Source organism: Gouania willdenowi, chromosome 24, assembly GCF_900634775.1.
Source record: "Gouania willdenowi chromosome 24, fGouWil2.1, whole genome shotgun sequence".
Classification (NCBI taxonomy): Eukaryota; Metazoa; Chordata; class Actinopteri; order Blenniiformes; family Gobiesocidae; genus Gouania; species Gouania willdenowi.
The window spans coordinates 5,234,053-5,378,231 of NC_041066.1; the positions used below are offsets into that span (position 1 = coordinate 5,234,053).

The 144,179-nt window shown below is 39.0% G+C and overlaps 2 protein-coding genes across 6 annotated transcripts; one reads left to right on the forward strand and one right to left on the reverse strand.

Moving 5' to 3' along the window:
• Positions 1-10,842: 10,842 nt before the first annotated feature.
• Positions 10,843-82,998, forward strand: syne2a (spectrin repeat containing, nuclear envelope 2a). Of its 5 annotated transcripts, none has more exons than XM_028439264.1 (72): positions 10,843-10,880; positions 12,647-12,754; positions 13,360-13,657; positions 14,424-14,602; positions 14,699-15,014; positions 16,099-16,257; positions 16,379-16,711; positions 16,785-16,906; positions 18,368-18,491; positions 20,490-20,660; positions 20,745-22,331; positions 24,846-24,980; positions 27,786-27,941; positions 28,033-28,238; positions 28,316-30,332; positions 31,067-31,401; positions 31,496-31,640; positions 31,795-31,995; positions 32,078-32,337; positions 32,405-32,555; positions 32,793-32,936; positions 33,025-33,156; positions 33,258-33,440; positions 33,508-33,645; positions 34,266-34,451; positions 34,531-34,653; positions 34,748-34,930; positions 35,057-35,155; positions 35,713-35,799; positions 37,043-37,099; positions 37,227-37,281; positions 37,423-37,571; positions 37,904-37,993; positions 40,381-40,563; positions 40,725-40,895; positions 40,976-41,110; positions 42,285-42,484; positions 42,646-42,778; positions 44,495-44,677; positions 44,789-44,938; positions 45,097-45,273; positions 45,358-45,513; positions 45,592-45,747; positions 46,003-46,173; positions 46,388-46,521; positions 48,105-48,291; positions 48,983-49,165; positions 49,248-49,349; positions 49,444-49,598; positions 49,781-49,928; positions 51,589-51,683; positions 52,789-53,020; positions 55,243-55,434; positions 57,839-57,946; positions 58,889-59,044; positions 61,237-61,395; positions 64,115-64,281; positions 68,806-68,968; positions 69,146-69,336; positions 69,689-69,839; positions 71,110-71,292; positions 71,541-71,678; positions 71,818-72,009; positions 72,298-72,583; positions 73,345-73,451; positions 73,525-73,651; positions 77,757-77,944; positions 79,297-79,464; positions 79,542-79,670; positions 79,763-79,954; positions 80,085-80,152; positions 81,875-82,998. In XM_028439264.1, the coding sequence occupies exons 1-72, from the start codon at positions 10,858-10,860 to the stop codon at positions 82,068-82,070; spliced, it is 14,964 nt and encodes a 4,987-aa protein (XP_028295065.1). In that variant the 5' UTR covers positions 10,843-10,857; the 3' UTR covers positions 82,071-82,998. The 5 variants fall into 5 exon arrangements, with proteins under 5 accessions (XP_028295065.1, XP_028295066.1, XP_028295063.1 ...); XM_028439265.1 differs by having other exon boundaries at positions 37,426-37,571; XM_028439262.1 differs by having other exon boundaries at positions 37,227-37,571.
• Positions 82,999-85,381: 2,383 nt separating this feature from the next.
• On the reverse strand, positions 85,382-111,722 carry LOC114458002 (estrogen receptor beta-like). The gene is made up of 9 exons (XM_028440223.1): positions 111,519-111,722; positions 98,878-99,614; positions 97,862-98,028; positions 94,113-94,229; positions 92,000-92,311; positions 91,168-91,306; positions 89,821-89,954; positions 87,358-87,541; positions 85,382-86,128 (listed from the first exon to the last, which is right to left on the reverse strand). Exons 2-9 carry the CDS (start codon positions 99,273-99,275, stop codon positions 85,885-85,887), a joined length of 1,695 nt encoding a protein of 564 aa, XP_028296024.1. The 5' UTR covers positions 99,276-99,614; positions 111,519-111,722; the 3' UTR covers positions 85,382-85,884.
• Between the last annotated feature and the right edge of the window lie 32,457 nt (positions 111,723-144,179).

Below are 144,179 nucleotides of genomic sequence, written 5' to 3' on the forward strand. Positions count from 1 at the left end.
TGAGTAGGATATATCAGTACTCTTTACACCTACAATTACATGTTGAGGCAGATTAAGTTTTAATCACTTTGATGCATTGTTAAACCATTGATATGTTGTGGCAGGAGATAGACACCACACTGCAGATGAAGCGATCCAAACAAAGACGTGAGGAGGAAAGATCCACAGCCCGTCATCCTGAGCAGCTCAGACAGCAGCTGGAGAGAGTTCAGTCTGCTGTCTGCGCTCTGGACCGCCTCCTGGCTACAGTCAGAGAAATCAAGGCTGAGATCCCAACCCTGCTGGCAAAGCAGGATCCCAGGAGGCAGGACAACAAGGCCGACCGGGATCAATGGAGACGATGTTGGCGTGCAGTGAAACAGAGACTGGAATCTGCTGCAGAGCAAAGTGATGCTGCGGACAGGTGTTTAAAAGCAGCAGGGATGACTCTAACTGTGCAGGATGTGAGTGTGAGCTGCCAGGACGTCGTCACATCACTGTCCAAGCAGGTGATGGGGATTCATGGCAAACTGGGACAGCTGGAAAAGCACACACTGATGGAGACTCATCAGAGAGTGACTGGTGATGGTTGGTCACAGCGAAGCAGGGAGAAGGAAAGAGAAACAGACCTAAAGGAAAAGGCTCAAACATGGAGGCCTAAAGGAAGCGTCTATGAAACCAACAACCACAGGCAAAGAAGAGGCAGCCTGGTGAGGAGAGAGGGCGACCGTCAGGAGTGTGTGGTCCAGAGGAGAGCTGCCCTGTCAGCAGCACTGATGGAGATACAGAGAGCAGCAGAGAACATGAGGCTGCACGAGCCCACGCTGCCTGCTCTGCAACACAGGTGCCTTCAATCACTGCTTTCACATTCAAACTTCATTCATTAAACCTGTATGCACGCAAGAAGTTTCAAAACAGTACATAAAAACAGAAGAAAACAGTATAAAAAAGACACATCAGACTTTCACTTAAAAACTATAAATACGTTTATAAATCAAAGGCAATAAACCCTCCTATTATAATCAAATAATACTAACACATTTTACCCCCGGGGTCAATCTGACCCCAGGGATATTTGCCTCAGGAAGATGATTTTCAGAAAATTGTTCACCAAGTTTTTGTGTCAGGCACTTTGTTTATTGGCAGTGGCTATCCGCACGTAGACGTATCAATATACCCACCCTCATTGGCCAGTTTAGGTCACATGATAGATCATGTGACTAAGACTCATGGTTCTTCTGTTTGCTATTAATACGTAGATTCTTAAAGTACGTTCTGGACATGCTACGTATTTATGAATCGTTGTAATCATACGTAGCGCCCCTCAATGGCCAGTGCTTCCACTTGCTATTAATACGTAGAATCCTAAACTACGTTACGGACTACTAACCCTAACCCCTAAACTATGTTATGGACTAACTAACCCTAATCCTAACCCTAACCTTCTGAAGTGGATTTGAATTTTTTGCCACCTTGAATTCGTACGTATATCGCTTGTTCAGCCATTTTTTGTCCGTACGGAATGGTCACATGACTTCCGGTAACGTCATCGGCCATGTACGAATAGAACCGGGGATTGTCTGCTAGCCACTTTGTTGTTTATTTGTTGAATACATAAATAACCCCTTGATACTGAAACCTTAACCTGTTCTCTGCACCACCAGCAGGCCAAAAGTTTAAATTAGAACATTTAAGTTCAACATTTAGATTTAGATTTAACATTTAAATTTAACATTTAGATTTACCATTTAGATTTAACATTTAACATTTAGATTTAACATTTAACATTTAGATATAAGATTAAGCATTTAGATATGATATATAACATTTAGATTTCGATTTAAACATGCAGATTTAACATTTAACATTTAGATTTTGATTTAACATTTAGATTTAACATTTAACGTTTATATATAAGATTTAACATTTAGACTTAGATTTAACATTTAGATATAACATATAACATTTAGATTTAGATTTAAAATTTAGATATAGATTTAACATTTAGATATAACATATACCATTTAGATTTAGATTTAAATATTTAGATTTTATTTTATTTATTTATTTTTTTTACCTCTATATGTGTGGTTAAATGTTGTGTTAAATGTAGGAAAATGTGCTAAATATGAGAAAAGTGAGATAAAAATTGAAAGTGTGTTAGCTAAAACTTTTATACCAAATTTTTACACTTGGCACCCCATAAGTGTTAGGCTAGCTTTAAATCACACACATTAAGTTTATTTCTCACTGCCGGGGCCACAAAATGGGCCACATAATCAACATTCATGTACAATAATGACCAATTTGAGCTCTATAACAGGAAACAACAAAGGATTTGGCCAGTTTGTGTTGTCATTTTGTGTTTTTGGAGTCATTTTGTTCATTCTTGTTGTCATTTTGTGTGTTTTGGGGGTTATTTTGTGATTTGTATGGTTTTGAGGTGATTTAGTGCATTTGATTTGGTGGCCACTAAGAATTAGATGGTCACATGTTGTCCCCAGGCTCTCAGTATGGTTTTCACACTGGTTATTACTGCCACACTATGGGTGCCTTTACATTATTTTGATATCAAACATGCATCCTGTATGATCTTTTTGTTTTGCAAACTTCTTTTCATTCACATTGAACAAACAATTGAGGTAAGGAGTTTTTATTGTATTTATTTTTCTAAATAAGTCTAATATATTAGCTTCAATTTAAGTCAATTTTAGCTAGCTAGCTAGCTAGCCTAGCCTAAGTCATGGGTTGCTAGCGTGGAATGATTATGAAGTGGTCTTTTGTGGTTAGTTGTTACATTCGTAACGGAGATAATGAGCAGGTTTATTTAAGAGATTAGTTATTGTACCATTAGTGGATCATGTTGCTTTCAAATTCATAATATGCCATTATTCAAGCTTTTCATAAGGAGCGGTTGTGCATAGCGTACAACACTAGAGGGCAGCAGAGGGAATTTATTAATGTACAATAACAGCAGCCTTTATTAACGTTTAACTTCTCTATATCACCACACCTCTGTGTTAACAGCACATTATTCTTTGTTTCATCAATTCAGATAATTTTGTCATATAATTTTTTCCTCCTTCAAGGAGGTAATATTTTCACTGTCGTTTTTTTTTTTTTTTTTTTCATCAAAAGTACAAAATTTTAACGAAAGACAGCCCTTACACCTTGGAAGATTCCATCAAAATTTAGAGGGAATTTGGATCAATATACCAAGTCTGGATCAGGTTCATTAATCAAAAAATATTCATATTTAGGTTTGTAATTGATTAAATGAATTTATTAAATTTGACTCAGTTATGTCTGATTGGTTCTTTAATTACTTTGGAGTGGGTCAAGGTTGCACATTTCTTTGCGAGGTATTTGAAACAAATGGAGGTATCCATCCATTAGAGCTACTGTATGGTTACTAATGTGGATATAAATTACTAAGTATTAAGTATTTAAAGTGTGAATGATTATAATTCCAATGAAATATCTGGCAAAGACAAGATTTGAAGCATTGGCTGAGGTTTGCGCTCTCTGAGTGCTCTGGTTTTTTTGTGATTTTCAAAGTGTTACAGAAGTTCTTCATGTTCTGTTTGTAGATTTCGTTGTTTGATGGAGCTGCAGAACTCTCTGCTAGGCCTCCTTTCTGAGGCGCAGCTCATCCAGGCTTCAGAGATCCCCGATGAGGAGCTGGAGGTCATCTGCGAGGAGACCACTAAGACAATCACTGAACGGTAACTTAGCGTAATGCTTCATAAATGCTGTCTTAGTCTTTGTTCATTAATCATTGTGATTTTGATCATGCTCAGACTGGAGCACTGTTGTGCTCTGAGTGAGCTGCTGATGAGGTTTCAGAGAGCACGTGGTGAGGTCGGTGTGGTACTGCAGAGAGCTGAGAGCACTGTCAGTGACCAGGCTTCTTACATGGGAAAAGAAAACCTGCAGAGACAATACACCAAGGTACATCATCACATAATCCTGGTAGATCACTGTGTGAATGAGGAAAATAAAAACACAGGATCTGTTGTCGGCCAATAGGCCAAATTTAACACCAGCGTATGTGATGAAGTTACATTATTTTCTTAATGAGGTTTTATAAAATAAAAGAAAGCATTGAATATTAAGGGTAGTATTAAAGGAGAGTTTTCGATTCCTATGCATGAAATCCACATATTGGTTACATAACAGGTATATTTATTTAGCATACTTTAACATTATCTGCTGGATTAAGAATGTTTTTAAAAAAATTAAGGCCACTTAAGTGAACAAATTAAAATCTGAAAGATTAAACTGACTGATTTCCTTTGTTTCGTGAACTTTAATTGTAAACTCTATCAAAAGACAAATATAACACTATGGGGGTATGCTACGAATCTCTTATTGCGCTAACTTCCGGGATTTAATCAGTGTGTGATGAACTACAAAGCTTGTTGGACCTTAATCACTATGGTAATTAATGCTGAACAACTAACCTGGTCGCGACCAGGTTTTTGTCTGGCTTGGATGTTAGAGAGTCCTAAAGCCCCGCCTCCTGACCAATCAGATCTCTTAGAAAACGACCTGCCCATTCAGAGAAAATCCTGGTTGGTGCAGATCTGACAGCTGCATTTAGGAATGAAGATTATTATTTACAAATGCAATCCTTTCATGTACCAATGACATCCTTTAGGAAAGATATAGATTTATATATAGTTAACAGTCAGCTGATGAAGTCTGTGTGTCTGTGTGCACGAACGGCTGAAGTCATTAATGAATTCATTAATTTATTCATACTCTTGGGCTGACATTATCAGCAGGAACATGCACAATGTGCTATCATCCCAGTGTGTGTTATAAAGGTCTACTTGAATAGAAACACGTGTGTGCTGTAATAAAGTTTAACTGCAGAGCGCTGTCCGTTTATCATCCAATGGATCCAATAACATCGCGCTTTTGCGCATTGACAGTGTCAGCAGCTTCCTGCCTGAGTTCTTACATTCCTGCCTTTTCTGTAACAACAAGTTAGTTACATTATGTTACAAGTTACATTTCTTTAAGATCATAAGCTGTTCCCCCATTCATTGTAAAGACGCTCAGTCTGCCAGTTCTCTCCATTGATTGGTCAGACGCTGCAATCTCCACCCCTTTCATGTGCACATGCACGTAGCAAGGCTGTAATCACTTGGCTTCAATTAGCATGCTGTGATCATAGGTAGTCTGGTTAGTTGAAGCCAGCTAACGGAGATTAATCCGATCTAGGCCATAAAGGTATAGTCCGGTAACGATCATCAAGGGGTGATGTTACAATATTGTTTTGAATCTGCTGGAATTTTACTCCTGGGAATCACCAGAATATTCGATCCCCAGTGTCTCTCTTGTTTGTTCCTGTTGTGTGTAGTGATATGCAGTGAGTCCCTGAATCAACAAGTCTACTTCACATATACAACAATAGCATTTCAAGGAATAACATTGTTCTAAGGTTTGTTTTTTTTATGAAAGAGTGTGTATTGTATTCATTGTTAATGTATGTCGTTGTGCTTCAATGTGTTTCTGCTTTAAGGTTCAGGAAACAAAAGCAGAGCTGGACGGTCTTGGTGATGGCATAGAGGAGGTGCGAGGAGTCTGCAGGCTGCTTCACTCTCATCTACGTCAGATTCCTGATTGCACCCCCGTCCTGTTTGAGAGAGAAGCTGATGCCCTCATGGATCAATGGCTGGATGTGAGTTCTGACGCTCGATTCCACCATTAAACGTTACTTAAATCAGCTCATTTTAATACAGCTCAATAAATGCTGCACATGGTGTGAAATCTAATAAATAATGATGTGATTGGAATTTTTTTTTTTTATAGATAATCAAAAGTTGTCACATGATATTGTTGCCTTTACTTGGTTTATATTTTATGGCTTGTTATGTCATACCTTTTTGCAATCCAGATCCAGATGAAACCTGATGAGGTAATATAGCAATCAACACGACATAACTACTGTAAGTCAAATTTCATAAAGATCAGTCAATTACAAACTGAGATATGAATTTTTGAAATTTCAAACTGAGACATGGATTTTTAAATTTTTAAAATTAATCCAGAACCAGTATATTGGTCCGCATCCCCTCAAAAAATGTATGGAATCTTCCATGGCGCAAGGTCTATCTTTTGTTAAACATTTGTCAAAATCTGTTTTGTACATTTGATGTAATCCTGCAAACAGACAAATAAATACATATTTGTTAAAATGATGATATATTCTTGGTGGAGGTAATAAAGACTCCAACCTGTCTAACATCCATCCATCTTCTTTCCCTATTCTCCGCTGTGAACTGTACCCTGGTCCCACAGTGACTTTAAACCCCTAAGCACATGCCGGCTCCATCCGTGTGGCTAATTACACCTACTAAAGGTTTTACTATATTCAGCAACTCCACCCCCTTAATATACAAAAGACCAAGTAGCAGTAGATTTCTAGCAAATCCTGATCAAACATGGTAAAGCTCCGGAGCTCCGGACCATAAAATTCAATAACAGTTTGGGGGCTTGTCCGGTAATCCTGTTTTTCGAGCTGAAAACTATCCCAGCTTTCTCGTTTATGCTGAGGGAGAATATGCAAATTTCCAAACACACAATATTATTATTATTCTTCTACTTTGCTTGATGAAGCAGGCTTTATTTCAAATTCATAGTCCATATTATAAAAACAATATATACAAACTACAGAAAAAAAGAATACATTAAAAGTGTACATCACAAAGAAAGTCCCCTATCCTTTCAGGAGGTCATACCAGTGCTTCCAAATTTAGATTTTGGCGATATAGAAAGTTACAATATCGCTTATATCGATATATTTTTATTTTATAGCTTATTTTATATTATAATACTTGTTTTAGAAGTCACTGCTTTTGCTACTTCAGACCTTCCCCTCACTCACTCACACATGCTGTCCCTTAGAGGAGAAAAAACCAAAAGTGGCCCATATTGTGCAGCTGCCTGTGTGGTATTTCTCATCAGCAAATGTAACCTCTTTCTGTTAAGACTTTATTGAGTTCAAAATATTGAGATTTATATCGTATATTGCCATTTTGAGAAAAAATATTAAGATATGAGTTTTGGTCCGTATTGCTTAGCCCTAATGACAAAACAAGACCTCTTTGTGGTGCAGACAACAGTGACAATACCTTCCTGTTAGAAAGATCCCCTCATCAGTTGTAGAAGATGGATGGATGGATGAATGAACAGACTGACCTGTGACCCTTCTGTTGTTCACTCAGGTATCAGAAAGAACAGACAACCTTCTGGAAAACCTCCATTTAGCTTCTACTCTGTGGAACGGCGTCCTGCAACTGGGGACAGAAGTGGAGAGTTGGACGGACAATAAACTGGTTAAGTTTACTCAGCATCCATCCTTTCAGACTGAGGATGAAATCAAAGAAGTGCAGGTATAACTGAGGACTGTTACTTCTCTGAGGATTGTTAGTTCTTCGCTCATCTCTCTCCATCTGTCGTCAGAATGAGATCGCAATCCAAGAGGAGCGTATAGAGCGCTTCCACCAAAGATCCACTGAGATTAAGTCACTACTTCAAAGTATGGAGTCTCCTCTGGAGCTGCAGGTAAAATCTTTTCTGTGTAGCGTGTGGCCATTTGAGGATCGCATCAAAATATAGTTTAATTTTATTTTGGCAAAGTTTTCAAGCTATTTGCATTTGTTTTACTCTGGAAACTAGTAGGTTCTGACTTTTCATCTATGAGGATCAGTGACACTAATAAAAGACAAGAACTAATATCTGTTATTGTGAATGTGATCATTGTCATGACGTCCTTTTACAAGCACATCTGAATCCCGGTGCTGTTTTGTCAAGGTGGTGGAGACTCAGATCAGGAGGAAAATGGAGCAACTGAATGAGGTTATTTCAGAGGCTGAAGATGTGTACAGGCAGACGGTGGCCACCAAGGGACAAATCAACGGAAGGATGGATCAGTGTTTCAACAGCCTTCAGGAGATCCAAAGCTCTCTTCACTCTCTCAGAGCTCCAAATGTGTCGACGATCCTCGCAAATCTCAAGGTAAGATAAATTTGTTCGCAGCAGGTGAGGAGTGTATTTAATCAGGCCATAAAGTCACAGATAATTGTGACATGTGAGCTCTACAACTTTGCATTTGATCTGTATTGATGTATATGTGTTTGACTCTGACAGTAACATACATTTCATTTTGGAGACACAGTATCAGTGTCTGTGAGTCAGCGCAATCCCAGAATTACTTTACTTTACTTTACTTTTTTTTTTGTCAAACAAGCTCTTTGCTTTGGAACTTTACTCCAACACCAAACAATCAATATTCAAATTTGACCACAAACTAAAAAAGTGCAAACTTGCACAACATGTTTTTTTTTGTTTTGAAACCAAAAGTACCTGATTTCCTAGATGTTTTTTTAGGTCAAAAATGTCCAACAACGCCCAACAAATACTGGATCTTTTAAACATAAAGCATCTGATTTTCCATTTCAAAATTTTCTAAATTCTGTTTCAAGGATAATCCACGACGTGTAGCCACACTGTTAGAAACCTCAGTCACCTGCTTATGGATAAATCCCATAGAAATGTGTGATATGGTTCCAAAACATTATTTGTGAAACCTTTTATTACCACCAATGGCAAATCACCTTTATGTTTTGCACAAAATCCTGCACAGTCATGTAATTGAAGGTGTGCTTCTGTTGTACCGGGTAAAATGATCACCAGTTCAGCTAATACACCATCAGCTAAACCTGTCTTTCTACCAGGGCCTTGTCAGATTGCAGAATGCAGTCATAATAATCTGAACCACATGTTATTGCAACATGAAGCTCTGCATTAATCTTAAATCACAGGATAACATGATCACTAATCAATCTGTTCCACATAGCATATTTGGGATTTTGGGCAGAATTGGATATATTTATCCATTTGTCACACCTTCTAAACATTCAATGAACCTCATTTTTTCTTCTTTATTCATCCCGCAGTGGGGAAATTTACTGACATGACAGCTTACTATTTATAGAAGGTGCAATAAAAAAAGACAACAAAAGGCAACACCCAGGAAAACCTGAAAGACACCCGAGAAATAGTGCATGGAAGATAAAATAAAATAAACAATACAATAATGGAAGCTATACATTAATATTGATATAAATAGAAAAATATAAAAGGAATAAATAATCTAAAAAGAATAAAGATATATACTGTCCATAATAACAGGCAGGGCAAGGATATATATTTACAGACAGTACAATGCCTCAGACTGTTTTATTGTACAGTCGTACAGCGGTGGGAATGAATGACCTGCGGTAGCGCTCAGTCCTACACTGTGGGTGTTTCAGTCGATCACTGAAGGAGCTGCTCAGACCCTCCACAGTCTGATGCAGGAGGTGAGAGGTGTCATCCATGACAGATGTCATTTATTTACCATCCTCCTCTCACCCACCTCCTCCAGTGGGTCCAGTGTGCAGCCCAGAACATCAATGGCCCTCCTGACCAGCTTGTTCAGTCTCTTCCTGTCCCGGACAGTGCTGCCGGCTCCCCAGCAGACCACAGCGTAGTAAATCGAAGAGGCTACCACAGAGTCAGGCCAGATGTTGAGCTGTGGTTCCCTCAGAGCAGGGGTCTGCAACCTGCGGCTCTGGGGCCTAATGTGGGCCTTTGATTCTTTTGCAATGGCTCCTATAGCTTAAAAAAAACTATTGAAATAATTGACTATTTTTCACAGAGGCTATTAATGACAAATAAAATCATGATATAACAATTTGTTAACCTAAAATAAATCACGTTGTGCAATGACTCAGCACCTTCCTACTTCACCTCCTGCAACATCTACAGACCATCAACTTTCCTGCACCTGTGGTTAACCTTAAGTTTTAAATCCCTGGTAAGATAACTAAACCAACAAAAACACTATTCTGGAAGAAAATAGAGATTTTAATTGTGTGGGAACAGATTCATTTAACCACCAATGTGCTGGTTAAATATGCATGCTTTATGTGTGGCAAGAAATTAGCATGTGTTGACCACATGATCATGTGTTATCAAATTCAAGTTACTTTATGTAGCCTTTTAAATACATTAACTAAAAAACATGTTCTTTATATAACATTTTATTTCTTGATGTGAATTTATTTTATTTTAAACTATTTTCAAGTTTCCATTTACATGATCAATATAAATCACATCAAATTAAATCACTGTATCACTGTATTGTCTTCATTGAGAAGGTTTTTTTTATTTTAATTCCATGGGGTGAAGCAATGCTGATGCTAAGTTGGTTATGCTACTGTTAAGTTAATTAAAATACAGCCTTTCTGTAAAATAAAAAACAGAACTGCATTAACATGCATGGTTATTCTGTACACTACCCCCACCCCCGCTCCAAAAAATGGAAAAAAGGTGCGACCAAATTCTGTGCTGGTGCTGAGAACTGAGAAAGTTAGTCGCACCTGTGCCGCCATTGGAAAAGTTAGTGTAGAGCCCTGAAGCACCAAATTTTGTGCTGTTTATTAGGGATCCTAGTTAATCAGGGCGATCGTCAGACAGATTTTTTTTTAAGCATTTCATTTAAAATATGTCAAAGTAACAGCTGGAATACATGTTTTTTCAATTGTAATATGTAGAAAAGAAGACTTATGTGTGCATTTTGTGGTTTTTGAATGACTGCAGCAGGTGAATTACATTTAATTGGTACAACGCATTTCTTTAATTGGTCAGATTGAGATCCGCCCTCAGGAAGAACAGGCTAAGAGTCTGATGGAGGACGTTCAGGTCTTGGCTTCCATCAGTGAAGCAGAGAACCTGCAACTTCTGCATGTGTTTGGAATCCAGCTGCAGGAGAAGGTCAGGAACACGCAGCAGCTTTGCACAGAAGTGCAGCAGCAGATCGACATGAATATCAAAGACCACCCCGAGTAAGTCTGCCTCAGACCTCAAGACCTCAGAGACAGCGAGCACAACTTGTTAGAAGCAGAAGAAAATGTGACCTATTCTTTCACATTACATGCACAACTGGTTTGCAAGTGTGTACTGGGATTTCATTGGGACACTTTAAGTCCTTTCATGCATGTGGAGGCTTCTCTGAGATTTGTTCACAAGGATTTAAGGTGGATTAAGGTAGAGATGGTAGAGAGTAAACACAGGCACGGTGACAAAGGAGCATCCAGGGGGCGGAGCTTGCGTCAAAACAAACTTACAGTAAATAACAAAACAAAATTACAGCAACTAAAAGCAGAATGCAAACAAACTGGTTGGAGTGGAGGTGAAAAAACAGTGACTGAGCACTGATTCTGTGTTCAATCAGACCTTCAACTGTTCAAGGATGTAATCAGGAAGAGGAGGCGCACCTGAGTGGAAACACACACGCGCACACACACAAGCACACAAGCATGCACGCACACACAGTGCAGAAAACAAACACCTTAACCAGATACTGACAAAATGACTACAAACGAAACGAAACCAAACAGGATTGACTGACTCAGCAGGAAGAAATACCGTAAGTAATCGTGACAACCATTGAGGCAGATCAAATGCTCCAGTTATGGTCTTTCAGAATGATTAGAGGAGCAGTAAAATATAATGAAGATGAATAAAAGTGGCTCTTGCATGCACATCTGTCATGGATACACTGGCATGCATTAGGCTGTAGGATAAGCTTGTATTTGGCTTAACCTTAGATACAATCCCAAATATCAGTTCTAGGTGTAAGCACTCACCCTTTCCCTCTGATCACGACCACCATCTTTAAACTTAGGCCGGGTGCTATGTCACCCTCTTCAATCCCTCCACATTTGTAACTGTACTGGTTTAATAGATTACACTCCACAACACAATATGGACAACAGTAGCACCACGTTACACTTTCACTACAACCAAAATAGTTGACTGTTGACTTTGCCTACTCCTTCCATCGTCCCACCCTACCTCCCTGTTCCTCTCCCCCTTACCAAGGTGTAATACTGCCCTCTATTTTTATATTTTCACTTTAATAAAGTTTTTTTAAGTATTCCTTAGGGAGGGCTGTTGATGGTCACAATTATGCAATAAAATAAATGTATTTGTTTCATTACAATAGTATAACATGCATAGCTGTCATGAAAAGATTGCACTACATGTAGTGCTGGTGTAAACACCTTCAAAGGCATGTGCAGACAAGGTGAAAGAAAAAACTAAAAAAGAACTTGAATTAAAAAAAAATGAAATATTAATATGGTAAAATAAATTAGTTTATATGCCTTTACAGCATTCTCACTATTCATTTATTGAAATATTACACCACCATTCAGGCTTGTAATCGGAGGGTTACTGGTTTGAACCTATAGTGGGATGTTGAACAAGTCCCTTAATCCTATGTGCTTGCGTCTGCTAAATGAAAATGTAATAAATTCATATTATAAGATAGTCAGAGAAATATAAGCATTCCATGTTCACATTTTGAATAATGAATGAGAATATTTAAACATTGCTCTTGCATCATTTTCTCGATGAAATGTGTGAAAGCTTCTAATATGTGAAACTCACTCTGTGAAGCCGAGGCATCATTCTTACACCGAGAAGGTTTAAGCAGACAGCAGGACAGGTTGGACTGGTTTTTACCTGTGTCAGCCAAACGGTTAAAGCACATGGTGCTGATCTAACCATTGCTTTGTGTGTGTGTGTGTGTGTGTGTGTGTCGCAGGCTGCAGATAGAGAAGAAATATCTGGAACGGTGGCTTCCAGCTGCAAAGGAAGCAGCAACAGAAGGGAAGGACCTTTGTCTCCTGCGAGTGGAGGCTCTCCAACAAAGGTGTGCGGTTTTCTAAAGAATCGTGGTTTGAAAACGTTGGCAGGATTTCTTTGGATTTGTTGACTTTAAAGATTATTTCTCTGGGAAACGGTGCAAATATAGGAAGCAAGCACGGACAACTGAAAATGATTGAGTGTTTGTTGAATAATAACCACCAAAGCAGCAGGATTAGTTCATGCTCTGGACACTAAAATCTAAAATGACTGACTCATGCCATGCAACATTGCAGCAAAAGTATCTTTTGAAATATGAGTTGGGGTTTTTTTAGATGTGGAATATAAATCCACTGTAAACTGTGGGTAGAATGTCCTCTGAAGAAGCCAAACATGTCACTTGTTGAAGGGGTTAAATAAATGAAAGAGTCGGCAAGTTGTCACTTGCACGGTGGAAGGCAATGCTACCTCTAAGCACAATGGTGGAATCAAGCCTTATCAAAGTGGAGTTTGCATGTTCTAATTGTGTGCCTGTGGGCTTTTTTTGTGGGTTATTGTGCACTGCTAAAAAAAATAATAGTTTATTCTAAAACAAAATGGATATTTTCACAAGTGGCTGACCTTAGTTTCCTCTCTAATCTAATCAACGCCTCTTTTTTGTCTACGCTGCAGAGTCAGGACAGATCACCTCAGTCAGCCCGCTTTGTCTTTTAAAAGTAGTCGTCTCCCGCCCTCCAGGCTGCTGAAGGAAAGCAGAAAACTGCAGGAACACCACCACAACTTCCACATTAACATCATCGGTGGATCCAAAGAAACGCAGCGTTCCCGAAACAAAGATGTTGAAGTGTTTCGTGCTTTGTCAAAGTCCACACTGGACTGGATTGGAGATTTGAGACAAACTGTTAACTCGTCACTCACTGGAAGTCCAGATATCTTCAGCTCTGTGGAACAGAGGCTTCACAATGCTCAGGTAAAAAAATAATAAAATCACTTAAAGTGTAACTAAACCCTAAGGTTTTGGCCGGAAAATTTAAAAAATGCCTTGATTATGGGCGGGGCTCCTGAAGTTAAAATACAGTCATTCATTCTCTGACAGCAACCCCCATTAGTCGACACTTGCTTTTTTTCTTATAGGAGGGGTGGGGCCAACAGCGATGGTTTATTCAAAGCTGCCTTCAAAACATCTTCGGCCTCCATCTCAGCCAATAGCAAAATTTGATTTTAATTGCCTTGTTCAAACCTTGATTTTTACAACAAAATATTGAATTAATTTGAATTAAAATACTTTGACTAAAATGTTGTGCAAGAGTTGAACAAGAACCAATTAACCACACTACTTCACACCCAAATACATTTGTTTTCAGCAAAAAAAAAAAAGTGGTTTTGAGGTTTATTAACTCTTTGAATATAGTTTAAAGTCCCTCTGTGTGTTGCGGCTTGTATAGTGAAGGTCTCATAAAGAGTAATGCAATGATGTTGGTGGCGTCATTTTCATATTGGTTACCTGAGAAGAATTTATTTGCTTTTGTTGTGCAATTACTGGTTGTTTGGGTGTATTATCACAGGAGGGTGTGGGTTCTTCTTTTTTCTCTGCATCTGTTCATACTTGTCTTAAACTAAGGGAGTGTCCACATTGAGATCTGAGCGGATTTGAAGTTTTTGTCATGTTGGGCGCTGCTGTTCCCTGAACCAGGTTTTCCTACTGATATTTACGATTCTACCGAAATTCTTTTCAGGCTTTGTCGGGAGTGAGAAGTGAAGTAGATGCACGCCTGGAGGAGCTCAGAGTTATCGCAGCACATGTGAGCAGTGAACTATTGGCTGAAGAGGAGGTGAAACTAGAAGTTCAGGAGATCATTCAGAGAGCAGAGGAGCAGTGGAGCGAGCTGTGGGAACCACTTGAGCCATATCACAGGTGAGCTGAAACAGAAAAACACAATAATCATTCATATGATGAATACAATTAATAGCAAACTTTAAGTTGTGATATGTGCTCTAATTTTCTCTGCAGAGCTCTACAAGCAGATCCACGCCTCTCCTCTTCGTACCTGCCTCAGAGACGTGAGGCCTGCAGCAGAGTGAAGGAGCTGCAGCACCGAGCGGCTCACATTCCCACGGTGTTCCCTAGGCCTGCCACAGACCAACGCACACTGACCAGCCTGCTCGCCCACAGTCTGTGGGAGGAATGTGAGACGCTGCGGTTAACCCTCGCCAGCCTGGCTGAACAGAAGAGGGAGCTGAGGGAGGAGTCAAGCAGCGCCGTCTGGACCGACTCCTCTTGGGAGGAGCTACACAAATGCTGGTCAGCACTGATGGAGGAGCTGAAGGTAAAACTCCAAAGACACATGCAGGTGTAAAAGCACCAGTATCACAACTGCAAACCAAAGCTTTCTTTATCTCCCTAAGGAGAATGTTTAATAAGACAACAAACCTACTTATATTGCTTGCTTTTATTTTTGAAAAAACAAAGAAATGAATAAAACTTTTTGATATCCACCCCAAAAAGTGGAATTCCTACATTTTAGAATGCTGAAAGTTACAATACAAAGTTTAGCAAAGCCAAAACAAAGTCAGGATTGGATGCGTCCATTTCTTTAAGTTCATATTAAAATGTTTTTTTCTTCTGCATCTCTCCAAAATGTAAAATTCCTAAATGTTCAATTATGTGAAATTGGTGTAGTCTTGGTGTAATAATAATAATAATAATAATAATAATAATAATAATAATAATAATAATGTCTGTATATTACAAGTGTAGCTGTAAAATTATCTTTTTACTGATAAAAATCCTTTTTTACTTCAAATATTTTCATCCAAAAGCTTAAACGACAACTCTCTTATTCATGTGAAGTAGTTAAACATGCACTGAAAAACTCTCAGAAGACAATTGGATTTTTACTACAAACAGAAGTTAAAATAGATTACGCTTTGCTACATAAAAAAAAAAAAAACTCCTTCAAAATAAAAGTACACTTTTTTTATCCAGCCGTCCTTTGAGTCCTTGTACTGTATTACCCACCTAATGAGAAACTCTGGTTTAGACTTAAATCATAGCTTAAATATGACTCAACAAACAGAAGTGTTTAATGCTGACAGCCTACTCTTTTATGTGTTTAATACTATAGATTTTTACAGAGATACTCCAGGAAAGAAAACAAAACTCCGACATCAATATCATCCCAATGCTTAGCGCAGCAAGGTGGCCGACCTGACATGGATTATCAGCACAGCAGAAACTCATAAAAACATCAGAGAACCATTGTGTCCTTTTACTGCAGTTCAGTTGGAAGCCTAGTATAATACTGCTTGTGTGTGTGTGTGTGTGTGCATGTGTTAGTGTATGTGCTCCCTGACTTTGTTTGACCTAAATGATGACTTGTCTGTGTTTTGGTGTGTCTGACTGATCCTCAGGGTATCTGCTCCTGCCTTGAAGAAGGTGTGAAAAATGAGGAACAGATCAATCTGTTGCTTCAGGGATGCACGAACAGACTGACGTCACTGCAGAGACGATGGACAGCCTGGGACATGCAGAGAGCTGCAGGAATAACTAGAGATAGAACAGCTGTGGAGGTGACAGCGTGACAAAAACTGCCTTTGCAAACATTTGTTTTTATTCTGCATCAGTGGCCTGAAAAATGTATTGAAAAGTTTCCTCTTGATAAGTTGCAATGCTGTACATTCTGCATTTCAGGCTTTGCTGCAAGAAGTCACCAACATGGACCAAGATGTTTCCCAGCTGCTGACGCTAAAGGACACCATCACATTCAGCTCTGCCATGAAGAGCCACTCGAGCCTCGCTCAGCAAGTCAGCAGGCTCCAAAACCACAAGAGTGTGCTAGAGCGTAGCATCAGAGAAAGTCTAGCTGAGGTGAAGACAAATCCAAATATTCATCAAGTGGAGGAAGAAGTCTGGAGTTTACAGAGAGACCTGACAGCGCTGCAGGAAATATTTGGGAATCTGTCAGAAACTCACAAGGTGTCGCCTGACTTCAAGCAGCTGAAACAAGAGTGGTGCACGATACAGGTGCATGAGACGACACTGTCAAAGAGACACATACTGATGCGACACATCTATTAACACAAGCTCTCTTCTTCAGGGTTTGGATGCCCAGTTATCAGAGATGTCAACAAGAGCCAACCGCCTGCAGAGGGCGAGAGAGGAAACGCTTCCTCCAGATGTGTCATTGGCAATCAATGGCGTTTTTAAGGAATTAGACAGGTAGTTCCTCTCATCAAAAAATATATTTCTAAATCTCACTCATGTTCTTGCCAGGTTACAAAAGTGTAAATCTATCAGGGATGAATTTTATGCCCTTGCATAAAACTTTAAATCCCTCCTGAGGCCCATGAGGCTCGCCGACACTAAAAACGTCTGGCAGCATCGAAGGACTCGTAGATCAAATCTAACGTCCAGTGTCCAAAGAAACCATGGTTTTAGTTTCCAACAGTGTGTGTGGACGGAAAATGTGCGTCAAAGCTGACCTAGAAACTCCACGCAGTGCCAGTACACAGAAAACAGATAATAGTATGTTTAGAAGTCTCCAGAGACAATGAAAGCTCTTCTGCTCTTTATTGTCCTATAAAACTTAATAGTATCTGGATTGCAGAGGAAGGACTGAATCCAAACTTACTTACAGTGTGAAAACAAAGAAGAATATCTGTTATCTGTTAGAAACAAGATGTTATGATTGGCTGTTGATCTTTGATTCCTGAGTGCAAAATCATCCAAATGTGGTTCAAAATGGGTTAGGTCAGAACTGACTATCCAAGACTGGACCAATATAATGATGGACATTTACAAAATGGAAAATAACTTTTGCAGTAAACCTAAAGATTGATTTATTTGTTAAACACTGGAGTGGGTGGGAAAGATATGCTAAACAATATATGCCTGAGACTGCATTGACTATCCACTGCTTTTAATTGACAAGAGTGCTACAGATTGACATGGAAGCCTTTGTTTTTCCTATGTAATTATTTTATTTTTCATGTATATTTACTTGAATTAATTCCAATCTGGGTAGTGATGTAATGCTACACTTGTTTACTCTCTGGGTGTTCAGTGGTTGAATTTTATTTTATTTTATTTCTTCATATTAAAAAGGGGATGAAGACAAAAACTGAAATGTCCTTGAAAGTTTTTTTTATCATATTTGTTTTCTTTTGGCAAACCCGAAGTGTATGTCTCCTATTTTCCAATAGAAACATAATGAAAAAAATGGGTTAGATTACAGGGGTGTCAAACTCATCTTAGTTCAAGAGACAAATACGGAGCAGTTCGATCACAAGTGGGCTGCAGGTTTTAGGTGGGAAAACGAACAACTTCAACATTAATTTAACCAAGTTTGGACTTCCAGTTATAAATTATACATAAAGTATAAAAAGGCATTCACAATATCTAAGCAATAAGTGACAGATCTTTTGATTGATTTTTTTTTTGACCAATTTTTCGGGAGATTTTGTAGAATAATTTGAGAAAAATTGCAGGATTATGGAAACATTTCGAGTTCTTTCCACAACAATTAACAACTGATTATTTGGTAATTTACACAATGTTTCATGTTTTCTCTGTTATTTTTACTTTCTCCTGCGAGCCGAATTGGATCATTTGAATGGCTGGATTTGGCCCCTGGGCCTTGAGTTTGAAACATGTGGGTCAGTAAGCATTTTGTGTCTTCAGCCTCAGGTCTGTTTGTCTGCGGAAAAGGAAAGAGTGTGAAAACAGTACGGTGAGCAGTGTGAGAGAAGCCATCAGCCACATGCAGCGATGGAGCCAAAGTGATGAGTCATCATCACCGAGCAAGGTAAAAGTCACCAATGTGAGCACGGGCAAAGGTTTATTCATGCACAAATAGGGCTACCTATTTGTGCATGAACATATATATTTTTTGACTCCATATGTGAGAGGTTAACTCTTTTTTTTTTTTTTAACTGAAAAGAAAACTTTGTGTTTAACTTTGTTGCCCTTGATGCTTTGATGTCCTCCTGCAGTCTAAATCACACACGCTGTTCCTATATAATCCCTCAAAGATGAACTGCTTCTTCTGAGTCAAATCATTTCACATTAATTTTTTTTACATACATTTTTTTTGGTACATGGTAGCAGGGGCTGAAATCAATTTTCATTATTGGGGGGACATTGAACAGTTAAATTTTATTGACCTATTCCTGGGAGGGATAATAAAAATGTTTTAATACTTTTTGCAAATGGAATATATGTTAAACTAAAGCTAAATAAGACATAAATCGTTACACAAATTATAAAGTGCAAATGAATGTGCCACAAAACTTAGAAATATACAAAACTTCAAAGCAGTATGAACCACATATCCAGCATAAAAGCATCTGACTTGAAAATGTATATAAAAACTGTTGATTTTAATTGGAAGATAAAAAGGAGTCGAAATCAACAGAATTTAATCAGAAAAAATTGAAACTGCAACTTTTAATTTTAAAACTAAAATCTAATCAAAAATATGTTAATACGTTACTATACTATAAAAAATATATATATTTGTATTTACAATGGGATTTTTGGGGTGGGACACGATCCCTGCATTGTTCCTGACCCCCCCGGGATCTGTGCACCTGCGTGTTACCATCTATAACATGCAGGACTGTAGCCCTCAAGGAAAGAGTTGGACACCCATCCGTTTTCTTTTGATACAAAGATACATTTTGAACCCACAGGATGAGGACGTTCCTTCTAAAATGCCAGAGGTACAGCACACTATTTCTAAAGCAACAGTAGTAAGTTAAAAAAAGAGAAAAACTCTCCAGTGTGTATGAATTTGCAAGAGGGGTGTACATTATATTAGCCTGAGGTTGTTGAAAGACATAATCCGACCATATGAGAGCTGATGTGCCATCCATCTCCCATTCCCACTTACTCCTGATCAGGCTTGAAGGAAGCTGGAGGGAATCTCTGCAGACACACTAGCCGACCTTGTATACATAACTTTGGACTGTGAGGGGAAACCAGATGAGAAACACAAAACCATAGTTAGTCTGGGAGGAATTTATGGATTTACACAGAAACAATCTGTTTTAGAGTTGAACCCAGACCATCCTACTCATAGGTGACTGTCCTAAAACGGTATTCTATGTAAACTTTAGAATGTGAGGCCCTTTAGAAGCTGCAAAATGCAATAATAAAAACTCTTTAAACACGCTTGTGGAGGTTCACATATGTTTGACAAACTGTGACGTAGTGAAACCAATAAAGGAACCAATAAAGTGCTTCATTCACATCACTCCAACTGGTTTGATGTAATCTCATCAAACCATCCGATGGTTGCCATGGTAGCATAGAGTTACCTGTTCTAAGGTGTGGATCTGTAATAATCTGAACTATTATCTGTGATAATCTAATAAACTGATAGTGGGTTGAAAATCCATCTACTGTATTGTTTCCTGTTCTTAGAAATAACATCATGACATCCAAACATCATAACTTCTAAGGAAATGGATGAGATGTAACTATGTGCAAAAATGTTTAAATATCTTTATCTACAAGGTCACTCAATGAAAGCAGAAATACAAAGCGTTTGTCTGACGTGATGAGAACATGTGAATGCTAATTGGCTGAAATCTCCAAATCATATGAAGGATTATGTGTATTTTAGGCTAAAAGTTGATATCAATTAATTTTCAGTTGGATTAATAACAAAGTAATATGATTCAACATTAGACTATCATCTAAAGTGCATTCATGTGATGGTTGTGTGTGTTCTCTATACTTTCCTCTTTGAAAGACTATTATTTATTGATCTATTTTTGAGTCAGTCTCTGTTTCCTTCCAGGCTGTGCTGGATCAAGGTTTGCAGCTTCAACAGTCACTTTCAGAGCTGCTCTCAGAGCGAAGCTTTCTATTGGGTTGTCTTGGAGCAGAAGTGACAGAGAAACTGGAAAGCTGTGCTTCAAGGGCTCTGTTTGAAAGTCAGCCTGTGTTTCAATCACTACCACAAAGCAAGGCAAGTTTGTCTCAAAACTCAAATTTATGCAAACTTGTTCATTCATCATGTCACCATAAATTGATCAGTTCATGGGATTCACAGATGGCGGTTAAGGCAGCAAGTGATGACAGCAATACTCCCCAGAGTTGTCCTGACATGTCAGAGAAACAAAACCCGGCCACTGCTTCATGCACATCGACAGATGATGGCACAAAACAACGTCACGAATGCATTTCAATGCAAAAAGCAGAGATTTCTATTATAAGCAGTGCAGATAGCCCAAAAGAAGAAGATGGAAAAGATGCTCATATCCTCTTTTCAGCTAGCCCAGATGTTACCAATTCAAAGAAACAACAAAGTCCGTCACTGTTAACATCAACCACTGCTGGTACCAGCTTATATTACAGCCTTCAAAGCAGAAAGCAGAAGGTTCCCAAAGAAAATATCACATACTCACCAGTTTCAGCTCCGAAAACCAGCTCCGAACCATTGCACAGACAGAACTTCTATGCCTGGGTGTCACAGTTGTGTGACATCACACCAGAAACCTGTACCTACACAAGTTCACCTCACAGCATCACATCTGTGAATGGATCCAACCCAGGTTTACTGATGGAAACACAAACTGTTGATGTACATTCAGGTGCTCAGGACAAGAAAAGAGAATTTGGGGACACCGGAACAAGCACAAAGAAGGTTTTTACCATCATGTTGGATGTGGAGCCACAGGTTAGAAGATTTGAAGTGTGTGATCCAAAACAGAGTAAACCGGCAGCACATGCAGAGCACTGTCAGCACCAATCACAGTCAGGGACAGACAGTCAGGAACAACAGGGACAAACAGAGGACGCCTCGACTCCTACTATTCACTTAGACTTGGAGCCAGTGAACATCCTGCAGAGGGATAACTCTGGCTCCTGCAGTCCAGATGTAGGCAGATGTTTCAAGGAAGAACACAGTGGGGATGATTGTGGTAACACAAATGTAGACGATAAAAGCAAAAGTGGATCCGACAGTCAACAAGATTTAGATGTACCAGATACCAGCTTTGGGAAATTTACAGAGGTTTTCAATCCAACTGAATGTAAGGACGCCTCATATAAAGTACCAACTGTGGTATCAAATATGAAACTGCAGCCACACAATTCACAAAAAGCCCAATCTGTTAAATGTCAGGAAAAGCTTGTTCCAACAGAGCAGGAATGCCAACACGTATGCTCGAACATGCCACCAGAGCAGTGTAGTAGTGCAAATATATCACGCAAAGAAATCCACAAAACTCAGGAAGTGAGGGAAAGGGATAAGCTGACATCGATCAAATCACACAGTGATGCTGAATGTTTGCTCAACAGTGCACGAGCAGCAGAAACAAGAGGAGAGGAGACGACAGATGTGTGTCACACAGGGGAGCAAACAGCGAGCTCTCTGCTGTGCAGTGAGAGGGATTCAGAGCAGAGTGGAGATGCCTTCAGTGGCACTGTAATGACCACTGCTGCTGCTCATAGTGAGCAGGTGACAGCTAGTGACAGGAAGAAGAGCTCCTCTACAGCAGTATGTGGAAATGGAGAGAATACCAAAAGCTCAGCGGGGATTGGAACAAATCATGTGTCGCAAAGGGAAACAAATATATCACCACCAGAAAGAAAAAGTGAAGGAACACTGGGAGACACTGCAGTGACACTGGAGCAGGTAGGGCTCAAACACTTTGGTTCATTTTTGTGGAACTGTTTGATTATTGTGTTGGAAAACCGAGTGTGACATTTAGCTCATATGTAGCATAATTACACGGGGTCCCTTTAACAAACCACAGGTATTATTAGTCTATAGAGGATGCTAAAATACGAAACAATACATGCACTTGAATCTGGCTACTTTCTCGGATGTGTGTGGCTTCCATCTGGGCTCTCTAGGTCGCCTGGGGAGGCTGTTTGGTCGTGGGGGGTGGCCTGGGGTTCCTTGGCTCCCGTTTTTTTCTACTGGCCTGGCTGCATCTTCAGGCCTGGTTCGCAGAAGTGGCTCTTGCACAGACATTGGTCGTGGATGCACTGGCATGCCTTGGGCAGTGGGATAAACTTATACTGGGCTTAACCTAAAACATGTTGATCCAAATCCCAGTTTTAGATATAACCACTCACTCCTTCCCTCTGTCCACGACCACCACCATTATACTTAAGCTGGGTGCTGTGTCACCCGCTTCAATTTCTCCACACTTGCCACCAGACTGGCTGAACTGATTACACAACACAATAAGCATAATATGCACAACTGTAACATCACATCTCACTCTCACTTTAAAACAGTCAACTCTTCCCCACCCCTTCCATTTCCTACCCTGAGTCCCTCTTCCCTGTTCCCTTCCCCCTCACCAAGGTGTAACACTGCCCTCTCTTTTTACATCCACCCTTTAATAAAGTGTTTCTTACTCTTCCTTAGGGAGTTCTGGTCATGGTCACAATTATGCAATGAAATAAATTCATTTATTTAATTGCAATAACAAAACATGCATCGTTGTCTTAAAAAGATTACACTTCCTTTAGTATTGAACATGTGCAGACAAAGTGAAGAAAAACAAAAAAATGACAGAAACCATGGATCATTGTGTAGAAATACCAAGTAATTTAGTTGTAGATATGTCAGTCCTTCCAAAAACATTAATTCAATGAAATTATACAATATTTGCCAGGACGCACAGTTTTCCTACGCTTTTATTACATGATGGCAGCCATTTTCAACTGCAATTTTTTGTTCCGAAATCCTGCAATTTTAAACAAAAAAAAATGATCACAAACTTAAAGAAATTTGAAAATGGGATATTATTTGTAACTTTCATTACTTTATATATATATATATATATATATATATATATAGGGCAGAATAATGTTGAAATTTCACGTTTTCCGCCCAAAATTTGCGGCCCACTTGAGATCAAACTGGTCCGTGTTTGGCCCTTGAACTAAAATATGTTTGACACCCCTGGTCTATGGGACTTACATCCCACAATGCAATGGGTGAAACTGAAACAAAAAAACCAAAAACTTTTGAGCTGCAATTTCGACCTTACTCCTTTCTTTTTGGAGTAAATGATGTTTGATTAATCAATCTGAGGACTACACAATGATTTTATCCATTTAAAAAAAATATTCCTAGACCTGTGAGGACATTGTCAAAAACAGATAATCAAAAAACATTAGGCAACACGACCGGAGGGAAAGTTTATCCAAAAACCTGTAATGAGTGGCAGACTATGCTTTGAATAAACGAGATTCAACATATATTAAAAGGAGGCCTTAGTTGTATCAGCAAGCCTTTCGTAAGTTTGCACCAATCAGTTGCAGAAGACGAGTTCCTGACATCTCTCATGATTACAAACCTTTTGGTGCCGAACAACTGATCTGGTGTTGCCACAAGGCCAAGAATCATCTTTTGTTTACAAGGCTGCAGGGTCAGATGTTATGTTTTCATATTCAGATTTACAAACTCAAAATAACTACATTATCCTAAGCCACTTGGTCCAAAGCTCTACTTTAATGTGTGCTTTGAAGTGGGTTAAAATTTTGGCGTTCCTCAAAGATGTGATTTTTCAGGAATTTCTCCTCCAACAGTGTTATTTTCCAGAGTAATAAGAGGATGTCTCTTCTCAGTTAACAACTGGCTTTAGGTTAAAAGATTGCAAAATATGTGCTCAAGATTGTATATCTATGATTGTTTCAAACTGTGATCAGGATCAGGATTTAATTACATGCACTAAGATTAATATTTCCATCACATTTTATTTTCTTCCTTTGACTGCCAGGCACTCACACAAGCACATTGTGAAGCATGCAGACAGGTTTCTAGCCTTCCCTCTGCTTGCCCCACAATGCTTTTTTTGTGTTGAAAGATGCCACACCTGTTTAGTAATCCAACAGATAATGTTGTGTTTTACTGTTTGTATTTTGAAACCAAGTTCATTTGAGCTACTTGAAACTCTTCCAGATTAGGAGAAAACGCACAGTGTAGTGGAATAAAAGGGATATTTTCCCTCAGGGTCGGCTGGTCCGGACTCGGGCACATTCTTGAGTTAAGTGCTCCGACTCGCCATGCCACCGTCAGCCCTCTGATATTTACCACTGTAGAGCGGGAACAGGAAGCCATCATTATCTGTGTGCACACACGGGGGAAGAATGCTAAACTGTGACACCACTCTGTGCCCGGTGTGTGTAGATTCAGAGCCAAGAAAGCAGAATTTTTCCAGTTGTGACGAGCCTTGGAGGGACAACAGGAGGCTCAGCAGAGTCCTGCAAACAGACCTCCACCATGCAGGGCATCTTAGCAGAGATACAGAGCTCAGTCAAAAAAGTAAGTATCACATGACTTTGTTGTTTTTTATTATTATTTTACCAGGAAAGTCTCTTTGAGATTAATAATCCTATTTTTAAGATAGTCCTGGAATTCTTTGACTTCCAAAGAATGGAAGCAGCAATGTTTGAAAGGATGTCTATTGTTTATTCCCACGATGCATCTGTCAGGAGGGCCGACAGGAAGGATTTTTGAGATGCAGAGATTTTCGGTGGGGGTTGTTAGGGGTGATAATTACACACAAAATCCAGTTTGTCACATGGACTGTGATAGTTATCTTTGAAATTCAATACATTTGTTACAAAATCGCCAGATCGCTTGAATTCATTGGAAAAATTCCTTACAGAATTTGTGTTTATCTAATTTGACATTAGGTCGTACAGGCCAGGTCACAGTCTAAAATCATACATATTAGTATACAATTAGTCTTTAAATTGAATTCAGTGTATGGGTGGTATTGTTTCTGTGTTGTGGCCATGTGGTGAACTTTTATCCTGAGTGTAACATGGTTTGTACCTTGAGTAAGCTGGGATAGGCTCCTGCACCCTGGGAACATAGATGGATAAAAATGTTTGTGTTAAAAAAAATTATAAATCAATTAATATCATTTGTCCTCTAACTTAATCTATTTGGTAAAATGATTTTGGGGTCTATTCTCCCGTCTGGACTTAAGCGCTTTTGTTTTTTGCACGACACACCCACCTGAGCGTGAGTCTGTGAATGAAGGCGGGCTGAAAGAAAGGAGGCGGTGATGTCATTTTTTGGGCTGTCTTGAAATCATGGAACATAGAGTTTTCCCAACACTTGTAAATGTCATTGAAATCCATGAAAGTTATTAAGTACACTTTTAATTCGAAAGGCCTTCATTGATAAACAATGTAACAGGTTGATTTGATCAGATCATTGATCAGATTATTGCACTGTGAGGATCGGCCGCATTCTGTCCGAGTCAGTTAAAATCTCTCTCCTTGATCAGCGCTTCATTATCATCATCTGTCATTAATGTTTCACTTGTTATTTACTCTTGTCGTGTGAGCAAACTGTGGCTTTATGTTGTACACAGTGTTAAAATAGTTTAATCAGTCTGACATCTGTCAGTTTGTAACAAGCTGCACCAGCAGCAGCAACACACACACACACACACACACACACACAGCTGATAGGCTCCGTGACGCAAGGGGAAAATAAAATTAATTGTAACACATTTGTCCCGTCTAGAACTGGTAAATGTGAACATATTAGTAATGCTGATGGTCAATCCTATGGTGTGCTTATTTGACTCCCCCCACCCCTGTGACAGTGAGAAATGTAACGTAAGTCCATATTTTCTAGTATTATATAATGTTTCACCTTATCGGGGCGCTGCACTTATTCCAGGGTTAGAAGTGCGTAGGAGGAAAAGACCTTAAGCAGACGGGAGAATGCGCGTAAAGCCAGATTTGAATGGAAACACCCACATTTCAGGGCTGCTCCACACAGAGTGCGGAACTGGGATGAAGGCACGTAGCGTCTGAGTTAAGTACATGGGGAGAGTAGCGCGCAGCCAAAAACAGCGCCGCTGTGTGGCTTTTTGGGAGAATATACCCCTAATGAATGATTAAGATAATACTTACAAATGCAGCTTATCTTGAAGAAATTTAACAAAAAAATTAAAACCAGTATGTAACATCAAAAATGCATCACAAAAAACCAAAAACCAAACTTTAAATTTTAGAGCGTCAAACTAATTTTAGTTCTGGGGCAAATAACTAATGGGTTGTAGATTTTGTTTGGGAAAAAAGCACTGTATATAACTAGAATGACTAAACTGTTTTGGCTGACAAGCCATTTAGGGGGAAATTTAAAAAAATGTCTTGATTATGGGCGGGATTCCTGGAGCAGTTAAGAAATATGCTAACTAGCTATTCAATACTCACTCTACATCTATTCACAATGATCTAAATCCAACCTGCTCGCAACAGATTGCAGAGTCCACAGGAGCTAGTTTTTATAGAAGGGACGGGGCCAATAGTGAAGCCTCCAGAACATCACAAACTTCCACTTTGAGCCAATAGCAAAATTTTATTTTAATCGTGAGATTTTAACCCATAGAGGGCAGTCACAAAAAATATGCAAAATTGAAATTCTTTGAATAAAATGACAGGCATTGGACATCAATCCATCAACAACACCACTTCATACCCAAAACCATTTGTTTTCAGCAGAAAACACTCACTTTTTATTATTGTGTTCCAGTTTGCACTTCCTCATGTAATCTGATAAACACTATGTAAAGCTACAATACCCAAGTAATAAATGACAGATACCAGTCAGTCCCTGCAGGATCTTCACTTACAAATTCTCTGATTTTGTTTCCAATCCAGTGAGATTGGTTGTGAGAAACTGCAAGATTTGGAATAATTCATATTCATGTGATAAAAGCACGGGAAAGTAGCAAATATTGTGAGGTTTCTTTAAATTTGGAGGGAGTAATATATCTACATGTGATTTATTTGCTATTTAACATACCTTAATTTAAAATTTTCCTGGGGACTTTGAGGCCTTGACTTTGACACATGTGCTTTAGATAATCTCTGCAATAAACGACACATTCAATGGAGTGGGTTACAGTTTCCATGTCTACACTTTGTCATTTTAATCAGAAGGCCACTTCCTGTCTCATCATACAACCTCTAACTCTTTAACTCTAACTTTACAAATCTGACCAATACAGAAGCTGCCCTATTAATTGCTGCACTTTCTCCAATTTGAAATGTTTGTTAAATGTAACTTCAATCAATGCTGATTGTTTCTTTCCCTTGATAGAGGACAGCGGACATGGACTTACACTGGTACCTGAAATCTTCTCCTGGAGAAGCAGAGATTGGATTGTTACGAACTGTTCAGCAAATCCTAGCATGTCGCTATCAACCGGCACAACTTAGTGTCACTTTAATGGCCAAGCAGCTGGAGGAAGCAGAGGTACTGAAGATATTTCTATTTTAGATATAACATATATACTGTGTAAACGTGTTTCTATAAAGGCTTACTGATGTTGGTCACTTGTCTGCAGGAGTACCAGCACTATGTGCATGAGCAGGTAGCCACTATGAAAGGCCAGAGTGGTGAAAGCCAATGGCGCACTGCGCTGCTCGATGCCTCTGCTACAGCACAGGTGAAAACAGCACAGCTGAATCTGGTCACACTGTATCACAGGAAGATGAAGATGGCTAGAGTTTTCCTAAAGGTCGTTGCTGCTGAGAAAGAAAAACTAAACTTGTGAGTAATCTCATTATTGAAACAACTACCACTGCCATTTACTGTCCCTGTGAAAAAGTTATGTGGTATTTTTATAGAAATGCGTTGGAAAGCAGTGCCCTTCACGCTGAAAGCCTCAATGCCCTGCTGCAAACCCTGAAGCGGAAGAAAAGCATCATGGGAGACTTGATTCATATAAGTAGCCAATTGTCCGTCTACTTGTGTGGCGTGGAAGGCTCAGGTACTCTTCTGGCTCAGCTTGGTGATATACAGGAAGAATGGCAGCTTCTTGAGAGAAGAGTTGAACGGGAGCTGCGACACGCTTCAAGCACAATCTTTCAATCTGTGCTTCTTCAACAAGAGGCTGAGCAGCTTAAAGACAAACTTGAAGGTCTTCAGATTTCAAACTGTCAATCTTTCGACAGCAAAAGTGCCTTAGAGCTTGTCTATCTTTCCACGGACCTAAAACTGTATCATCAGGTTTATCTGCATTTGCAATCACAGTTTGATGCCTTATTACATTTCTGTCTTGGTCAGAAAGAGAAAGATGAAATCACACTTTACCTCCAGGGAGTAAAGTCTATACTTAATGACACCACGACAAAACTAAACTGCTTCACAAATGAAAGCAATGTCTCCACTAAGATCAGTAAACAACTGAAGGACTTGGTCATCTGGGCCAAGCAGGTGGAAATCCATATCTGTGTAGGAGAGAGGTTAGCTCTCTTCCCAGAGGAGGCCCGTATTCAGATCGATGAAATGAAGATGTTTGAGGCTGATGTTTTGTCTAAAAGATCAAAGATGCAATTACAAATAGAAGAGATTAAAAAAGCAACTTCTGATATGGAAAAGGTGGAAAGTGACCACATCATGAAGACGGTAGAAGATCTTTACAATGGTCTTGCTCCCAGTTTGAATCATGTTCTTGACACCATGGGAAAAAACTTGAATGAAAGAGAGAAACTATTTTGTGAATTTGCCAGCATTGAAGCCTGGCTAGCAGAGACACATGCTAAAAAAGATTCCAGTAATCATATCGGTAATGTTTCAATGGCAGAGAGTCAGCTGCAATCTAATAAATTAGCCATAATAGAGATAGAAAACCAGCAAAAGCTTTTGGAAGCACTTTCTGAAAGATGTAAAAGCATATCGACAGGGTTGATTCCAGGAGAAAGCCGCTACCTTGTCAACAAGCTTTCAGAATTTTCGGCAGAGTTAGATGAGTTGTTGGCTCATGAAAAGGTCACCAGCTGGGAATTAGAGGACTTCATTCATAAAGTGACCACTTCTAATGAGGAGTTATTAGCCATTGAGGCTAGCCTGAAAAATATATCTACTGATTTAGAGCAGCAAAGATTTCCTCTGACTCAAGAAACCTTTTCACAAGCTGCACGTTTCCAACACATGCTAACGGAGCATGAGTTCGAAGTACGGGACCTTCAGCAGTGCCCAGAAGCAAAGCGAAGCTCATTAATGTCTTTAATAAAGGAACTACAAGACGGATGCAGAAGTCTGATCATTTCTGCCTTTGAACATGAAAGATATCTCCACCTGAAGAGATGGATAGAGGAGTCCAGAACCATCACTGAAGGACGAATCCAACAGGCCAGAAACAAGGCCATTAGTGTTGGTGAGAGGTTCAGACAATGCCAAACGCTCCTGGTGGAACTTCCTCTGATGAAAACCCAATGCCAAGAAGCGGCCGACCAACTGGAGTCTATTGCGCAGGACTTGACGGCATCAGAGCTTGAATCAGAGAAGGAGAACATTCAGCAGACAGTAGAGGCATTGGTGTGCTGGGAACACTCAACCACGGATGAAATCAAAAGTCTTGAGTCCAAGCTGCTGCTAGGTCTGCGGTTTGACTCTGAGTTTTCCGCCTTTATGGAGTTTCTCAAAAGTACAAGAGAAGACCTGGAAAAAGCCAAACCAGTCAGTCCAGAGGAAGAAGATATAGATCTTGCTCTGAAACAGTGCTGGGTAATTTGGAGGAATTTGGAGTCATGGATGCGAGTGTTGCAAGGTCTTGGGCGTAAGGAAAAAGTTCAACTCTGGAAGCACAAAGACTTATATTCTCTGAAGGACGCTCTCATGCAAGAGTGCCACAAGCAAATGGTGAGTCACAATGATGCAACGCTTCCTCACTGTGTTTAAGCTCCTGGAGATGAAAATTTATTATCAGATAAAGACAGTGTATGCCTCATAATTCAAAATACTTCATAATAAGATGGAAAAAGATGGAAATTGCTGCTTGAAAGTTTGTTTTGATCTCCACTGTAAACACACATTATCGGACACATTTTGCTCATTGCATTGTGGGATGTGGAGTTTCCTAGACAGATGCATAGAAGTTTTTTTAAACTTTTTATTCAGGATTTTGTTTCTGGTGTTTTCATGGAATCAAACTTTCTGGTGGATGTTTATTTTGGGGCTTACATGGAAAAATCCAAATCCGGCCGAAATTCAATGTCTGGCTGAGTGAGGTAACGGGGAACACTGGGAACAAACTAGAACAAAAATGGCGTCAAGAGAATCACTGTCTTCCATGTCTGTCAAAGAAACTTAAAAAATCACAGTAAGAATGAAGAAAAAAACATTTCTATGAATCCGTCTCCAGGACTCCGTCTCCAGGACTCCACATCCCACAATATAATGCGCAAAACTTTACCAACGATGCAATTAACTGTGGTTAAATTTTAGATCAAAACAAAAATTCAACCTTTTACATCTTCATTTTGAGCAAATGATCTTGATTTATTGATTAATGTGGCCTACACAATGTCCTTATCTTCAAAAAGTTTTTGTCTCTAGCAGCTTTAACATTCAAACTCTACTTGATGAATACACAGGTCAGTCTGTCAGAGGCCAGAGAATCACTAAAGGATTATCAGTGGGCTGCTCAGGGCGCAATCAGCTTCCTTCGGAATGCTGAAGCAACTATTTTACATGCTTCTGGAGGGTGTTTGGACTTTACTGAGGAACAGCTGCACATCCGACAAACGTTAGAAGCTCTTAGAGATGGATTTCAAGCTCATTTCAGCAATGTGGTCCAACGAGTACCCCGACAATCATCACTTTCTCATGCAAAGGTGGAACAGCTTCACATCAGCGTCCTCAGTCAGCTGCAGGTGGGACGAGCTTTACTGGAAGCTCAAGCACAACTCAGGCTGGACTCCCTGCAGAGGTACTACAACATGGTCAATAGAAGGACATTTAGATTCTCTTCTTTCTTTAATTATTCTAAATAGTTTTTCTGTCCTTCATGTTTGATGTAACAGGTGTGAAACTAGAGAGCAATATTACAGAAAGAGTCGCAAGGATGTAAGTCAGCAGCTTTCAGAGTTTGAAGCTCAGCTGTCTGACTTTACTCTTGAGGAAGTTACATCACATGACCAGAGTGTTTCCCAACAAAGCAGAGCCAAGGTAACGCAGCACTGTTGCATTATTAATGCTCGCAGGCATATGGATTACACCAATCTGGATGTCATCCAGTAGTGGTGGCAAGTGTAGTTTTGCTGGAGTCAATGTAAAATTCCTAGCGTGTTTTCAGATTTTGTTTGTCTCCATTTCCCTAAAGCAACTTGTAGATCATCTTCACAACCTTAATGGGATGATGGATGACCTGAGAATGGGCTGTTTGAGGCAGAGTTGTGGTGCTGGGAACAATGGAGAGCTTGGTGGTATCTGGCATTGCTGGGTGTCATTGCGACAAGCTGTTGGTCTCCTGATAGTGCGCTCAGAACAGAGAGAAGAGGAATGGAAAGACGTCACAGAAAGCGTGAGTGTCACCAGAGCAAAAAGTTTATCCAGGAAAATTACAACCAAATCTAATGCTGAGGGTTGTTTTTCATGTTTCTTAGATGGAGCAGTGTTGCAGTTGTTTGGCCAGACTGGAGGCGAAGGTTCCTGACCTATCCACTATTTGCTTCATTCAAAACAAACCCCAGGAGCTTCTCGCACAGGCCGAGCTGCACCAGGCTGGTTTAGAGCAGGAGCAGCAGACTCTGGCTTCCATAAAGCGACGACTGGAGCACGCTTTGACTTTGTCCAAATCCAGCCATCCCATCAGCCCCGGACCTTTGGCGAGGACTCTTTTGAAGATGCAAGAGAAGATTACAAGGTGGTTTAAATATTTAAATAAATAGACATTCATTTATAAAGGAGGTGCTGACAAGATTCTCCCATAGGTTGAAAGAGAGAAACATGTTGGTTGTTGCTGCAGCCCAGGCTGAAGAAAAGGAAAGGGAGCAAACCCAAGATGAGGCCGTGCAGATTGAAAATCACGTCACAGACATTCTTCAGGAACTTGAAAACTGCTCAAATCCAAACAAAAGACAGGTTGGGTTTGTTTCTCTTTAATGTGCTTTTTGTGAAGGTTAAAGAGAAATTCAACAACTCACTGAAAGACTCTGAGGCAGGGTATTTAGGAGGGTTTGTGATCACTGTCAGCAATTTATAATCCTAATGTTTTTATATTACGATGTTAATTGATTTATTTTTTTTATTAATTAATTTATTATTTATTTCCATTTTTTTATACAATAATAATGTAATGACTAAATGTAATATTCACAGGAGCTGATGAAGGATTTGTTGTCACAGAAGACAAGGCTTCAGTGTAACAAGGAGAAGCTACTGAGCCGATATGGAGAGATTCCTACTGAAAGTAGGAGAATGATGCAACAGGTAGAACTATCTCTGCAGACTGCTGAGGAGAAGGTGATGAGGAACAGAGACAGAACCATCCTTTATGGCACAAAAAAACCACCTTCACCCCAAACATTTTCCCCACATGTGTGATTAACAGCTCTTGGAGGAGAATGGCATTTTGGGAAAAGTGTCTGGTAGAGTGAAAGAGCTGAGCTCGGGGCTGGATCGAGTTATGGCATCGCTGGACAAGAAAAGTCCAACAGTCCCTGAAGCTCAAAATGTTCTAAAGGTGCTTTTATGACCAAAAACTGAGCCTTCTTTAATGTTAAAGTAGATGTGAACATCTAGAACATCCAAAGTGTGATCACGAGCCGATCCTTTCTCCATCAGCATGTGTGGGACGAGCTGGACAAATGGCACAGCAGCTTGATGCTCCTGGAGAGCGAGGTGCAGGATCTTGCGCAGGAGCAGCCCAATCATGGCCAGCTTCTCATTGACCAACTCACGCAACCGCTGCAGCTTTACCAAAACGCAGCTCAGAGGGCGGAGCAGCGCACCGCCTTCCTAAACAGGGTCAGCCTCTCCTTAACATGGATGTCCAGCTCTTTAGCACATGCATTAACCTAGCCCTTTCTGTTAGATTCCTACCTGTCTGCAGGAGCTGGAGGATATTTTGTGCAGCGCCACCTGCTGGTTGGATGAGGCTAAGCTGTGGCTGAGCAATCCCTGCTCCTTCACAACAGCCAAAAGCATCCAGAATCATGCAAAGTCCCTGCAGGTCAGAGACTCCTCGCACCTGACTCTGTGCTTCTATAAAGAGCAGATTATGCACTAATCAGAGGGTTCATCAAGCTCTGTGTGTATTTACAGACACATCTGTGCTATGTGTGTATTGCCATCTGTCTCTGCATGTGCACGGGCGTGTGTCCGTCTTATCACTATGTGCGTGAGGTGGTGGGAGAGCAGGGCTGTTTGCCCCTGAGTGGTGTCTGTAAGGCTATGTGAGCTTCACGTCATGATTGTGTGTGCCTCTAGTTGTAGTGACACATTTCTGCTTATGAACTTGCTATGTATGTATCACAGTCTGTCTCTGCACACAGCGGTATGGGCTGACTGAGTGGGCGTGTCTTACTGCTACAGCAGTAATGCCCATAATCAAGGCATTTTTTTAACTTCCCTCTTAGTGGCTAGCCAGCAGAAAGCAGGGGTTTAATTACTCTTTAAATCCTTTTTGCATGCATGCAGAATACATTTTCCAACCATATTACTGTCTGATCATTGTATTTGATTTCAGCACAAACATACAGTTATTTGTAGTTGCATCTCATTACTTTTCCCAGCAATTACAGAAACATAAAGACCAAACGGTGACTAAGTGGTTCAATCATGTGATTGCAGTTGGTTCTGGATGACTCGGAGAGGCTCAAACACAACCTGGACAGCTTCAGGATGGTTCTAGGTGATATTTCGCAGGTCTGTGACGTCAGCACCCAGGAGAGGAGGCTGGACCGGATGGACCAGCAAGTCCAGAAAATGCGATGCAGCATTTTGGAGCCTTTGGAGCAGCTGTTGCAGGGAGCTTCTGTGAGGACCTGTTAGGAAAGCAGCACTCATTGTGCTACTAAACCTATAGTATGTATGATGACTTTTATTTACTCCTCAGATGATGGAGGAGGTGGAGGCCGAGCTGAAAACAATTGAGAGAAATATTTCAAAGGTGCAGACGATTTTGTCTTTATGGGAGAACTCCAACATCCCTGTGACAGAGCATCTTACTAACAGAGAGGTGAAGCAGTAAAGCCCCTGCTGATAATCATCAGTGCAAACTGATGAATAAAGCACAGAGTGGTTTTAAAACAAAGGTGATTGTGTTGCTGAAGGTGATCCTGGCCAATGTGCTGTCCATGCGGAGGACGTTGGAAGAGATTGAGCGATGCAAAGACGATCCTCACGTCCCAGCAAGAGCTAAGCAGAGCCTGCTGGTGTTCTCCAGAGCCAGACAGTTCCTGCAGCAGCTGGAGCAGGTGGAAAAAGTCACTCTGGAGCAGGTTTCAGAGCTGAAGGTAGAACCTGAAGCCTGCTTCTTCTACTTTATAACTATTGATTTTTGTCTTGTTATGCGTTAATATTTTATTCTCTCCAACCTGTATTACTGAATAAATCTCCTATATTTTCTTTTTCTGACAAAGACCAAGATTGAGTACGGGGAAACAAACACATGCGATGGAGCCACTAGGGTCTCTCAGCAGGAGACACAGCCGTTGGATGACTCACTTCACAGAGTTCAGGTAACACATTCATGATCAATATCAGATACTGTTGCACCCTACTTTTTAGGAATGAAAAAAATTCAGGCCTCCCAATTGTAACGCTGGGGCAGAGTGGAAAGGACTCAAATGCAACATCCAGAATCAGAGTTGGAGAGTTCATTCCAAAACAGGTTTGGTACAGAGGCAGGAAGTCAGAACCAGGCTGAGGTACACAGGGAGCAGGCTGAGGAAAAAATCCAGGAATCAACACAGGGGCAAAAACAGGATGTCAAAAAAGAGGAATGAACACAGATAATCTGGCACTGGAATAGTGAGCCAAAACATGAGGCGACAAAATAAAACAGGAAGTGCACAAAACAAACACAACAACATGTTCAAGACTAAAAAAGTAAAAATAAAATGTGCAATCATATTTTATAACATTAATGTAATAAGAGGCGAGGCATTCTCTCTCCTTGATTAAATCAACTTTTAGAATTAAAAGAGACTGCGTAGGCCATCCTTTTGTTTTATAAGATAAGGATGATGTACTAAAAATCACAGCTTTGTTCATTTATGGAAATGTGTCATTAAAGGAGACGCACTCCGAGGAGGAGGAAGATGAGGAAAGCAAGAGTTATCGCTCATCGTCCTCTGACACACTGACCTGCAGTGTCTCTGAGGTAAATCTGAAAACAGGACACGTAAAAGGAGAGTATGTGGATTCTTGTCTATTGTGTTTTTTTTTCAACGGCTCTCCACAAAAGACTTTTAAAGCTGCTTAACCACATATCTCCCATTTTTTAAACTCTACCTATAATTAATCCAAACGTTGTTCTCATCCACTACTAATAACAGTGTGACCCCAAAAACTCGTCCAAAGTGACATTTCTGGTGTTTTCACAGATTGAAAGTTCCACTAAAATACACCATATCACAGGGAACACCATAAAAACAGGACAAAAATAACGTCATGACATCTGTCGTGTCTGGTGCTATTTTTGCATTCTTCTATGGGACTCCAAATCCCACAATGCAATGTGCAAAACTTTTCTGAAGTTCAAGTCATATGACCGTTTGACAACAAACCCATTGTTTTTGGTGGATCAAAAACAGCCTTATCAGAGGATTTATGGCAACAACATTTGGATGACATACAGGTTCATTACCTCCTCCATGGAGGTGATGTTTTTGCCAGAGTTATTTAATTTTTTTGTGTGTGAACAGTCTTAAAATCTAAAAGTAATGGACAGATTTGGATGACATTTTCAGGAAATATCCACAATGGGATAAGGAACAAGTGATTTTGGGGATAATCTGGATAAATTAACGAATTCTGGATCAGTTTGAGAATTCCATAAATCCCTATTTTCTGCTCTTTGAACCGGTTCACATCCCCTCCTGCTGGTAACGTTGCAAATTACATGCTTTAGCCATAAGTTCCCTTTAACTTTCTGTTTTGAGCAAATTACATGCCAGCCACATGCCAGAAGCCTTTAAAGTGATCCTGATCATGGCACCATAACCAGGATCACTGATCCAGATCACTGGCAAAGTGATCTTTTTGGTGCTTGGCAGAGGTTTGCTCTCTCTGAGGGCTCTTTGTTTTTCAAAATCTTAACTTTAGTTCAACAGTTTTAATAGTTGGTAAAACAGTTGGGGTATATTTAAACAATCTCTGGAATTAAACTTGATATCTGTTGGGCTTTTTCGTTATTCACAAAATCTGTCCCACTGCAGCTTCTTTTTTCTCTTTGGTGTTGAGGAAATAAACAGTGTTAAAGCGTACTGAGGCGCCTCACTGACCAATGCACTGTTTCACTGTCAGAAGCAGCTGCCTGTAGCTCCATCACACCTTTCTTCACACACACACAGAGTGAAAGAGGCTAAGCTTCACTTTGTGCTTTTATGTGACCAATGATTTAGGACCTGGAGGATGTGTTCAGCAATGAGGATTTGTCTGAAATTAATCCAGATGCAGAGGTAATTATTTAATTTTTGTTCCCCCTTAAAGATTACCCTTTTTTATTTATTTTTTCATAGTTTATCTCTCTGTTTGAGGACAAAAGGTGGTTTTTCAAAGTGTAAAAGCCTGTCATTTTCACTTTAGTGTCTGGATTCTTCAATACAACCTTTTTCTTCTGTCATGGAGGAAAAAAACGAAGGTGATGATGCAACTTTTCCATCTGTGAAGTCAAAGTTTGACACTAGCTGTGAATTTAAACCTGGATTAAATGAACTGGACTCTGAAGCGTTTGCTCCTGAATTACTGCGCCCTGTGTCGTCTACCACCCACGCCCTCCCAGCAGCTGATCACCTGCTGAAAGCGGCTCAGAAGGATCAAGAACCACCAAACCAGGACAAGAGAAGGCCTGGAACTGGATCAGCAGCAGTGAATGAAATCGCAGAGGAAGAAATCAAAAACCTGCTGTTGACAGCTCCTTCTCAATACCTTGTAAGTGTCGGAGAATATTAATATGAATATATGTCTTCAGATATTAGTTATCCTGAATTTACTTAGAATAAAAGACTGAATAGACTTGCTATCATAAGCTCTGGCTAGTGCTTTTTTAGGGTGTAGTTAAGTCTGTGGACTTCACACAGAGTGTAATGGAGTCCATGTCTCAATTGGTTAATGCTGTTTTACAAAAAATAAATACTATCATTTTCATGCTGCAAAGAATAAAGTCCATAGTCATTAACACTAATCAGATCAGAGTGATGTACAGTTAGCTTGAGCAGAACAAACTAATTTGCGCAGATACTAAAAAGACAATTGTTTTTCAGCTCATCTCCAGCCCACTGTGTCTTCTGCATGAGTTTGAACTGGAACAGAGTGAGATCTTCTCTCATCTAAAGGACGCTCCCAGTTTGGAGGTAACATCTGCTGGAAACATTATATTACACTAAGGGTAAGGGCCTGGTTTACTAAGATACAAAATAATGAGCCAAAAATTTGGGGTGCATGCCAAATAATTGCACGGCAAATAAACATATTTTTGAATCTTGCGAACAATTGTAAATAAGTGGAGTTGGGAAAACAAAAAGATCAGCAGATGAAGTCAAGAAAAGATGGACCGTTAAAAGAAGAACAAAGAATAGCTCATAGGAAATGTTTGCATTGTTTTTGATTCATTCATTCCGGAAATGCTGATTCAGCAGGAAATGTCCATTCTCTTTTTTTTTACTTATCTGCACATGCTGTCAAAGGTCAACACTACAACAAGTGCGCTCATTATGAGACAGCAATGCATGCTTTGTTATTGCAATAAAATACATTGAGTTATTTTATTGCTTAATTGTGACCATCACCAGCCCTCCCTAAGGAAGGGTAAGAAACCTTTTACTATAGGGAGGATATAAAAATAGAGAGCAGTGTTACACCTAGGTGGAGGGGGAGGGGGAGGGGAAAGGGAGCAGGGAGGAGAGACTCAAGGTAGGAAATAGAAAGGGTGGGGAAGAATAGATTATTTTACAGTGAGGGTGAGATGTGAAGTATAGGTATATAGTATATATGAGGCAACCACCGCCCCCCACACACACATCCGAGGAAGCCCCAAGCAGCCGAGCACCCAGCGCATCCCACCACCCACCGCAACCCCCAACCCCAAAGCCCCCCGCCAGCATCCCTCCCCCCCACCCATCCACCGGCACCCGCCGGCGGGCCCATTCAGCGAGAGCTGCCCCCCAGCAAAGACCACCACCCCGGAGCACCAAGCAACCTTGCCCCAACCCCGGCGTAGACGTCAGCAACCCCCAGCGCGCCCACCCCCCACACCGGCGCGGCAGGCTGCTACGAACCCACACGCGGCGAGGTGCGCCCCCAATGCTACCAGGAGAAGAGACAAGCGCCAAGCCCCACCCATAGGGAAGGGGCACCCCCACGCCCCACCAGGCCGTTACCGCGCGGAGAGACCCCGCAAAGAGAGCCCCCAGCAACACCCCTCCACGCCCCCCAGAGACCCACTGCCCCGCCACGCCCGACCGCACCCTCCCGATCTCTACACAACGGCCCAGCCATTAACAGAGGGGCCGGGCCCCCACTCAACAGGCCCAATTGTGTGAAGCTACCGACCCCCCTGTTATGGTGCCTCTCCATTCCCCAACGGAGCGGAGATCAGAACAGCCTGGATACAGCCTGGATACCGTATCTCCGCTCCGTCTACAGTAAAAGTTAGTAAAAGTTATGAAGTTTCCAAATCATCACGTTGTATTTGATCAGAAGCAATCGCGTCCGTATTCTGACTCAGAGTCCGTCTCGATCCGCGGTAGTTCACGGTAAGAAGAGCGGACAAAAGCGGTGTATCAGTTTGGTTCTAGTAAAATGTGACCATAAAAAGCTGTAAATGGACTGATATGTAGACGTGGGGCAGTGAGGAGGAGACTTAATGTAGTAAAGGAAACTTATCAGTGGAAACACAGACAACCTAACTTGAGTACAGCAGCCCGCTTACCTGCCCGTTCTGATTGGCCGAGTTGTCTGACAGGCACCCTCATCAGCCAATAGGGTGCAGCCTATGTTATGCTGCGGCATTTGTGTGGATTTTTCTTAAAAAATTGCTAAATTATTGTAATGCGGCCAATATAATAATGCTTTATAGCTCGGAAATTACGGTACACACAAACAGCAACCGCCATTAGCTCCAGCTTTGCTAAATCACATTACGTTTGCTAAACTGTGTAATCTTTTTTTATCCTCTCCCTCCTCTGTGCAATACTTTGTGTTTTCTGGCGGAGATGCCCAGATTGCCCAGCCAGTCCCTGGTCCATCATATGGCCGCTTTTTCTTTTTTAAAGCTCTTTTTGCTGAGTCTATCCACTTCCGAGTTCTTTTTCTTCTAATTATTACGTTGCATTTCCGGAAACAGGACCCCGACGTGTCATGTATGGACGTCCGGTGTGAGCAGTCAGGCCGTGTCAGAGTATCAGTCCGTATAGTGTGAGAACATGAATGGTGAGCTGCGCACATTTGGACTGAAACTGAGTCGCACAATTTGAGCTGCAGCACACATTGTATGCCCACCTTTAGTATATTATATTATATTCACGTGTTTTTGCACGTGCAAATTAGGCCCAAAGCACACGACACTAAAATATGCAAAGTATTGATTATAAACATTCTTTGTACAAAGCATCCTTCACAGCTCTTTATTTCTCAGAGCATTTCTTTTTAAGCAAAGAAGTGCACACAGGGCAGGAAGCACCACAGTCTAACCCTGTATATGTTATCAAAACCCTGCTGATGTTCTCCTGTATCTCTGTAGAGAGTGCTGGGCAGAGATCTGAGGGAGAGTCCAGGGGAAACGTCCAGGCTCCAGCAAGCGTCTCAGTCGTTGCTTCAGGGGATGGCACGCCTCGTGGCAATGGGAGAAGGATGCATGAGAGAGAGGCAGAGCAGCCACTTTCAAACCCTAAGCAACCTTCAAGCCATCCTCTGCAGAGACCAGGTATCTCACCAGGCTTTTAGCAAGTTCTGCAACATGTGAAAGTAGAAAACAAGTTGAAACAAACTGAGAATGTAGTCAAACCTCAGGTTTGTTTGTTTTTAACTCTGATCAAATATATTCCTTCAGTTTTGTATCAGAAATGTTTTCTCCTGTTAATACAGAAGCTCATGTGCGTGCTCCACTCCCAGCTGGTTTTTGTCCAGTATCTTTTCCAACGTGAGCCACGAGCACTGGAGTGTCAGAAGGATGAATGGGTTCAGCTGGAGGCCCAGGTGAAAGCGCTGCAGCAGCAGGCTCTTGAACAGGATGTGTCTGCTCAAAGATGGCTACAGGTTTGTAGTGTCAGAGGAAAAAAAACACTGCTGCTTTGTAGAATGAGGGAAGTGATGGTTGATGTTTGTTTCTGCTGCAGGAGTGGACAGACTGGGAGGATAATTGTAGTCAACTGGGTGGAGTGTTGGATGAGTGGGAAACCTTCATCAGCAGTGGGACTTCAGAGACTGATGATGGTGAAGAGTCGGTGAAGCACAGAATAAACACCTGCCAGGTAATTCAGCTCACTTTGAACAGTTAAATGATTTCTGCTTTAAGACTATTTAATGTAACCTTTACTACTGGGAATAAGAGGCCATTAAGGATTTACACACACACCCGTGGAGGTTGATATGTTAGATTAACTGTGACGTAATGAGCAGATAGACAAAAAGTGACGACAATATGATATTCTAACACTGATTAGTGACTTTTTTCAAGCTTTATTTATTTTATTTCCTGCACCATTACAAACATGAATAACAATTGTTGTTGTGCAGTAAAATAACTTTTTTGCTTTTCAAGTTTTTTCAAATTTCTTTTCAACTCAACTTTTTGGATTCAAAATGTGGTCGCTGGCTTCTGCCTGTTTAAAATAAATGAAGAAAACATTGTTATGATAGTTTTTGAATGGAATCAGCTTACATTAATAAAGGGTACCAGTAGTGACCTTTAATTGCTAGCTCTACCAAAAGATGACATATAATACTAAATGTTTAGTCTTAAAGATGCTGCATGAGATAATAATTCATAAATCAATAAATTAAAAATCATTTACTCGAGAAAAATTAAAAGAAAGATGTAGAATGTTGAAATTGCTGCTCAAAAGTTTGTTTTCACCACTGTAAATCCTCATTTTATTAATATTGTCGAAAAAGTTTTGTGCATTGTGGGATGTGGAGTCCCATAGACAAATGCCATAGAAGTGTTTCCACTTCATTCCTACTGTGATTTCTTGTGTTTCTACACCAGACAAGTACATCAGTGAATCATTTAACACCATTTTTGTTCCATTTTTTTTCCTAGTATTCCAGTATATATCTCACCCCACAAGACATTCAATTTTGGCCAAATTTGCAGCCCCAAAACAAACATCCACCATTGTTTTGCCGAAACTTTCAATTCATGGAAACACCAGAAATGTGTTGGGAGGTCACTTTTGTAGAGTTTTTGGGGACAAACACAATAAATCACTGTAAAAATGAAGTACAATCATCAGCTGCTGCTCCTGTAACCATGAAACTGTTCCATTACAACTCCGATAACATTTGATATCCTTCCTTAAGTTAAAATAGGCTCACAGAGTCTAATAAATTGCTGTTATTAAATACATTTGAATAGTTGATATCCTGAAGCCCTAACAGCTTACACTGACATAAAGGATCTTACTAATGCCTTTTGTCTCCCAGCAAATGCTACTCCACCTGGATGAAAGCAGAGCTGCTTTAGGACTACTCCTGAATCGGGGTGAGGTTCTCCAATCAGAGCTGACATTATCAGCTCCATTTAAGCAGACAGGCGGCGTTCTGGAGCTGCGATGGAAGCATGATTGCATGCAAATCCAGCAAGAGGTTCAACGCTGCCGAAAAGTGCAGGACAGCTGTGCCAGGTGGGAAAGAAAGGCTTAGTCATAATTATTATGACTCAGACTAAATCTGTTAGTTGACTAAAATATAAGGCAGAAGAGTTTATGCATTTTTTAAAAAAGATTTAAATAGCATTTATCAATCTAATATAGGATGGCCTCTGCTCTTCTGCTCCTCCCTACAGATTCAAGACTGACTTTACCTTGCTCAGTGAATGGCTGATCAAAGCTAACACACACCTGAGGAGGCTGTCGGCTCTGGGGGACGTCGCTGAACCGAGTCAGGAGTGTGTGAGGGGGGGTTTGATCGAGTTGCTGGTGAGAACTAAGTTCTGCACAGAAAAACTGACTCACACTTTAAATATACATTTGTTTTTGTGCATTACACAGTAGGAGTGTGACGATATCTCGATACGGCAATATATTGCAATAGTTTTTTATCACGATCGATTATCGATATGCTCGCAATAAGTATAGATTTTTAATTTTTATTTATTTTTAATTTTTTTTTTATTTAATTAAATTTTTTTTAAAAAGCTTTTCTGCTTTTTCACTAAAATGTGCAGGTACGTCTTTGCAGAAATTTTGTCACTGTTTGTTGAAGGAACCAATATATTGTTTACTGGAATATTGCACTATAATGATGTCACTGGTAAGAAAGACCCTATTTTTTGTTTACAGAAAGCACTATTAGAGATACTTATTCATTTACATTGGTATGTTGACATAGCTGAAATAGTGTCACTGTTCATAGGACACTTTTTCAATGTATTGTCTTTCAGAGATATAAAATAAAAATTGCATTTTTTCACTTAATCTTTTTTTTTTCTTGTTATGTCTTAGATTATCGTAGATTGATTTCTGACCAATATATCGATAATCCTAGTATCGTCATATCGGGAGATAATCGTTATTGTGAGCTTTGTATCGGGTATCGTGAGGTACCCAGAGGTTCCCACCCCATTACACAGTACCCACACAGTCACAACATGCAAACCCCAGATGGAAACAACCCAACAATGCAAGCTCCCAGTATAGAAGAGTCTTTATTCCTGTGCAATAACTTAATCTCTTTATATGATGTGACAAGTTCAGATATACTTATTTTTATGTTAAAGATCCTTGGTATTTTTGATTTATTTTTGTGTGTATTTTTTTAGGTAGCATAAGGTCCAAACCTGGTCCTGGAGGCCTGCAGGTTTTTAGGGTCCATTCTGGTCCACAAGATATTTCTGCAGATCTGCATGATCAGCAGTAGTTTACATTGTGCTGGAACCAAGAGCATCTAAAACCTGCAGGACTATCACTCTCAAGGACAATTTGGACTAAGGATGCACGATATTTGATTTTTGGCCACTATACAGATATTTTACAACTCATTTGGCTGATAACTGGTATATATTCCCCCCTCCATGCTTAATTGCAGAGGTCATCATTGTTTCTGTAATGGAATTAACAAACAGAATAATTCTGCATACTTTTCATCATGTTGGCCTGCTGGTTTGGACTCTGCTTAAGACATTGGCTGTGTTCGAAATGTCATACTAACGTACTATTCAAACTAACTCTGGCATCAAAAATAGTATGTAACGTGTTCCAATTAGACAGTATGAAAAGATTGATTATGCAAGAAATACCCGCATGTACATATAGCATATCGTGAAATTTTTGAAGCATGCACAGTGGGCACAATAGTCATACTCAACCCTCCCATGATGCTTTGCGAGCGGAACATAAAATCGTCCTGGGACCAGCTTCAAGCTAAAAGGCAAACATCCACATTTCTTGAGAGCTTGGAAGTATACTTCAGTGGGAACATCATCATCCTAATCCTCCTCACAATACTTTTAGTATATATTAGACAGTATATACTCACTGAGTTAGTATGCAATTTCGAACACAGCCATTGAGTGCAACTTTACAAATGACACTGAAACACGATCATCACTGTGCATGACAGCTTAATCATTGCAATTCTGCTAACTTTAGTTTTTGACTTTGATAAAATCACAGATAAAATGCTTTGTTCTTCAGGACTTTTCCATGGAGGTGGAAGCCACGTCAGCCCTGAAGACGTCTGTGTTTAAAAATGCCACGCAGCTCCTGCACCTCAGAGAGGCCGACTCTCCTGAAGTGAGAGCTATGCTGAACCAGGCCGAGGTCGACTGGAACCAGTTTACCTCTGATCTGAGCGAGACACAAGCGCGGCTGCAGCAGGTGGAGTGTCTCACTATTCACGCCCTGCAGGAGAAAATACCTGTGAAATGAAAAATAGGCGAACATGCCCTCGTGTGAAGGTCTTTTCCTTTCCTTTGTCCTGTTGTTTAGTGTCTGCTGTCAGAGCAGCAGCAGGGGGAGCTTCTGTCTGACCTGCACCGTTGGCTGGAAGCAGTGCAGGCACGACTTAAACAGGAGGAGGAACAAGTCTCCAAGGCCAGAAATGCAGCTGAGATCCTTGAAGTCCTGCAGCGTTTCAAGGTCTGAGCGTGTTATTCACTCAATAGCTCTCCAAAAACTGCCTTTATGCATCATCATTTGTGCCTTATCAGTGAGGCTCAGACATGACTAACAGCCTCTGATACACACTGTTGGAGGAAAACTTTGAAATATTTTCCATATTTTGTGCTTTTTTTCAGGCGTTAAAGATGGGAGTGTCCAATGGACAACTTCTCCTTGATTTCCTGTGCCAGCCAAAGCCTCAGACAGTCGGCGAGGACGCCCAGGCTCGCCGCTCTGAATTCTCGGCCTTCGCAGAAGAACTGGGCACCATTAGGCTGGAGTGTCTGGAGCTTCACAGAGCAATTGAGAGTCAGGTCTTTATCCAGCTAGAAAATCATACGTGAGATTAATATAAATCAGATACAAGCTAAACACATCCTTAAACTTCACTATTTCAGATTGGTGCAGGTGAACAGATGCATCACACGTGTGCAAACAGGGAGAAGAAGTTACAGCATCATCACATCTGGATTGATGAGCAAAGGAAGCAACTGGACGAGCTGAAGCAGCTCAGCAGTCAGAGCGTGGTCCGTCACACTCTGCAGCACTGGGAGGTATGGCTGCATGTGACAATAACAACCACTGTTATCCTCCCACTTTCCTCTCATCTCAGGCTGCTGATTATCTTCCAGGAGCTCGTAGGCAGAGGGAATGAAGTAACCGCGGCCGTGCTGGAACTGAAATGCGCTGGAGCGAGTGAGGGGAAGGTCGCTGAGTGCTCGTGTGACGTGGTGTTTTCTGAGCAGGCACAGAGCTTTTGTCAGGCTTATGAGGAACTTGGTCAACAGGTACAAAGCATTCTGCTGTCGTCACTGGATAAAATTTCCATTTCTGCACAAAGGAAAAGACATCTTGAATTTACCAGAGTGGTTGTGGCCAAAACAATATATTATGACTAAACCATGCAATACGTCTATTCTTTTGTAACTATTGGACATAAATGCATGTACAATCATGTGATCTGTTTCCTTACTATTATTCTATAATCAGTACTACAGAGCTTTATGTGTGTTGTATTTTTTACTGTTTTTGCTGTAATTCAGTTGGATGCTCAGAAACCAGCTCTGCAGCAGAATGTGGATGACTGGACCACCTTCCACTCAAAGCTGAGGGAAGTTGCCGTGACTACCACGAGGGCGCGCTGTGTCTCACAGCAGCATCCAGCTTCTTTCTTCTCCCCAGAACAGGCGGAGGGATATGCAGAACTCCTCCAGGTCAGCAAGGACATGTAATGTGAAAGTTTCATCAGAAAGATTCTAAGATACTAATTTAGGTGGAACTAGATGAACTGAACGCTGTTATTAAACGCACAGAAGCACTTTAGTGCTTTCAGGATGAATGACTTGATCTTCACCAAACTTCATTTGAAACATTTTCAAATGAGTTGTAGTAATAAATAAAAAAATATAATAAATGTTTCTTTTACAGGACCTTCAGGTGATGACTGAGAAAGGAGAAAAACTCTGGACGGTCATCGAAGGATCTTTTCAACGTCTTGAGGAGACTCTTCACCACAAAACAGCAGAAGCACTGAGAGAAGAAATGAAGGCGGAGCAAAAACGGTCAGTGGCGTTTGGATTGGACGCAGAATCCATCAATCCATTAATCACTCAATCCACCCATCCATTGAACACTCCATCCATCCATCCATGCATTAATGCTTTCATCTGTCATCCATCCATTCACCCAACAATCCATTAATCACTCCATCATTCCATCTATCAATCTATCCATTAATCCATCCATTAATCCATCCATTAATCCATCCATTCACCCATCCATTCATATATTCATCCATGCATCCATCCATCCATTCACCCATCCATCCATATATTCATCCATGCACCCATTCATCCATCCATCCATCCATCATCCATCCATCATCCATCCATCATCCATCCATCATCCATCCATCATCCATCCATCATCCATCCATCATCCATCCATCCATCCATCCATTCATCCACTCATCCATCCACATATTTGAATACTCATCTTGACATGGTTTACATATGCTTTAAACTGTGGAAGGAAATTAAATGAATAATAAAAAAAACACGTATAAATAATAGACTCATGCAACATACAAACAGAAAAACCCAGTAACAAACCCATGACAATCAAATTTACCCTGGGTTACCAGCAGTCTTTCTATATTTTATTTACAATTCATCCAACTTCTTTGACATTTTAATTTAATTCAGGATCACTGAAGTTTATCACAGCTCATTCAGTGTCTGAGGCAAAGGAACACCATGGAAGGGTTTCCGGTCCCTGCACAGCCAGAATACAGATGGCACACCTCCCCTTTAGCCTGTATATTTGCAATATGTTGAACATTTTGAAATTCTTAATAATCAAAATTTCAATCAAAATGGGCGATTTTGCCAAGAAAAAATTCCGATTTGATTTTTGATTTTTTTACAATGCACTTAAAAATGACTGCAGACATCAGATATATAATTAAAAGTGCAACTTTATTGCTGTGATTGTCTTCAAGAGTTAAAATGCATAAAACAATCCTAAAATAAATGGTAAATGAGGTTATGTCATTCAACTATGTCAAGCTTTAACCCAGGTTTAAGCAAAAGTGCAACAGCAACTTCACAGTAGCTTCAATGTTCTGATTAATAAATCATATAACTACATATTTTATAACATATAACATTACAATTAAAAACATAATAAACTCTTCCCTTAGCATCTCAGCATAGTGCGAATAAAAAAATAAACATGCCTGTGGCACACACATAGCCTACTCCAAGGGTAAACAAAGAGGAGGCTGGATCACATCGGAACGCGAAAAAGTCCAAAAAAAACTATGGTGGGAAAATGGTTTATGGTTTATGGTTTATGGTTTAAAAAAATAAAAATAAAAAACTCGATTTTGCAAAATAAAAATCGTTTTTATCTACAAATTTGATTCATCTATTAAATCGATTTTTTTGCCCAGCTCTAATCAATTACACTGCCAGCCACTGTTGCACTATTCTATTTCTAATGTATTTTGCTTTTAATCTTATTCTCATATTTATCACGTATGCTGTTGGCTGTGAACACAAGTTTCGCTGACATGTGGATGCATGACCATAAAAAAAAGTTCTTGAACAATGAGCTTGCAACATTGTTGTCTCTGTTTTGTAAGGTGGAAAGACACAATCCAGGAGCTAAAGGACAAGCAGGAGGAGACAGCAGAGGCCATGTCTGTCTGGATGGAGTACACTCTTGTCTCTGAAAGCTGTGCCCTGCGCCTGCAGAAGTTACGGCTGCAGTGGGAGGAGCTTATAAGTCCCCTTGACACACCTGAGGAGAGAACAGCTTCTTCTGTGGCCGTGAGTCGAAGCACACCTTTGAGATATATCATCATGGATTATGATCGTTTCTGTTTATTTAAACTTTTAATATCTCAGGTTAAACTGAAAGATAAGATGAAGGAGAAGCAAGTGTTTTATTTTAAAACATTTTATTAATTCTGAAGCATCCACAAAGTGAATTTTATTTGTTTATGGCACAGAGATGAAACAGTGAATCATTTGCGCTCATCAGGAGCAAACAGAACCAGTCGAATGAGAGGAAAGCGTAGCCTGCTTTCCATTGGGAGCCGATGACTCATCTTGTGCCTGTCGCTGGGTCAGAGAGTCTAAACGCTGCTTTCTCATCAATGTTTATTTTTCCAAGAAGACTGCTTTTGCATTCTTGGAAATGAACAGGCTGAAATATTAGCAATGATCTGCTCACCATTCACACACCTGAGCTCATCCTCTTCTCTGCCTCGTCCATGTGCTTCATTGCATCCAGACTGCAATTATTTGTTTGTTTTTAAAAAAAAAACAAATAGAAAAGCCTGGATTTTCATTTATTTTACCCAGGATCATAGGTTGAATTGAAGAGATCAAAGTTAATACATTTTGAAAACGTATTGTTTATATAACGTTTCATAATTGGCATGTTTCTGAAACCTAAGTAAGGTCAAATATCATATTTTTTGTGTTGTTTTTTTCATCTGAATTTGGTGCGCTCTAGAAGTTGCAGAAGTCAGCTGAAGAACTGCAAAGCATTGTGGGAGGAGTCCTGAAAGTGTCCAAGTCTCTTATTGGTCGATTGGAACTGCTGCCTGGAAGTGTAATCGAATCAGAGACCAGCAAGCTGTCACATGATATTTTGCTACTGAACCAAACAATTTCAGGAAAGCTGAAAAATCTCCAGGTGAAAAATTTCACAAAAACAATTAACTACATATTAATAATGTTCTTACTGTTTAATTAAACACTTGTTGCTGTGTTTTAAGGAGGATTCGGAGGAAAAGAATGCATTTAATACTCGTCTGGAGCTCATTGAAGTGAAGGCAAAGAATCTGTCAGAGCTCTCATACAGCACTGCCTATCCAATGGTCTGTCAGACCTCTTTACCTTCAAATAATGATAATACCGAACCTTTAGCTACACTGTTTGACCTCTAACCACTGAACCTTCCTGGGTTTGCAGCAGGTTCTCTCAGACCTCAGCGATCTGCTTCCATCTTTGGTTGAAATCACAGAGATGAGTACCCACATGGATCTAAGCAAGATGGAGACGGAAAGACTCCATTGTGTGAGCAAGGAGTGGGTGGAGAGTGTGTCGAGCATCTCTGACATCCTCAGGTGAGAGAGATTAGACTGAAATACAACAGAAGAGGGTTTTTAATGTGAATGTGAGGTGATAAAACAGCCTAATAAACTTTCATTTAGTTGCTTTCTCTCTATTCCACAGCACGTATAATATTTTTATTGTCTTTGGCAGTATAAAACATTAATGTGTATTTGTGTCCGAAAATGTTTTGTAGAGTGGTGCAGGCTGAGCGTCAGAAATCCCAGAGCTTCCAGGAGAAGTACACATGCCTGATCTCCATTCAGGAAAAGCTGGAGCAAGAGTCAAAGTCTGAACAACCTTTGACCTCCTCAAACCTTCGGCGGAGGATGTCAGATCATCAGGTACTCACTACTTATGGCTCTCAAAACGGTGATATTTTTTTTTTACCATAAAGAGTAACTAAACCCCAGAGTAATCCTCTTAAAATGGGATCCTGCCAATATCATCACTTTGACCTAAATGGCAACTTTTGGACATATTTGAATTCCATCAAATGACACATAAAAGGCTATTTAGTTCTGTACTGACTATATTTTGTTTCACGCTTTACAAATAATGGACAACTACTGGCAAAAAAAACATAAAACAAGTAAAAAAAACACATAAAATGTCAACAAAAACACACAAACAACAGACTAATACACGAAACAAGTCAAAAACACTTAAAATGTCAACAAAAATACACAAAATGAGTTAAAAAAATAGACAAAATTACAATAAAAAACTCAAAAGGAGCACAAAAATACACAAAATGAAAGGAAAAACACACAAAATGACACCTAACTCAAAAAATGCACAAAAAGAGAAAAGTACTATTCAAAAATACTCCAAAAACACAAAATGATGGGAAAAATACACAAAGTGAGTCCAAAAACGCACAAAATGTCAACATAAACACAAATAACAGAAATAAGTCAAAAACATTTAAAACATCAACAAAAATACACAAAATGAGTTCAAAAATAGACAAAATTACAATTAAAAAAACTCAAGAAGACAACAAAAATACACAAAATTAATCCAAAAATGCACAAAATTAAAGGGAAAACACACAAAAGGACATACATAACTCTAAAAATGCACAAAAAGAGAAAAGTACTAAAAATTATTCCAAAAACACAAAATGAAACATGCAAATGCTTCTTTTCTTACCTGTATAAATGTTTAGATCTTTCGTTAGTCTAAAGCTTACATGATGTTGATAATGTAATAAAAGTTGCCCATTTCTGTTCTAGTTATAAGACTATGGTTTGAATACAAATGGCTGCATTTCTGAGCGGGGTTTGCATGTTCTCAATTTACATTTAAAACAGGCAATCCATTCTAGAGCTTTTAGCCAGCACTTTTATTAAATAAAAGAGTGTAATTACTGTGTGGACCTTTGAATGTTTTTGCATATTTGTCTTTAAGAAAATTGATGTACCTTTTTTTGTTTTTCTATTTTCATTATGTACATTATGTACAATAATAATAATAATACACCTGATCCACGGGCGACCGTGGCTCAGGTGGTAGTGGGTCGTCTTCTGATCGAGAGGTTGGGGGTTCGATCCCAGTACCTGACTATGTGTCGAAGTGTCCTTGGGCAAGACACTGAACCCTAAGTTGCTCCCAGTGGTCGACTATCGCCTTGCATGGCAGTCCTGTCCCATTGGTGTGTGGATGTGAGTGTTTGGGTAAATGATGGTTATAAAGTGCTATTTAAATCAAGTCCATTTACCATTTTACAATAATAACAGTATTATGTGTTGTAGAATAATATTGTATGCTACAACATATATGAGTAGAATAGAATAGAAGGTTCAGAAGGGCTTTATTTTTTCTCCCAGGTGCATTTGCTCTATGTTGGTGTCTTCATGTTCAGATGTTGGGCCCATTAATCTTTTAGTGGTGTGATTAAAAGTGTGCCCTTTTGTAGCATAATGACAACAAGATGTGATTATTATGATGAATCCTCAGTGATGTATGGTTCTCCTCTCTGCGCTCCTCTCACTCTCTTAGAGGCTCCAGGCTGAAATGAATAGCGGACATCAGCTTTTGCAGAGTCTTCTGGGTGATGCAGCACAGCGCTTGGCAGAAGTAACGGCAGAGGAAAGGTAATTGGAGGAAAATGATACGGTTGTGAAGAACAACATGTGGGATTTATGAGGTCTCACAGACAAGCAGCTGCTAACGATTTTACAGGATGTTGGATCCAAAGTCGAGATCTACCGTAAATTAAATGAAGGGCATTTTTCACTCAGAGGAAACCCTACTTTAGGTTAATACCAGTTGGTTTACTTGTGCCTTTTTGCACATAAAGCTGTAATTATCACAGTTGATTTAAGGTCTGGACTTTTATTTGGGGGAACCCCCAGTTTGCTAAACTAAAACAAATTTTATCTTCTAAAAACAAATGTATTTGATATGAAATAGTGTTGATGGTTGATTCTTTATCCAACTCTTGATGTTTTTATCAAAGTTTTTGAGAATGGAGGTCTGAGACAAATTCGGTGGCTTCTTACATCATGAACCACCGCTGTCGGCCCCACCCATTTGTAAAAACTATCACCTGTGAACTCAATCTGTGGCAAGTTGGTTGGATTCAGAGAATAATGGAGAGAGGTGCAGTGAGTTTTGATTCGCTAGTTGGCGTATCATAGTGTTCTTTAAATATTTTATAGTAAAAACTGGGCGTGTCTTAACTGCTCCAGGAGCTCCACCCACAATCAAGGCCTTTTTCTTTATTTACTGCCTTGATGCACATCAGCCAGAACCTGAGGTTTACTTACACTTTAAATCAGAGGCCTGGTCCCAGTTCTTGGACCATCTGGTTGTAAGCGAGAAGAACATTTTTTTAATTTTATGTATTTAATTTCCTTTTTTGGAAAAATAATCGTACCTCTACTTTAACGCTCATTACTCCTATTAATCTATCAATTAATGTTATAGTTTTAAAATTTAAGGAACAACAACGTGACTTAAAGAAATGCACCCAAGCTTATGATAGAGGTTTATTTCATTCTTATATCCTACATTTATTAAATAAGGATATTTGAGATAAAGACTGGTACATTTCATTCTCATCAGATGAGGACAAAGACTCATCTTTACGGGGGAAACAACCTAGTGGCTTATAATGCTGGTCTGTAGAAGTCCAACTGCTGCTGGAATACTGTTTGAATTTGTCCACTGATGTCCCAGAATGTCTTTCCTGAACAGAGCTGAACTGGTGGCACAAGTGGCCCTTATTAAGACGAGCTGGTTCAACGCTGTGGCTGCAGTAGAACAGAAGAGGCTGTGGATAAAGGAGCAGCTCAAACTGTGGAGGATTTACAGTCTTGGGTTGAAATTCTTCTGGAAGCTGCTGAGGGACATCGACTCCATACTGCCCCCTACTGGACCGTCTATATGCACACTGCATCAGCTTCATCGGTGGGCAGATATTTACCAGGTCAGTGTTGTTTGGTTGTGTTTCCTCACCTCTTCACATTTAAATAAGTTGATGTCTTGATGAGCAGTAATTCCCTTCCCTGATGCGCTCTAGACTTTGATTCCATGTTCACATAGGTCCAAATGAGGCAGACTTTACAGGAAACAAAGCCTAGAGTGGTTTGATGAGAGAAAAGATTGCTCGACTTGTTGCTAGTCACTTAAAAAACAAGAAAGAAGTTGCTAAATATCACAACAAACTGCTTGTCTTTCCTTTCCATTTCAGGAGGAAACACATAATTTGTAAGCATCAGGGAGATGTAATAATGTGCGGAAGATTGTAATGTTTGAAGAACCCGATCAGTTATCTGATCCTATCAACCTGCTTCAACTTAAAAGACAAGAAGTCACTAAATATAGCAACAAATTGCTCATCTTCTTTCCTTTTCAGGAGAAAACACATTATTTGTAAGCAACAGGGAGATTGTAATAATGTACGGGAGATTTTAATGTCTGAAGAACTTGATCAGTTATCTGATCCTATCAACCTGCTTCACCTTAAAAAACTGACATTTTATCCCAAACTCACTTAAATGGTAAATGGACTTGATTTTATATAGCGCTTTATCACCACACTGAAGCAGTCTCAAAGCGCTTTACATATCAGCTCATTCACCCAATCACTCTCACATTCACACACCAATGGGACAGGACTGCCATGCAAGGCGCTAGTCGACCACTGGGAGCAACTTAGGGTTCAGTGTCTTGCCCAAGGACACTTCGACACATAGTCAGGTACTGGGATCAAAACCCCAACCTCTCGATCAGAAGACAACCCACTACCACCTGAGGGGACAAAGGGGACATATCATGCTAAATCCACTTTTTTTGCCCTTAAATGCATTTTGTTGTATATTTAGAGTGCTTAGAAGTACAGAAAAAATCTAATTAGTCTCATCAGGTGCTCCGTAGATATCTTTATATTCTGTTTTGCTCATATTTTTCAATCTGTTTCGATTTTTCTATTCTCTATTACGTTTTTTGAACTATTACATCACAGTATTTGCAGCGGAACTGCCAAATTAGTACATCAACTCCAGGTCCAACACTTCGAGCAATTCGCCATTTTTATTTCTCGCTTTTATTTTGTAGTCCAAGCTCAAGGATGCCGAAGTTACGAGAGGATAAGTCAAAATGTTCGGTTGTTGGATGTAGTAACCCACACGCTTCATTACACCGTCTCCCAGCATCAGAACTTTTTCAAAGTGCCTGGTTGAGTTTTATTTTTCACAGAAATGTACCCACATCTGTGGGTAAGGTCATTTTTGTGTGCGTGAAGCACTTCAAGGATGACTGCTTCAGCAACCTCCACCAGTATAAAGAAGGATTTGCCGAAAGACTTTGTCTGATTGAGGGTTCAATTCCTTCTATCTTTGGAGACGACGAACAGAGCACTTCGGTAAGCTGTAAATAACGCTAAAAAGTGTGATGATAAGACGTCCCTGTCATTGTTTTGTTAGCATTAGCAGTTGCACCGTCTTCAGACTTCATATGTTAGCGCTGTGTGCTCGTTTTAGTCATTTCATTTTGCCGTTTTTGTCTTTGAAAAGACTGTATTAAAATGCATTTCGTGACGTTAGCTTGGCGCTAGCGTTAGCTCGGCGCTAGCGTTAGCTCGGTGCTTGTGTTAGCTCACTTGTTAGAGTTCTGCAGGTTCATCATCTTCATTTTCATCTCGCTCGCCTGGCTCGAACATGTAAGGCTGGATGGACAAGTCTTCCGTTGTTGACATTTTGTAAATAACGTGTGAATAAACTTTTTCTGCGCCGCTACATAGCCGTATCTCTTCTATCAAACTACAAAAATGGCCGAGCAGGGTGGAGTTGAACCGAGTGTCACCTGAAGAGGGGGCGGGGTATGGAGTGTCTCAATTGCATTTAAAGAGACCGCACCAAAACGAGTTGCTCTCAGAAGCACATCAGAAAAGGGGTAGAAAAGGGGTGGAGCTATAATAATGAGGAATTCAGACCCAAGCATTGCAGTTCCGCTTTACATAGACCACAACTGTATGATTTATATGTAAAAAGGAAGGATTTAAAACCATGATATGTCCCCTTTAATAGCCCTGCTGATACTTTACGATGTAAATTCTTTAATTGCTGCTATCATTTTTCTATGTATTTATTTCCATTTTTTAAATGATGCTAACAACAGACTTTTATTCTCCCGTGCCATGATCCAAAGAGCGTGGAGAGATCTCTGGCTCTACATGCTCCGCTGTGCGACCAAACTTTGGACGTTGGCAAACATTTGTTTGAAACCACGACAGAGAGTCAATGTGGACTGCTGTCAGAGCTTCAGGACTTGGAGGACGCCTGGGAACGAACTGTCTCACTGATGAGCAGAGGGAGAAACAGGGTTGGGTCAACCATGCAGGTAAGACCTCAGGGACACTCCAACAAACACAAGAAAACCCTCCCGACGTGCAGTGGTCATACAGGAACATGTTTGTGTTCTCCTTCCTAACTTTAATATATGTATGAAATCAATGCTTCAGTGTAGAGTATACCTCTTTCTTTGTAAATAAGTCATTCTGTAATTAAATAACAGGTGTTATTTTAACCTCACATTTAAAAATAAATCACGTAATTTTTAACATGCAAATGTTTAAAGCAGAGATGGACAGCTTTGATCACACTGGGGGCCAAAACATTTTACTCTTTACATTTAGAATAATGACCAATCTGAGCATTAATACAGGAAACAAATAATGTTATAGTGTGTTTTTGTTGCACTTGTTGTTGTATTCTATTTTTCTGTCATTGCCTCCACCAAGGAGATCATATTTTTAGCGGCGTTTATTACTGTTGAAAACTGGATTTTGAAAGTATATTGGTGGTCATGTTTGTATGTTTGTTTGTGTGTCTGTTTGTGTACATGATAGTGTCCTAAATTTTTGACAAATCCACTTCAATTTTTTTCTGTTAATTGTTTTTTGGGCACAGATGAGACCGTTCAATGTTGGTGAACGTAGGTTCAAGATCAAGGTCACAAAAAATATCAAAAATTGCGAAATTCCCTATCTTTAGCATGGGGGAAAATTCCAACTCGAATCTCCGTCAGATCTTCATCGATTTGTTCAACATTTTGCAGGACGATGTAAGGCTATAACATGCAACATCTGACCAAACAGGATGCAAATCCGATCCAGATTGCTGACTCAGCGATTTTGGGAAATTAACATTGGAAAACCCATTTACGACTTTCAGAAATTCCTATACAGTTTGAATAAGTTTTGATTTCTTTCAAATTTCCTGGATTGATGTCGGGTTGTGACTTCTATCAAAATGTCGAAACAGCTGAGAACGAAATTGGGCGTTTTTGAAAGTCTGCGCTGCACAAGCTCTTTCATTTATTTATTTATTTGTTGAACAGTTTTCAGGATTGTCAAAAGTGCTTAATGGATTTTGACAAAATTTTAACCAAAGACAGAGGAAGATTCTATTACATTTTGAAGGTGATCCAGATCAATAAACTGATTCTGGATCAATTTAAAAAATTCTCAGAAATCCATATCTCGGTTGGTAATTCACCAATCTTTATGAAACTTGACATATGTCGGGTTGGTTCTTCATTTACCCCGAGTTTCATTTGGATCAGATCCATCGCAATTTTTCAAAAAAATGGGGGTGCTCAGACATTTGGACCTGCTGTATCATTATTAAGGTGGGTAGCAATTCCTTCCAAGCCTTTAAAGTGTGAATGATCATAATACCATGATCAGGATCAGTGATCCAGATATCTGCCAGTATCTGGCAAAGAGTGCTCTTGTTTTGTGTATTTGAATGAGTAAATTTGTCCATTTTATTAGTATTGTTGTAGTCATTTTGTTGTTGTTACCTTTGCCAAGAAGGTAATGTTTTCACCAGCGTTTGTCCGTCCATCCGTCTGTCTGATAATGTGGATGTTTAATGTGGCAAAGTCTACATTAACTGTGTGTGTGTGTGTGTGTGTGTGTGTGTGTGTGTGTGTGTGTGTGTGTGTGTGTGTGTGTGTGTGTGTGTGTGTGTGTGTGTGTGTGTGTGTGTGTGTGTGTGTGTGTGTGTGTGTGTGTGTGTGTGTGTGTTGTGTGTGGGTGTGTGGTGTGTGTGTGTGCGCGTGCGTGCGATCCGAACAATCCACTATGAATTGTCTTCTTTGCGTGACCCATATTTAAGACACTGATCTCACACACACACACACACACACACACACACACACACACACACACACACACAGGATAGCTGCTGTGCTGCTCTGGCACTCATCTCCTGCCAATGAGGATCAAAGAGCAGCTCAAATCTCTCAGTGATCCTCACCCACAGACAGCTGGTCACTGGAGTGTTTGCCTTCATTCCTTCACTGCAGGCCTGTGTTACTGTGAACATGCTCCATTTAAAATGATAAAACATATAAACAAATGTCTTCTTACAGTGCAGAAAAGAGTAAACGATGCTGATGGTGTTTTTATTCTATGATGTGATCCATCATCCCTGCAGTTGTGTGTCTGCAGTGTGGTCCTGTGTGTAATTGCGTAGCATTTGTGTTTGGGTGACCACAGAGGTCAGGGAAAGTTGTGGTAACCTCTTTAAGCGCAACAGGATACAAACAGGAGAAAGGAAATCCCTGTGAATACGTCAAAGATCACACAGAGAGAAAGACAAACACACAGAGATGAGCTGGGAGATAACAGCATGTTCAGCTTCTCTATCTGTCCTCAGTCGTGTTAGTGTGAAGACATTTATTGGATATGCACGCCTGAGTCATACTCTCTCATCTCTGTTTCACGCTGCTTGTGTAGACTTGGTCTCGGTGTCAGGATGGAATAAACCACATAATGTCTGACCTGGACGTGCTGCAGCTGAACCAATCAGTGGGTCGTCAGGACACAGATGAAGCTCTCATTCAGGTGATTAAATGATGAAAGTGTCTATTTGTACGGTTGCCGTACGGACAACTCCCGGTGCTATTGGTACGTTTACGAAGTACACGTACGTAGTGTCTTAGGGTTATGGTAAGGGTTATGGTTAGGTTTAAGGTTAGGGTTAGGTTATGACCCTTAATTGCAACAATTTTTAGGGTTAGGGTTAGGTTTACAGTTGGGTATAGTCTTAGTCACGTGACCTAACCTGGCTAATGAGTGGCGCTGCGTATGGATCGAATGTTTGTATATTGATATGGCAACCGTACGGATAGCCACTGCCTTAAATGATTAAATCACAGGACAAGTGTTGCAGAACAACATATTGATAAGTATAACATCAGATAATGAGTGATGTCACTGTGATTCACTGAGTTTAAGTGAAACCTTGAGCAGTTTTTGTTGTACGTGAATGAACACTAAACAAAAAGAACAATTTAAGACATTTACACGGATTTACTTTCTCATCTTTTAGGAAAAAGGTTTAGAAAACCAAGTCATAATGTGGCAAAATGTTGAGTGTTTCTCTGTTTTCGGATATAGAAGGTCAAAATGATCAGTTCATCTTTAAAGTTAGGTTTCACACGTGTTGACAAAAGGTAAAAGGTGAAAAATGCCTGAAAAGTTTGCATGTTCTTCCTAAATGTACAGGTTTTACATGTTCCCCTCATGGTCCAAATCATTTGAAAAATCACTAGTTTCTACCCCTCCCCATGTTGTTTAACCCCTTTCTCGTATTTAATGCCACCATGCTTTCACTCCCCTCCCCCTTATCACCCCTTCTCCCCTCCCTCTGTCCCCTACCCGTTACTTTAATCTGGACGGTCAGAGGGGACACAATCGAGGTGGAAAGACGCCTCTAACTTGTGCATGGAGGGTCCGACTGATTGCTGAAGTTTTCACACACGTGTGTGTGTATGTGTTATGCAGGAGAACGAGGTGTTTCTGCAGCATTTGGCCAGTGGACTGAGAGAAGTGGCCACCATGAAGACGGACCTGTCCCAGTATGTGGCAGCCAGTGATTCGGCTCTTCTGGAGCAGCAACTGGAGCAGCTCCACTGTCAATGGGAAGAGCTGTGCATGAAGGTAAGGAGGGATGATCAAAATATAAATATATTGAAAAAAAAGAAATCATCTGTTTTCAGCTGGTAGAGATCTGAGAGGAAGCAGGTGGAGGCAGATGTTTGGGGGAGGGACGGGGCAAGAAGGAGGGAAAGTTACAGCCAGTGGTGTTCAGAAAGACAAAGCTTCTGCCTTGACACACACACACTGTTTGTTAGATTACTAAATCATCAGCTCTAATGCACTCTTTTCTTCTTCAAAAACCTCATTAATGTTCCACATTAGTGTTGAATTCTAACAGTTTGTTGAGTATGAGAGTTCCTGTGAGTCTCACCCTGAGCTTGTCGTGTAATCTAATAAATCTGTGCAGCACAACAGGCTGCATCAATGGGGAAAGTGCTTTTTTCCAAATTCCTGCAGTTAAGTCTCTGAGCCAACAACACAAATGCACTCTTGTTCCTGAGAAACTAGCACACATTTAGTTGTGTTATGCAGTGATTTGGAGCTACTTGTGCACATTGGATGATAGATTCAATGCTTCCACCTGCTCCAGAGTTAGCATAAGTTGCTAGGACTCAAAATGTTTACTTTCTGCATTTTTTTCAAGTAGACTCACCATAATATCAGAGCTATCACCTGTGAACAGAAAGAAGTGTCAAATGAACAAGGAATAAGCTAACAGGCTAGCTTACGCTGGCTGTTTATGTTAGTTGTTGTTTTTGTTCATTATTCCACACAGTTATAGTCAAGATGTTTTATCAATGAACCCCACGTTATTCTCTTCAGCTTTTTGGTTTAGTTTTAGTTCATCCCAAACTTATGATCAAAAAGCACAAAGCAATAAATCTCTACGTGCTTTCAAAGGATTTACGCAGTTTGAATTATGAAACATTGACTATATCACAAAGTTGACTTTTTTAAGGTATTTGATTAATCATGGCTTCTTTTTGAGCCACTTCACTGCACGGTTAACAGGTTGTAAGTGGGGGAAGCCACTGGAATGGCTCCGAGGAGCAGATGGCTTAGCTGGGCTCAGGGGATTCAGGGGACAGGCTCTATTGTTCCAGGTTCAACACAAAGTCCTCACATGGTGACCGTCGCACACAGTGAACCCTGAACTCTCCGCCTGACAGAGGTGCTGCATTAATATCCAAACCAGGGCTCTTTGGAGTGAAAAATAATGAGTTTGAACAGTAATGGAAGATGCCTTGAGGGAAAGATGCTAAGCCCCTTAACCTCCAAATGATCATTGACCCCCTTCTCAGCTGTGTAATGACGTGTCTAATGGCTTTAAGCTGTAATTAGGAAAATGAAACTTGTTCATTTTATTAAATTACACCGACTCTCTGAGGAAATTAGATAAACCTATTCTGAGCCATAACGTCACCTTAGCATAAAAGAGTGATATTTACAGTAATTACAATTTTTTTTACACTGTAGAGGTTTTAAATTGTTCAGTCATCAGCTTTAGGTCATTTCACTCACATTTAGAAAGGCTTTGTTCTGGAAAATATTTGGGTCACAATCTTTTCTTGTTGCACTACTGCAGAGACAGGCAACTATTATTGCAGTGCATGTCACACAAATGTATTGTTCTGATCAACATCAATGTCAACATTTAGATAAATTATCAATCTGAACATCCCGGAAACAAACTACAAAGAGTTGTGTGTATATTTGTAGTAATTTTTGTGTGTTTTTGTTTTTTCTATATATATCTTTTATTTTGTCTTTTTGTTGCCATTTTTTTCTCTTATTTTGTATGTTTTTTTTTTTTATTATTTTGTGTATTTTTGTTGTCATGTTGTATATTTTACCCTCATGTTGTGTATTCACTGATTCTGTTTTTATTGTCTTTTTGTGTGTTTTTGGAGTCGTTTTGTGTATTTTTCTGTTTTGTGTGACACTTTGTGCATTTACTTTGGGGACCTATGGCTGCACTGCAGTGTGTATTGCAGCAAACACCCAAAAAAAGTATTGGGATTTTTTTGATTTATTTATTTTTTTTATAAAAAAAGCTAAATTTAATAAATTTTACAGAATGCCAAAAAAAGTCTAAGGTGTACTTTAACCACTGTGTCTAACACAATAACGCGTGCAGTGCAAATGTCCCATGAAAAAAATGCCAATTTTAATAGATTCTTTAAACCATCTTTTATTAGACTACCTGTAGAGTAATGCTTAAATGACACCCATGTCACTTTGACTTTTTCCAGGTTTCTCTGCGCAAGCAAGAAATAGCAGACCGCCTCAACGCCTGGACCATCTTCAATGACAAGAACAAAGAGTTCTGTGACTGGCTGACTCAGATGGAGAACAAAGTGTGCCACAGAGGAGACCTGAGCATCGAGGACATGGTGGAGAAATTAAAGAAGGTACGTGCTGCAGCTTTAATCAGAGATTTTACACAAAATTGGATATATAATCAGGTGCTAAACAGTCAGGTAGCACAGTGTGTGAGTGAGTACCATGATCTCTTCATGAAGTTTAGACACACCTTTACCTTGAATTCAAATGGAAAGGTGTGTCCATACCTTTGACTGGTAGTGTATATACAAATGTGACACTAATATTATACAAAGGATCCTCCACTGTTTTTACAAATGTGGCCTAAAATCTTTGAAATGTCCACATTAGAAGATCTGTGCCTAACAAAAATGCATTATTTTGCACCATATTTGTTTCATTCACTTTTAAGTTTACCATTTACTTTACCATTTTAAAACCTGTATTCCGCCATCTACAAATCACACGATTGAAGACGTCACACACCCACATTTGCCTGTAAACATCCCATTGTTTTATATTGGAGTGAAGCATTCAACCTGCTTTTTAGGTTATTTAGAAGCTTTTTTGTTCAAAATGCCAAATTGTGCTGCTTTTGGTTGCAATAAATAATCAGGAAAAGTGAAAGATATCGATGTGAATCACCGACTGTTGAAGTACTCCCACCCAAAAGGACTTCTATTCTCAGGGTTTGTGTGTCTTCAAAAGTCCGTGATTTACTCGCTAACCAGAGCGTCAGCTGCTTACTGAGCTCTTCTTCTCTGCGTCATTGGCTACGGTTACATAATGTTTTTTTATTTGGAATGAGTTATTTCAAATTAAATTATTCAGAATTAAAGTGTTCTTCTTCGTGTTCACGGTTATCCTGGACTATGTCATCACCAGTGCGTCATCGAATTAAAATTGGAATAAACCAGCAACCTAATTGGATTTAAGTTTCATTTGGAATTAAATTTGCATTCGGAATGAAGTGTTTACAAGGTCAGTTTAAAGAGGAATTAAGTTTTATTCTGAATTAAAGAGGAATTAAAGCTTCCATGTAAACATGGCCATTGTCTACTACCAAACTGTAGAGTTGGAACTTTTGCCCTCTACAGTCATAGATTATTTTTCTCATCACAACAGTTTTTATCTTCTTTCATATCTTTAACTTTTCCTGATTAAATTGGCATTTTGACCATAAAAGGACATTTCAAAGATTTTAGGCCAGATTTGTAAAAACAGTGGAGGATCCCTTTAAGTTTTAATTAAATAACATTTATTTTTGTTCAGAGATGCGTAAATCTTTTGACAAGATCTTGTAATGATGATAAAGGAACAATAAATCCAGGTGGTGATGTACCTTAATGATATACCTTCTTCTAATAATCTTGTGGATTTGTATTGTATTTTTATGTCTATTTGCACATGCATTTAATCCTTATTCCTATTCTAGTATGAATATATTAATTGTCTCTGTCTTTTTGTTTACTTTTAATCATGATTTTGTTAGTGTTTCTTTTCATTTTAGTTGTCATTTCTTGCTTAGAGCCAGTGTAACAAAAGTAATTTCCTCCTGGGATCATTAAATGCATGATTCTGATTCTGATATAAAAACTTGAATTGAAGCCCATATTTAGCTGTGATTTCCAGCCGTAAGTGAGAAATTATTATTTGCATTGTTTTGAGTCAATGTTAGCCTGGAGTGGAATGTGATGCAGTGTTCAATCAGAACAGTCGTCTCATTTATCATCATTCAGGAGGAGGAGCCGTGTTTATTATGAGTGTGAGTGTGACACGAGTGGGGAAATTTCAGGTGGTTGATTGGAGCTTCTATGTTGGACAAAGGAGGAGTGGAAGCTTTTTCCCTTTGACAGATTTTATGTTCAGAGTTTAAAAATAAATGTTCTACAGGTTAAATGGATGGCATACTTAAATTAGGATCTCCACACAGGACACTAAAAGCTTTGTTGTTTCCTTACTGACATGATTACTGCCTTGATCTGAGCTGCTTGATCAGCCTTTGCTTTAAATAAATGATGGAACATTATGAATGAGAGACAAGGCAAAGGGAAGGAGGAAAAACTTCCTTTTAACAGGAAGAGATGGATATCATCTGCTTCGATAGAGATTTTACCACAACTGTTAGAATAGACATCAAATATTTACAGGGACAGTGTTTGTCTATGAATATTATCATTTAAAATGAAAATAATATTTTAAATGATGCAAATGAATCCCTTTAAGATAAACATTAGCAACTTTCATCACATTAGGGGCCACAAAAACGTGATTGTTTGATCGAAGGGCCATTTTATTCAAATTCATGTCAGCATTTAGGATAATGACCAATCTGAGCATTAATACAGGAAACAACAAAGATTATTGTGTGTTTTTGTTTTGTGTGTTTTTGAAATTAATTCTGTGTATTTTTTCTCATTCTGTTCATTTTGTCATTGTTTTGTGTATTTGTCTCTTATTTGGTGTGGGTTTTTGTGTGTTTATGTTGTCGTTTGGTATCTTGTTGTTGTTTTATGTATTATGAGTCATTTTATTTATATTTGTTGTTGTTCTGTATTTTTCTGTTGTGTGTTTTTGTTGTTCTTTTGTGCATAAAAGGACCATGTGCCACATGTGGTCCCTGGGCATACACTTTATAATAATAAAGTATATAAATTGGAGGCTCTGAGTAGGACATTTGTTTGATCATCACAAAGAACACAAGCACACTTTGATCAGCAAAAGATTCTGAAGACTCATTGGAGAAAGCCTTAAAAAAACATGCATTATGAGTTTAAATGTGCAGCATGTGCTGTTTTGGATCCACAGGATTGCATGGAGGAAATCAACTTGTTCAGCGAGAACAAAAGCCACCTGAAGCAGCTCGGGGAGCAGCTGCTGCTGGCCAGCGCTGAGGCCAAGCAGAGTCAGGTGCACGGGTCCCTGCAGGAGGTTAACCAGCGCTGGCACAGCCTCTTTCACCACATCGAATCCAGGTGAGGGCAGCTATGCGGCTCAGTGTTGAAGCGATGTGCTGTTTAGTTAACCCCTCACTGTCTGAGGTCACACCGAGTCTCGTAACCTCTAAGAAAAGATCCAGTTCACTGAAGTGTTCAACTTTGATTGATCTGTGATTCCCTCTAGAGCCAATAATAATTCAGTCAGGACCACTTTAGTCAAAATAAATGATTTCTTTACAATAGTAATGCATTGAATTTTATATAGTGCCTTCAAGCGCTTTACGTTGATGTACATGCAATCTTATGTTTGGCGGTATGGGTCTGTTCTGGGACCTCCTTGCCATGTCCGCGTGCTTACGTGGAAAGCCGTAGGCCAGGAGCGCACTCCTCCCTGACCTTCCATGTGTCCTAGCTAAAGGCTAAAGCAAGGAGAGCGGTTAGCAGAAACCCCCTGGAACAGAGCAGAGCAGATGTTAATGAAAATGAAATGGCACCCAGTTAATTGGATACATACTGACCTGGAAGAGTTCAAGAGTAGTTGGGGTGGAGGTGGGTGCGAGATGCTTGTTGAGGTAAGAGGCAGCTGTCACAGTATAAATAGTGCATCCTGTATGCTTTGGCCAATAGGGAGCCAATCTGGGCTGTTGGTTGATTAAGGTGTGGCTGGCTTGAATGAACTCACGCTATGCTAAATTATCAAATGTGCCAATGAACAGACATTTTTTATCCTCCTGTTACATTTTGCCTAAAACGAGCCACTACTTTCTTCTTTAGCCATAAACTTGATCTGTTTGCATCTTCCAAAATTTATACCAAAAAAAGCTTTTATCTCGATTTTTTTCTACTTTTTATAACTTCTGAACAGAGAAACTTATCAAATATTTGACAGCACAAGTAAAACATTCTCATTGCCTTTAAGGAGTGTTAGTAAAAGGTTAAAGACAGATGGTGATTTATTCAAGGTGAGCACAATACCTGCTTTAAAATGAAACATATGCGAGTCAGAATCAGAATCAGAAAAAGTTTTATTACAAAGTATAGTTTTCACAGTACAAGGAGTTTGTTTTGGTGGTAGTAGAAGTAATAATGATAATAATATATAGAGTGGAAAAAAGATAGAGGAGGAAATATGAACACATATACTGTACATGTAATGCATGTGTGGGTAATTATTAATTGCTACTGCATGAAATTTATATCATCATCATCATCTTGCTGCTATAATTGTATGTGTGTAGTTACACTGTATAGCTGCAGTGGGTTTCCATCCACCTGCTGTTAGTGAGCTCTGCTCTGCAGCTGTCAGACATACATAAGCTGTAATGTACACACAGTAGAGGTCCAACCTGGAGCGTCACAAACAGATGGAGAGTCCTGAGGCAGAGAACGTCAAACCTGCCCCCACCGACACCACAAAATGTTGATTAAGTCTCAGACAGCGCCATATGTCCTCACGTCTACACTGACAAGCCCTCTCTTTATGAGCTCAGTCAGCGGGGTGACTCTATAAGGAGGGTGGGGTGGGGCGGTGTTTGTTGGTATCTATTAGTTTATTAATCTCTTCTTCCTGACCACTCAAAAAGCCCCTCTGCACATTTTAAGTGACCACTGATCGGTATCATTAAGATTTCAAACACTAAACAGTGAGATTAAAGATACAAGTGAGTCTGTGTGCAGTAAAGGTTAAAGTTTTGTCCCAATTGTAATATTTATTATTTGTTAAATGATTAGATTTTGGGGATGAAATGGATCAATATCCTGAATCTAACATTTAGGTGACAATGCAATGGAAGTGGTAGAGGTCTGCTTTCTAGTTTAGTAATATATACTAATATATATATATATATATATATATATGCTCGGCCGTGGAAGGTGGCCTGGGGCTCCTTAGCCCCATAATAAGCACAATATGTTCTAATACAACTTCACATCTCACTCTCACTTTAAAATAATCTACTCTTCCCCACCCTTTCTATTTCCTGCCTTCAGTCTCTCCTCCCTGCTCCCTGCTCCCTTCCCCCTCCCCCTCCACCTCGGTGTAACACTGCTCTCCCTTTTTATATCCTCCTTATAATAAAATGTTTCTTACCCTTCCTTAGGGAGGGCTGGTGATGGTCACAATCAAGCAATAAAATAAATTAATTTATTTCATTGCAATAACAAAACATGCATTGCTGTCTCATAATGATTGCACTTCTTGTTGTGTTGACCTTTGACAGCATGTGCAGAAAAAAAATTAATATAGTTTTACACTGGTTTTAGTCATCATTAGCTTTAGTGTAGCTCAGTGGTTCTAGTCAACCGCAATTAATTGTACTTTAACTCCATTGGCTGACTATTGATCTGCTAACACAGACCAAAAAGTCAAAACATGATAATTATTTATATTAAAACCAAATCAAGTCATAGAAATTTGAAAAACCAATTAGTGAATGTGTAAATACTGTGAAGAAGTAAAAGAGTTAATGTTGGTTGATGTAACTTTGAGCCCTCCTGTAGTTTTCTCCGTCCACTTACCTTATATCCTCTCCGAGCCTCCACCTCCTCCCACTCCAGCTATGAGTCTCCTCTTGTTCTTTTCCTGAATGATCCCCCTGACCGGGTTTTGTGCCTTTGTTTGGCCTCCGCGTGAAGCTGCTGGCTTTTGTTTGCCTGTCAGAGGTGGAGAGAGAGTGAAAGGGCGAAAGAGACTCATTAGTTGACCATGACGCTTGTATCTTCAGCGGCCGAGAGTGTCTTCTGGACAGAATTTACACTGGAGGCTTTATGTCTAGATTACATGGCCATAAACATGAAGCGACATGGACAACACATACAGACTCCCACTATGCGGGACAATAAACTTTACTGTACAGGCCCCACCTTCGACTGAAGGCTGGAAACGTTCTGTAGCTTGAAAAACAAATCAGCACGTGATACATTGTGGTACATTAAGTTGCTCCTCATTTACTTTCCATTGTAAAACAAAAATGAAAGCCTCACTAAAAACCCTAACCTTAGAAACGTGATGGTTGTGGATCATTGTTTAATATCAATTGTTAATGCCAGAAATAGCAACCAAAGACATTCCTGTTAAATTTATTTTAAATTTGAGTGCAGGAAATGTGAAAGTGTTAGTTTCAACCAACAAGAAGTCTAAGAAGTGGAAAACATGATAAACTATTCAAACTAAGGCAGGCGTTGAGTTATAATCACTGTATGATGTGGATTGAGCTCAAAGTAAATCCTTTGAAAGCTGCTTCATTTCAGCAAAGTAGCCTAAGATCTTAGATTTCAAAATGTGGGCAGTCACACTGAAAATGAACTCATAAGAAGTACCAGTGTGTACACATCCAATGTGCTTTATCTAGGTTTATACAAAATGATAGATTCCTAAAGTTTCCCACTATGTATAAGATAAAGAGCTATTTTATATCAAAAGCATCATACTTTTATAGACTATATGTAATATATAGACCCATATTGTGTGCATGGGCTGATGATGCGTCCTGCACACTGAGCCTGGCGCCTCCACCAGCAGCTGTTTGTGTGCAGCTCATTGTTTGAGGTTATGGAGCCTCGGCTCAGGCCACACAGAGGACGGATCAAATTGGAAATGAACTCCATCTTTCTAAATGGGGCACACTTCAGGCTTTTTAAGAATTGGAGGAGAGCATTTGTGGCGCTGCTCGTTGCTGTGACGAAGTGTTGTGCCGTGGGTGTGTGTTCAATAGAGGCCCGTTGCCACGGTGATAATACAAAACTCTTGTAAAAGACACCTGAGTAGGTTGTATGACAATATCCCCTGAAAATTCTTTACTTCTTTCCTTTCTTATTTATTTCCTTCTTTCCTGCAAATCTTTAATTATTTATTTCCTACCTTGCTTATTTATTTATTTATTTATTTATTTCCTTTATTTCATTTATTCTTTCCTTCTCTCTTTCCTCCTTTCTTTCTTTCCTTCCTTATTTATTTCATTCTTTCTTTCTTTCTTTCATTTTTTTAAATTCCTACTTTAATTCCTTCTCTCCTCCTTTCCTTCTTTCTTACTTACAATCTTTCCACCCTTCATTATTTTTTTCTTTCTTTCCTTCCATCTTTCCTTTCTATCCTTCTCTGTTTTTTTTTTTTTTAACTTTTCTTCCCACTCTGTCCATCCTTGTTTCTTTCTTTCTTTATTCTTCTTTCTTCTTCGTGTTTCTTCTTCTTTTCTCTTCTTCGTGTCTTCTTCTTTTCGTTCCTTCCCTTTTCTTCTTCTTCTTTTCTTCTTCTTCTTCTTCTCTTCTTCTTCTTCTTCTTCTTCTTCTTCTTCTTCTTCTTCTTCTTCTTCTTCTTCTTCTTCTTCTTCTTCTTCTTCTTCTTCTTCTTCTTCTTCTTCTTCTTCTTCTTCTTCTTCTTCTTCTTCTTCTTCTTCTTCTTCTTCTTCTTCTTCTTCTTCTTCTTCTAAATATGAGCTCAGTCCCTTCAGCAGGTTGGATTGCATGTCTAAGAGCTGTTGTGTGTTTCATCTTTTGGTGCTAGTGTTCAGTGTGTGTATTTGACTGTACAGTAGCTGATGGAGCCTGACTTTGGGTTCTCAGGGTGAAGAAGCTGAAGGAGACTCTGGTAACAGTTCAGCAGCTGGATAAAAACATGAGCAACTTGCGCTCGTGGCTTTCTCGTATCGAGGCTGAGCTCTCCAGACCAATCACCTACAGCGTCTGCAACCAACAGGAGATCCAGAAGAGGCTGGCTGAGCAGCAGGTACAGTGTACTTCCTATTGTTGCTCTGTCACTCCCTCTTTACTCTTCATCAATAATTCACATCTGTCCTTTGTTTAATTTTGGGAGAGGAGCTCTCATATTGCCTGTGGAAGGATGTTTGCTACCAAGTGGATCCGTTTGAGCTGAGTGTGACGGCTGTACTTGATGCCTGTGCAGGAGCTGCAGAGGGATATTGAGCAGCACACTGAAGGAGTGGCGTCGGTCCTCAGTTTGTGTGATGTCTTGCTGCGGGATGAAGATGCTGCCAGTGGCCCTGAAGCAGAGAGCGACTCGCTGCAGGAGACGAGCCAAAGCCTGGACCAGCGCTGGAGGACCATCTGTGCTATGGCCCTAGACAGAAGGCTAAGGTTTGAAACTAGATCAGAGCACACCTTTAGTCACCCAATAAAGTAATGTCACTTAAGGAGGTTGCCATAAAAAAAAAAATCCTCTTTAAGTTTCTACTAAGTCATCTGATGAACTGTTAAAAACGGTCATGAAAAAGTTCGTAAACACATTGCATTCCTCCACGGGCCTCATTGAGTTTTACGGCTCCCAGACATTCCTCAGCTCGTAAACCCTCAGTGCTTTCTTCTGCGAGGAATAGCTCCGATGTGGTTCAATGCATAAATATTCCTCCATTCCCTCACATAACCTTTTCCATGCCTCGGATGCTTTTACTGCCGCTGGTGTGAGTCCAACATGAGGTCTTCTTTTCAGAATTGAGGAGACGTGGACGCTGTGGTGCAAATTCCTCAATGACTACTCCCGCTTTGAGGATTGGCTTAAGATGGCTGAGAGAACCGCTGCCAACCCCAACTCTGCCGACGTCCTTTTTACTGTCGCCAAGGAGGAGCTCAAAAGGTTTGAGGTCAGTTGTGAAGTTTTTGTCCAAATTTACAGCAAAAAAACAGTGTAGAGAAAACACAGACGGTGCAAAATCAAAGATTTAAGTTTTTGTTAAGTTTTCCTTTTGTAATCATTTACCATGGATCGACCCATTTGTCGAGACTTTATATCAAAGATACAGGTGTTCCTACGCTTTAAGACACAACCATTTCGTGCTTTGTGTGGGCCTGATGAAACGCTATAAAGGAATTCCTAAGCCGTTAAATGGTTCATTAGTAGATTTTAACTAGAATATCTAACTTACACTAGATCTTAACTTGAAGTAAAACTGAACTTCTAATAGATCTAGTCTTGTAATAGACCAAATCTTGTAGTAGATCTTAATGGAGTTAATATGAACTTGATTAGATCTAACTAGATATTATCTAGAATATTGAACCTGTGATAGATCTTAACGTCTAATAGGTTTGAAATTGTAATAGACCAAGTCTTATATTATATCTTAACTTGGAGTTAATATAAACTTGATTAGGTCTAACTAGATCTTAACTTTCAGTAGATATTAACTTATAGAAGATGTTAACATGTTTACATCTAACTTCTCGTAGAGCTCAACTTGTATTAGATTCTGATTTTGTAGTAAGATCCTAACTAGTAGTAGTTCTTAACTTCTAGTAGATAGGAACTTCTATTATCTAGAAAATCTAGTAGATCTTAACTTGAAGTGGATCTTAGCTTGTACTAGATCTAGTCTTGTAGTGGATCTTAATATAAACTTGATTAGATCTAACTAGATCTTAACTTGTAGAAGATATTAACTTGTTTATGTCTAACTTCTAGTAGAGCTCAACTTGTAGTAGTTCCTGATTTTGTAGTAGATCCTAACTTGCAGTAGTTCTTAACTTGGGTAGATCTCTATCTACGGCTCTGCTCTGACTCCTCTTTGGGGCCCCCTGGTTGTTTACAGGTCCCTGTGCATTGGTATAGGCGGCATTACGCAGCTTAGCTTTATGATCCCTATAAAACTTAATAATTCATAAACTCCTAATGGACGTGGGATTGTGGAGGAAGACTTCATCATCCCACTCAGTGATGTGAAGTGAAGCTGAAGATCATGAAGAAAATCCATTACCTGTTGAAGTTTTATTGCCTTATTTTCACATTTTTTACACATGTTTTTAGATAGTTGACGTGTTTCCAAATGAAGGAATATTGTAGTGTTGATATTATAGTTTACCAGTGGTGTGTTTCCAACTTTACTCTTAATCTTTTTTATTCTCTACACACTGCAGGGTTTCCAAAGGCAGGTTAATGAGCGGCTGACCCAACTGGAACTGGTCAACAACCAGTATCGCCGACTGGCCCGAGAGAACCGCACTGACCGAGCCAGCAAGCTCAAAGCCATGGTGCACGAGGGAAATCGGCGTTGGGACTTGCTGCACCGCAGAGTGGCCTCTATCATTCGCAGGCTTAAGGTAGAGAATATTACAGGCACAAGACAAATGCCGAGACTATGCTTTTCTCATGTTTGTACCAAACACATCTAAATCAACACATTAGTTTGGTTGTTTACATCAGTCTGTTGTTAGGGTCCACACACCACAAAGACTTCTGTTGGTTTGGGGTTTATGGCGTTAAGCTACTGGATCCAAACTTCCCATCAGGGAAGACCACTAACAGCTGACTTATCTTTTCATTGAATGCATCTCTCATTTCCTGACAGCATTTTACAAGCCAGAGAGAAGATTTCGAAGGCACCAGGGAAAGCTTGCTGGTGTGGCTGACAGAGCTGGACCTGCAGCTCACCAACGTCGAGCACTTCTCCGAGAGCGACGTCCATCAAAAGATAGATCAGCTCAAAGTGAGCTCAGCTCAAACACACAGTCGCTATGATTTAATAATTATAATAAAAAACAGCATTCCACTTTTGTTAGTTGAGTGTTTCTGGGCATTTCTTCCAGTTCTGACTGGTTTCTGTTTATCCAACCCTCGCCCTGCAGAGTTTCCAGAAGGAGATCGCCCTGAACACTGAGCGCATTGATGGTCTGATCGTGTTTGGAGAGGGTCTCATCCAGAAGAGCTCGCCACAGGATGCGGCGCTGATAGAGGACGAGCTGGAGGAGCTTCACTCTTACTGCCAGGAGGTTTTCAGCAGGCTGGTCCGCTTCCACCAGCGCCTCAGTCAGCCCACTGTGAGCCAATCCCCCTCAGTTTTACGTCATGAATTACTTCACATTCTCTCTCCTATGGTCAAACTGCTGTATGCACACTCAGCATTTCTAATAAAACATCTACCAAAAGGACAAAGATAGCTTCAATTGATCGGTTTGACATGCGAAGAAAAGGAATCAACCTGTAAATCCTAATTGTCTAAATCTAATAAATTTGACATGTCAAATCACCTGCTTTTCAAATAGTAAGACAACAAATGAAAGTGATAAAAACCCACAATGACTCTCAAAATAATATATTTTCCAAAGATTATCAATGAATCGGAGCTGTCAGGGGCCAACTTTTCCCTGGAATCCAGCTTGGAACTGATTGGCCGCCCGCTGCTTGGGCGGAGCTTTGGAAGTCTACCGGCCACACCCACTCACCTGCTGACCTCACCTCTGGAGCGATCTGGACGAGAGACACCGGTGAGTGTGGACTCGCTGCCCTTAGAGTGGGATCACACTGGAGACGTGGGCGGGTCATCGTCACATGAGGATGACGAGGAGGCGGAGGAAGACGAAGAGGAAGGGAGATATTTCAGTGCACTGTCAGGTACGTTTATCCACAGCTATGAATGACTATGGGTTGTAATCACAACTTAAACATTACATGTAGGCATTGTTGAATATTTTTAAGAAAGGACTCAGCCTTGGTGCCCCCTACTGGCATAAGGGGGCTTTGATTTTCCATTGTCCAACATCTCTGCGTGGTGCTCTATATTGTTTTTCTTTTTCAATGTCCCGCAAAGAACATGAACTCATGCCTCAATTCACAAATTAGAATAGAATAATAGAATAGAATTATTGCAGTAATTATAGGGATGCACCAAAAATGAAAATTATTGGCCAAAACCAAAAATGAGAAAACCAAGGCCAAAAACTGAAACAAACACTGAAATAAATTATTATCCAAATTATTAGTCTCATTGCATTTGCATGTGTACGAACCTCACTAAAATTAAAACATTGCAATTGTATAAATGAATATTAATGCTTCAAGGAACAAGTCAATGAAAAATATGAAAAAAAATATTTATTTAGCACTGACATTCCAACAATACACAATAAAAAATTTAATTATACTATTTTTAACTTTACACCACTCATATATTAAATAGTCAAATAAAAAATGTTCTCATCAAAACATAAAACATCTTTAATGCAAAGTGCACTGGAGTTGAAACATAAATCACAAAAAATGCTCCGTCAACTCTGCTCGGAAACACTTTACACTAAATAATTACATTTGTTTTCATTTGATGTGTAAATGACCTTGTGTTTAATTATTTTTGTAATTTTGGGTTCATGTCTTAGCTCCAAGCAGGTCAATGGTGTCTCAGCGATGGCGTCCAGCAGGAGACACAGAGGATTCCACTGATGCCTCGCACACACTCACCAGCACCCCTTTAAAGCAGGGTTATGTATGTGTCTGCTTCATCCTGCTCTTTTTACTGCTGCACGCTCTGGTTTCATGTTTCTTTGTCTGTTCTCCAGCTGCGTCTCATGTCTAAGTGCAGCGGCAGCATCGAGAACATCAAGAGAGTGTCGCTGATGCTGGACGATGAGGAGGAACCAGAGGAGTTCGGCCTGACGGGTCTGACCTCATCAGAGAAGCAGTCAGGTGGGAGCCCTGACCCTAATCCTAATCCTACACTTATGTCCCCAGTGCAGTGCATTAAGCTCTATGGCCAGTCTTTAAGAATAAACGCCCCCATCCTAACCTTACTGAGTGGATAGCAGGAGTTTGAGTTTGTTGAGATCTGAAAATGATGTTTGATCACAAGTGAATCTAGTAAATGGAGCTTGATTGCATCAAAGCTGTGTAAAAAGATAGGATTGATTAAATAAGCATTTCATATGTAAATGGTATTCACTGCATCATTAATGTGACGACCATGTGAGATGCAGAACTGCTTGAAAATTTACTGTAGAAGGAGCGCATGTTAAAAGGGGACTAGATACTAGTGACCAGAGTAAAAACATTGTTTGCTGAATTTATTTAGGCCAGGGGTTTCAATCTCAATTTAGTTCAGTGGCCGAATACAGAGCATAAAAAAAGATCCAGTGACATTTATAGAAATAGCTTTATTTTATTCAAATGTGACTGAGATCTTTTCCTAAACTATAAATGGTTCTCTGCTTCCATCTGTTTCACAAGGGTAATTAATTGTGTAGTCATTGTGAAATATTTGCAGAAGGTGTTGTGGGAAAACTCGTTAACTTGCAAGGTTCATGTCAACGCTTGAAATTAAGCGACTGTAACACGCAAACAAAGAAGATGATGTAAGCACAGTTATACAAAGAAGAAGAGACAGAAGAAGATGCCTGAACTTAACATGGAGAGATGGCTAAAAATAACTAAATAAACAAATACATTCTTTTTTTTTTTTAACTATAGGTTATTCACATAACCCCAGTTCTCTGAGTAATATGAGTGAGATGTCTCACTATGGGATATAAGCCTCCGTGTCATATCTCAGAAACCCTATCTCATTACACCAAACCTGATTGGCTGGTGAAATGTATTAATCTAAACAGGTAGTCCCACCTACTATAAGTAGAGTGGGTAGAGAATACAGCGCCATTCAAATAAGCAAACCGCTCACTCACTCATTCAGCAAGAAGGGCTGTCTGGTGAGACAAGCTTATCGCGCACTATACCAGCACGCAGGGCAAGCACTGTTACAGTCAGGACAGGAGAACCGCCTGTGCCACACACGGAGCAGACATATCTGCCGCACAAATAACCTGAACAGACGCTCCCCTGAACAAGGCCCAGGATGTGGCTAAACCCCAAGTCGAATTTGCACGCAAGCCAACAGGTGGCTGCAGACCCTCATTCATATAAGCCAAAGTAATCGCCTCCACCATCCAGTGTGACAGACGTTACTTAGTAACAGGCTCCCCTTTATGGTGCGGAGCCCAGGAGAAGAAGAGCTGGTCGCTCATCCTGAAGCTCCCTGTCATATCCACCTAAGCGCGTACAGCGTGGACCGGACACAACAAATGAGGCCGCTGCTCACCCTGAGAGGCAGAGAAGGCCTTGAGGTCAATAAGAAACTTGAATCCAACACATTTGGTACAAACGCCAGGTTGGGCTTCAGCACCATCCTCACATCGCCCGGGAAAAACTGAGCGCACTGACAGTGCATGGATGTCACTGACATGCTGAGCTGATGCTAGCAACACTGCCTTCAGGGACACAAACTTCAACTTGTTTGACTTCAGCGGTCTGAAAAAATGGCACTAAATAAAATAAACCTATTAACAATAAATAAGTCCTAATTTCCCTTTACAAAGAGGAAAGACAAGTTCAAAGCAAGTGATAAAAGTAACAACAGAAGAAAATAAAGTGTTGCCAGGTTGAGTTCAGAGTCTCATATGGAGGTGGTGTAGGGGACATTTTTATTGTTTTGGACTTTTTTTTTTTTTTTTTGGCTGGAATGACCATCTCTATCTGCCAATGTAGATAGAGCTGCAGCTGGTCATGTTCATTTATTGCTTTGTTGGTCAGTTTAAAGTGTTTGAAATGTTGAATGAGCTCTGTTCTAATCGCTTTAGTAGCACAGACTACATTCCTCAGCGAACGTCAGTGACTTCTATTAAATTTATGTAATGTGGTAAAATGGATCAAATCGACAATAAAGAACCTTGTGGTTTTTCCTCGGATTTGTTACATTGCTCTGTATGAACTGGTGAATGAAGTTGGCAAGGAAGCAGATTTTGGATTTAAGGCAAAATTAGACCAATAAATAAATGTAAGAGCCAGTGTAGAAAAAACTAAACCATAAATAAGCCTCGGAGAACAAAAGTTCATGTTCTTGAATCTGGTTTATTTGGATTTGATTCTATGTTTTATTAACTTGTAGCGTCTTTTTTTCCTGTTATTTATTCACTTTGGAGTCTGATAATCCTATAATCTTTTATGTAATGGTTTTTTGTCAGACCCCAGGAAGGGGGTTCCTAATAACCATAAAAATATACAATAAACCTTAGAGCCCTAACCTCGGCTGGTGGGTCAGAGCCACTTAAAGGTTCAGTCTGTAACTCTTATAAAAGTGACTTTTTGTCATATTTGCTAAAGCTGTCACTATGTAAGGACAGCCTTACATGAAACTAGTAGTTTGTGTGAAAAAAACAGACTCATTGAGTCCCCCCTGCTGCTCCTGCAGCCTTTGGCAGATTGCCACAATGCACCGCGACCGAGCAAAAAGGACCAATCAGATTGTGTTTCCCAGAGCTAGAGCACCGTCTTTTTTACAGTGTATGATCTGGAGGAGTAGAACATGACATTAGCAACTTTTCTGCTTGAAATTGTTACACTAGAACTCTGTAGTGCATGTGTTTTTCTTCACGTGTGCGCAGCAGCCTCCGTGTGTACTGCTGATAGTGACACTGTGTTGTTTCTGCTGCTGCTGAGGTGTGTGCACAAAGAGAAGCGCTGCAGTAATACGTTTTTAACAGAGCATGTTATATTACTGTGATGTTGCTGTCAGACTAACGTTAGCTTGTTAGCCCCTCTGAAGGAGGGACTTTGAAAAGTTTGGAGGCAGGGCAAGAGAGCAGCGGGCAGGGAGGGGGAGAGAGGAATCTGAAACGGTAAATGGACTTGATTTTATATAGCGCTATATCACCACACTGAAGCAGTCTCAAAGCTTTACATATCAGCGCATTCACCCATTCACTCTCACATTCACACACCAGTGGGACAGGACTGCCATGCAAGGCGCTAGTCGACCACTGGGAGCAACTTTGGGTTCAGTGTCTTGCCCAAGGACACTTCGACACATAGTCAGGTACTGGGATCGAACCCCCAACCTCTCGATCAGAAGACGACCCACTACCACCTGAGCCACGGTCGCCCATCATGGACTGTACCTTTAAAGTTCACCTCAGGCACTTGTAGTTGTGCAAGTGGCTGTGCCGGTGGCTCCACGACGCACACTTCTCGAGCTGATTTTGCTTCTCTAAATTACTTCAGTGTCCTTCCAGACTCTACTCTCTCTCCTTCTCACTCGTGTCGTGCAGTGTGATCTCTGTTGCGTCTCGTATGTAAACAGTGCAGCAGACTACCGGCTGTGGCTGCTCCGATGCACAACAAGGAGCTCACTGTAACAGCCTAATACACATCAGAAGTAGCTCTAACACACATGTGTTGTCCATAGTAATAAGTAAAATAATATTTAATAAAATGTGGAGAAAAGCACTACAAAAACCTAAATAATGAAGGAAATCAGAGAAATCATGTAAGAGCTGTAACAATTTGACATGTAAAAAGACGCAAATAGTTACAAGTTTTTAAAAATATTAAATTCTGGTTTTATTTGAACATTTGCATTTTTTTGATATATTTTATTGAGGAATTGTATTTATAATGAGTGCTAAATTCTCCAGGTGTTCAAAGGTAACAGATTTTACTTGTTTCCATGTGCCAGTTTTCTACAAATTCTTAAAAAAATTAAATATATGGAATTTGTCTTATTATTGAAGGGACTTGTTTTTATTTTTTACTTAAGTAAATTTAGTAGCTTGTACTTTTTTACTTTTACTCAAGTAAGAGAGCAACTTCAATACTTTTACCAGAATCATTTTTTATTGAAGTATCTATACTTTTACATGAGTACTGAAGACTAGTACTTTTGCCACCTCTAACAACCAGTCACTAAACACTTGTTTCATCCGGGATGAGCAACAAAGTGATTGCGTGTGACGTTTGTGACTTCCAGGTGTCATTGCGCGCTGGGAGCTCCTTCAAGCTCAGTCCAGGCACAGCCAGGATGCTCCACATGTGACATCTGACCTGATCGAGATCTCCTCGTGGTTAGAGAAGACGATCCCAGAGCTGGACCGCCGTCAGCAGCCTGAGCCTGTGGCCAGTATAGAGGAAATAGAGGCCAGTGCGACAGAGTTGAAGGTAACTGGGAGTTAACAGAACGGTTAAACCATCTGCACATCTTCAGTTACTGCAGTGTTTATGCCATAAATTAGAAAAAAGAAAGAAACCTGGAAAATTGTAAACCCCAACATATATTCACTTATTCCAAAATGTTGACTTTCTGTCCTTTATTTTGAAAGTTCTGTTTGCCTGGTCCCATGGCAAACATTCAACTTTCAACACTTTTTGTTGTTTCTCTTTATTTTACATTAAAGCCTTTTGGATCTACAGAATTTATAATCGTTTACGCATTTTGTTCTATATTTCAAGGCTACAAATACAAACCTATAACTACAGTACATTAAACTTCCATCATACATGTACACGTTAAGGCAATATTTAATCAGTAGGGCTTTGTGGTTTCAATTTATTTTATGTTTCATCAGTGGAAATTAAATTTCAATATGTTTGAAATGCTAATTTAAGATATCTGAATAACAATGTTCACATGTTACAAATATATGTTCACATGTAGTCGTTACATTTTAACTCGTCAAAACCGATTTACAGATATCTTTAATTAATTGAATTAGATATCAGTAATTGTGAGATACAGTAACTCAAATAAAATTGTTACTAGTAAGAATATAATTATTAGTAATTGCAATTATATTCTAGGTATCTGAAACTACATTCTTACTAGTTAAAATCCCAAACTGACATATCAGTATTTTAATTTTGACTTGTCAGAGTTAAATTTTTCTTTCACGCTTAAAATCTAGCTTTTAATTTATATATATATATACATTTATACATCTTACAATAAACACAATTTATTATAGCATGTTCAAATATACAGTACAAACTGAATTTTAGATATCTACAAATCTAAAGTAAATATATCTACAATTCAAAAGTAAAGCACAAAGTAACAACAACATCCACAATGGCGATGTTCACTACTGAGAATGAAATTGTTGAGAACATTGTGATTATAGTGAGAATAGAATTGTAGATATTATTAATTCGAAGTGCAACAAATACATGATGGATATGTTGGCTTAGAATTCTAACATGTTGAAATTTAATTATAGATATCTGTAACTGTAATTACCAGTGAATGTTAACGAAAGTCATTTTTGCATTTTGACTATAGTTGTATATAAGTTACAGATATCGACAATGACAAATTTCTTTAGTGAAAATTGAATTGTTGATATGATTAAATAATATTGTGACTATAGTGAGAATGGAATCAGATATGAATTCAAAGAGCAGCTAATCAAAATGACATCATGAATCTGTTAGCTTGGAATGCTAACTAGTCAAAAAGCAATTGTTGATATCTACAATTGTATTGTCCTCTACTGAAGACATTTGTTTTCTTGCAGGAGATGCAGAGGACGTTTGCTCACTACAAGTCCGTCATGCTCTCTCTGAACCTTCGTGGAGAAGAAGAAGCTCCAGGGTTACGGGACGTGAACGTATCCTGGAGCCGAGCCTGCACCGGCCTCCAGCGTTGGGACACCAGCCTGAGGAAGACTCTGATGCGCTGCCAGGTGAGGAAGGAAAAGAAAGGAGAGAAATGATTGTCTTCCTTTTGATGAATGATCTCTTTCTACTCTTCTTTCCACAGGAGTTTCATGAAACCCTGCACTGTCTGCTGTTGTGGTTGGCTCATGCAGAGAGCAGACGCTACGCTGTGGACATCAGTCACCCACACACTACTGCCAGAGCGCTGCAGCAACACAGACACACCCTGACTGTAAGTGGACCATCAGTGGATAGTAATCCTCTATTGACCCCCTTCCATTGTGTCCAATGGGAAATTTAAACTCTCTTATTGGTGGTTTCCAGGGTCTGCAGGAGGAGCTGAGGAGCAGACAGGCTCAGCAGGCCTCGCTCCAGGCCCTCTGGTCCCAGCTGCTCCCAGAGGAAGGAGCCGAGGACAGTGAGGAAGCCCAGGAGAAGCTCCATGTGACAGGAAGTAGACTGAAGCTGCTGCTGAAGCAGGTGGAACAGGACCTGAACACAGTGACACATCGACTGGTAGATATCTCACATTCTCCTACATCAGAGCATTAAAAAAAACAATGAAGGGCTTTTCCTTTAACACTTACATTGTGATATGCCTTCAGTTTTATCATGAGTATTTGCTTTGCTTTTCCATATGTTTTAGGACAATGAGCGTCCATCTGCAGCCTCTCCTCAGGAAACACATCCAAAGAAAGCTCCCTCTGCTCAGAGGTATGTAGGAAAGAAGAAGGTCTCATCTAATCTGTGATGTTCTAATGAACTGCCACCCAAATCAATACATTTGTTTTACTTCTTGAGTTTATTCAATATAAAATGAAACAACATTTCAATCAGCCTCATTCTCAGTCATGCAACTTATCTGTGGAATATTTCAGGAAAATAGTACATTTCTCAGAACCAATTGATATACTGTTCAACTTTTATTCTGAGAAACATTGTATCATTTCAGCAGCTAATGTTGTGACACTCCCAGTACAAATACATAAATGTATTTAACACTTGTGACAACATAAACAGTACTGACACTATATTATATGATAAAGAAGATTATGTTTTTAACAGCGTTTGTTTGTTTGTTGGATTATATCAAAATTACTGAACAGATTTTGACAACATTTTAACAAAAGATAGACCTCATTAAATTTAGGAGAGATTTAAGATCAATATACTGATTCTGGATTCGTTTAAAAAAAAAAAAATGTAATCCTATCTCTCATAATTGGTGAAATTTTAAAAATTCATCTCTCGGTTCGTAATTGACCAATCTTTATGAAATTTGACTCAGTTATGTTGGGTTGGTTACTCAATTATTTCACAAAGTTTCATCCTGATCATATCGGGATTTGCTAAAATAAATGGAGGTGTCCAGACATTTGGACCTATTGTTTCATTATCAATGGGGATAGAAATGTCTTCCATGCCTTTAAAGTGTGAATGATCCTGGTACCATGATCAAGATCATTGATCTAGATAACTGGCATAATCTGGGAAAGAAGAGATTTAGTGCTTGGTGGAGGCTCTTATTTACTATGCTTCTTTTTAAGCCACAGGAACTTGTTGTGAACTTAAAGCAGAACTAAGTAACTTTTTCATCTTAATAAATCCTTCTCATAGTCCCTGTGAGTGTAATACATGTATTTATGGGGTGACTAGGGGTCTTTCATCCCCCCCTGCTGTCTCTGGCCAGAAAACAGCACTTGCAACTTTCCTGCCTCCAACGCGGTGGCAAGACGTACTGCTTTACAGCAGCCCAATACAAACTAATGCTAAATTATGACCAGCACCGTGGTTGCACACAGTTGTCTACAAATTCACTTTTATCAAACTTATATCATGGTGTAGCCAGAAAAAAAAGGGCAGAGAAGACCTTTTTCTGAGAAACGGAGCAACTCCATGTAGTGACAGCTCAGGCACGCACACACTCAACACAGCGCTCCATCAGGCAGCACACACACAAATATCTATCTATCTATCTATCTATCTATCTATCTATCCATTTTCAGAGCTGCTTTGTCACCACACAAACAAACACATCACACACATTTCCACACTCCCTTCCGTATTACTCCCACATCATTCATTTATTTTACTTGTCTCTCTCTCATACTGTTCACATGGTCACATGGGACTATATGTGTGAAAGCACCCTTAGAGTCATTGTTGTATTAGGATTTTTCAATGATCGGCTGCTACTGTCTTGGGAGAGCAAAGGTGCGCATGTAGCTGTGGGGTGGGGCAGGCAGCGGGGGATCCGTAGTTTTTACGACAGTGACATAACTAAAAGGGACCTTTAGGGGGAGCGCTAAGCGCTAGTTACTTAGCTCTGCTTTAAACTTAAGTTGAGTTGAGAAGCAGTTTTCTACGTTTTTCTCACATTAGCATCTTCTCCAGCAGATGGACTGAACTCATGTGTATTTCATGTTTCCCTTTCAGAGAGAGGAGGGATCGCTCCTTCTTGTCCCGGGTTCTTCGCGCTGCGTTCTCTCTGCAGCTCCTCCTACTGCTCCTGCTGCTCCTCCCCTGTATGATTCCCATGTCAGACAGCGACCCCGACTGCACCGTCACCAACAACTTTGCTCGCTCCTTCTACCCCATGCTGCGTTACACCAACGGACCCCCGCCCACCTGATTGCACCAAACCGTCCTGTACACGTGTTGCCTTTTACTGTCGCACTGAAACATGTTTTCATTTTTACTTGGATTTAGTTATTACTGACAAAGATTTTAATGTACATTTTTTAGCGTGTGAACATCTCATCTCTATACATTTCATTCATAACAAAATATTTTAGGTCACCCAACTTCTGACATTAATTTCCAATCAGTCTAATCCAGTGAAGCAAAAGTGGAAATTTTTAAAAATAAGATGCCGCCCATCATCCAGTGGTGCACGGACCGTTAACGGCCCACGGTCCAGTGGTTGGGAACCACTTTTTCCTTTAAAGTTATCTGTATAGTGTATTATAAATTAACGAGAGAGCCAAAATATAAGACACGCTTTTTACAATTTTGGATCAAACTGGTAATTTCTTTTTCCTTTTTTCAGAGGTACTTATCCTAAAAAATTTAATATAAATCATAAATTATTTGTTCACTTAATATTTAAGTTAAAGGAGGATGCTATCAGAGTTCACTGGATAGAAAAATAACCAAGATGAGGGGAAACTACATCATGATTTTTGAATAAAATGTAGGGTATAGTATAATGCATGTAGCATTCATTACAATTATGTCCCTAAACTCTATGATAAGATTTACTGTATGTGTCACTTCCTGTGGTCCTTTTGGTATTGCGTACTGTTAGTGTGTTTTGGTTGAAAGTCATCGCCACAAAAACCACAGCTAATGATAAGAAATGTCCTCTATATGCTAACTTTATATTTATAGTTGTCTGCAGTAGAAAAGAATGCTGTGGTGCACTGTTGAAACCCTGTAGATTTATTAGCAGGTTGTTTTTTGTATATGCTTTAATAATTTGTTATTTATGTATTGGAACGTTGGAACTGTCATTGATTTAATATACTAAATAGTTTGAACAATAAAGTGTCCCTCAAAGACTTTGTAAATGGATGTTTTTACCACTTCAGGACGTTTCACTGCTCATCCAACAGGTTTCTTCACCTATAAACTGACTAGTTGGGAGTGTGGGATTTAATATACTGTGCAGTGGATTGATTAACTTCTTCCTGTGTCGTAGCTTATTAAAGGGTCCCTGGAATCAGACCACTCAGGTACATTGTTGTCCAGTTATCTGTCAAGTGAAGAGATCATAGGATTATACTGTAGATATTGTGTCTTAATCCTATGTTCAAAATGGATCTTCTGGTTTTAAAAAGATGTCTTGTTTCACACCTTTCTTTGATCACCGGGTTTTTTGTCCTTAGTGTGAACTACAACTGTTCACCATAACCTGAATCTGAGCAGTATGAGATTAAAATCACAATATTTCGAGGATACAGTCGTAAAGAATAAAGTTGTAATATTTCGAGATTAAAGTTGTAATATTTTGAGAATTGTCATAATTTTATGAGAATAAAGTTGTAATTTTATGAGAATAAAGTTGTAATTTTATGATAACAAAGTCGTAACATTTTGCGATTAAAGTCGTAATATTTTGAGAATAGTCATCATTTTATGAGAATAAAGTTGTAATTTCATGATAAAGTAATGTTTCGAGATTAAAGTTTTAATATTTTGAGAATAGAGTCAATTTTACGAGAATAAAGTTGTAATTTTATGATAATAAAGCTTCCAACCACTTCCTCCTCCACTAAAGATGCCATTTACTCCACATCAGTGTTTTGGTTCTTTTGTCTGAACAAACGCAAACATCTGCAAAGTTGCTTTAAAGTCTTAAACTGATAACAGTTTAGTGATGATGGGCCAAAAGGCTCAGTATTTAACCATGTGTGAAACTAAAGAAGTATAATCTCACTAAATGCAGACAAGATCCTGTTTGTATTTCATATGTATTCTCATAGAATTACAACTTTATTCTTGAAATATTACAACTTTTATCTCATAAAATTACGATGTTATTAAGATACGACTTTATTCTCATTAAATTTTATTTTCATAATATTACAACTTTAATCTAGTAATGCCCAGATTTTTTTTTATTTTATTTTAAAGTGGCCCTAATACGTCGTCATACTGTTCTATGTTTTATGTTATTTTTATGAGTTTTGAAGTATGGTTTTTAGCTTTCTTAAATAAAGTTTTGATTTTGACCCAATTTGCTGAAATTGGGTCGGGTTGGGGGTGGTTTGAAAATGTTTAGGTCTTCAAAAGGGGTGCAACAGAAAAAGTTTGAGAATCACTGGTTTAAGAAACAGATTCAGCAACACCTCTGGTCACTGATAATCACACAACATGAAGGATAATGGGAGAGAACATGCAAACTGTGTCATTTCAATTCTACTAATTTAGAACACACTGGTTTAGTACAATACTTAGTTTTATTCCATGGTATTAACAGAGAGAAAGTCAAATCATCAGACATGAATTTCCTTTAATCCATTGTTTTCTGAAAGTTGGATGAACACTACAGAGTTTTACACATTCGTGATTTTAAAAAATGGTTAACACCTGAAATGATAATGAGATTGATTTCATAGAGAACCCACAGAAGTCCAAAGACCTGCAGCTGGTGAAAAGTCTGGACCAGTGAATAATATGAAGAAAGATGATCAAACATCGCTACAACCTTCAGAAGGGATTTTATTTGATTTTGTTTGTTTGTTTATCTTAATTATCGCTGTATAGCCGACTGTTTTATAGACTTTTAAATGTGCCTAATGTCAAACGACTATGTGTTTTATTTCTGAGCTCCCCAAACTCCTAATATTTACTTTATTAATAATAATAATAATAATAATAATAGGGCCTTATACATTCAGGAACAAGTGTTGACAATAAAACAAAAAGGTGTAGTTAAATATTTGATCAACCAGAGGTCATTTGTAGGTCACGTCAACCCTAAACAAAGCTAACCAAATGCATAATTCATCATTTAAATGTGTGAGCAATGAGCATCTATTACCTATAATATTATGATTTTATTGCATATTTCTGCAGTTTTTTTTAAGTCCACTCCTTAGCAGCGTTTGCTCTACCAATCACAGGTCATGTTCTGAATCACATGGACTGAGACCATTGAATAATATTAGACGTTTAGAGTCAAACGCTGAGGTCATGGTTTGACTAAGTGCATTTAAAGCTGCTGGAGATGATAAAACATGATCAGATAAAAACAAAGTTTAGGCCTCATGGATCAATAAATCAAAGATAATTTGTTTGAAAAAAAAGATGTGAAAAGTTTGAAAGTTAGTTTTGATCAGGGCTGTCTCGGCGGAATAAAGGGGCCCATCCATAAATTCAGCAAAACGATGGTCCATTGTTCTATGAATCTGTGATAACCACATATATTTATTTATTTATCTGATTATTATCCACTGTTATCCAGGAAGTTTATTATTATTTGGGCTATAGTGTATAGTCATCTTAAAGATTAAAAAAGTGGTGGAAGGGATTCATAAGTGCCAAAAACGTCTTGGTAAAAAAACGTAATGAAAAAAGGTTAAAATATGGAAAGTTTGGTGTAGTTGCATAAAAAGGGTAAATATAAGCACAAATGGGCTCAAATTGTTCAAAAAATATTCTTAGTTTCTTGAAAAAAAACCCAAGGTTGAGAACCACTGCCGTACATGGATGCATAAAATACTGTTTTCACAGACTAATCCCAGTAGGAAGTAAAAACATTTATGTTGATAAACCAGTGTTAACTTTCGAGCACCATTATGGATTTATCTGATAAATCTTTTGTCTCCATCAGCTTTCTTTACGTTTACTACAGCAGACCTCTGGCTGTTAGCTATCAGGGCTTTACCAAGCACTGACAGTGTCTGATTGATGGTAATGTTCCATGTGGGACGTGTGATAAACTACTGGGGATCTGCTCTAGCCTCTGCTCTGGAGCTACTGGGAGTCCAGGTGTTTGAGGGTCTGTCCCCTGAGCGCTGCGGCTGGGCGGAGCCTTCCTCTGGATCCGTGGATTCCTGCTGTGGAGAGCGGCGAGGCAGGCGAGAGCTGTGCATGATGTGGGCGTCTAACATCTCCAGCAGCAGGTCATACAAAGGCACCATGTTCTTCATTTTCATGCAGTGGAGATGGTCCATGCCTTTGTTACTGCATGAAGAGGAGAGGTGAGACTGAGGAGCTAATTAGGAAACTACAGGGTTAGAATTCTGCACGCTTGCTCAGATCTGCCAATAAAGTTTGGTTCTAGATTTTCTGATAGCTTAACGACACGCTGGGCTGTGAGTGTAGAGGTCAAGAGAAGGACAACCTGAGCGAGAAATATAACACCATAGGAAAGCACAGGCTGTGCTCCTGTTTAGGGTTTAAACATTCTTGGAATTTTCAAAGTTGGAAACTTTCCATGTGAAATAATGGAAAATAGATTATTTGCATTTCCTGAAGAAAAAGCAAGTGAGGATCCATGTAGGACAGGACGTCTTTACAGAACCAGCTTTTGTTTTGAAAGAAAACAATATGCATTTGGCATATTAGTGCCACGACATGGTCATCTTTTATTTTTAAGGGGAATTCAGCGGACTTCGCACAATCAACTTTTATTCTGAAAAGATTCTCTATTTGGCATCTCAGTACAACCTATGACATTATGATCTTTTATTCTGAAAGGAAAACTTCACAGAATCGTCTTTCGTTCTGAAAGGATTATCTGTTTGGCATCTGAGTACAACCTAGGACATGATCATTTATTTTGAAGGGCATTTAACAACTTTTATAGAATCAGTTTTTATTCTGAAAGGATAATCTAGTTGGCATCTGAGCAGAACCTAAGACATGATCATTTATTTTGAAGGGCATTTAACAACTTTTATAGAATCAGTTTTTATTCTGAAAGGATAATCTATTTGGCATCTGAGCAGAACTGAAGACATGATCATCTTTTATTTTAAAGGGGCATTCAACAACTTTTATTGAATCAGTTTTTATTCTGAAAGGATTATCTAATTGGCATCTGAGCAGAACCTCCAATTTTATTTTGAAGGGGCCATCAATACATAATGATGACTCCTCGGAGTCAGTATGATGTAAAGTTCTACTTTACAACTGAATCTGTTGAAATGTGTTTTTTCATTGTTTTATTCAGCACAGATGCTAATATTTGTTTGGATATGATAAAGTTCTTTAAAATTGCTCAAAATTTCTGGTTAATTCCAATAAATAATTCCAATGAAAAGTTTCAGAATAATCCCAAAATTCCCCATCTTAACTTCTAGTGGAAATCTCCCAGCCCTTTGCAATCGCTGTCCCATCACAGGTACAGGATCTGTTCACAATCCATCTACACATTCAACACACAGGTGTGAGAAGCGGCGTCCACTTACCTGACATGGCGGATATGTGAGAGCAGCATGAGGAGGTGGGCGAGGCGGGTGTACTGCTGGCGAAAGGTGAGGCTGCTTTTAGCGATGGCCCACACCAGAGCGTCGGTCACGTCGTCTAAAAGATGCAACAGCTTAGAGCGACTCTGAGGCTCCTCGCTGCCCTCTGATGAGCTCAGGCACATGTCTGCAACGAAGAACAATGAAGTCACAACGTTGGGTTCAGAAGCAGCAGAACTACTACACTTCACTCTGCTTCTGCTGTTTGTTCTTAAAGGGAAAGTACACCCTAAAACAACTTCTTCTGCTGAATACATATATGAATATAGGTATAAAGTAATGTAGCTTAATGATCCTAATCTCACTCTTCACATTTTAGTCTAAGTCAGGTTTTTCAACCTTGGGGTCGAGACCCTTAGTGGGGTCGCCTGGAATGTCTAGTAATTGGTTAAAAAAACATAAGCTAGAATGAATTAACAATCTATTTTCAAATGTTTTTGAAGTATTATTATTTTTCAAATAAACGTCACACACAATAAATATCAAATAACTGTATCCTATACCTTAACTTGAAATAAAATGCAGTATGAAAATATCTAAAATGGCACACTTGTCACTTTGTGCACTAATCCTGGCTACTCTGTGTTTGTAATGCACTTTAAAGCTGATATTCAGAGTTTCTGAGAAATCTATGTTCACGTATGATTCTTTTGAAATGCAAATGAATACTTAACTAGTCTTTTACTATGGTGTACTGCCGGTAGTCATTCATATACATAATGTGTATAAGTCCCGCCTTCGTCCATAGACCCCTATACAAACGCAAGAAAGTGCCGACTTTGCCCAGCCAATAGGCTTCGACTTCCTGCAGCGGGCCACTGTCAATCAAAGTGAATGTAAAGGGAACATGTATCACTGAGCAGCATAGCATCATGGAGGAGCGCTCCCAGACTCCAGTTACCCATCCCACGATTGCCAATGTATGAAGCTTCTACTAAAAAAGAAAAGAGAAGTCCAGGTACAAAAAGCTTGTGGATAAACGTCCTCGTGACAGAATTTATCTCGGCGCTGCTTTTCAAAGGTGGAGGGATTTGCTGCTTTTAAAAGGAAAAACCAGAATTTGGCGACATTTCTCATGGACAGGTAATAAACATGTTTTAATCAAAAGTTATGGCACTCTAACAATAAATCTGTAGTTTTTGTAGTTATGCGACTTTGTTATGTTTTGCAATGAGTGTGCACAAACGTAGAGGCGTGGCTTCTAGTAGATTGGCAGCGGCAGGGGAGGAAGTAGAGCTGTTGAGGGCGGGACATCAAGACGTTCTCTCAGAAACTCCGGATAGCAGCTTTAAAGCTGCACTACCTGATTCTTGAACCATGACAGAGAGGCATGGCTGAAATTTGAAGCGTAAATCCCGCCCCCCACTCTGATAATCCCTCCCAGTCTCCTCCTCTCACGAAAGTGCACAAAATCGCGTACGAGAGCTGAACGTGCACTACTGGTAAAACACGTCGCTGTGCAAAAGGATGCACACAAAATATCAGCAAATGGAACATTAGATTACCTTCTAGAAGGAAAACAGCCACTAATGACTGAAAACAAGTTCACACCGTGGACACGCTTCACTATATATCGCGGCAGCCAATGAGGAGGCTCCTTTGTGGGCTCTGCTCACCCCTCCTTTCTCTAAATCCTGTGATTGGATCAGAAGGAGGTGACCGCCAAGATTTTGTCTTCCGGAGTTTTATTAACTAAAATACTTAATTATAAGACAGACAGAAAAGCAGACGTACGATTTTTTCAGAAATGATTACTTTTACAATATACTATACCTGTATGATGCTAATAAGAATTTTTTTTTTAATTAAAGAAAATAAATCGAGAACCCCAGCTTTAATAAAAATGACCCAAAAACGAATAATCTATGAACTATATATTTGTGAAATTAAAATGGGGTCATGACCCAAAAAAAGTTGGGAACCACTGGTTAAAGTATTTAAATGTAGTGTTTATAGCTGTGAAATGTCAGAATGAATGCCCTCTATGGGTTGAACGCCGGCTATTGCAATTAAATTTTGCAACTGGCAGAGATTATATCAATGACGTCTTTTTGTATCAGTGACGTCACTAACTGTCACTGTTGGCCCCGCCCCTCTTATGAAAGATGGGAGGAGGGACTAGTTTCCTACTCTCACAGCCCTCGGTGAGCATTGATTGACAGCTCCATGAGGAACTGTGCAGCGCGGCGGGGGTGGGGCTGTTGTGACTGGGCGTGTCTTCACTACTCTAGGATATTCAAGACAGTAGCAGATCAGCAAAAATTTAGTTTAGTTTCTCTTTAAACAACTTTAGAAGAATTCAAACTGCACACAGTCCCATTAGAGCTTCAGCACTGGTGAGTTATTCAGAGCCGACCAAACAGAGAGAGAATGTTCTGCGTCCCGTCCTCCCACAGTTTAACTCACTGGAGTTGAGGAGGATCATGGCCTTGAGGCAGACGTACTCCTCCCTCTGCAGCTTGAGCTCCCTCACCCTGGACGTGGCAGCCACCAGCATATCAAAGATCTCCACAAAGCCCTGCACACAGCTTCCCTCCTCTCTGCCGTAGGAGCACAAAAAACACAGTTTGTGTTTGCATGTTTTTCATGGCTCCATGTAACTTTTATTTACCGTCGGAGCAAAGAGTGGGCAGACATGCTGGGAACAGCCGGCTACTTTGTCCTTCACATGTTGCACTATGTAAAGAATCAAAAACAATATTCTATTCCCTCCAAAGAGGCGACTGTGTGAAAAGACGAGACTTTTAGTTATTTTTCTAATTTGAAAGAAACATGTGATCCTCTGAAATCACAATTATAACACAAATAATACACATTTTTTTTTGTTATTTATCAACATGCATTTTTTAACCTGGAAAACTAATGCACAGTCAAGGAGAACATGCAACTAGTGCAGATTTTGATTTCGTTTTAAGCTGCGTTCACACCGAATGCGTATTCTGCGGCACCGGACGCGTCTGCCACACAAAACGTTCCGCAGGATCAAAAAAATGTCCCCAATCGTTTCACATGCACGTTTGAAGCGAAGCACCAGCGACACATCTAACTCGGTGAGTTTCACTGCCTGCTGAAGCGAGGAGCTGGGCTCCTTTTTCTCCTCTCATAAACATAAACCACCAGTGAAAAAAGCAGGTGTGATTAGCGACTAATGTTATCCTAGCTCAGTGATGACTTTCATAGATGAAGACTACAGAGAGAACTTTTACCTGCTACTACCACCTCCTCGTTGATTCTCCTCCACGCCAAATCCTTCCTAGTCTGGTCCCGGTTATAAAGGCCGTGTCATACAGCTCCAGGTGGTCACACACAGCTTCTACTCCATGGTTGAATGACTGAACAGACCAGTGTTTGTGTTGACGGCCTGACGTCGTCTGATTGGCTTTTCGCAGAGGAAAGATTTCGCATCTGGGACACATCTATTCATTGACTGTGTATGTAACCTGGTCGCACGAACATTTCGTGACGCATCCGTTGTGAACGCAGCATTAGTCATATTCTTTTCACTAAAATACAACTCGGTTTTAGTCCAAATTTAGTCATCAGAACTACTTCAATTACAGTCTAGTTTTAGTCAACTAAATGATATTGGATAGTAAACTAACTTTGTTTCAGATATAGTCGATTAAAATATAAAGCATAAGAGTAAATTGATCATATGTATTTTTTAATGATTCTAGTTATTGTCACTAAAAACAATGGAGTTGATGAAACTAGTGCATGCAACATCCACTATTTGGACTCGAGAAGTGTTACCTGCTCAAGCTGAGGTCGGGGGAGAAGATGAGCTTCCCTGGATGGTCCACTGACCTCCACATCAACCCCATCATCAGCACCTCCAACCAGCAGCACTCCAACAGGTGGACCTGGTCCAGAAGACCCAGCTCCACAAACCCTGAGGGGAAGACAACAAAGCACAAGTGCACCAAATTTCACAATACAAATAAAAAAATAGATGCAGGCAGCAGGAATAATGACACTGAATTATTTAATGAAACACAACCACATCCTGGTCCTTCTGTGCTGCTCTTTAGTTTCCAGCCTGAGGCTTCCATTGTAAATAAATCAGACAATTACTGTCTCTATCAGTCATTTGCCAAGTTTCTCTGAAAACACTTCAACATAATAATGGCCTTTATTCTCCATGTCAGGGAATCTGTTTCCCTTATTGTTACTTGTCACCAAAGATCATAAGATCTCTAAAGTTTTTGGGCCTTGTTCAGATTTTTGAATTTCGTGCATGTGCACATCTCATTTCATCCAGAGAGGGCTGAGTACATAACTTTGCCTGTTACTGTTTTACTTTTTTAAAAGTTTATTTAATCATTTTTTCATTGCTGCATGCCAGTAATATTTACCCAGATTACTGAGTACTTACTTTTGGCAGGTTTGGGCTTGTTAATGTTAAGCTCTGCAGCAAATCCACGTTTATAATGAGACAAAAGGTTTAAAGCTAGTCTTTTGGAGTGAGTTCTCTCCTGGTATGTGGCGAGTGCGTGTGCAACCCCACACCATAAACTGTGCTATACTAACCAAAGCCATCAATACTCTCCACCATCCAAACCACGAACTGGTAACCAGTACAAACCAGGAATCTTCTTGGCCCAGCTGATCATGTGGACCAGCTCCTTGTCGGCCAGGTTGGTGAGTGACATCATGACGTTGGCCTCGGTCAGTGGCTTCTTCATGTCCTTCATGAGGTAGATCTCAGGTGGCTCTGCCCCCATGATTCGCTCAATCAGCTGCTCAGGTGTCAGTGCAGGTGGTGGGCGGGACTTGTTCTCCACAGGCTCCGCCGGTCCAGGGGCCGGTCCAGGGGCTGCTTTGTGCCCGTTCGACGAGAGCCGAGTCGCTCGCTTGGCTTGTGTGTTTCTGAAGCTGCCGCGCTCTTTACGGATTCCTGAAAGAAAAGAGTTGTGTTTTATTACAGCTGATACGAGCGTTGGGGTACTCAACACCACATTCTGATGAATGAAGTACAAATACTTTGTTACTGTACTTAAATAGTTTTTTCTGGTATCTGTACTTTACTTGGCGACTTTTTGCTTTTACTCCTCACTTTATTAAAGAAAAACCTGTACTTTCTACTCCTTACATTTTAAAAATGAGCTTTTTACTTTTAAGACCTTCAAAGACGACGCCACAACGTAAAAAGATGCAACATTTTGGGCAGATCCCTTAGTTTTGTTAAATTCAATGCTGTTCTGGGTTTACTTGAGCATTTGCATTTGTGGAGTGTTGACCTTCGAAAGCATGTGCAAAGTAAAATAAATAAAAATAAAATGATTGAGCATTTGCATTTTTTTTTTCTCTAAACATTTTCTTTACAAACGTTATCTATAATGAGTGCTAAATTATTCAGGTGTTCAAATGTTTCATTTCATTTGTTTCCATGGACCAGTTTTCTACAAGTTCTTGAAAAAATAAAAAATATGGAATTTGCTGGTTTAAAGACGCTGTCTTATTTTTGATGGGAGATTTGTTATACTTTTTACTTAAGTACTTTAGTAGCATGTACTTTTTAACTTTTACTCTAGTAAGGGAGCAACGTCCATACTTTTACTTTTACCGGAGTAATTTTTTATTCACGTATCTATACTTTTACTTGAGTACTGAAGACTTTTGCCACATCTGCTGCCAGCACTAATTTGGTATTTGGTACCTTCATTAGAACCACTTGGAACTGTTCCTGATGAATTCATGTTGTACTTTGACTTCCAACCTTTAGCATTAGCTCTGATTGTTCTGCCTCTTTGGAAATCTTTCTTGTGTGTCAGAAACTCAGACATCAGTACAACTTATTTCTAGTCAGAAATACCTCTGAACACTTTAGGCCTCATTCACCTTGACAAATACACATCTTGTTTTCACATATCTAAAATAATTCTGGACCTATCTGTAGGATTTATTTTTGTTGTTGCAAGAATTCAGTTGAACAAATTTGTCAAGATTTGATGTTTTTTCATGTTGTGCTTTGAAAGAGTTGCAGACGCTTCGCTTTTGTCTCTCAAATGTATTTAAAAGAAAACTAAAATCTACTTTGATTTCCTGACATGTTTTGACTGTCAAATGAAAGTCTTCCTCAGAGGTGTCTGCTGATCGCTTTGATGTGTCCTTATAAGTTATTTCTGTCAAGTTGGCCACACCCAGAACGTGTCAGGAAATCATCTAAGTAAATTTCCTGAAAAACATCTGAATAAATGGAACCTAAACATATTATTTGACGGTTAACCTTGTCATGGTTTTTCAAATTGAGTTTTATGGTCTTGGTCTTGACTTTGCACATGTTCAGGCTCCACATTTGTCACGTTTAGAATATAGGAACCAAGGAAAGCAACGCAGTGAGAAAGGTTTACTAATGCCCTTGATACTGCCCCTGTAGGGACTAAGAATGATGACATCATTAATGTAATTAGTGAAAGTTAGATCATTTATGTTGGAGACTAAGCAGAACATGTGTTTTTCTGTCTGTGATGGTTTCAGAACACTTCTGTATAATGTCAAGTAGTAAGCCAATGGAAATTCTTTCAACTCTGAACCATTAGCTGCAGCTCTGTATTGAATACTTTTAACCCGATTTATTGTCAATATTTTTCTTTGTCAAACTGTCAATAAAATATTCTACTGTTCTGTCATGTATTTCTGTTTACTTTGGTTTTGCTCTGTGGAGTAAAGTTTCTGCTTTGGAGGATCCAACTCACCACATTTGGTCATGCCAACTTCATAACATTTGCGAAGACGACAGGCTTGGCAGCTCTTGCGGCGGTTCTTGTCTATAGTGCACTGATTGGTTGCAGGACAGATGTAGTCGTTGTGTCCTGAAAAGAAATTCAGACTGAGCTTCAACAAATCTGAAGAATCTAGGTTTACCGCTGAATGGACACAAAGTGAGCTCCAGAAAACCATCCCAATGGCAGACGGCCCCCCAAAAACACAATAAAAATAACTATAGACCCCGTAATGGACCGCATCACGAGTGACGTGGCTGGAGGTGAAAACAGGAAACGCCGCTGGCTAAAGACTGTGAAGGCTAGTAATGTTACAGCTTTAGAATGTCATCTTGTTGTGTGTTTGGGTGCCAGAAAAACAAAGACAATTGTGGTTTTGCCTCCAGGCTAAAATACATCACAATGTTTACAAACAGTCAAAGGGCCTATAAACAAACAGAAAACAACAAAAAAGTACAGAAAAATACTGAAAATTACTCTAGACATGCAAATCAACAACAGAAATGCACAAAATTACAGGAAAAAAACATAACAAATAAAAAAATAAACAGAAACAGACAAATTGAAAACAAAAACACAACAAAATGACAAAATAATACATATAAGTGCTCCAAAAACACACAAAAGGAATGCAAATAAATAAGCAGATCAAACAAAAAGTGAAAACGAAAATGTACAAAATGACATAATACACAAAAGTACTTCAAAAACACACAAAATGACAAACAAATACAACAGAAAAATACACAAAATAACCTAAAAAACACACAAAATAAAAGAAAATAATCTGATCCAAGCAAAACTAAAATCTCAGAAAAACATGCACATTGACTAAATGGTCACACACACAAACACAACAACATATACATGGATGAGATCTAAACAGGCAGGACAGCAGCACTTTAGGACCAAACCTATGAACCTGTTATCCAACAAGCCTGTCAGCTGAGTTCACATCGGGATACGTGGGAGACATGGTACATGCCATGCAAAGACCAAAACCAATCATAGAGAAGCTAATTCAACATGTATGGTCTTCATTATTGCAATCATGTGCAGCTGAAAAATGTTATTTTAAAAAGTTCTTGATTTCACAAAGCCATGGATATGCTTGGGTGTATAAAAGCAAATGATGCCATATTCCATCTCCCTGTCAGTTACAGGGCCTTGAATTGTAGGGTGGGAACATGACAGCATGTTTGACATCTTTGGAGTATGGTACTAAACATTATGGACCACTGAGTTGGACGACAACGGGTTCCTTAGCTCTGCTGACAATTACCATAGCCTGCCCTGAATCCTGTTGGGATTTCTACCCTTCCAAAATGCTTGACACTAATGTGGTTTGATTTCAGATGGGCTCAGAACATCCTAAATATTACAAACTTGTCAAAGTCGAATGTTCACTTTTGTAATTTTGGCATAAAAGAAAGATCTGGGTGTAACTTAAGACAAAACCAAAAGTTATGGATGAAATGTATCCTCAGAGGAGCGTGTTCGTCTTCAGGAAGCAACATTTTATTCCATCACGCATGTGTTCCAATATCTCCCTGGATGAATTACTTTCCCTTTTTCTGCTGATGAGGCAGAACGAAACATTTAGGAGGTAAGTATCAGAGATCCATGGAAAACATAGATGTTGAGATGGTTTGCAGACTGAGGCTTATTTTGAACTCTGGGATCCTAAAGCATAATTGCAGTCAGATATAATATCACAATTGGAAGCTGGTTGAAGTGAAAAAGAAGTGTTTGCATCTTCTCAGGATCCAAAAGTCCCCAAAAATAAAGGCACTGCTAATGTATTTGTATAGCACAACTAAAAACAACAGAAAACATTAAAGGGGGAACATCAGAGTAACACCAAAAAAACTTTTTTCTGCTAAAAACAAATGTATTTGGGTTTGAAGTAGTGTTGTTAATTGATTCTTGTCCAACTCTTGACATTGTATTCAAAGTATTACATTTATGGGGGGAAATATAAAAATGACTGCCCTCTATGGGTTGAAATAGAGGGCAATTACAATCACATTTTGTGATTAGTTGATAATGGTTAATAATGGTAATGTGATGTTTTGGTGGCTTCTTACATCACTGTTGGCTCCGCCCCTCCTATAAAAACTATCACCTGTGGACTCTGCAATCTGTGGTGAGTAGGATGGACTTAGAGAATTGTGAATTGAGCGGTACAGAGAGTATTGAGTAGCTAGTTAGCGTAGCATAAATTGTTCTATTTGTCAAAAAAATATTCACATTCAAATTATGAAAATGATGTTTTTTGTCAAACCACATGTTGAACTATGATCATCAGAAGAAAAGTGAAGGCTGCAGTGATTTTGGTGACACTGCAGTGAATACCAGTGACGTTAGATTAATCTATGAATATCTTTCCAACTTTACCGTCAGGTATTGAACTCCCGCTGAAATGGAATTCATCTTCAGCAGAGAATTCAATACTCGGGGCGACCGTGGCTCAGTAGTAGAGTAGATCAGTGGTAGAGTGGGTGGTCCAGTAACCAAATGGTTGGGGGTTTGAATCCCCCTATATCCAAGTTATTGTTGTTGTGTCCTTGGGCAAGGCACTTTACCCACATTGCCTCATATGAATGGGTATGGATTGTACATTAATGTTGGTGGTGGTCAGAGGGGTCGTTGGCGCGAAATGGAAACCACGCTTCTGTCAGTCTGCCCCTGGGCAGCTGTGTCTACATTATAGCTTACCACCACCTGATTTGAACGAGTGGTGTGAATGAATAATATCTCCATCTTTGAGTCTCCTTGAAAAAAAGCGCTATATAAATCTAAGCCATTATTATTTATTATCATTACTGCCCCCTAGTGGAGGGGTGGTGCTTTCAACACGTGGATCGGGACCTTTGTGTGTGTGAATCTCAGCAAAACTGTGTTGCATTTGTCTCAAAATTAAATGCAAACACCGGGCCCAGCCACAAACACACTTTACACAACTCACAAGAACAATTGAAGATTTACACATGATAATTCATGATAAATAGACGAAAAAATTCTAAAACACGTATAAATTGTGGACATAGTTGTGAATCTGAAAAACACTTGAAAATCAGGGATGTATTTGTGGATCTGAAAAACACATGAGAAAATCTGAAAAACACATGTGAAAATCTGAAAAACACATGTGAAAATCTGAAAAACACGTGAAAATCTGAAAAACACATGTGAAAATCTGAAAAACACATGTGAAAATCTGAAAAACACGTGAAAATCTGAAAAACACATGGTAAAATTGTGGTTTCAAATGTATATTTTTATGAAAAAGAAGCAGAAAAAATAAAAAAAATGAAAACAGGAAGGATGAAAAAAAGAATACATTTACAGTATATATAATGATTCCAGGTAGATTGAGGAGAGGCACATTTAGAGTCGACCAATTGGATTTAATCTGTACTTATTAAGTTTGAAGGTGAAAAAGCAACGTCAACCACTTTGTAAATACATGTATTTGTTTATATTCCAAATAAAGTTGAGGAAGAAGATGAATTGTCAGGGGGCGTAGAAGTATTTTAAGCAGAGGACAAGTAAACACAGCAGCACTAAGAACCCACGGGCAGACTGACACAGTTACTGCTCAAACACACTTTAACAGGAAGTGATGTATTAGATGTGAGTCAGCGCAAACATGCATCTTCTCATGGTGACCTGGGGGCTTTTGTTATCAGGTCCAAAGCAAAGCCATTCTGTGTTCTTACCTTGGATGCTCCGTTTGAAGAAGGCCTTGCATCCCTCACATGACCAGACTCCATAGTGGTAACCTGAGGCGTAGTCGTGACACACTGCACAGTAGTGCAGGTCCGTCTTCACACCAGACGACACCACAGCCTCCTCATTGTCCTGGGAACGCCTCCCCACACTCTTACTATCAGAGACGCTTATGTTAGGATTCCTCTTCAAAATGAATACTCCAACTGGTATTTATGCAGACAGAATTTAAAGCTGCTGGAGACAATCCTTTTTTAACAGATAAAAACATAATGTAGGACTCATAGATCAATGAATACAGGATAATTTACTCAAACAAATGTAGAAAGTCAAAAGTTTGTTTTGATCTCCACAGTGAGCAATCGGTTTGCTGACAAAAGGTTGTGTGATTTGAACTTCTGGGTTGAACTTGTGGGATTGAGAACCTCGCAGAAGAATTAAAAGACGGCGTAGAAGAAGAAAAGTTTATACTTAGTTTTGACTTTATTCTTCCCATCATTTCTTGTGTTTCTTTGCCAGAGAAAGAAGAGAGTGAATCACTTGATGCCATTGTTGTTAAACGTTGTTCAAAGTTTTTCCAGTGATATGACGTCACTCCTTATTCGTCGGTTTACGTCTGTCACCAAACGCATCGTTCTTTGATTTATTGATCTATGAGGCCTCGTCTTTATCTATTGAAAAATCATCATCGGCAGCAGCTTTAAATAAGTAAACCTTTGATTTTTTTTCTAAGATTCTTAATCTCTTTTGATGTTAAAGGTCATAAAATGGTAATAATTTTTAGTTGGACAAAAGACTTTGACATAGCCAAGAACATGGTATGTGAAGAGCTTTAATTTTTTTTAATGTAGAAAATATCAGAAAAACATTAATAAATTGCTTAAATTTCTCGATAACACTTGATAAAAGGAAGCTGACTTAAACATGAGGGGGTATTTATGGTATGATAAGAGGGTATGAGTGAGTTGGCTAAAGGCTCATTCGGGTTGGAATGGGAACCACTTACCTGGTTGCTAAGACATCATCCCATGAGCTGTGGATTGGCTGCTCATGCAAGGATCGAGTCTGGGAGCAGTGCAGAGGTATGGGTGTCCCCACGTGGCTGTGGCTGGGCCAAAACAACGGCGTCCCTAGTGACTGATGGACAGGAGGACGGTCGGAAAGGCTGAAGATGGCCGGACTATAGAAGGGGATGGTTGTGAAGTCGTGGCCCAGGTCGGTGTATGGGGACGGAATACAGATGGGCTGACTAGCTTCAAGGGACAAGCAGGGAGACGATGAGCTGAGGACTGGGGACAGGACGCGAGCACTCACTCGACTGGAGTCCACCTCCTGGAGCTGCAGGAGCGGCTGGTGCTTCTCTGGAGGGGATGCAGCCATTACAAGAACAGAAAGATTCAACATCCAAAGAAACCACTAAGTCATCGGCAAAGAGGGATGAAGCTTGTTCATAGTTACGCTCTAAGGTTGTGTCCAAGATTTAAGAAACAATGGACAGCAGATCTACCTCTACGGTCTGGGGGAAGTTTAGATTAGTCACGAGCTTGCATGATGGGATTCCTGCAACTGGATTGGCCTAACCCAGTTTTAGCTAGTTAAACTTCTGCTTAAGTTAAACAGGATGGAGTCCAAAATACGGCAGCATGAATGATGTCCAGTGCTTCCTTTTCCTCCAGCCATGAGTTTCACCACATGAGTTGGCAACCTGTGGTTCCCAGTCTGAGAGCTCTCACTGCTTTGAATCTGAACACAAAAAAGGAAGAAAACAAGCTTCAGATTTAAAATGTTGAACAAGAAAATGACAGCATATGTATAAGCTCAGAGACCTCTGATATGGTACAACTAACATGTTAGCACAACATGGATTGTGTAGATATGGAGGATCTTTACTGCTTTCTTCAATTATCCATGTTCAAATGTAACTCAATTATGATGACGGTGAATTACAATTCAATTACAATTCATCACAATTACCGAGCCTTTAATAAATGACCTCATAAAATGTGACCTTCCTCTTGTGTTAGCTCGCTGTTAGCATCTCTTATGATAACGGTGTCAGTTTGACCCATGTCTTAAATGAGCTGTAAAATACACAAAAAAATATTTTAGTGTATTGAGTGTAAACATTTAATTTGTTTCTCATCTCTTGGTTACTTTGTTAGGCTTCCCTAGATATATTTATAGTATATTTTATTATTATTATTTTATGGTAAGAGAAGTGACAGTAGTGGTAAAAGTTTAAACATATTTTAATAATTGTTAACTATGTATGAGTAAGCCATAAAACGAACTTTGGGTACCCAGATTTTTTGTTTACTTCAATTATAATGGACATTTCCATGCCAATTACAATTACAACGTCAATCATCTGAACTCAATAACAATTCAATTAGGATTACAACAGCAACAGAATTGTTCAAATACAATTACCATTACAACTATGTCACAATTGTAATGATCAATTACATGATTATAATTATAACTGACCCCAACCCTGGCTGAGGTAGACAAAGGCAACATGCAGGGTATCACAATATTAAAGTGAATTACGCCCTGGGTAAAATACAGAGACTCTTCTGGAATAATTGACACCTTTGGGTACACTTCCAAGGCCCTTCTTGTGACTAACTGTCCTAGAAGAGAACAAGAGCCATTAAAAGGTACACCGTAGGCCTGAGCATAATAAAACATTATCAGCAGGTGGTAAAGTTTTACTTCTTCTGTCCAGAGTGAAGAGCAGCATCTCAAAAATGATTCAAGGTGGTAGACATCAGGATTTATAATGTCCTTTAGACGGAGACAGCTGGCAGATCAATAGATACCGTGCACACATGCCTGCACGCACATACAATCTGAGGCTACATTGTGTATTCTCACAACATCTGATATAGCAAACCTCGCAAAGTTAATCATTGCTCAGTGTCTTTGGTCAGAGTTGGTACATGGTGTTAAAATCTTCTTGGCATTAACCTCAGCTTTGTCAGTTATTACTATAGCAAAAAATGGCATCAATGAATGATGCCAAACGCCTCAAAGATGCTGCGGTCTGGCAGGACAACATAACTGTAATCTGTAACTGTAGCTGCAGTTCTCAGCTGTAAGCGTAAAATAAACCCAGCAGAAGAATTGGCAGCAATTACATTTAAGGAGCTGTTAGTGGTGACATTTATTTAGCAGGTTAGAGAGAATGCTAAAGTAAATGCTGCGTGTAAGCACACAAGGATTAATCCCTCTCACAGCCATGAAAACAAGTTGAAGCTAAAGCACCAATAAATGCATTTCATTGGGTCATTGGTTTTCAAGCTTAATCATCCATTAGCTATAACTTATAATCAAATTTTCATCTAGGGATCGACCAATATGGGTTTTTTAGGGCCGATGCCGATTTACTTTCCATAGGCCTTAGCCGATGACCGATACGGACTGCCAATTTTCTTGAGCCGATTTTACTTTTGTTCCCTCAATTTACATCATAAAAATTACACAATGATGATAACAAATGGTACAAGTCTCAATTTTAAAAAAAGGAACATTCACTGAAATGAACAAAGTGAGGTAGAACGACACCAAATAAAAAATATTTAACAAATAATAAAAATAGGTCTGCGATGGACTGTCCAGGGTGTACGACCACCACCCAGCGCCCAATTATAGCCGAAGATTGGCACCGGCAGACCCCCGCGACCCTGACAAATAGGAATAAGTGGGTCTGAAAATGAATGGATGGATGGATGGATAAAAACAGGTGATGTAGAACAAGTAAAAAATAGAGTGAGACATCTCATGAAATACTGTGAAAAAGAACTGTTCGTCCTTGTCCTGAAAATAGCTTTGACAAAGGTTGGCCTGACTGAAAATATATTTTATTAACAGGATCATTGAGTATAAAGATATATAATTATAGTATTAAATACAAAAAGAAACCATGAATAATAGTCTATTACAACACAACCCCAGAACATAAATTAGCAGATGAAAATAACATGATGTCAAATATGCATTAAGCAACAAACAGTTCAAGTTTCTGTTCTAAATTGCATCAACATTAACAGGAATAAATATTCAAACAAGTAGTTAACTGCTTCTCAAAGTTAAAAAGTTCTTCTCAGCGCAGCAACTGAGAGAAGCAGAGACTGAGAGAAACACACACACACACGCCTCCAGCCAGCTGCTCGTTAAATACAAGTGCGATGACAACACGTGGAACCACAGAACTACAGCTAAGTTAAACTGTTAAAAGATGCTTTAAAAGTTTAAAACTTGCCGTTGGGGTTGGGGAGCTTGCTTCACGCTCTACTAGTGGCGGGAGGGGCTCTGCAACCTCTGCAGCGCGAAAATGGGCCGATGTTGATACACGTAAAACATGCAAAAATCAGCCGGCCGATGAACCGATCACTTTTTTCATCCCTCATGCCTAGGGCTGCTCGATTATAGAAAAAAATAATAATCACGATTATTTTAGTCATATGTGAAATCATGATAATTCAAACGATTACTTGTCAACCAAAAAGTTGTTTTTTGTACAAAAAGACATAAAACATATTCTTTAAATGTAAATAAAATCCTTCAAACACTAAAATCAAGTATGTTCACTTTTGCACAAAACACAACACTTGTTGCACCTGATGTGTCTTTGCTCTAGGTCTTCATCATCAAACCCAAAGCGTTTCTCCTAACATGTTTCAAGACCACTAGCAACAGGGGAGGAGCGTGGATATACAACTCAAAGTTAGTACTAACAACATGTGTGTGACAAGCTGTATTATTTGTAGATGTCCGAAATAGCAGGTTTATTTTCTTTAGCGAATAAAACGTAAAAAAAAACAATCCAGAAAAGCCTCCAACAAACCTCAACCCAACAGATTCAATCTTAACATATTAGGAATCAGAAATGTAACATTTTTTGATAGAGGATACACTGTTAGAAATTTGAACAGAAGGATAGTCAGTCCCCACAGCAAGTCAGACATGATTAAGAAAAGTTTGAGGAACACAACAGCAACCACTTTAAGGGGTTACCTTGTCTTCGAAAGGCCCCAGATTTCAATTTAAACAAATCACGTCAAGACTTTCTCAAAACTTAAGGTTTACTTCTTCTGACATCGAACTTACTGCCAACAAACCTCAGCACACCTACAAAAGCAATGCAGGATGAAACATGCCTAGACTTTTTGTCTTTACAAACGTGTTTGAATCTGGAAAGATCTAATTCTCTGTTAGAAATACAAATAAAATGCCAATCTAATCAAAACCTCAAATGCAACAAAGCACTAAACACAGATGATGAGGAAACAAACCAAAACGGACTGACTGAAAAAAAAGAAGCAAGTTAACAGACAAGATCGAGGCTGGCAACACACAACAATGTGACCAGTACTCACAGATGTTCAAGCACACCTTAAATAGTGCAGGGATGAGGAACACCTGAGTGGAAACAGGTGCAACTACTCAATCTCTCAAACACATACTGATAAGACAAGGAGTGACATCAGAGACTGGATTCCATTACCGGCAAATACAAAATAAAGAGGTTGGAATGAACAGAACAGATAATCAACCAGAAGACAAACAGAAGTGATTAACACCAAACTGAAAAAGAGCTGAAATGGGACTGGAACCCACAACCTATGACGAATAGGACTGAAAATACCTCAATGGCCCATTAAACCAACTAAAGACATCACACAATATAGGGTCTTCAAATTTCCATTTTGTCCTCTTCTCAAAATCATACCTAACCTGCTAAATAAGTTAATATAATCAACTACCATTTACTCATGATGACTTACAGAAGCCAGGAGGCTTATGCTGAATTTGCTAGACACTAGTTACTTGTTTTACATGGGAAAGTACCATGGAAATGTGTGATATAATTTAAATACCACCGCCAGTTCTTCGCACAGCCATGTGATTAGATAGTGTGAGATTTCGAAGGCAATTATGAGCTAAATTTTACTAAAGAGTAATTTGGCCCCATTTTCCAGGGTGTGATATTGTCCCAAAACGCGCATGTGAGCTATTTCCGTGTCATATTGAGGCCGGATTTTAAATAAAAAGAAAAAAGTTTCAGATTGATCTTTACGTTCCAGAACGTACATTTCACATTTAAGTTGGTTTTCTGTGATTACGGATCATAGGAGTCTATAGACAGGTGGTTTAAGCAAGTGTTTGGAAGAGATGAATGTGCGAGACTTGTCAAATATTCTGCAAAATCTTGTGCTCACAATCAAGCATACTGTTTCGACATAATTTTGAAAAGTTTAGTATGTGAGATAGTACCTATCTTTATACTGCAATCACTTTTTAAAAACTATAACCAGATGTCCTTTATTTGGCACGGTAAACTCGCCCGCATCAGAAAAGAATTCATGGAAAGACCAAAAAAAATGGATGGACTCTTGTTACCAAATCTACGTTCATATTATTGGGCTGCAAACTTTTATGCTATTTCCCTGTGGTTAAAGGATTGGAATGGCTAGACCCCTGCTTGGCTCCAGATTGAAATAAACACCAGTAAGAACCACTCTCTCCCTGCTTTGCTATGTGCATCTTTGCCTTCACTAGTGAATGTTGAAAGAAATGTTATTGTAACTCAATCACTGTGCATTATAAGACAGTTTAGAAAATGCCTGGGACTTCAAAACATATTGAATCACTCGCCTATTGTAAACAATCATCTTTTCCAACCATCTTTACTCGATGAAGGCTTCCAAATTTGATATGACAAGGGTATACAACATAGTATTTAAGACCTATATACCTATCACTTTAGCTAACTTTGAACAACTATCCAGGAAGTTTGGACTTATGAATAACAACTTTTTCCGCCACTTAAAAATCTGAGATTTTGCACAAAAGAAAAATGTGAACTTTCCAACTATTCCCCCACTGTCTTGCTTAGATTCTCTGTTGAAGGTCAACACACTTAATATATAAGGGTAGGATTTCAATGATATATACACACATCATGGATGAATGTATTCCTCTGATAGCTCATATTAGGGAGCAGAGGAAAAAAGATTTTGGGGTCCCTCTGTCGGATGGAGAGTGGAACCTGGCCCTAGCAGGGGTTCGTTCATCCTCAATATGTGCACAAAATGCCTTAATACAATTTAAGCTATTACATTAGCTACATTTTTCTAAGGCAAAACTTGCAAAAATGTTTCCTAATCTGAGCCCAATATGTGACAGATGTACACAGGCTCCAGCGACTGCTCACCACATGTTTTGGTCTTGCTCAAAACTCACACAGTTCTGGTCTTCATTTTTCGACACTCTCTCCATGTCTTATGGCTGCATGGTTGTGCCCTCTTCTACTGTGGTACCGTATGGTGTGTTTTCAACTCCAACAGGTTTGCATTTTCCTTCATATTTTCAGAAGGTCATTGCATGTTCCTCTCTATTAGCAAGACGTTTAATACTATCCAGATGGAACGATGGAACCCCTTCATCACACAACCAATGGATCAAAGATATGATGCACAATATCGGCTGGAACCGTGAGTTTGTTGTCCTTTAGGTAGTCTTTGTTTTTTTGTTTGTTTTTTCTTTTCCTGCAATGGTAATGGTATACCCTAAAAAAAGAGCACGGGGGGACATTTAAAGCTCGAATCTCTCTTTGAAAATTCTGTGCCACCGTTTCGTCTTCATATCGCAGGAAAACAATGAATCCCATAATGAGAGCCACACTGTCCTCTAGTGTAGTGTTGGTACTGCATTGTTTAGTTCGTCTAATGTGATAATGTATAACTGACCAAATGGAGCTACTCTGAGATCTCTTTTTACCTCTGAGAACAAATGCACTTCACCTTCCTCACACAATGAACCTGAAGAGACACAGTCAGTGTTTAAAAAGCAAGGCGTGCTGAACATCAGGGCTTTGTGAAGATGCGTAGTTTGATAAATTAACCGGGTTTTTTTGGCACTGCAGAGAGTGCGTTGGCAGAGGGAGGATGGCTTCACTTTTTGTCTTCTGTGAGTTCATCCTTTGATTCTGGAAATCTCACCCTGGAATCAAAAGAGTTTAAACTTATTTTGGTTTGAAATTTAATTACACTGCTGGCCAGCTCGTCTGTTTCCGCTCGAAACAAAAAAATAAAAATGATTGATGATGAGCGGGAGTGAGTTCACCGAGTTTCAATACGAGTAATGAAACCAAATTAAAGATCATCAAAAAGGAACATTTGTAATGTGTTAAAAAAAAAAAAAGCAATGAATCACAGACTTGACTTCCTCAACATGATTGTTTTCCACTGACCTCACTATTGCCATTTCTACTCCTACAAAAAAATTATTCGCCCAGATGATAGAGAGGGAGGTTTTCCTTCTTTAATTACTAGTTCGGGGTAAAAGTAGATTTTCTTTTGAAGGGTCGACCTTGCCTTTAAACTTCCTCACTGTCACACGCATGAAGCTCTACCATTGTTGGAGAAACCCTCCCTGTTCATAAAAGGCATCCTGCTATCCCTCTTGTCAGCCTCAGACACACTGTATTTACTCAGTTCAACACCGGGTTCAGACTTGTAAAATCTAAGTCGCCTAAGCAGTTATATTTTTGAATATTCATTCTTAAACAATCACAACGTCACACAGGCAGAACGCAGAGATGGGAGAATGTGGGGAGTTATTAAAACAGTAAAAGACTAAAGAGCTCCAAATGTGATACAGCATAGTCCAATATCTACTACTATTTACTATTTACAAAGGCTTTATTCAATACTGGTGAGGACCATTTTCAGGAATTTACTTACTGAAATGGAAGTGGCAATATTAAAAAAATTAAAAATAAAAATAAATGTTTTCATAATTTTTTTAAATTATTAAACAACAGGAATAATAAAAAAACACACTTTTTCCCACTGTAAATGGGTGGGCAAAAAGAAAAAAAGTATGACGTAATATGGCTCAACATGACCGAGTTCACCTCCTAAAATGGAAATAGCGATATGACACAGACTAAACCCTCACCAACATATTTTAGGACAATATTACACATCTGTAAACAAACGGACAGACGTGCATTCAGTGCAACTACAGCAGATTAATGTGAAATAAATAATGACAATAGTTAACCCAATTTATCGTATTAAGCACTTTGCACTTTTGACATGATTTTGGGAAGTTAAAAAGCCAGTGATGAAACAGGAATAAACAATAATTTTAGTATGGAAAATCGGAGCCTCTAGACTTTGATAACAAATGCAAAATTACATTTTTTAGAGCCCCAAAATTTCACTTTCTAAATTTCCCGCATCACCTCATCCATTCCTGTTTCATTTGTTTTTCCTAATTACAAGTCGTTACTGCATTTTAAACTTCCTAAAATCGTGTCAAACGTTCTCAATATGGTTATTATCCCCCGCCACAAAGTGTGAAAAGGGATATACGTTTGAGCTCCATCCGTCCATCCATCCGAGTTAAAGGGGACAGCTTTTCTCAGAAACTGTTTAAGATTGGATAACCAAATTTGGTGAGTGGCTCCAGGGTAACAATACCTTGATGGAGTTCGAAAATGAGAAGCGCGCAATTATTTATTTATTGGCCTTGTTCCTTTTTTTTGACGGGGGTTGTTGATGACAACTGTCTTCTTGTTTGAGTTCACTGTTGTTGTATATTTCTATGATGCAGAAGTGCACCAAAACACATGCTGAAAGATTATGTAGCGCAAGATTTAATATTCTTCCTTTTGCTTTCCTTGCAAAACATTCAGCCATTCATTTTACGGCAGAAAATACTGTAGAAATGTAAGTCCGTCATACAGCTATTTCCATTTCAGTCATGGCGAGAGATTCCATATGAACTTTTTGTGTGAGATTTGACATTTTCGTCTCTTTCCTCATTCGTTATGTCAAGAAGATTGCGTAAGTTGATGTTTATTCCTGCATTTGTTTATTCAGTTGTCATATCGATATTAGTCGTACTGTACGTCATATCACTGTTAACTGAAGTGCAGTGTTTGATTTTTGATACAAGAAATCAGTTGCTGTTGCACAAGTTCTGAACGACGTGATGTCGGATTTAGTCAAAATAAGTGAAAGGCTGAAGATTATTATTGTATCTGTCGGATCATTTAGAAAATGTGTAACATAGTCCCAAAACATGCATGTGAGGGTATATTCAGTGTCATTTTGTAATTACCTCTTGATTCTGTTTAAAATAATAATAACAAACATAAATTATTACTATTTCCATTTAAGAGAATGAATTTCATAATATCTGTTGTGCGTAGGTCTCGTGGGATGTGTGCAAGCACTCCATGCTACAGCAAGTGGAGGATATGCAAGCACAAAAGCGGAAGTGACATTTTTTCAAAATAAAACAACGAAACATACATAAAAAAATAATATAAAATAGAGGTAGACAGATGTTGGATTTCCAAAGGCCGATGCCGATACAGATTAAAAAATTAAAAAAATCAGCCAATGGCCAACATCTAAAGTCGATTTTGGAAGCCGATATACTTTTTTTTTTAAAAGCACTTTGAAAGACAATTAAAACACTCATATGATATAAATGTATACATTAGAAATTAAATCACAAAATGAAACTTTTAACATTAATTGAACTTTAAATATACCCGTATAAAACCAAGTAAAACAAAAAGTACAGGACGAGTAAGTAGCAGTAAAGCATGACAACAATATACAGTTTAAACTAAACACCTGTTTTAGGTATAACCATTCACTCCTTCCCTCTGTTCACAGCCACCACCATTATACCTAAGCTTCACACCTGTCACTATATGCACAACTCCAACATCACATCTCACTGTCACTTTAAAATAATCAACTCTTCCACACCCTTTCTATTTCCTACCTTGAGTCTCTCTTCCCTGTTCCCTTCCCCCTCACTTAGATGTAACACTGCACTGTCTTTTTATATCCTTCCTATAAAAAAGTGTTTCTTACCCTGCCTTAGGGAGGGCTGGTGGTGGTAAAAAAAATATACATATTTTTTTTATTTTGCCAATGGCCGATCTTGAAAAAGAATCCCTGAATCAGTCGACCTCTAATATAAAACTTGTTTTCCGAAACTTTTTTCCTTGCGTGGGCCTGGTACCAAATGGTGCATGGACCAATAGTGGTCTGCAGGCCGGTGATTGGGGACCCATGCACCAAGTCGAGCTGAATATGGAAAAGCAATAAAAAATAACTTCCCCAGCCAGAAAACATCAGAGGCTCAAGGCCGAGTCATTTTCCCATCCCTGAGTGTCTGCCTCCCTAAAATCAGCAGGAAACGGATACGGAGCAGCTCTGTGAAAAGGAACGCTGGTTGGTTATATTACAGAAAAGGAGGAAGAGTGGGAATGTGGGAGCAGACTGGTGCTGTCCAACAAACTGTCCTCATCTTAGTCAACAATTAATGACAACCTGAAATGAAAGCAACTCCACAAATATCAAATATGGCTGTACTTAATGTCCCTGGAGTCAAGGGTAGGGATTTCATTTGAACCTGTGAGTCAATATAAAATCCTGGATGACAACAAGTGAGAACCTGCAGAGTTAGAGTTAGTCAGACTTAGTGTTAGAGTGCACAGTGTTCGTAACCCTGATGGAGACTGTGCTGCGTTCATTAATACACTGTCGTAAGACATTTTTATTTAGTTTTTTAACTAAAATGCAACTTAGTTTCAGGCAAATTCAAGTCATCAGGACTATTTCAGTTATAGTCGAGGTTTAGTCAACTAAATAACTGACTTAGTCGACTAAATGTGTCACAAATATAGTCGACTAAAATATAAAGCTTAATTACCATTGATCAAGCTGATACGGGGTAGTATTAAGGCTCGTCCCGCCTTCCACGTAACAAAAGACATTTTGATTGGACACTTTCCAACAAAGAAACTGGGTTGTGATCAGTCGATGAAAAAAACTATATATTCTGATTTAGTTTTTGTTGACATGTATTTTATTTCTTTATTTATTTTAACTTAGTCATAGTCTAGTTATTGTCACTTAAAAAGATAGGGCAGACGAAAACTTTTATTTAACTAGATTAACACTGGTTCATACAATGAGGGAAAGAGTTGGAGATTTTATTTTTATTTTTTAAGAAAATGTCCAAATATGTCGTGCACAATTGAAAACATCTGGAATTTTGAATACTGATGTTTTATTTTATCAATTGTGAACACACTGTCACCACACAGAGGTCTGTTCATTCATTCATTCATTCATCTAGCAGGATACGCACACGCACATACACACACACACACACAATAAAGTAAACAGAAAGTAAGCATGGTCAGTAAGTATGTAATTAAATAAATTATGGGTGCAAACAATTCCTCGGTCATCATCAAATACCTTGATTACAAAAACTGATTGATTAATATCCTTGTTTACTTTTTCTAAAAAAAAATTATATTATATTATATTATGCCGGCATTTGATCATCTTAGGCTGACCCCACATGTAATAGAATCATTTTGCTACAAATATATATTTATATATTTCTTTTTTCTACTTTACATTAGGGATGTCCCGATACAACTTTTTAATTTCCGATATGATCCTGATATTGCTGTATTGCGTATCGGCCGATACTGATATTGATCCGATATTATATACATACATAATAATTATACATACTTTTTTTTTTCTTCAATAAAAAAAAGAATAATGACTTATTTTGTAGTGTGGAATGTTAGAAAAGTCTTGATCAAGTGATGTTATTCAAACAGAGAACAATAGTCAGCAACAATAGGTATGAGCAAAACTGGCCCATTAATTAAATTGGTTACATACATTTTAACCTTCAACATAATATCTACAGTATTCTACAACTGAATAAAATCAATAAAAAAAATAATTGTGGGAGAAAAAAATTGGAGAATTCTTAAATTTGAATCCAATATCCGATATTCGTTTTCAGGCTAATATCTGACCGATATTTAATCCAATATCGATAATGGATCGGGACACTCCTACTTTGCATAATACATAAATGAATTAACTTTTTTTTTTAAATAAGAAACTAATTGCCTATTATTAAGTGACCAGTTTTGTTTTCTGATGTATATTTAAAATTGAACTTTAAATCAGCAACTCCTCTAATTGATGGAATCATTGATCAAGTACACGACTACATTACCAAATATTCAATATACTGTAGCTGCAGCCCTACAATAGATACATTAATTAAATAAATAAAATGGAATTGTACATTTTTCTTTTGACTGTTAATTTTAAGCACTCAACCTGGGTCTACACTAACATTAAAGTCGCAGGAAAAATGTACTTTAGGAAAGCACAAGTGCACTGTGCATTATTATTATTATTATTACTATTACATTTAATACATGCATTGTGGAGCATACACTTTCTATTAGATATAAACTATTGAAAGCCTGAGCTGTCACACTGTCAGCACACGCACACACACGCACTTGTACATGTTGTTGTAACACAGTATAGTGAAAGTCACCCTGTGGATTTGTTTGAAAGAACAACAATAATCACGTAGCGCGTGCTGAGAATAAACCCACTACAGGACACTTCATGTTCCACACTAACAGGCCCACAGCCTCACTCTGACCCATGGACCCACGGACCCGGGAGTGTGACTGTGTGTGTGGGGGGTGTCTGCACGCTTCACCCCCTCCTTAAAAGCACAGACCCACACTAGTAAACATGGAGCCAGTCCTACCTGTTGCTGCACGCGCACGCACACGCGCAGGGGAAAGTTGTCAGTCCGCTACGGGTCAGGTTTTCACACTGAGATCAAAACCAAGAGTTGAAGGTTCGAGTCCCACCACCAGTCTGAGTCCAGCCCCGTGCAGCTTCGCTGGTGGGAGACACTGGTTTGGTTTGAGACGCTGCGTTTAGGGAAATAAAAGTCCTGACTGTGAGACGGAGGGTGCGCCAGATCCGAGCTGCGCCTTCAAAATAAAAGCACAAGTCCAACGCAAGCACAGACGTTTTATTTGTGGTTAATAGTGGTGTCTTGTAAAATGCACTAACTATTTTTATGGTACTATTTATTAATGGGGAAAGTAGAAGCATTTAACAGCACTGATATGTAAATGGGAATACAGTATGATAACAGTTGGTTCTCAACAAGTGTACAAGTAGTCAATGTTATTGATAAACGACCAATAATTATTAACAATGATGATAAAAAATAACAATATTTTTTACATTATTTATATTTATAGTTTTTATTATCTATTTGTGGTAGGGTCAACATAGGGACAGAGCAAGTTATTATTATTATTATTATTATTATTATTATTATTATTATTATTATTATTATTATTATTATTATTATTATTATACCAGTCGACACTCATTTTCCTGAAAGAGAATGTTATGTTGTTCTAACATGGTGCCTAAGAAGCATTCCTTCTTTCATATCCCAGATACATCTTTCTTTGTGTGTTTTCTGTGTGTGTGTGTGTGTGTGTGTGTGTGTGTGTGTGTGTGTGTGTGTGTGTGTGTGTGTGTGTGTGTCACTCACTCATTCTATTGTGATCATTGCAATCATCAGTATTACATGGGTCCTACGCTTCACATTAACAATATGGGTTACAAAGTGGAACATATTCAAGTAAAATAATTTACATCATAATTTCTAGAATCAAACTTGACTGCAGGCAACAACTTTGAAACACCCATGTTCTTATAAATTGCTCATTGGCAAATTAAAAATTAAAAAATAAAATAAATGAATAAACAGAATTGTACTCCGTACTCTAAAAATGAGGAATACAACAAAATGGTGGCACAGTGTATTTCTGTGACCAGCCGTATTTACTTTTTTCCTGCTGGCAAAGAGAGCTCAAATTTACTTTTTTAATAATTCTATAGACATGTTTACTTACTTTGTAAAGTTGATTTGTGCATGATACTGTAGTTGATGTCCCTGATTTAGACCCACACAATAGCCAACAAACTTCATCAACATTTAAATAATCCTAGGATTCATTAGAGGAGCACACACACACACACACAGAGGAGAAACTAGATCAATCTAATAACACTACTATCAATCACCTGGGGTAGCGCCAGAGGTGTCCAATCAGATTCCAGAGGTGGCCAGCACCCCTCTGGCTCCGCCCCTGGTTATTATCTGCAAACTCAAAATTAATTGAAAAGGGGACAAAATATATAAATCAGGGCATATGAAAATCAACCTTTTGTGATATTTGTTTGTAAAGAAAAATAACTTTTTGGGTCCTGACCTACAGGTTGAGAACCCCTGCTCTAATCTACAGGTTCGACTCCATGTGTCATAGTGTGTTCGGACACGAAAACCCTACTAGTATTTGATCACTGTCTGGACAAGTGACTGATCTTCATCTGGAGCTGCAGTGTGTACCTACTCCATGTTTGTCATTTTTATTCAGGGTCTTGACTCATTTCTGTACCTGTGTGCAGAGAAGTCTGACTCATGTTTGATCAGCAATAGAACAGCAGCTTGTGTTTGGGCTTTTAAAAAAAAATATCCAAATGCAAACTGAAAAGCTTTCATGTCATTTCAGGACTTACTTGTTTGTGGGCCCAGGGTTAAACATCCATTCTGATTATTGGACAATTAAGTGCATGATGACAGACATGAACCTTGTACATTTAAAACTCTACCAAAGCTGCTGAAATGTTGAAGGCGGATGTGGGTGCACGTGATGTTTTAGGGTTGATGTTATCGGTTTCCAGGAGAGACCAGCATGTTGTAGCTGCAAGCAGCACGTCATATCCCTTGCATACATAGCAACAGGTGACATTTGACCACGTTAAAGAAAACTTTGGGATGCATAACCCTCCTCCACGGAAGCACACTCATGCTTAGTTTTGCTGTAGATGGAAGTTCAGCAAGGCAAAGTCAAAGAGTGTATTGGTTGTTCATCTGTCCTGCACATGCTCACTTTTGTGAATGCGTGTGGGTTTTTTCACGTGCACATATTTGCAATAATTGAAGCTTGGTTTGATGTGTGTCTGTGCGTGTGGATGCCTACACCAGCACAGGAAGTTTGACCTTTAATTTCCTCTAAGCTCATTAGTACAGAGTGCAAACAGGACATTGTTTATGAATCTGCAGCTGTAAAAAAAAAAACATTACAACAATACTCCTCATACTGCATATTTACTAGAGCTTTTATGCAAAGGCCATTACCACTGTTGCATAATGATGAGGTTGAGGGAGACAAAATCTAGTCATGTGTATTGGCTCTAATACATTGTTTGTTAGTATTACCAATAAAATCAACTGTTGAGTTAGAAGGATGACAAAAAGTATAGAAAAGGCTGCAACTGGGGGCCGGGGGCCAAAAGCTGTGCGGCCCCAAAGTAGACATATAAAATGACTCTGAAAATACACATAATGACAAAAAAAGTACATAACACAAGAACAAAAATACTACAAAAATACACAAAAGATTTCGCAAACACACAAGAAGACAACAAAAATGCAGAAAAATTACTCCAAAAACACAATCTGAGAACAAAAATACACAAAATGACAGAAAAATATAAAAAATTACATAAAATAACTCCAGAAAATACTACAAAAATAGTGAAATATATATAAAACTACAAAAATCCACAAAATGACAGAAGAAATATACAAAATGACAACACAAACCCTTTGTTCTTTCCTGTATTAATGCTCATATTGGTCATTATTCTAAATGCTTTGATGATTGTTGATAACGTGGCCCTCGGTTAAGACAATGACATTTTTGTGGCCCCGGCTGTAATAAAAGTTGCCCATCCTTGCTCTGATGATTGAATTATGAAGTCTTGAGTCAAAAATATTTCTTTTACTGTTTATATTCTGATCATGTGATGAAAAAATGTGTTCAGATGCATTTTTCGACTCTTGTGAACTACATTCTCTAAGCAGTTCAACATAAAATCGAATGAAAACTAATAAATGTTTAATAAAATTATTAAATTGAGTTTCTGGGAAAAAATATGAAGAATTATTTCTTGAAAAACTTTGCAAAAAAGTGTATTAGAATATATTTGTACACATTTTGATGTATCGTTTATTGAATAATAATTGCTATTATTTAGTATCTGATGAGAACATTTCCCTGTACTTCCCAGACTGACCACTGATTGAACCTTACTGAGGTTGTGGAGTAGTGAACCATGTAGAAAACATCAGAAACCATTGTAGTGAGGAGAAAATCACAATCTCAAAAAGCTATTTTGTTGTCACTAGCCTTAGTATTAAAAGAAAACACAGTTTATAGATTGAAAAATCAAAAACACTATTCATGTCAATTAATGTAAGTAAGTCACTGAAAAGAAAAGTTACAAATTAATACATTGCTAGAAGATATTATTATTATTATTATTATTATTATTATTATTATTATTATTATTATTATTATTATTATTATCTCTTTGGCATTATTAAAACAATAATCTGCAAAATTCCAGCTGCACAAGTTCTAGTGTAATTAAAGGAAAACATATATTTGCTATTCCCATGCCTGGAGAAGACTTTTGTTCTGACATTGGAATATTGATCTTATAAATATATATTAAGGATACATTGGCAGTACAATAACAAATGTTGTTGATAACTTAATTGTTGAAACGGGTTGAAAAATGGAAATGTTGAACTAGTTAAAAACGGTAAAGGTCTCAAACTGAAATGATAGCAAATGTGTTGTGATTCTTCTGAACGTTTTGATATTGTACATTTTGGCCGCTTTTTTTGTATGGCTGGGCCGCCATGTACATGGTGTGAGTGTTGTGTTGTGTTGTGCTCTTTTCGTGGGGTCTCTCCGGGCCGTATTGACCATGTGGGGCGTGGGTGCCTCTCCCCTTTGGGTGTGGCTGGGTGCTAACTTTGTGTTCTGATGGTCTTGGGGGCGGTCCCCGTGGTGTGTGGGCCCGGGACAGCCCACTATGCCAGTATGAGGTAGCACTAGGTGTGTACCGTTGGTGTGCCTCCCTCTCGCGGTGGTGGCATGGTAGGTCACGTGCTGGTGGGGGGCATTACCTTGTGGCTTGTGCTGTCCGGGTGGGCGGCGGGGCATGGGCTGCTGTCCTAGAACCGTCTGGGGCTGTGCGGTCCTGCTGGATGGTGGCCGGTTTGTAGGCTGGGGAGGCTCTTACCGGGGGGCCTCGCCCAGAGGCTTGCCCTCGGGGGTTCCCGGGGGGTGTCTCCCGCTTCAATTTCTCCACACTTGTCACCAGACTGGCTGAACTGATTATACAACACAATAAGAACAATATGCACAACTACAACATCACATTTCACTCTCACCTCAAAACATTCAACTCTTCCCCACCCCTTCAATTTCCTACCCTGACTCCCTCTTCCATGTTCCCTTCCCCCTCACCTAGGTGTAACACTGCCCTTCATTTTTACATCCTCCCTTTAATTAAGTGTTTCTTACCCTTCCTTAGGGAGGGTTGGTGATGGTCACATTTACGCAATATAATAAATTAATTTCAATGACAAAAAAAGCATTGCTCTCTTAAAAAGTTTGCACTTCTTGTATTGTTGACTTTCAACAACATGTACAGACAAATTATAATAAAATAATAAGAAATAAAACTGAGGGATGTGGTTGTTTAGGAGTCCCATCATAACCCCCAGTTTACTTGAACTACGTAAATATGCTATATAGTGAAACAATAGAGATGAATGGTAATAGCTGTAAGAACAACATCTTAGCTTTTTGAAACAATTCAGCTTTTTCAGCTATGACAGATATTAGTGGAGTTTTCTAAGCCAGTTGCAGTGTCAACATGCCTGCCGACCAGAGCTGCCAGGCGTCTTTTAAAATATAGCATTGTCCTATATTTCAACATAAAGTTAAGCATTCTTTATTGAACTGATATAGGACTAACTTTGTTCTATATTTCTGTTAAAATCAAAGATTGTTATGGCACCATCTTGCACTTTACATTATTCCAAGTATCCCATTCACAGGTCTCTTTTTCTGCCTTGTCTGCACATGTTGTCGAAGGTCAACACTACATGAAGAGCAATCTTTTTACGACAGCAATGCATGTTTTGTGATTCCAAATACATAAATTAACAATTGGACTTTAAAAAAAAAAAAAAAAAAACAGTCATTTTACTGTATTTACGTCAGATATTTGTTTAGACCAGCAGGGGGCGCTGGTAACACAGTGGTCGGTTGGCATGCAGTTATTCCACCAGTGAAGAAGAGAAGCTATGCTAGCAGACAGAGCTAATAGAAAAACGTGACTTTTACAGATATTCACGTAATATTACAGATATTCTTTCGGTGCTAAAGGAGTAAAGAATCATTTATGAGCATGTTTAACAGTAAATGGCGGCCAGTAAGAAAATAATAGCAGATTCCGCCCGTCACGTCCGCTTCTGGAAGGATTAATATATATAGCGCCCTCTGCTGTTTAAAAAAAGTACTGCGATTCAATTTTCAGAGCATCGATGTGAACCGTGATACCTATGAATCGATTTTTAACTGCCTTGCGATTAATCGTTACATCCCTACCACATACTGTGTTAGAGCCAGTGTTGCTTGGACCACAGTCCTATGAAGGCCTAACAGTCTGATGGTTTGATGTCCGTGTGGGTTGAGCAATATCCTGACCTAATAGCGAGTTAATACTTCACATTAAAAGCAAGGTTCGAACCATTGTTGGCAAATACCAGTTAGAGCCTATTATTGTTTTGTTTTTGGGGTTTTTTGTAGATATTACACCAAATACTGTAGGTGGTTTTCGTGCCAATTTTTGCTGTTTCTTTGGTTTTAACATCATTAAACCCTGGGATCACCCATAGGTGGTACAGCCCAGTGACACATGCATGACTCACAAGCGGCACAAACGACTTTCTTACCAAAGTCGATGCAGTTGTTCATGTTTTTTCTTCAGTGCGCACTGAAAACAACATAACCGAATTGTTTCAAATGGTAACACCATTAAGTGAATGTGACGGTCCTTTGAAATTAAGTTAAGCTCCTTTCATCTTCTTCTGTCCTTTCCTTTCCTTCTGCCTTGGTGACGCTGTAGCACAGAAGAGCAGTTATGGAAAAGCGCCTTGCTCAAAGGCCCATAGTGATGACCCACGGTCGGGTTCCAACCAGCAAGTTTGCTTAAATAACCATTTGGCCACCACTCTGTATCTAACCTGATACTAGATGGTTTAGTTAAAATCAGTTTTTGTATTAACCTTGAAATAAAATGTTCGTTTGCTTAATGATGAAAAATAAAATTTGAAATTGGCAGAAAATATGAAACTAAACCTAAAATCAGATATTTTCTAGAGAAACTCTAAAGAAGGAGAGACGTCATACGCACAGCATCCCGATAAACCTAGAACGTCTTTACTAACGCAGAAATCTGACTGAAACTCACTTAAAACTTTGACTCACTTTCAACAACTTGCCATTGATTTCATCGATTACATTTTTTAAGTCACAATAACAAGACTACGACTAATTAAATGTGAACAAAAACTATTTACAAATGTATTCATATTTTTGTCAACCAATAAAAACCAAACTATAATATCGCCACATGGGACGAAATCCATTCAAAATAATGATCACATCAAATCTGTTTATTCTACAAACATTTTAATATATTTTTAAAAATGCATAAACTACTATATTATAGAGATATACAGTAGTTGACCATTTTAGTCAAATGTATCTGTAACAGATGTAGTCGACTAAAATCTTTAGTTGACTAAAACCAGACTGTAACTGAAAAAGTCTTAATGGCAAAATATTCACTAAAACTAAGTTGCATTTTAATCAAATCTAAATTTTCTAACAAAATCAACACTGCTTTGCGCTCATCTTTGGCCATGTTCTGATAATACACAGCAACACTACAACCTTTGATTCCTCAGAAATACATAAAAGTTGAAGCCACTCAGGATAATGTGATGATGCTCGGCTGAGCAGAACAAATTTAATATACAGAGTAACTATGATAGAAAAGTAGCTCTAGACATGGTTTGGACAACCCCCATCCTTGGATAGATGGTGAGTCAGACACAGTGTGTGGGCTCGAAAGAGCCTCATCACTCCTTTGCCAGGATCCCCGCCACACCTGCCGAGATAATCATTCAGAATTACGACGTGCTCGTTTGTCACCTCTCAAAATCCAATTTCAGTGATTACGTTTTGTGGCTGTAAAGTCTAGCCAGGCTTCAGAAACTCATTTGACATTATAGGTAATGGACTACAGTCTTTACCTCCTGACCAAGCCTGCATCAGTGCACGGTGTGTTACAAGGTGCAAATTGTGCCTGGAAAAGTAGCTCCAGCTTCTGTCGCCTCCCACTATCATTTGGTTGATGTTGATGTGGAGCTGTGGGAGCAAATTGCTCTTAAATTTGAGCTTTTAACCCTCGTTTGTCATAAAGGCGCTTAAATAATTTGGTTTGAGAGAAATTCGGCACAAAGTTTCGCAACATTTTGGTACTTTTACAATCTGGATGTGTCATCTCAGCTCAAATTACACCAATGATGGTTTTACATTGGCTGTTTAAATGTTTAAAGCCTTTCTTTGTGCCAAATCTGATCTAATCCAACACATTAATACAAAACATGTCAAAGACTGCCAAGTAGTAACAGTGTTAGGATTGTATCCCAACTTCATCATCCTTTTGTTGCATTTCATGCACGAAATAATAATAAAGAAAGTGAAATGATGTAGTAATAGGTTTTAAAATATGTAAAATCATTTCCACAAAGTTTGCACAAGGTGCTTCACATCGCACTCTTTCTTTCCTTCTCGTTTCTTTGTCAAATTCCCAGCACCTAACCACAGTTTGGTGACCTTTTGACTCAGAGCTGCAGCCATGAGCACCATGACCGTCATGTAAATACATTGTTGAGTTTTTGTATCAAGATGGTGAGAGGACAAACTTTTTTGGGGGTGTTTTTGTGCGGAAACAGCTGGCACAGAGAAAGGAGAAGTCCTCTGTGCCCCAGGAGATCAAGCAGTAAGAGGAACACACAAAGTTATGTTGCCTTCAAAGTTCACAACTCCATAAAGTTGCCCTCAGATTCATCGCTGACCCACGGTCGCGTCGGGGCCGTCAGGTTTCAGGGGTTGCTCGTAATAAACCCGACAACATCCGTCCTACAGACTGTCAAAATCATGTCAGCTGTAAATGCTTAGCAAATTTTATCATATCAAAAGGTGCAAATCTGTCTAAATCTGAAGGCCAACGTGTGTGTGGAAATTGACATTTAATGTAATGAAGTAAATCATCATCTATTATTTGACAATTCGTTTGCCACAAAACAGGATGCAAGTTGCCTCCTGGCTGGTACGTCTCTGCTGGAGGTCAGAGGTTCACGCTGACCTCTGGGATGGCACAGGGCAGGCATCACATGCTGCCAGCTTTGTAGAAGTGAGAATGGGAAGTTGTTGCTCTTATTGTGGCAACCTGGCCCACGAGGTGACGCTGAGGGCAATGCTGACCAGTATGTGAACGCATGTAGAAGAGGCATGGCTGATGGGAGCACTTAGCTCTCAATATAACACACCTTCTGCTCACTTCAAGCATAATCCAGTATATTTTCAAAGTCACAGTTTTACATTACAGCTTTTTTCATGACACCCTGGAATAGATCACTTTCAAACTTTGAGTTTTTGCTGAATATAAAAAAGCCACAGAAGTCCTCCTCAAAGTTCAACTATGTAAAACACAACCTGGAATTACATTGTGAAAATAACACTTAGATGTGCATAAATAGTGTGTTTGTGATATATTTCCTATTCTCTGTTCTCACAGGATGCAGTAGCCTGAGAGGATAGAAGGAGGTGGAAAATCTGCAAGTTTTTAAGGTGGGAAGAAGCTTGAATTTATTGAACATGCAAAATGCAAACCATTCACAAAAAGCTGCAGTAAAAAATATTAAATCTGACCTCAAATATGTCATGATGCATACGTTTATCCTTTATGAGCACTATTGCATCATTTAGGGGAACAAATATAGTAAATTGTGTTTCATTGATGTGAGGATTGTGTTCTTCCCTGTAAGGGATCCTGCATTTGAGAACCACTGGTTTAGTCAGTTTATGATCTGGCTTAGTGGTTAGCACATCTACCTCAGAGCAAGAAGGTCCTGGGTTCAAGCCCTGGGGTGCACACCTGGGTCCTTTCTGTGTGATCTTTGCATGTTCTCACTGTGCTGTGTAGGTTTCCTCTGGGTACTCCAGCCTCCTACCACAATTATGTTGTAAAACGTATTTTAATGTGAAAATTAGAGATGGGAAATATTATCGGTTGGCCGACATTTGCCGTAATATGTAATATCGCTTGACATCGCTATAGGTTGTTCCACAGATTTTGAAAAAATTATATGTGCTGCTCTGCCTTAAAGCTGGGGTACGTAAGTTTTATTTGGGCTTATTAAGTCAAAAATCAATACTCATCTTATTATATTGTATTGCATATTGTAATCCAAAGTGTGCACAGTGAATCTCTGCTTCTTCTCCTGGCTCTGTAAATGATCTTTAGAAATACAGGAGCGTGATTCTGGACTTCAGCCAATCAGAGATCTTTCTACCAACAGAGCAATCCCATGAGCTGCTTTAAGCGTGACTATTGGCTGCTCGAGCTGCTCGTCAAAAGTCAATGCATGTTCCCAATCTGAGAATAGGAACAGTCCCATGGCATTATATTCAAGTAGAAGTCTCTAATGCGGCTTTTGGCACAGGGGCTACAAAGCAAAGCAAGAGGAAAAAGGAAGACCGAGGTGGAGAAGCAACAGAATAAAGGCACAAACGTGTCCAGAGACTTGGTATGCGGCGTACTGCGAGCAAACCGCTTTCAGTCTATGCATCGTCTGCCCTGAGTCAGAGAGAGAGAGAGAGAGAGAGAGAGAGAGAGAGAGAACAGATGGAATAAATAGCTTGTAAAACTAAGAGAAATTTAATATAAGGTGGAGACAGAGAACAGACAAATTTCATTCACTGGATTGTCTCTGTGCTCTGATCAGCTGGGATCAGGAGGTGGAGGAGCAGCTGCTTGTGAGCCTCTTACTGTCCTCACAGCAGTGAGCTAAGCTAACGCTAACTCGCTAGCTTTTTTTTATTCTGAATTGTTACAGTTCCAAACACTCCTTGTTTGTTGTGGAGTTCTTTAATAATTAGTCTGGACGATTACTGAGGCTGAGACAGATGTCGATGGTACTTTTTGATAACTAAAGTGCACAAGTGATTTCTTGTCATTATATTATTTATTATTAGTTTATTTGTGGAATGCATCCAGTGAAGCATCACATTAAAAGTAAGATCAACATGTTATTTCCATGGAGACATTTTTACTGTATGTGACCTAACATTAGGCTGGGGGGAGGGGGCCTGTGTATATATCAGTGATGGTTGATATCGGAAATTGGAATGTTAGTGTTGGACAACATCGGCATATCTGCAAAATGCTAATATTGATATATGATCTATAGTAGAAATATATTTTCTTCTCCATTATTTTGAAAAACTTTAGGAATTTGGGAGGATTCTCTTGCGGACTGAGTAATAAGAATGACAAGAAAAGTAAAATTAAATTAGAGCATAATTGCAGGAGAGTTAGTGCATGTGTGCAGGAAAGTTTCGGTGCACTTGAGGCCAATCCATGAACTCCTGTGCGGCTGCTTTCCTGTTTGGGGCTGAGGAGGTTATTTATCGCAGGAGCATTCAGTGCCTCACATTCTCTCTGGGTACATGTTGTTATGTGGGAGTAATGCTTCTCTTCCGAAAAGCAATTAAAATCATCCGGGAGGGTCTAAAAGAAAAAATGACATTACGAGTAAAGCTCCCAGCTGATGCCAAGTGCAGAGATGTGGTTGTTGTCTTGGACGAAGTGTTTTGGAAATATATTTTGTTTTTGTTTGGCTTTTCTCTGTCTTTCTTTTTACATTTTGTCCCTTTTTTCAGTAGAGACACAATCATTTGTTTGGGGACCAAAGTGTATGACTTTATTGTAATGCTTCATTTCACAATCAGATTCTGTGATGCGTGAAATTAGGTGATTTATGATGCACAAGAGGGAATTGATTAGTTTGAACTGTAAATCTGAATACATTATAATTTGCCTTGGTCGCTTTCTACTATAAAGGCTTGTTGAGACTAACTGACCTTGAAAATGTCATGTCAGGAATTTGATTCCTTTTAAACAAGAGGAGAAACACGACAAGGAATGAGGACTTTGTTTTTTATTTGTCCGAAACTAAATCTCCAAGGTTAAAGATTAGAAAATTTTGTAAATTACCATCTTATTCCTTTTAATTTCCATGCAAAGGTTCCAATTTGGAAAAATTCTGGAACTTTGCCACCCTTGGTGGCAGCAGAGCATTCTGCATTGGAATAAAAAGATGTACCGTTGAGCTACTTATGTAAATGCATAGGCTACGTATGTTTATCACAACCCAATCATTATATCAGTCCTTTTCATGTCAGTAGTGTGATTTAAATGTTACACAATAAACCGTATCTTGCTGTACGCAGGCCGCGTGGCCGCATGGGGCAGTAAAACCACCAGGGGGCCCCAACCTTGAAGTTACTTCACCATATTAAGGATTACTGTATACATGACAGAGGAAGCATTGGTCATTGCTTAGAATATATTATTTACTTCCTGATAGTTGTAATTGAAAGCTCTGCACTTTACATACTGGTACTTATTCATACGAGCTTATACACAGTTTAGCTGCCCCACAGTGCTGTGATACCAAATCATATGACATCATTCATCACTAAGTAAAATGTACTTCAACAACTAATTAAAAATCATTTTGAATCAGTAAAATTGTACTCTGCACTGTAACCTTGCAGTTGCTAGTGTCTGGAACATTGAGAGATGAGATAAACAAAACCTGGGCCCACTCCGATGCTTTCTGTTATCAATCTTAACATTAGCTTTGAATATGTTTTCACAAGTTTTTATTGATTCATAGTGTACAGTTAATGTGTTGATGTAGGATTATTGATCAGTGGTTCTGAACGATTAGGGCATTACAGTAGATTGGTTCCTCTAAGGCAGGGTGTCAAACTCATTTTCATTTGATTGCAATTCCAACATTATTGTGTCATAGTTTTCACTTCCATGTATACCTGATAAATAAAGTAGGCAGTGGCTATCCGTACGGTTGCTGTATCAATATATCGACATTCTATTTGTACGCAGTGCCCCTATTTGGCCAGTTTAGGTCACGTGACTAAGACTAAACCTTACCCTAAACCTAACCCTAACCCAAATTGTTGCAATATTGGGTTATAACCTTATCCTAACCCTAACCCTAACCCTAAAATACTACGTACGTGTACTTCGGTAACCGTACCAATAGCATCAGGGGTTGTCCGTATGGCAACCGTACAAATAGACATGTTCTATAAAGTATGTAAGGACCTACAATATCTAAGCCATGAGTGAACGATAACTAGTCTGGCAATAAGCCACATCAACTTACTTAATTTTTGTAAGAAAGTGGATATGGCAGTTTCTGCTCCATTCCCTGATTCGAAAGAAACCGCATCAATCAGAGCCGTACAGAAAGTGCGTCATATCTCCAGCACCAAGCAGTGTCAAAACAAACATTGGGTCCGCCACGGAGAAGACGTTCATAAGCTGCGCTATATTGATGAAACCACAGCAAGAAGAGGCTTTAAAAGTCTGCACCGCATACTACACGCTATTTTCCTCTGCTAGCTCTGTTTAGGGAGCCAGTTTAGCTTGTTGTGAGCCCTGATCGTGGAGTTTCATTAAATTTGTGAATTTCTGCTTGCGGAGATATCTACAATATATGATAATTTACACAATGGTCCCGTCCCAATACTCGCAAATGCGAGTATTGGGACAGGAGTGCATAGGCCCTACGCCTTAGGGTGTCCCAATTCTTCAGAGTGGTCTTTAGCCCCGCCCCCTATGCACCCCAGATCCACAATTTGCTGAAGCCTGTATCCAAGCGGACTTTGGCGAAGCATATTCATACCTGTCAAGTTTTGGATTTGAAAATAAGGGAAATTTTCTGGCGCCCACTACGAGTCGTCCCACCCACCCAACCAAGCTCCAGTATCCCTTACATTTTAAGATAAGTGTACAAGAAATCTAAAATACCCACTTATCAACCACTTACTAAATACAATTATGTGATTAGAATCTGGTAGGTCAACCTTTATTAACATTTAAATGCTGTGAACATTCCTACTAGGGCTGGGTGATACGGACCAAAACTCATATCTCAATGTATTTTCTCATAATTGTGATATACGATGTAAATCGCGATAAATTTGCTGATGCAAAATGCCACACAGGGACAAACAGATAGATAGATATATAGATATGAAGTATTATAGTATTCTATATCACCAAAATATATATATATATATATATATATATATATATATATATATATAAAAAACTCTTCCTCACCCTCCGCAGGCGGTCTCTCTTTTTTCCTCCAAGCTCGGGTCCTCTACCAGAGGCCTGGGAGCTTGAGGGTTCTGCGCAGTATCTTTGCTGTTCCTAGAACTGCACCTTTCTGGACCGAGATGTCTGATGTATTTCCTGGGATCTGCTGGAGCCACTCCTCCAGTTTGGGGGTCACTGCCCCGAGTGCCCCAATGACCACGGGCACCACTGATGCCTTCACCCTCCAGGTTTTTTCCAACTCTTCTCTGAGCCCCTGGTATTTCTCTAGTTTCTCATGTTCCTTTTTCCTGATGTTGAAGTCGCTTGGTATTGCTATGTCGACCACAACGGCTTTCCTCTGCTCTTTGTCCACCATCACAATGTCTGGTTGGTTCGCCATTACCATTCTGTCCGTCTGTATCTGGAAGTCCCACAGGATCTTGGCTCGGTCATTCTCTACCACCCTTGGAGGTGTTTCCCACTTTGACCTTGGGGTTTCCAGCCCATACTCTGCACAGATGTTCCTGTACACTATACCAGTCACTTGGTTATGGCGCTCCATGTAAGCTTTCCCTGCCAGCATCTTACACCCTGCAGTTATGTGCTGGACTGTCTCATTGGCCTCTTTGCACAGTCTACACCTGGGGTCTTGTCTGGTGTGATTGATCTGGGCCTCTATTGCTCTGGTGCTCAAAGCCTGCTCCTGTGCAGCCATGATGAGTGCCTCTGTGCTGTCCTTTAGTCTGGCTCTGTCTAGCCATTGGTAGGATTTCTTAATATCCTGATATATATATATATATATATATATATATATATATATATATATATATATATATATCGCCCAGCCCTAATTCCTAATTCCTAAATTATAAAACAGCCTAAATGAAAACATAAATGTGTATATGAAGCATATGTATATATATATTATATATATATACTTACTGTTCATATACAAGTCAACACATTGCATATTTACTGTTAATTTCACATTGCTTGTCTTTAAGTTAGACATTAACATTTTATTTCATTATATATTTTCTTATTGTTTCTCATGTTCACTCATGTGGTTCTCTGGTATTCATTAATGACTTTTTAGACACATTCATTACAGACTTTACAACTTTAACACTTTTTGAAAGGAGTTTGTATCTGTGGCTGATTTTTCAATGTGACTTACGTGGTTCCTTCCGCTGTGGTAGACGCTAACATCTCAGTTATTAATCTAACAGAACGTGCAACATCCTGCTGCTATTTAGGAAGGTAAACTCTCTGTCACATTTCACAACATATTTACACCAGTTCTCAGGCCATTTCAGGTGACAATTCTCGCAAGGCTAGTGACGGCGTTCAGTTCAGTAAGGCATTTTTTAATTATTATTACATTAAAATACAGGATATTTACGGGAAAATACTAATACAGGAAGATGGCGGGAAAGAGGGGTAAAATATGGCAGTTTCCCAGCCAAAACAGGATACTTGACAGGTATGAGCATATTACCCATAATTCTTTGAGGTAAAGAGGTTTTGCAACGACTTTACTGATATCACGTGAGTTTTATCCGTCTGTGGCTCCTGTGCCGAGAAAATGTGCTTTTAAGTATAAGTTTTAACTTTTCTTATGCTGTATATGTGTAAATACAATCAAGGTTTGCTATGTTACATGGAAAGAAGCATAAATATCTGATGAAGCATTACAGTGATTTATGCACCGGTATTTACGGACATTAGATGCAAACAATTTCATAACTTTTTTGTGCAATCATTCATATAACATCCAATTTTTGGAACTCAATTTTTATTGAGGTTTATAACATTGTACAATACAATCATATTTTATCACACTTCATAAGTGCATGGCATTATAGAGATATTCAAAAGACTATTGCACAAATAATTAGACAAAAAAAAAGATATAGATAGATAGATAAAGATATAAACCTGAACATAAAAACTAAATGACACAAACTATGCTCATCTTTTTAGGATAAAAAATCCAACATGGGACTCCATCTTTTAAGAAACAGCTCTTTCTGAAGTCTCAGAGAATATGTAATTTTTTTCCATCCAATAAATTTCTCAATTCATATAGAATAAGTAGGTGGGTCAGACTGCAGCCATTTGATACATTTGAGTGCAGCTGTCAGCTATTTCCTACAAACCCGTCAGGAATTGTAAATAAAATGGCCGTCTGTGGCTCTTTAACAAATAGTTGCCTGAATACTGTGTTGAGGGCAGTGAAAACATGATTCCAGAAGGGACCAATCTAGGGACAAGCCCAGAAAATATGAGTATGACTCCCAAGATCAGTACTGCAATTTTGCCAACAAGTATCATAATTTACCGGATTCATTTTTGAAGTTATTTCTGATGTCCTTTTATTGTTTAAAATTTTACATTTAAACTCTTTACAAGAACTAGAGTTCGTCACCAGGTGCACTTCAGAGCAGATTTCGTCCCACTTCTCTTCAGTAATTTCAGTGTCAATCTCAGCTTTCCACCTCATAATAGAAGTAATGTTTGTATTCAAAATTAGAAATGTCTTATAAAAATGGCTTTTGGAGTCGATTACCTTGTATTTTTATAAGAATAGCCTCAGCAAGTGATGGTTCTAACACTTTTTTCCATTCTTTATGTTTTGTCAAAAAGCTCCTTAATTGTAAGTATCTAAAGAAATCTGAGGAAGGAAGCCAAAACTGTCCTCTCAATTGTTCAAAGGACTTCAGACAACCATTGTGTACAAGATGACGGAGTTTGCTGAGCCCAGAAGATGACCAAGTTTTAAAGTCCTTATCAATGATAGACGGGGTAAAGCCTTGGAGGGAATATCAGAGAGGGCTGAAATTTCTTTTGGCAAGCCAAACGACTGCTTTATTTTACATCAGATCTTTAGTGTAATCATGGTCCATTCACCCATCAGCATATTTTAAATGGAATGTCAGAGAAAGGCAGAGCCTCGAAAGGTCTGTTACACAAACTTTTTCCAATATCGAGCCAACCGGTGTCGGACAAGTCCTGCATCCACACAGTCAGGGGTCTCATTTGAGCTGCCCAGAAATAATGTTTAAAATTTGGGACAGCAAGCCCCACCCCCATCATTTTAGACTTTGCCACTTGATCCTTGGACGTTTACCTTGTCATATAAATTTGGAAAACAGCATGTCTAATTCATCAATCGTAGAATTTGGTATGTTTATTGGCAGCATCTGAAAGAGGTATAAGAGACGTGGTAGCACATTCATACGTATACTCTCTATTCGACCTAAGAGAGATAGAGACAGGACTGTCTTTTAATTTTCCTTATTATCACCTTGTAGTTTGTATTACACAGTTCAATAATGATGGGGAATTTGAATGCCCAAGTATTTAATACCCTCTTTAGGCCATTTAAAGTGGCTCTGGTCTTTAACAGTTTGTGATATATTTCCTACAATATCCATTGCCAGTGTTTTGTCAATATTAACTTTGTAGCCAGAAAGGTAACCATAATAACGTCTTTAAGATGGGGAATGGTTGCTGTAGGATTGGAGATGTATAACAGTGCGTCATCTGCATAAATAGATAACGTTGTTGACCATTTATTGAAAATCCCTGGATATCATTTTTGTCACTAATTAAAGGTGCAGTCCGCAACTCCCAGATCCCTCTCTCCCCCTCCCTCCCCGCTGCTCTCTTGCCCTACCTCCAAACTTTCCAAAGTCCCTCCCTCAGAGGAGCTAACAAGCTAACGTTAGTCGGACAGCAACATCACAGCAATATAACATGCTCTGTTAAAAGTATATTACCGCTGCACTTCTCTCTCTCTATGTGCACACGTCAATCTATCAACAGCTTATGCAGCAACAACACAGTGTCACTTACAGCAGCTCACATGGAGGCTGCTGTGCACACATGAACAACACATGCACGACAGAGTTCTAGTGTAACAATTAGAAAGATGGAATGTTTACAAATCTTAAATGAAATATGCAAATTTATCTTCATTTGTGACATTAAAAATACAGCAATTGGGCATTAAAACCTTAAATCTGACTTGCTGCTACCAAGGTATAAACTCTATAAAATTATTTGTACAATGAGATAAACTGTGAACCACTTTTTTTTATCGATAATTGTTCATTATGATCACCATTTAATCCAATAAAGAAACTGAACAGAATATGCATCCATATTTAATTTATGTTTTAGTCTTGCAATTGATCTAAGAGTTGTCACAATATTAAAATTTCACACTTGAACTGCATAACAAATGAATTCTAATCATGAAACTAAATGTAATCATGTTCAGAGAGATGTGCTTGTAAAGTAGTAGCAGAGTGTTACAGATATGACGTGGCAGCACAAGTCAATGATGTAAACCGCATTGTCCCAATTCTGAAATTTTTGCACACTTTTACCTGCTCACTCAAACCCTTCGTGCACTTCTAACAAGTGCACACTTCGTAGAGGGGCGTGGGGTGCAGTGTGGGTATTGGGAACGGGCCAATAATTCATGTTTTCTCTGTTATTTTTACCTTCTATTGTGTGCTGAATTGGACGCTCTAAAGGGCCAGATTTGGCCCTTGGCTTGAGTTGAAGACGTGTGCTTTGTTAGTTTATGAATGTTATAGACTATATTAAGTTTTCTATAGATTTGTTTATCATAAATAATGGAAGTGTTTTGTTAGGAAAGAAGGTCAACTTCAGTGAAAGAGTCAGATAGACAAAAAAAACTTGATTGTGTTCAAATTTAATGAACAGTATATCAAATTAAATCTACATCACACTTTAAAATTAGCCATTAGCTTGAATAACTGATTGTTTGTTAGTATGCTTTTTTAAAAAATAATTACCTTAGCTCTGCACATGTTATGGTTACAAAAACTTATTAAATACAGATTTGAAGTGTATTTGCTCAGAGACAATAATAGTTATTTTTTTTCCTTCAGTGCCAAAGCTATAAACCTGAAAACCTTCAAACCACTCAACCAAAATCTAAAAATACTGACAAATAACACACAAAAATTGTGTCCTTTTATTTAATGTACTCAGCAGCCCCAGCCATGAACCTTTTACTGCCTCTGACCACCACATATTTCTCCACTCTCAGAGGTAATGGGCTACTGAAAGCTTAGCAGGATGTGATGTTTTTTGTAATAACATCTTTAATTACAGCCTTTTTCCTCCATTTTTGCGCGTGTGTAAGTAGAAAGTCCTTCTTAAACCCTCTTTACCTGTTTTTTTCTCCACCACTTCATTCTTCTCAAGTATCTTCATTATTACTCATCCTTACGTAGAACTGCATGGTGACACTATTTTTAAGCTGAGGTGGGTTTGAGCAGGAAAGCATCATACCACTTCATTTAGAATCATGTAGACAAGTGGTTCTTGATAGTTTTTGTCCCATGTACCCCATTCACATTTTTATCAAATCATGTGTACCCCTTTTCATATCATAAGTACCCTCTCAATAATTTCATGTGCTTTTTAATTTGTAGAACAGCGGTCTCTCCAGTCCTAAACCCCTAAATGTCACTCAAACAAATTCAAATCAGTGAGTGGAATTTAAAGTGGAATTTAGTTAAACTACAGTACAACTTTTATGTGATTGCTTCAATATTAAGTAAACACAGTCTCCTGTGTAAAATGTAGCTAATTATTGTCTCCTATTGTCAGAAATGTGATAAAATGGCCTCCACAACATAAAATAAACCTGTTTCAATAATTACAAGAAAATGTAGTATTTTATTGAGAATTAGTATGAATAGCTTATTGTGAATTTGTAAAAAAAATAAAAAAATAAATATGGCCTAAATATACTCCCCTGCAATGTTCTACTGTACACGTACCCCTGCATGAACTAAATTAAATTAGCTGGGAATGGTGATGTGGCGATGAAAGGGTTAGTAGAAAATGTATTGGTGGTTTCATTTAATAAAAAAAAAAAAAAAAAAAAAAAAAAAAGGCTTGACAAAAAGACAGGTTTGGAGTGGAATGACAGCACAGCCTAGTGGCTTTGCCTTTGCTTGCATGAAATGTACACTTTCAAGCTTTTTCACTGTAATATTCTGTGAATAATACACACACACACACAGAGAGAGAGAGAGAGAAAGAGAGAGTATATATTCATGCATGCATGAATATATACATATGTAGGTGTTTGTGTACATGTACTGTATGTATATATTATGTACTTGTACAACCGGATGCATATGTGTGTGTATATTGATAAATTATTATAATATATAATATAATATTTAATGTTCCTCCTCCAAGGATTTCAAGGGCGGCTGCAGCTTGTTGTTGTGCCCATAGAGCGATGCTGCTCCAAGCCATCCCTTGTATGAAAATAGTTCATCTTTTTCACCCCAAATGCAAATTTATCAAAATATACATCTTATTTGGACTGTAGGAGGAAAACGAAGAACCCAAAATAAACCTATTAAGACACTGGGGGAACATGTGTTATGTTGAAAATCCTCCTGCAAAGAACTTGCCTTCTGGGAAGAGTGTTCTCTCGAGCACTGCAGAAAGCTTTTTAATATATATATATATTACTATTTTTATTATAATTATTATATTAAAGCATGTTTGTAATAGAGCTTATAGCTGTTCAGCTCTTAAAACAGATTTTTTTGTTCTAATCTCAAAAATCTTTCAGTTCTGAAACCAGATTGTAGCATTAGGGCAGTTACAAATAGCGCCCTGCATAGAGGACATCCATGTTGTTTATATAGGCATCCCATTCTGAACAATCTGCATCAATAAATGTAATAGCCTAATGCATTTATTTGTTTTCTATTTCTGCAATGTTTGGTTACTGAATATATGTGCTGCATAATTTGTTGTTCAGTAAATGATATTTGCACCTAATGTGTTGTCATTTATAAAGGAAATTCCAATGTTGGCTTTCTTGTTATATTTTGGAATTAACATTTAATGTACAATTTAAGATTCTGCATGTTTAGACAAGTGATATTTTAATATATTTATTGATTTCCTTATAATTACATTGTGTGTGAACTGTGATGTTTAGGTATTTATGAGGTCACAAGTCTCACATGTAGATACTACATCACATACAAAGAGAGACAAACTTTGTTCCTTTTTTATATTTTATTGCAATCTGGGGCACTTACACCCTGAATACAGGAGCTTTATATTGTTAATATAGGCATCCGTTCTTTAGTCAGCCTGTTGTTTTATTCTGTAATCTGATTCAGTTCTGAAGATGGTGTGAGGCATTGGGTCCTCATGTCATCGTCCTCTGCATAGAGTTGATAAAGGTCGTTGATATAGGCTTCCTGTTCTGCTATCCGACTGTTGTTCTCTTCCGTAATCTGGTTCAGTTCTGATGACAGTTTATTGTTTTCATTCTTCATGGCATCGTACTCTTCATAGACTTGATTGTAGTTTTTGATATAGGCCCCCAGTACTGAAGTCAGCCTGTTGTTCTGTTCCTGAATCTGATTCCGTTCTGAAAACAGTGTGAGGCATTGGATCCTCATGATATCGTACTTTGCAAAGAGTTGATTGGAGTCATTGATAGAGGAGTTCAGTTCTGAAATCAGCCTGTTGTTCTGTTCTTTAATCTGATTCAGTTCTGAAGACAGTTTATTGTTTTCATTCCTCATGGCATAGTACTCTGCATAGATGTGATTCAAGTTATTGATACAGGCTTCCAGTTCTGAAGTCAGCCTGTTGTTCTGTTCCTGAATCTGATTCCGTTCTGAAAACAGTGTGAGGCATTGGATCCTCATGACATCGTACTTTGCAAAGACTTGATTGGATTCATTGATAGAGGAGTTCAGTTCTGAAATCAGCCTGTTGTTCTGTTCCTGAATCATCTTGGTTTCTATGGACACCGTGTTATCAGGGTCCATGATTATCTCCACTTCACTTTCTCTGACTTCTGCCTGTATCTCATGTAGTTGTTTTGGTCTGTCAGAGTCACATTTCATGTCAGGGTGTTGGGAGTTGTTCACTATAACAAAAGGTGTTTGTTTCCAGCGCCCCCTTTGACCACTCTGTGTCACTGCATGTGCACAACTCTCAGACGTTTCTCTTTGGGGCTGTGACTCTGTTTTCTCTCCATTTTCCATGGGACAGTATGCTTCTTTCACCTTCTTTTCAAGATCTTTGATGATTTCCTTCTGTTTCTTGCACTCGCTCTGTGCTAGTTCCAGTTGTCTCTTAGTGGAAGCATTTTCTTTCTGCATTTTTCTCAAAATATATTTCAGTCGTGTGTTTTCATACGACAGACTTTTGGTGTCCGTAAACCGGCTTTGGCCCCCACGCGATGCCATTTGCTTAAAGGATGAGTTGGTTTTGCAGGTGAATGTTTGGTCTTTAAAGTTTGCTGTTCAGCTGAAGGTGAGTCTCTGTATCTCTGCTGTGAAGCTCCTGTAGAATGCGGCGGCGCTTTGATCTGTAATGTATTTATTTATGTATTTTGTCTCTTTCATCTTTCACCTGTTAAGACGAGGCTCTTTCATCTTCCTCGTCTTAACTTTGGAACTGTGACGTCACCGTACTGCTGTGGAAGTCACGTGACTCACGCACGCTGAAGTTTTTTGTTTTTTTTAATATTATATCTTTAGTAACAAAAATATACGGATCCTTGGAGGTTTAAAACTTGAATGACCGTTTACATCACGTATTACGGTAAAGTCATCAGAAGCCGACGGGAACTTCATGGTTCCGTCATTTACATCTCGAATCACACCAACAGCACAGGTTTATTGTACCAAAAATTCATCAAAATCAAATTGTTTTCAGGACACTGCACCAGATTTTTGTTCTACAGCCTCCTAGGTACCTCTGTGTCAATTGTCAACTAAAATCACTGAAGCATTCTCTCATAATTACACAAAACACACAGTACTGTGTGTATTGGGTGAAACACGGTACAGTACGGCTTTACCGTAACACGTGATGTAAACGGGCATTTTAGTTTTAAACCGCTGATGGCGTTACTGCAGTCTATCTCGTTCCCGACTTAATTATCTCGGACCCCGAGTTACTAAGTCGGGATTCCGAGATAATTACCCCTTTTTCTTCTTCTCATCCATGATACCCATTAAAAAGAAAACTAAATAAATAAATAATAATAATAATAATAATAATAATAAATGCTGACCTTTTCTTTCTAATTTCATACTTTTTTTTTTTTTTCTATTAAAAAAAATCCAAACAGAAGACAAACTCAGTGACACACGATTTTACAAAACAGTTTGTAAATCTGTTGTGCTGATATTTCAGCACTGCCGCTACCAAAAAGAAGTGCATTATGCATCGTGAGGCCCATTGTGCACAATTAAAAAATGTCTCCATGTAGTATATACATCTGGGTATTTCTTACATATTCAGTCTTTCCATACTATATCTAATGTGAACACATACTAATTTTGACGTCAGACTCTGCAAAGTAAGAGACTGGAAATTTATATGAGAGCTTTCAGTCTGACTTTAGAGCCCATCACAGCACAGAGACTGCCTTTGTAAAAGTGACTAATAGTGTTGTGTTCAAGACCACACTATCCTAGACCAAGACTTGCCTGAGACCAGAATGCACCGAGACCAAGACAAGACCAAGACTTCCGGGAGCCAAGACCAAGACCAAGACCATAAACATTTTTTTTTTTATTTAAAAAAAAATATATAAATAAATAAAATTATGACATGGTTCGACGGTTAAATAACATTCTCTCTTTAATTTTAGTTTCTTTTAAATACATTTGACGGAGAAAAAAGGTGCCTGCAAAAAATTAACTAAAATATCAAAGCTACTACTGCTACTGATAAATTCACAATTATTCTACATATTTGAAAACAAGATTTTTTGTGTCAGCTGATGGGTATTCCATAAAGCGTGTTATGTTCAAACTCTGAGTATGTTCAGGCTCAAATGAGGGAAACTCTGAGTATCCCATTCCAAAAAGCAAGGTATGTTCTTCTCTGAGTATGTTACCATGGAAACATTGTCCGTGAACTAAACCTGGTCGCTGGCAGGTTTTATCAAAGAAATTCTGGATTTCTACCTGGCTCCGCCCACCTGAACACCATTTCTGAACACTTTAATAAACTTTAACACTTTTCTCTGAAACACATTAGTAACATCACACACCACAGACGTGATCACATCATTTACTAATGTTGTGTTGCTTTACGTCTTTTTTTTTTTGTAATAACGGTAGTTTTCTTTATAACATTGTAGATGTAGATCATTAAGTGAAAGTCACTGAGAGGTTGATCTGCATTAAAACATCTACTGACGTCTGTAGTAAAGTTCCCTCGATACAAACCTGTGGATAATATAAAGGAGGAGATGATCATTTAAATAAATCAACTTTTAAGGCTTGATTGTTGTTTTATATTGTTATACAGTTAAGTCTGTAGATCATACATATTTGAAGGTATGATGGCGCAGTGAAGTGTGACACGGCTCTTGAGAGCGATGGGTCATGGGTTCGCGTCCCGCTTCAGTGTTATTTTATGACATTTTTTAGGACGTTGAGATGACTCTGGCGACAATATTACATTAAGAATCAATATAAATGATGTGATATGAAGCAGCAACCACTGTCTTTATATCCAGTGTAACAGGAGGGCTCTGTATGTAGACATACTATGCTGCTGACACGTCTCCTCAGACACACTTTATTCATATTATTCACCGCTCGTCACGTCACTGAAGCAATAAAGTGATGAAGTGACCAAAAAGTGTGACTAATTACTGGTGATTTAAGCCACTATAATCACTGAAGACTGAACACACCTTTAGAACAGGCTCATATTCATCAAACAACGACTTATTTCACCCATCAGGGTGAATAAATGACTATCTTCCGTTTGGTTGTCATGGCAGTTTGAGTATTCTTTGATCCATTGATGATGGCTTTTTATCGCGCGCGTGCACGTAAGTAACCCAAGGTTTACATACTCAGGGTTGATTGACCCACTTCATACCAGCTTTAATGTAATCCGATACCCAGAGTTTCCCATCGTGGGGTATGTTGACACAGAGTTTATGGATAGACTCAGAGTTTGTTAACCCGCCTTTATGGAATACCCCTCTGAATGTATAGCAAGTGTTTAAAAGCATTTCTGCCAAGAAATAACATGGCGAACCTAAATAAAACAAACTCAAACCGAAACCGTAGCCACACACACACACACACACACACACACACACACACACACACACACACACACACACAGACACACACACACACACACACACACACACACAAGGCACAGCAAGTCTAGTCCTGGAGGGCTCCTGTCCTGTATGTTTCAGATGCTGATTGTAATGAGTAGCTCATTATCAGACTTTATGTAGCGCTGCTTGATGACACCATCATTAGATTCAGGTGTGTTGGAGCAGGGAGAACATCTCAAACATACAGGACAAGAGCTCTAAAGTGTGTTTAGGTTGATGTCACATCTGTATTCATATTGAAAAACCTTGAGCTGGCTTTTAAAACAGGAGAGAGCATCGGGATCACAGCTACTCTGGTGAGAAGTTCAATCTGAAAATGATTTAACTGAATGGAAGATGGTTTACAGCAGGTGTTTCCTCCTCAGACACCAGAGATCATCCTGAGGGACGAAGGGCCCGACTGGCAGAGAGTACTGGGATACGTAGAAAGCATTTTCTGTCATTTTGAGATGTGAGGTCGTCCTTCATCATCATTCTTCCTCCACTGGCTTTGTTTTCCTGGTCAGAAGATGAAGAACTGAACTAAAGTTTACATGAGGAATGAGATCGACCGTAATTTAAAAAACAAAAAAAAAACTTTCAGCCAGGATTTTAAACACTACAATATTTGACTAAAGCTCAGCCATTTTTAACCTTTGGGCACATTTAGTTCACTTCCCTGCACAGCTGTGATAGTGGACAGACACATATCACTGATTCAGCACATTCTGCCTTTAAATGAAACCACTGAGCACTTTATAATTATTATCTTGGTGGATCACGTAGTTTCATCTTTCCTGAGTTTCCTTTTTGATCAGAAACGTCTCCCACACTACAGTCACCACTACTGTTTGCACCCAAAACAGAGAGGATACAGAAACCCTCTGATTTTATATGTCTGTGAGGTTTTAACTGAAACTATTCAGTTTCTTTAGAGGAAAAGTGAAACATTTTTAAAAATGTGTTTAACAATAAATAAAACTATAAAGTAATAAATATAAATAATAAAGTATGTATTTAAAACAGTTGGATGTGTTCCTTATTACAACAAAAACATTTATTTCAAATAAAACATTTGTCAATATACAAAAAACAGTATATATTGTCTACTATATATTTTAAGTATGGTTAGGAGGATTATGATGATGACCGTATTCTTTCAACTTTCCCAAGATGCATTTCAAAGCACACTGAGGCTAAATATCTCCATTTCAGAGATTTTCAGAGACCCTCCACTGTGCTACTGACAAAACTTCTGATTAACTTCAAAATAAGAGCCCTATTTACAAAAGCGTTAAAACTAGTGGAAGACAAGAAACATTGTTTTTATTTTGAAAAGGGGATGTTTGATTTTTAACTTAAAGCCTTCTACATTCCACTCGCAAAGCTATTAAACATTGAATAATACAAAATGAGGATGGATTCCATGGCTCAGGTGGTAGATGTGTTGTTCAATCCCAGTCTATATTTCAAAGTGTCATTGGGCAAGACGCTGAACCAAAAGTTTCTCCCAGTGGTTGATTAGCACCTTACATGGCAGTTTAGTCCCATTGGTGTGTGAATGGGTGAATGAGCTGATATTGTGAAGTGCTTTGGGACTTTCTCAGTGGTTATAAACTGCTGTATAAATCAAATCCAATAGAAAACAATGGGATGTTTATAGGCAGTGAGACTGTGATGTCATCAATCCCGTGTATTCAAAATGTCACAACATAGTCTCTTAAACTAGTGTGTTTTAGTACACATATAACTTCTAATAAGTACATTTTCAAAATTTTAGGCCAATTGTGTAAAAATAGTACAGGATAGGCAGTTTTCAGTGTTTTAGCCAAGGGATGAAAGTGAGTAACATCCAAATGAAAAATCATTTTAGTCAGTCTGATCAGACATCTTTACAAGTTTATTCCAAAGCCGCAACATTTCACATTTTTGTCTGATGTTTGGAGGTTCTCATCCCATATCTCCACTCAAGGCCAGGATTGATGTGGATTTTTTAACTTCCAAGAAGGCCCGACTTGCTCTGTAATGTATAGAATGAAAAGTCTGCTGCATGGGACCCCCAGACACCAGAGCAATAATCAGACACTGGGCATATACATGAGTTATAGTCCTGTGTATCAGTTTGAAATCCAAGATTACCACAGTGTTTAGCTTTATTTAATGTTCCTCCTCCAAGGATTTCAAGGGCGGCTGCAGCTTGTTGTTGTGCCCATAGAGCGATGCTGCTCCAAGCCATCCCTTGTATGAAAATAGTTCATCTTTTTCACCCCAAATGCAAATTTATCAAAATATACATCTTATTTGGACTGTAGGAGGAAAACGAAGAACCCAAAATAAACTTATTAAGACACTGGGGGAACATGTGTTATGTTGAGTGATGCACTGGGTAACATTAGAATTAAAATCCTCCTGCAAAGAACTTGCCTTCTGGGAAGAGTGTTCTCTCGAGCACTGCAGATAGCTTTTAAATATATATATATATATTACTATTTTTATTATAATTATTATATTAAAGCATGTTTGTAATAGAGCTTATAGCTGTTCAGCTCTTAAAACAGATTTTTTTGTTCTAATCTCAAAAATCTTTCAGTTCTGAAACCAGATTGTAGCATTAGGGCAGTTACAAATAGCGCCCTGCATAGAGGACATCCATGTTGTTTATATAGGCATCACATTCTGAACAATCTGCATCAATAAATGTAATAGCCTAATGCATTTATTTGTTTTCTCTTTCTGCAATGTTTGGTTACTGAATATATGTGCTGCATAATTTGTTGTTCAGTAAATGATATTTGCACCTAATGTGTTGTCATTTATAAAGGAAATTCCAATGTTGGCTTTCTTGTTATATTTTGGAATTAACATTTAATGTACCATTTAAGATTCTGCATGTTTAGACAAGTGATATTTTAATATATTTATTGATTTCCTTATAATTACATTGTGTGTGAACTGTGATGTTTAGGTATTTATGAGGTCACAAGTCTCACATGTAGATACTACATCACATACAAAGAGAGACAAACTTTGTTCCTTTTTTATATTTTATTGCAATCTGGGGCACTTACACCCTGAATACAGGAGCTTTATATTGTTAATATAGGCATCCGTTCTTTAGTCAGCCTGTTGTTTTATTCTGTAATCTGATTCAGTTCTGAAGATGGTGTGAGGCATTGGGTCCTCATGTCATCGTCCTCTGCATAGAGTTGATGAAGGTCGTTGATATAGGCTTCCTGTTCTGCTATCCGACTGTTGTTCTCTTCCGTAATCTGGTTCAGTTCTGATGACAGTTTATTGTTTTCATTCTTCATAGCATCGTACTCTTCATAGACTTGATTGTAGTTTTTGATATAGGCGCCCAGTACTGAAGTCAGCCTGTTGTTCTGTTCCTGAATCTGATTCCGTTCTGAAAACAGTGTGAGGCATTGGATCCTCATGACATCGTACTTTGCAAAGAGTTGATTGGAGTCATTGATAGAGGAGTTCAGTTCTGAAATCAGCCTGTTGTTCTGTTCTTTAATCTGATTCAGTTCTGAAGACAGTGTATTGTTTTCATTCCTCATGGCATAGTACTCTGCATAGATGTGATTCAAGTTATTGATACAGGCTTCCAGTTCTGAAGTCAGCCTGTTGTTCTGTTCCTGAATCTGATTCTGTTCTGAAAACAGTGTGAGGCATTGGATCCTCATGACATCGTACTTTGCAAAGAGTTGATTGGATTCATTGATAGAGGAGTTCAGTTCTGAAGTCAGCCTGTTGTTCTGTTCCTGAATCATCTTGGTTTCTATGGACACCGTGTTATCAGGGTCCATGATTATCTCCACTTCACTTTCTCTGACTTCTGCCTGTATCTCATGTAGTTGTTTTGGTCTGTCAGAGTCACATTTCATGTCAGGGTGTTGGGAGTTGTTCACTATAACAAAAGGTGTTTGTTTCCAGCGCCCCCTTTGACCACTCTGTGTCACTGCATGTGCACAACTCTCAGACGTTTCTCTTTGGGGCTGTGACTCTGTTTTCTCTCCATTTTCCATGGGACAGTATGCTTCTTTCACCTTCTTTTCAAGATCTTTGATGATTTCCTTCTGTTTCTTGCACTCGCTCTGTGCTAGTTCCAGTTGTCTCTTAGTGGAAGCATTTTCTTTCTGAGTTTTTCTCAAAATATATTTCAGTCGTGTGTTTTCATACGACAGACTTTTGGTGTCCGTAAACCGGCTTTGGCCCCCACGCGATGCCATTTGCTTAAAGGATGAGTTGGTTTTGCAGGTGAATGTTTGGTCTTTAAAGTTTGCTGTTCAGCTGAAGGTGAGTCTCTGTATCTCTGCTGTGAAGCTCCTGTAGAATGCGGCGGCGCTTTGATCTGTAATGTATTTATGTATTTATTTTGTCTCTTTCATCTTTCACCTGTTAAGACGAGGCTCTTTCATCTTCCTCGTCTTAACTTTGGAACTGTGACGTCACCGTACTGCTGTGGAAGTCACGTGACTCACGCACGCTGAAGTTTTTTTTTTTTTTTTTTTAATATTATATCTTTAGTAACAAAAATATACGGAGCCTTGGAGGTTTAAAACTTGAATGACCGTTTACATCACGTATTACGGTAAAGTCATCAGAAGCCGACGGGAACTTCATGGTGCGTTCACGTACACCTCGAATCACACCAACAGCACTGTACAGGCGTATTGTACCAAAAAGGCTTCATGTTGCGTTCAAGTACATCTCAGTTGCACACATAAATCACACCAACAGTACAGGTTTATTGTACCAAAAATTCATCAAAATCAAATTGTTTTCAGGACACTGCACCAGATTTTTGTTCTACAGCCTCCTAGGTACCTCTGTGTCAATTGTCAACTAAAATCACTGAAGCATTCTCTCATAATTACACAAAACACACAGTACTGTGTGTATTGGGTGAAACACGGTACAGTACGGCTTTACCGTAACACGTGATGTAAACGGGCATTTTAGTTTTAAACCGCTGATGGCGTTACTGCAGTCTATCTCGTTCCCCGACTTAATTATCTCGGACCCCGAGTTACTAAGTCGGGATTCCGAGATAATTACCCCTTTTTCTTCTTCTCATCCATGATACCCATTAAAAAGAAAACTAAATATAATAATAATAATAATAATAATAATTAATAATAATAATAATAAATGCTGACCTTTTCTTTCTATTTTCATACTTTTTTTTTTTCTATTAAAAAAAAAATCCAAACAGAAGACAAACTCAGTGACACACGATTTTACAAAACAGTTTGTAAATCTGTTGTGCTGATATTTCAGCACTGCCGCTACCAAAAAGAAGTGCATTATGCATCATGAGGCCCATTGTGCACACTTAAAAAATGTCTCCATGTAGTATATACATCTGGGTATTTCTTACATATTCAGTCTTTCCATACTATATCTAATGTGAACACATACTAATTTTGACGTCAGACTCTGCAAAGTAAGAGACTGGAAATTTATATGAGAGCTTTCAGTCTGACTTTAGAGCCCATCACAGCACAGAGACTGCCTTTGTAAAAGTGACCAATAGTGTTGTGTTCAAGACCACACTATCCTAGACCAAGACTTGCCTGAGACCAGAATGCACCGAGACCAAGACAAGACCAAGACTTCCGGGAGCCAAGACCAAGACCAAGACCATAAACATTTTTTATTTTTTATTTAAAAAAATATATATAAATAAATAAAATTATGACATGGTTCGACGGTTAAATAACATTCTCTCTTTAATTTTAGTTTCTTTTAAATACATTTGACGGAGAAAAAAGGTGCCTGCAAAAAATTAACTAAAATATCAAAGCTACTACTGCTACTGATAAATTCACAATTATTCTACATATTTGAAAACAAGATTTTTTGTGTCAGCTGAGGGGTATTCCATAAAGCGTGTTATGTTCAAACTCTGAGTATGTTCAGGCTCAAATGAGGGAAACTCTGAGTATCCCATCCCAAAAAGCGAGGTATGTTCTTCTCTGAGTATGTTACCATGGAAACATTGTCCATGAACTAAACCTGGTCGCTGGCAGGTTTTATCAAAGAAATTCTGGATTTCTACCTGGCTCCGCCCACCTGAACACCGTTTCTGAACACTTTAATAAACTTTAACACTTTTCTCTGAAACACATTAGTAACATCACACACCACAGACGTGATCACATCATTACTAATGTTGTGTTGCTTTACGTCTTTTTTTTTTTGTAATAACGGTAGTTTTCTTTATAACATTGTAGATATAGATCATTAAGTGAAAGTCACTGAGAGGTTGATCTGCATTAAAACATCTACTGACGTCTGCAGTAAAGTTCTCTGGATAAAAACCTGTGGATAATATAAAGGAGGAGATGATCATTTAAATAAATCAACTTTTAAGGCTTGATTGTTGTTTTATATTGTTATACAGTTAAGTCTGTAGATCATACATATTTGAAGGTATGATGGCGCAGTGAAGTGTGACACGGCTCTTGAGAGCGATGGGTCATGGGTTCGTGTCCCGCTTCAGTGTTTTTTTATGACATTTTTTAGGACGTTGAGATGACTCTGGTGACAATATTACATTAAGAATCAATATAAATGATGTGATATGGAGCAGCAACCACTGTCTTTATATCCAGTGTAACAGGAGGGCTCTGTATGTAGACATACTATGCTGCTGACACGTCTCCTCAGACACACTTTATTCATATTATTCACCGCTCGTCACGTCACTGAAGCAATAAAGTGATGAAGTGACCAAAAAGTGTGACTAATTACTGGTGATTTAAGCCACTATAATCACTGAAGACTGAACACACCTTTAGAACAGGCTCATATTCATCAAACAACGACTTATTTCACCCATCAGGGTGAATAAATGACTATCTTCCGTTTGGTTGTCATGGCAGTTTGAGTATTCTTTGATCCATTGATGATGGCTTTTTATCGCGCGCGTGCACGTAAGTAACCCAAGGTTTACATACTCAGGGTTGATTGACCCACTTCATACCAGCTTTAATGTAATCCGATACCCAGAGTTTCCCATCGCGGGGTATGTTGACACAGAGTTTATGGATAGACTCAGAGTTTGTTAACCCGCCTTTATGGAATACCCCTCTGAATGTATAGCAAGTGTTTAAAAGCATTTCTGCGAAGAGATAACATGGCGAACCTAAATAAAACAAACTCAAACCGCTCCGTGTTCCGAACTGAAACCGTAGCCACACACACACACACACACACACACACGCACACACACACACACACACACACACACACACACACACACACACACACACACACACACACACACACACACACACACACACACACACACACACACACACAAGGCACAGCAAGTCTAGTCCTGGAGGGCTCCTGTCCTGTATGTTTCAGATGCTGATTGTAATGAGTAGCTCATTATCAGACTTTATGTAGCGCTGCTTGATGACACCATCATTAGATTCAGGTGTGTTGGAGCAGGGAGAACATCTCAAACATACAGGACAAGAGCTCTAAAGTGTGTTTAGGTTGATGTCACATCTGTATTCATATTGAAAAACCTTGAGCTGACTTTTAAAACAGGAGAGAGCATCGGGATCACAGCTACTCTGGTGAGAAGTTGAATCTGAAAATGATTTAACTGAATGGAAGATGGTTTACAGCAGGTGTTTCCTCCTCAGACACCAGAGATCATCCTGAGGGACGAAGGGCCCGACTGGCAGAGAGTACTGGGATACGTAGAAAGCATTTTCTGTCATTTTGAGATGTGAGGTCGTCCTTCATCATCATTCTTCCTCCACTGGCTTTGTTTTCCTGGTC

Bases quoted from the DNA above. Each gene is read 5' to 3' on its own strand.
- syne2a (XM_028439262.1), top strand. From the start codon at position 10,858: ATGAATATCAAAGACCACCCCGA. The intron at 32,556-32,792 runs GTTGGGTTTGTT...TAATATTCACAG, and splicing joins CAAATCCAAACAAAAGACAG to GAGCTGATGAAGGATTTGTT. The intron at 72,584-73,344 runs GTACGTTTATCC...TTCATGTCTTAG, and splicing joins ATATTTCAGTGCACTGTCAG to CTCCAAGCAGGTCAATGGTG.
- LOC114458002 (XM_028440223.1), bottom strand. From the start codon at position 99,275: ATGTTGAATCTTTCTGTTCTTGTAATGGCTGCATCCCCTCCAGAGAAG. The intron at 89,955-91,167 runs GTAACACTTCTC...CTCCTACGGCAG, and splicing joins CCCGACCTCAGCTTGAGCAG to AGAGGAGGGAAGCTGTGTGC. The intron at 87,542-89,820 runs GTGAGTTAAACT...TCTTCGTTGCAG, and splicing joins CATGATCCTCCTCAACTCCA to ACATGTGCCTGAGCTCATCA.